At 43.3% G+C, this 144179-nt stretch overlaps 2 protein-coding genes across 6 annotated transcripts; both read left to right on the top strand.

Annotated features, from left to right (window-relative positions):
- The first annotated feature begins 28783 nt into the window (after positions 1-28783).
- LOC118385463 (angiogenic factor with G patch and FHA domains 1-like) lies at positions 28784-39394 on the top strand. Of its 3 annotated transcripts, XM_035772612.2 has the most exons (16): positions 28784-28882; positions 28969-29030; positions 31872-32101; positions 32222-32321; positions 32437-32666; positions 32880-33014; positions 33091-33291; positions 34160-34574; positions 34761-34872; positions 35481-35532; positions 37314-37415; positions 37487-37658; positions 37828-37907; positions 38201-38382; positions 38494-38593; positions 38809-39394. In XM_035772612.2, the coding sequence occupies exons 3-16, from the start codon at positions 31880-31882 to the stop codon at positions 39022-39024; spliced, it is 2319 nt and encodes a 772-aa protein (XP_035628505.1). In that variant the 5' UTR covers positions 28784-28882; positions 28969-29030; positions 31872-31879; the 3' UTR covers positions 39025-39394. The 3 variants fall into 3 exon arrangements, with proteins under 3 accessions (XP_035628505.1, XP_035628503.1, XP_035628504.1); XM_035772610.2 differs by having other exon boundaries at positions 28820-29030; XM_035772611.2 differs by having other exon boundaries at positions 28821-29030; positions 38255-38382.
- A 189-nt stretch (positions 39395-39583) lies between these two features.
- On the top strand, positions 39584-129003 carry LOC118385583 (high affinity cAMP-specific and IBMX-insensitive 3',5'-cyclic phosphodiesterase 8B-like). Of its 3 annotated transcripts, none has more exons than XM_052521449.1 (22): positions 39584-39782; positions 64098-64154; positions 77588-77778; positions 79949-80008; positions 81823-81880; positions 82457-82545; positions 82643-82721; positions 88813-88953; positions 89544-89632; positions 92191-92245; positions 104149-104188; positions 104431-104508; positions 105752-105828; positions 107186-107350; positions 108104-108161; positions 108830-108959; positions 113733-113931; positions 116418-116635; positions 116966-117104; positions 121171-121338; positions 126965-127094; positions 128097-129003. In XM_052521449.1, exons 1-22 carry the CDS (start codon positions 39732-39734, stop codon positions 128204-128206), a joined length of 2382 nt encoding a protein of 793 aa, XP_052377409.1. In that variant the 5' UTR covers positions 39584-39731; the 3' UTR covers positions 128207-129003. The 3 variants fall into 3 exon arrangements, with proteins under 3 accessions (XP_052377409.1, XP_052377408.1, XP_052377410.1); XM_052521448.1 differs by lacking the exon at positions 39584-39782 and adding an exon at positions 44041-44911; XM_052521450.1 differs by lacking the exon at positions 39584-39782 and adding an exon at positions 63871-63952.
- Positions 129004-144179: the final 15176 nt, after the last annotated feature.

The raw sequence follows: 144179 nt of genomic DNA, 5'->3' as shown, positions 1-144179 counted from the left end.
CCCTCTATTGTTGTTTAAGCAGATTTCTTGGAGCACTGACGCACTTGGCAGGTCTTGGGTGTTGTCTTAGCATAAATCACTCCGTTCCCTGTGGTCTCCTCTCTCTGCCATACAGCGGGAGTGCCAGGCAGAGTACTGGATTGGGATGCTCTGTAAACAAAGACTGGCCTTGGTCCAAATGTAAATGTATTCCTTATGGAGCTTTGAAAATGGAGAGAGTGCTATGTCTTGTTGGGTTTGTCATTTAATTGCAACACAGGCTCAGTTTGGTTTGGTTTGGTTGGCTTTGATTTGGTGTTTGCTGAGCGTAAATGGACACACTTGGGGAAACAAAAGGATTAATCCCACGTAGAGTTGGTTTCCCAATGTTGAAATGGAATTTCTTTTTTGAAAAGGTGCACAAATGCGTGTGTCCGTGCGTGTGCGCTCCCACGAGTGCTCTTTAAACCAGCCACCCCTGCCAAAATGCAATCGAGCTCATTACATCTCGTCCCATGTAAACACTGCATCCACCTCCTCTCTCTATCTCTGAAAACATGGTACTCTGGCACTGGCCAAAAGAGTAGTGGTGCTCTGACACTGGCCAACACGACATAACAGGCAGGGTCCTTGGTGGCCTTTCATTGAGAAATGTCAAGTGGGGCCTCAGGGGAGCTGATGATAGAGTAAACAATTGCTCTGCATAGTCACTGAATGGCCATTTCAAGGTAAATGATGTTGTTAGCATCTATTAGCCATAATTGTTTCCTCTCTGTCTGCCTAGCATGTCCACAGAGAGGTAAAATACTGTATATTTGCTAATGAGGTCACGTGTTCGACGGTGGACTTACACGACTCCTTGTATATTTTGGGATGCGAACACTCCGCGTGTTTGACCTGACGAAGATCCTTTTCGGATGGAAACGTCGCCAACGAAGCCATGAATTGGGAGCTTTAACAGTGTGCGGGTCTACTTGTTCTACACATTCACAGCTCCATGAAAATAAATACAGGATTTTGAATCATCTGCATTCTATATATATATATATATATATATTTATGAATATGAAACATTAAGGGTGAAAGGGACCAAGGTCCATTTCCATTGAATATTAGGCCTTTTTAAACTGAAAAGGTAATGAACCACTTTGGGGCATTTGGAGTAAATCACTCTTCTTTGACAGTAATTTGTCCCATTTATTTACAGCAGCCATCACAGTGAAATGCTAAAGACAGGAAGACTTGTGTTAATCGTTAATTGGCCTGTTACCAAGTGTGTACATGTACGGTGCATTCAGAAAGTATTCAGACCCCTTGACTTTTTTCCAAATGTTGTGACCTTACAGCCTTATTCTACAATTGATTACATTGCTTTTTTTCCCTCATCAATCTACACACAATACCCCATAATTACAAAGCAAAAACAGGTTTTTAGAATGTTAGCAAATTGATTAACAATTTTAAAAATGATATTTACACATAAGTATTCAGATCCTTTACTCAGTACTTTGTTGAAGCACCTTCGGCAGCGATTACAGCCTCTAGTCTTCTTGGGTATGACGCTACAAGTGTGGCACACCTGTATTGGAGTTTCTCCAATTCTTCTCTGCATATCCTCTCAAGCTCTGTCAGGTTGGATGGGGATCGTTGCTGCACAGCTATTTTCAGGTCTCTCCAGAGCTGTTTGATCGGGTTGAAATCCGGGCTCTGGCTGGGCCATTCAAGCACATCATGAGACTTGTCTAGAACATACTCATGTGTTGTCTTGGCTGTGTCTTTAGAGTCGTTGTCCAGTTGGGAGGTGAACCTTTGCCCCAGTCTGAGGTCCTGAGCACTCTGGAGCAGGTTTTCATCAATGATCTCACTGTACTTTGCTCTGTTCATCTTTCCCACGATCCTGACTAGTCTCCCAGTCCCTGCTGCTGAAAAATATCCCCACAGCATGATGCTGCCACCACCATGCTTCACCGTAGGGATGGTGCCAGGTTTCCTTCAGACATGATGCTTGGCATTCAGGCCAAAGAGTTCAATCTTGGTTTCATCAGACCAGAGAATATTGTTTCTCATGGTCGGGGAGTCCTTTAGGTTCCTTTTGGCAAACTACAAGCGTGCCGTCATGTGCCTTTTACTGAGGAGTGGCTTCCATCTGGACACCATAAAGGCCTGATTGGCGGAGTTCTGCAGAAATGGTTGCTCTTCTGGAAGGTTCTCCCTTCTCCACAGAGGAACTCTGGAGCTCTGTCAGAGTGACCATCGGATTCTTGGTCACCTCCCTGACCAAGGCCCTTATCCCCCGATTGCTCAGTTAGGATGGGCGGCCAGCTCTTGGTGGTTCCAAACTTCTTCCATTTAAGATTGACGGAGTCCACTGTGCTCTTGGGGACCTACAATGCTGCAGAAATGTTTTGGTACCCTTCCCCAGATCTGTGCCTCGACACAATCCTGTCTCCGGGGATTTGTGTCTGACAATTCCTTCGACCTCATGGCTTGGTTTTTGCACAGTCAATTGTGGGACATACACTGTCAAATGAGGGACCTTATATAGACAGGTGTGTGCCTTTCCAAATAATGTCCAATTAATTGAATTTAACATAGGTACGTTGTAGAAATATCTCAGGGATGATCAATGGAAACAGGATGCACTTGAGCTCAATTTGGAGTCTAATAGCAAAGGGTCTGAATACTTATGTAAATAATGTATTTCTGTTATTTATCTTTAATAAAGTTGCAAACATTTCTAAAAACTTGTTTTCACTTCGTCATTATGGGGTATTGTGTGTAGATTGATAATTTAGTAAACTGTAGAATAAGGCTTAACGTAACACATTTTGGAAAAAGGGAAGGGGATTGAATACTTTCCCAAAGCCCTGTAAGTCAGAATATGTTCAATGATAAGAAGTAGAACCTCAGTATTAAGTCAGAATAGAAACATTACTTGACCAGTCTTGATTAGTCGGCTCCGGAAGGTCATGGATCTTTACAAATGCTAATAACCCTAACACCTATTGTCCTCATATCACGCCCAAGTTCAGCTCAGCAGGCAATCTACTCCAAACATTTATTTAGTAGGCCTATAACCTAGTTCATACATTTGAAAAACGCTCCCTCTAATTCTCTCTCTCTCCCTCTCCCTCCCAGAGGACCTGAGCTCTGGAACCATGCCTCAGCATTACCTGGCCTGGTGACTCCTGGCTGTCCCCAGTCCACCTGGTCTTGCTGCTGCTCCAGTTTCAACTGTTCTGCCTGCGGCTATGGAACCTTGACCTTTTTACCGGACGTGGTACCTTATCCCGAACCTGCTGTTTTCGACTTTCTCTCATTACCACACCTGCTGTCTCGAACTCTGAATGCTTGGCTATGAAAAACCAACCGACATTTACTCCTGAGGTGCTGAACTGTTGCACCCTCTATAACCACTGTGATTATTATTATTTTACCCTGCTGGTCATCTATGAACGTTTGAACATCTTGGCCATGTACTGTTATAATCTCCACCCAGCACAGCCAGAACTGGACTGGCCACCCCTCAGAGCCTGTTCCTCTCAAAGTTTTCTCCTAGGTTCTTGCCTTTCTAGATAGTTTTTTCTAGCCATCGTACTTCTACATCTGCATTGCTTGCTGTTTGGGCATTCTGACATCGGCTGATGTAAAAAGGGCTTTATAAATACATTTGATTGATTGATTGATCTTAATAAAAACGGTAGACTATACAGTTAATGGAGTCTATATTCATGCAATCATCCATTAAAGATGCGATATCAAATCAAACTTCAATTCAACATTTATTTGAAGTGCATTTAAAATAGCAACACACTTAAAGCAATCAAATGACAAAACAAGCCCACAATAAAAGAGGTCAAATGTTATCAAAGAACATCAAACACAAAGGAGTGGTTGATTAAAGGCCAAGCTAAAAATAAAATGGATTTTAACACATCAAGCAGTTTCACAGTACAATGCAAAGTTGTATCTAAAAAATTGATAATAAAACTTTTTTTTAAAGTATGATACACATTGTAAACCTGTTTGGGATAGTTGGCAGCATTTTCACGTTCGGATGAAAAGCGTGCCCAGAGTAAACTTCCTGCTACTCAGGCCCAGAAGCTAATATATGCATATTATTAGTAGTATGGGATAGAAAAATTCATTAAACATTTTTTACCTTTACAATTTAAGAACAAAAAGCCCTGCGTTAAAAGGGTTACTCCCACAGTCACTCTGTAGTTCTGGTAAACTGCACTTTATCCTGGCAAACTGCACTTTATCCTGGCAAACTGCACTTTATACTGGCAAACTGCACTTTATCCTGGCAAACTGCACTTTATCCTGGCAAACTGCACTTTATCCTGGCAAGCTGCACTTTATCCTGGCAAACTGCACTTTATCCTGGCAAACTGCACTTTATCCTGGCAAACTGCACTCTATCCTGGCAAACTGCACTTTATCCTGGCAAACTGCACTTTATCCTGGCAAACTGCACTTTATCATGGCAAACTGCACTTTATACTGGCAAACTGCACTTTATACTGGCAAACTGCACTTTATACTGGCAAACTGCACTTTATCCTGGCAAACTGCACTTCATCCTGGCAAGCTGCACTTTATACTGGCAAACTGCACTTTATACTGGCAAACTGCACTTTATACTGGCAAACTGCACTTTATCCTGGCAAACTGCACTTTATCCTGGCAAACTGCACTTTATCCTGGCAAACTGCACTTTATACTGGCAAACTGCACTTTATCCTGGCAAACTGCACTTTATCCTGGCAAACTGCACTTTATCCTGGCAAACTGCACTTTATCCTGGCAAACTGCACTTTATACTGGCAAACGGCACTTTATACTGGCAAACTGCACTTTATACTGGCAAACTGCACTTTATACTGGCAAACTGCACTTTATCCTGGCAAACTGCACTTTATCCTGGCAAACTGCACTTTATACTGGTAAACTGCACTTTATACTGGCAAACTGCACTTTATCCTGGCAAACTGCACTTTATCCTGGCAAACTGCACTTTATCCTGGCAAACTGCACTTTATCCTGGCAAACTGCACTTTATCCTGGCAAACTGCACTTTATCCTGGCAAACTGCACTTTATCCTGGCAAACTGCACTTTATGCTGGCAAACTGCACTTTATCCTGGCAAACTGCACTTTATACTGGCAAACTGCACTTTATCCTGGCAAACTGCACTTTATACAGGCAAACTGCACTTTATACTGGCAAACTGCACTTTATACTGGCAAACTGCACTTTATACTGGCAATACGCACAACGGTTCATAATTCTCTGAACTGGAATAAATTGTGCCTCTGAAACAGATTTCAATGCCTTGCCCCAAACCTCAACAGGGGGCTTGAAATGATATTGATTCCGATGTTTCTGGAACCAATTTACACGATCTATGATATGAGAAATGCACGATCTATGATATGAGAATGCACGATCTATGATATGAGAATGCACGATCTATGATATGAGAAATGCACGATCTATGATCTAATGCATGTATTTTCATGTGCTGGACCAACAAGCACATCACAAGAGAACAACTGTGTTACTACGCCTGGTGTTAGTTCTGCATCTGGATGAATGTGTGGTAGGCCCGTCTGTCTGTCGGTGGCGAACCACTTTGCAAGTACACACCGGATGAATGCAAACTCTGACTTTGATCAGTGCTTAGAACCTCTCCCTGCATGTCTACCTCATCATGCTGTTCGGTCAGCTGTACGCTGGTGAGATCTTGTTTAGATACATTCATCCGAAGACACTACTCAGATCATCGTTCCCCCCACACTTGTTATGACAAACAGCTGTTTACAGGGCAGGCAAATGTCTTGAGATTTTGGCATGTAGTTGGCCTATCACACTGGCGACACATTTCAACATCTGTTCCAAGTTGGTTCAGCGCAATTTCACTGTAGTGGCGTGGAAACAACGTTGATTCAACCAGTGTGTGCCCAGTGGGATATCTGCAGGTGTTTTCAGTGCGTCAACTTTAAGCTGAGTATTTCTTAGTACGCCATCATCCAAAAAACTGATGCCAAGGGTCCACTACATCCATGTGTATATATATATGTCCATTTAAATAGCTCAGAGAATCTGGCATCAGTTTTGCTCTCCATTGTTTTCCTCTCTGCCTTGGTCTTTGCCTGTGTCCACATAGGCCTACTCCTTTGCCCTTTGTGAACTCCATTCTGACGTTGCAGTCCACGGTTGTCCGTCCAGCCCACGATGGAGTAACTTGCTTTATTCACCTCATTTCCATAGGGAAAGGTGGCTGTGTCTTGCTGTTCAACTGTCCACTGATGAGTGAATTTATCCTGGAACTTAGCTTCATGACAGAGTATGCTGTCTTTCCCAAAAGTCTGTGGCAGTGGATACAGTCTTTCATGGGCCAAGTCCTGGGTTTGAGATAATCTGCCTTGTGCTTTGACGTGATACTGACACTAAATCTATTTTTACAGCCAACCGTCAATAAATAATGTCAAATGTATGTTAAATTACGGTAGGTAGCACATTACTTGACACCGAGCGTCAGAACACCTTATGACACGGTCATAACCATGTCATAATATGTCACAATGGCTGACATGACAACCTGTCATAACCAGTTATAATATGGTCATAACACTGTCATGACACATATATTAAGACCCGTTGTGGCATAAAATGCGTTATTTTATGGCTGGTTATGACACCTACATAAGAGTGTCAAAACCTACCACGGTAGTTATTTTATATAATGACACCTACATAAGAGTGTCAAAACCTACCAAGGTAGTTATTTTATTTAATGACACCTACATAAGAGTGTCAAAACCTACCACGGTAGTTATTTTATTTAATGACACCTACATAAGAGTGTCAAAACCTACCACGGTGTAACGGCGTTCGTCTGTTGAGAGAGAGTCGGACCAAAATGCGGCGTGGTGGTTACTCATGTTCTTTAATGAAAAATGAACGATACATGAAATAACTTAATATACAAAACAACAAACTGAACGCGAAAACCTATACAGCCTATCTTGTGACAACAAACACAGAGACAGGAACAATCACCCACAAACACACAGTGAAACCCAGGCTACCTAAATATGGTTCCCGATCAGAGACAACGAGAATCACCTGACTCTGATTGAGAACCGCCTCAGGCAGCCATAGACTATGCTCGACAACCCTACTCAACCACAATCCCAATACCTACTAAACCCCAATACAAATACACACCACAAAATAAACCCATGTCACACCCTGGCCTGACCAAATAAATAACAAAAACACAAAATACTAAGACCAAGGCGTGACACGCGGTAGTTATTTTATTTATTGACACCTACATAAGAATGTCAAAACCTACCACGGTAGTTATTTTATTTAATGACACCTACATAAGAGTGTCAAAACCTACCACAGTAGTTATTTTATAGAATGACACCTACATAAGAGTGTCAAAACCTACCACGGCAGTTATTTTATTTAATGACACCTACATAAGTGTGTCAAAACCTACCACACAAGGCAAAACATTCCATTACACCATAGCCTACGTGTCAACAGTATGTTTTTGTTATATATATATTTGAATTTTGATTTTCCATATTAAATGATCATTGTAATTGCGCACACCAAAGCTCTGTTGCTGATATATGAATGTAGGGGCTGATTTCAGGAGCAAGGCGCCCTATTTTTGTTTGATGACTGATATAAGGGCATGTCCGTGATAGACCTACTACCTGGCTTATCCGATTATGATGGTCATAATGCTTCGTGACGCTGTCATACATTTGTATTTTCTGCAAGTTATTTAAAATATGTTGGGTGAGAAAAAAACAGGACTGTAAAGGATTCAGCACAACAACAACAACAACAACAACAACAACAACATAAGAAACAAACGTTGAAATGAAAGGAAACTTCTTGGCAGGAAAAACTCATTTGAATGAATATGGGTTTTGACTCTCTTATGTAGGTGTTATAACCAGGCATAAAACAACGCGACATGTGTCACAACAGGTGTCAATATATATAGCGGTCGTGAAAGTGTTTTGACCATCTTATGACAGGTTATGGCAAGTTATGTCAGCTGTTACGACATATAATGACATGGTTATGATGTGTTATAACACTGGGTGTTAAGTAAGGTGTTACCAAAATGACTGATACAGGCTTTGAGCGAAGTCCAGTGGATAAATTGGAGGATAAATTAAGATGTCTTACTCAGGCTGTTTACCGTTCAAAAGGTTTTCACAGTTCCGGTCCCATAGACACCAATGCGACAGCAGCTGGGCCTGGTCTACTTTTATACGAACCATAAACATTTTGCCAGTGAGATGTCTTGTTTCCTTTTCCATCTCTGCTGGAGCAGGCCGTACACACAGTCATTAGGCCGTACACACAGTCATTGGGAGCAACACACAGGACAGGAAATGTAGCTTCATGAAACACTGGCACAAACTAATCAGCCAATCAAATGCATGGGAATAGCAGGGAGGGTGTCGTGATTGAAAGGTAAATAATCAAATCAAACGAAAGCGATTTTACAACTCTGCCAAGTTTTTTCAAGTTTCAAGTTTTAATGTCACATGCACAGAGAAGGTGAAATGCCTCATTTGCAAACTCAAAACCCAACAAAGCAATAATCAATAACAATGTAATACTAGGGGGGAAAACACAAGAGGTAAAGAAGAAATATGAAGAACACAATAAGTGAGTAAGTAAGCATACTAGATACAGGCTCAGTTCCAGTACCATATTAACAATGTGCAACAATATGGGGGTGATGGAGGTAGATATGTATAGAGGTAAGGTGACTATATACAGGGTCAGTACCATATTAACAATGTGCAGGGATATGGGAGTGATGGAGGTAGATATGTATAGAGGTGACTATATACAGGGTCAGTACCATATTAACAATGTGCAGGGATACGGGGGTGATGGAGGTAGATATGTATAGAGGTAAGGTGACTATATACAGGGTCAGTACCATATTAACAATGTGCAGGGATATGGGAGTGATGGAGGTAGATATGTATAGAGGTGACTATATACAGGGTCAGTACCATATTAACAATGTGCAGGGATACGGAGTGATGGAGGTAGATATGTATAGAGGTGACTATATACAGGGTCAGTACCATATTAACAATGTGCAGGGATACGGAGTGATGGAGGTAGATATGTATAGAGATAACTAGGCAAAAGGAAATAAGGTAAAAAAGTGTAGCAGCAGCTTGTATGTGAGTCGGTGTGCGTGTGTGCAGAGTCAGCATAAATGTATGTCAGTGGAGGCTCCTCAGAGGAGGAACGGGAGGACCATCCTCCTCAAAAATATTTAAACATTTCCAAAGTTATCCTTTTTAGATAAAACTATAATAAATACATTCACATGTCACCAAGTAATTAATTCTGTAGGGTAGCACCATGGTGTAGCCAGAGGACAGCTTCTGTCCTCCTCTGGGTACATTGACTTCAATACAAAACCTAGGAGGCTCATGGTTCTCACCCCCTTCCATAGACTTACACAGCAATTATGACAACATCTGGTGGACGTCCTCCAACCTATCAGAGCTCTTGCAGCATGAACTTGTCACACCCTGATCTGTTTCACCTGTCCTCGTGATTGTCTCCACCCCCTCCAGGTGTCGCTTGTTTTCCCCTGTGTATTTATCCCTGTGTTTCCTGGTTCTCTGTGCCAGTTTGTCTTGTATGTTCAAGTCAACCAGCTTGTTGTTCCCATGCACCTGCCTTTTTCTATTCTCTTTTTGCTAGTCCTCCCCATTTTGACCCTTGCCTGTTTCTGGACTCTGTACCCGCCTGCCTGACCATTCTGCCTGCCCTGACCTCGAGCCTGCCTGCCACTCTGTACAAATTAATTTATTCAAAACGTAAGAAGAAGCAAGAGTGAGAGAGAGAGAGCGGGAGAGTTATTTCAGTATTTAAAAAAAATCTTTCACTTACTTAGCCAGCAAATGCAGTAAGCTAGTTTAGCCTACTCAAACACCAGGCTCAAATAGAGGGATGCAATGTAGGCTAGCTGGCTATGACTATCCAACACTGGAATTCTTCCAAGTCAAGGTAAGCTTATGGTTTTACTAATTTATAGCCACCGGGGCCCGCCGGTGTAACTGCTAAGCTGCTTACTGGCTGCATGATTGTAGAAGATTTACTAACTCAAATCAAATCAAATTTTATTTGTCACATACACATGGTTAGCAGATGTCAATGCGAGTGTAGCAAAATGATTGTGCTTCGAGTTCCGACCATGCAGTTTTATCTAACAAGTAATCTAAAAATTTCACAACAACTACCTTATACACAAAAGTGTAAAGGAATGAATAAGAATATGTACATAAATATATGAATGAGCGATGGTCGAACGGCATAGGCAAGTAGATGCAGTAGATGGTATAGAGTACAGTATATACATATGAGATGAGTAATGTAGGGTATGTAAACATTATAAAGTGGCATTGTTTAAAGTGACTAGTGATACATTTATTACATCCAATTTTTAATTATTAAAGTGGCTAGATTTGAGTAAGTATGTTGGCAGCTGCCACTCAATGTTGGTGATGGCTGTTTAACAGTCTGATGGCCATGAAATAGAAGCTGTTTTTCAGTCTCTCGGCCCCAGCTTTGATGCACCTGTACTGACCTCGCCTTCTGGATGATAACGGGGCGTACAGGCAGTGGCTCGGGTGGTTGTTGTCCTTGATTATCTTTTTGGCCTTCCTGTGACATCGGGTGCTGTAGGTGTCCTGGAGGGCAGGTAGTTTGCCTCCTGTGATGCGTTGTGCAGACCTCACTACCCTCTGGAGAGCCTTGCGGTTGTGGGCGGAGCTGATGCCGTACCAGGCGGTGAAACAGCCCGACAGGATGCTCTCGATTGTGCATCTGTAAAAGTTTGAGTGTTTTTAGTGACCTCCTGAGGTTGAAGAGGCACTGTTACGCCTTCTTCAACACGCTGTCTGTGTGGGTGGACCATTTCAGTTTGTCCGTGGTGTTTACGCCGAGGAATTTAAAAACTTCCACCTTCTCCACTACTGTCCCTTCGATGTGGATAGGGGGGTGCTCCCTCTGCTGTTTCCTGAAGTCCACGATCATCTCCTTTGTTTTGTTGACGTTGAGTGTGAGGTTGTTTTCCTGACACCACACTCCGAGGGCCCTCACCTCCTCCCTGTAGGCCGTCTCGTCGTTGTTGGTAAACAAGCCTACCACTGTAATGTTGTCTGCAAACTTGATGATTGAGTTGGAGGCGTGCATGGCCACGCAGTCATGGGTGAACAGGGAGTACATGAGAGGGCTGAGAATGCACCCTTGTGGGGCATGTTGAGGATCAGTGGGGTGGAGAGGTATTCCTCTTGTTCAGATGGGTTAGGGCAGTGTACAGTGTGATTGCGATTGCATCGTCTGTGGACCTTTTGGGGCGGTATGCAAATTGGCGTGGGTCTAGGGTGTCAGGTATGGTGAAGGTGATATGATCCTTGACTAGTCTCTCTCAAAGCACTTCATGGTGATGAAAGTGAGTGCTACGGGGTGATAGTCGTTTAGCTCAGTTACCTTAGCTTTCTTGGGAACAGGAACAATGGTGGCCCACTTGAAGCATGTGGGAACAGCAGACTGGGATAGCGATGCCGTCTGGGCCGGCAGCCTTGCGAGGATTAACACGTTTAAAAGTTTTACTCACGCTGGCTGCGGTGAAGGAGAGTCCGCAGGTTTTGGTAGCAGGCTGTGTCGGTGGCACTGTATTGTCCTCAAAGCGATGGAAGAAGTTGTTTAGTTTGTCTGGGAGCAAGACATCAGGGTCCAAGATGGGGCTGGTTTTCCTTTTGTAGTCCGTGATTGACTGTAGACCCTGCCACATTCCTCTCGTGTCTGAGCCGTTGAATTGCGACTCTACTTTGTCTCTATACTGACACTTAGCTTGTTTGATTGCCTTGCGGAGGGAATAGCTACACTGTTTGTATTCGGTCATGTTTCTGGTCGCCTTGCCATGATTAAAAGCAGTGGTTCACGCTTTCAGTTTTGTGCGAATGCTGCCATCAATCCACGGTTCTGGTTGGAGAAGGTTTTAATAGTTTCTGTTGGTACAACATCACCAATGCACTTACTAATAAACTCGCTCACCGAATCAGAGTATACATCAATGTTATTGCTCGACGCTATCCGGAACATATCCCAGTCCACGTGATCGAAGCAATTTTGAAGCGTAGAATCAGATTGGTCGGACCAGCGTTGAACAGACCTGAGCACAGACGTTTCCTGTTTTAGTTTCTGTCTATAGCCTGGGAGCAACAACATGGAGTCGTGGTCATATTTGCTGAAAGGAGGGCGAGGGAGGGCTTTGTATGCGTCAAGGAAGTTAGAGTAACAATGATCCAGAATGCTGTCAGCCCGGGTCGCGCGTTCGATATGCTGATACATTTAGGGAGCCTTGTTTTCAGATTAGCCTTGTTAAAATCTCCAGCTACTATAAATGCAGCCTCAGGATATGTGGTTTCCAGTTTACATAGAGTCCAATGAAGTTCTTTCAGGGCCGTCGAGGTGTCTGCTTGGGGGGGGATGTGCACGACTGTGATTATAAATGAAGAGAATTCTCTTGGTAGATAATGTGGTCGGCATTTGATTGTAAGGAATTCTAGGTCAGGTGAACAAAAGGACTTTAGTTCCTGTATGTTGTTATGATCACACCGCAATGTTTGTTTCTGTCGGCGCGATGCATGAAGAAACCAGGTGGCTGTAACAACTCTGATAACGTATCCCGAGTGAGCCATGTTTCTGTGAAATGGAGAATGTTGCTCTGATGTCTCTCTGGAAGGCAACCCTTCCTTGAATTTCGTCTACCTTGTTGTCAAGAGACTGGACGTTGGCTAGTAGTATACTCGGGAGAGGAGGGCCATGTGCCCGTCTACGGAGCCTGACCAGAAGGCCGCTCCTTCTGCGGCGCCGTTGTTTTGGGTTGCCTTTGGGATCCGATCCATTGTCCTGGGTGGTGGACCAAACAGAGGATCCGCTTTGGGAAAGTCGTATTCCTGGTCGTAATGTTGGTAAGTTGACGTTGTTCTTATATCCAATAGTTCCTTCTGGCTGTATGTAATGAGACTTAAGATTCCCTGGGGTAACAGTGTAAGGAATAATACAGGAAAAAAAACAAATACTGCATAGTTTCCTAAGAACGCGAAGCGAGGCGGCCATCTCTGTTGGTGCCGGAATGACCTATATCTTTAGTTCTATTAGCTATGTTGACTAGGACATTAGTTTAGCTAAGATGGTGACAACGATGTAGGGCAGTCATCCAATATGACTGTCCTCCCTCGTCTTAAACAGCACCGACACGGATGTGTGTGCATGTTATGTGTGAGTGAGTGCAGCTATTTTGTTAGCTATTTAACAGTCTTATTGCTGGGGGATAGAAGCTGTTCAAGAGCCTGTTGGTGCCAGACTTGATGCACCGGTACCACTTGCCGTGCGGAAGCAGAGAGAATGGTCTATTGCTTGGGTGGTTAGCGTCTTTAACTATTTAACACCCCATGGTTTCCCTTATCCAACAGTCGCTGGGGAAACAAGCTTTTGAGTGTTCAGAGATAAAACAGTCTACATGCTTCCGCGTGGCATGGAAGTGGCTCGAGTCTTCAGAGGTGTAAGGATAATTAGAAGTCGGAAACTCGGGTATTTGGTGCAGTGGAAGTGAAGTGGGGGTAGGTGTGGCATTGTCACTTAGGTGATAGGCTTCATATTGTTCAGTGGGGTCCTGAATTGGCCTTTGGTATAACGGCCAGGGGCATTTCTAGGATTTGAAGACATTGGGGGGGGGGGGCTTAGCCCAAAGCTAGTAGTGGCCTCCGGGTGCATCCTCCCCCATCCCCAAAAAAGTAATTTCAATATCTAAATGCATGCATTTGGTGCACTTTGAGATGAGCATTGAGGATTGAAATCTTTTTCAGGTACCTTCACACCTGCCACAGGAGACACTGCCCGTACTCAATTACAGTAGCTACTGTAGGTCTCTCAACTCTGGAACACTCTCTACTCTGGAACACATAAAAGTAAAGTACAAAGAAAGTGTGAAAAAGTAAACAATTGTTTTAATAGTCATTTCACAGGCCTTTTCACCTCAACAGCAAATTATTTTTCACTGTCTGTATTTCACCTCTTATAATTTGTGCAAATAAATGCAACTAATTAGAATCTATTGAGCAGTTAGAAGGGATACAGTCTACTGCTCAACCCACCTCTGTTCTCGCTCCATATGCCCTCTTCTGTCACTTTCTCTGTCTTGTATGTTGCTGTCTCAGGTTCTTGTTTGTTACTGTCTCCTTTGTCTATCCTCTTCTGTTATGGCCTGTTCTGTTCTTCTGGTGTCTCTCTCCATCATATCCTATTCTTCTGTTGCGGTCTCTGTGTCTTGTCTGGTGTGTCTCTCTCCATCATATCCTACTCTTCTGTTGTAGTGTCTGTCTTGTATGGTGTCTCTCTTCGTCATCTACTCTTCTGTTGCTGTCTCTGTGTCTTGTCTGGGGTCTTAAATTTAGTTCTGCAATCCAAAACGGTCAAAGGGATATACTGGGGTAGCTTAACTTTTTGGGGGGCTTGTGTCTGGGTCACCTAAATGATTCTCTTCCCTTCCAGTTTCCAATGGCTGCTGCGGTTCTCATCTGTCGTCCTCCTTGGCTCATTGCAAGGTAACAAGGCGGAGGTGCAACATGTCAATAGTTATTTTTAAAGTTACTGTATACTGACATGAACAGGGAAACTCAACGGTAAAGAGAAATGCAAGTGTCCGCAAAACATAGAAATACAATTCCAAACATGACAGATACAAAGCTGCGTACATAGTATGAATATAAAGACACTCTGAAATGAGCCAAAACAAAATGAGCTCTAGAATGGAATAAGTTAAAAGACCTCAATAATGAATTCAATTTTGTCAGTTCTACAAGCTAATGTGAGATTTTTAGAAAGACATAACATTTGAGGACACAACTTAAGGTCCCATGTCTTTTCAGTGTTTTGTCAGTTCTACAAGCTAATGTGAGATTTTTAGATTACATAACATTTGAGGACACAACTTAAGGTCCCGTGTCTTTTCAGTGTTTTGTTCACCTATATAATCGAACCACAAAGCTGGCCATCTTCTCCCCTTCTTTCTGGCTGACCTCCCTCTTCCATTCTAAGTTCAAGTTTGTTTATTTGTCATACACTGTACACATGATATACAGTGTCTTCAGAAAGTAGTCACACCCCTTGGCTTTTTCCACATTTTGTTGTGTTACAGCCTGCCTTTAAAATGGATTACATTCAGATGTTGTGTCACTGATCTACACACAGTACCCCATAATGTCAAAGTAGACTTGTGTTTTGGGATTTGTTTTTTAAATGTCTTCGGTCAATAAGTATTTGTTGCATGCAATGAGTTGCATGGACTCAGGGTGCAATATTGGTGTTTGACATGATTTTTGAATGACTACCCCATCTCTGTACCCCACACAAACAATTATCTGTAAGGTCCCTCAGTCGAATGACTACCCCATCTCTGTACCCCACACAAACAATTATCTGTAAGGTCCCTCAGTCGAATGACTACCCCATCTCTGTACCCCACACAAACAATTATCTGTAAGGTCCCTCAGTCGAATGACTACCCCATCTCTGTACCCCACACAAACAATTATCTGTAAGGTCCCTCAGTCGAATGACTACCCCATCTCTGTACCCCACACAAACAATTATCTGTAAGGTCCCTCAGTCGAATGACTACCCCATCTCTGTACCCCACACAAACAATTATCTGTAAGGTCCCTCAGTCGAATGACTAACCCATCTCTGTACCCCACACATACAATTATCTGTAAGGTCCCTCAGTTGAGCAGTGAATTCCAAGCACAGGTTTAACTACAAAAACAAACAGAGTCAATTTCTTTTTAAAGCTCACAGTTTATTCACTGTTAGTCAGCACCTCTACACTAAATCATTTTCTCTGTGTGCGCCAGCTCATGCTTTTTATAAGCACAGGTTTAACAACAAAGCCAAGGGAGGTTTTTCAGTGCCTCGCAAAGAAGGGAACTTACAGTTGGTAGATGGGTAAAAATAAAAAAGCAGACATTGAATATCCCTTTGAGTACGGGGAAGTTATTAATTGCTCTTTGGATGGTGTATCAATACACCCAGTCACTACAAAGATACAGGCGTCCTTCCTAACTCAGGTGACGGAGAGGAAGGACACCGCTCAGGGATTTCACCATGAGGCCAATGGTGACTTTTTAAAACAGTTGCAGAGTTTAAGGCTCTGGAGAAAACTGAGGATGGATCAACAACATTCTCAACATACTTCACAATACTAACCTAAATGACAGAATAAAAATATTCCAAAACATGAATCCTGTTGGCAATTGTAATACTGCAACAATTTGTCAAAGAAATTAACTTTTTGTCCTGAATTCAAAGCATTATTATGTCGAGGGCAAATCTAACATAACACATCACTGAGTCCCACTCTTCATATTTTCACATATTTGATTTGAATGGCCGAGTTACAGTTTGGACTAGCACTACCGTTCAAAAGTTTGGGGTCACTTAAAAAATTCCTTGTTTTTGAAAGAAAATACATTTTTTTGTCCATTCAAATAACATCAAATTGATCAGAAATACAGTGTAGACATTGGTAATGTTCTAAATGACTATGATAGCTGGAAACGGCTGATTTAAAATTAAAATAGAAACATTTTTCTATGGAATATCTACATATAGGCCCATTATCAGCAAACATCACTCCTGTGTTCCAATGGCACGTTGTGTTAGCTAATCCAAGTTTATAATTTTAAACGGCTAATTGATCATTAGAAAAGCATTTTGCAATTATGTTAGCACAGCTGAAAACTGTCATTTTGATTAAAGAAGCAATAAAACTGTTCTTCTTGAGTTGAGTATCTGGAGCATCGGCATTTGTGGGTTCAATTACAGGCTCAAAATGGCCAGAAACAAAGAACTTTCTTCTGAAACTCGTCAGTCTATTCTTGTTCTGAGAAATGAAGGCTATTCCATGCAAGAAATTGCCAAGAAACTGAAGTTCTCGTACAACGCTGTGTACTATTCCCTTCACAGAACAGCACAAACTGTCTCTAACCAGAATATAATGAGGAGTGGGAGGCCCTGGTGCACAACTGAGCAAGAGGACAAGTACATTAGAGTGTCTAGTTTGAGAAACGGATACCTCACAAGTCCTCAACTGGCAGCTTCGTTAAATAGTAACCGCAAAACACCAGTCTCAAAGTCAACAGTGAAAAGGCGACTCTTTTACCCATCTTAATCTTTTCTTTTTATTGGCCAGTCTGATATATGGATTTTTATTTGCAACTCTGCCTAGACGGCCAGCATCTCAGAGTTGCCTATTCACTGTTGACGTTGAGACTGGTGTTTTGCGGGTACTATTTAATGAAGCTGCATTTGCTCTGCTATGCTGCAGACTCTGACTGAGTGACAGGCTGAGTAATGACATTAACATCTAACCGGTGCTGTAGGGGTGAGGGAAGGGTGAAGGGACGTGATCGGAGTTGAAAAATCTTGACAAATCACACACAGCCGTCACCGTCTCTCTCCAGGGGCTTCTTGCAGTGCCTGCTACTGCCTACTCCTATATTATATTGTTGTAGTTTTTGTCACAAGGATAAACACTTTTTTTTTTTTTATTATATGACCATCAAATGGTCTGGGGCTGAACCAAAAACATACCGGGCTGAAGCCCCAAAAGCCCAGGCCTAATGACGCCACTGATAATGGCTGTCATTAGCTTAGTGATTATGATGTCACTGGTTTATTACGGGAGAGAAGCACATCCCACTGGGCACACACTGGCTGAATAAACTTTGTTTCCACATTATTTCAATTCAATTACGTTGAACCAACGTGGAATAGATCTGTGCCCAGGGAGATGTTTTCTCCAGAGAGGACGAGTCTCTTTTGTCTCCCTATTCACCTTTCCTTCACAAATACGAGAAGGTACAGTTAGCAATGGGATGAGTTCTGATATCACAAACTCACTTTAATTCTTGACGTTTGTCCAACTGTCGCCAAGCGTCCAATTGCAAGGCTACGTTCAAACGTCAAATAATGCTGTCAGATGTGAGACCAGGTTCCAGCATGGACACTTTATGAAGTTAGAGCAAAAACTATAATCTGGATGTGCAACTGTAATACTGTCACCACCAGGAAATGAAATGACAACAGCAGCTCTATGAAAAGAGTTTGGTGGTCTGCACTTCGGTCACGCAAGCAGCATCTGGTTGATTTGTATTCTCCACACCTACAGAATATTACCTGGCATTTCTGTTTGACCCTAAATCACCCCTGGTGTTCACAGAGACCTTACTTTCTGGCTTGAAAACAACACTACAGTTCTCTTCAAACCAAGGCGATTGGAAAAGGAATGCAACAATCAAGTCTTGCAAAAATCTACCAAAACAATTTTTAAAAAGCATCCACTACGATTCCAGACGCCACAGTCCCTCAGAAGACTGTCTTCTCCTTCGCTCTCTACTCTCTCTACTATAATATACGTTTATCTATCTGATGAGATATTGTGTCTGAGTCCTGTCTCATACGATGAAGGAATAGTGGGAAAGCCTGGAGGCTAAAAGCACCGATCAGGGATTTCGTATGCACAATGTTTCTTCCTGTTGTCCACCTCACTGAAACAACAGGGTTTCGACAAGAGCAGAGAGCTGCTCAAGTCTCTTCGATGGAGAGAGAGACACACACAGAGAGTGTGTGTGTGTGTGTGTGTGTGTGTGTTTGCGTAAAAATAGCAGATCTCCTCAGGGCATAGAGACCTGAGAGAAAAGTATTGTGACAGTTGGGATGGAGCACACAACAGCGCGGTGACATTGAACAAAGCTCAAGTCAGGAACGTATAATGACTCAAACGGATTTGTTCACTCTCAAGGTAGACCGACAGCATAGATTTCACGCTGAAAGTGTGTTGAGGAGCAATCAGGATAAATGGCTGTACAGTAGTTAATTCAGTAATATGTAACATTTAGTCCTCTCTTTACAGTGACACGTTCTGGTAAAAATGATCATTATGTTCGATATGTAATCATTCACCCCCTCAATTCTAACTTTCTCAGCACAAACAAATTCTGCCGTTTCGCCCTAAATTTCTGCATATGTTTATCTGTTTTAAACATCACCAAGCTGCCACTCATTGTCTCTGGAAATGACATCCCCAGAGCTCAATTCAAGGTCACACTTCATTTGGATAGTGGATAGGTGGTCATGCTATCTGTTGATAAGCAACTGTTTGCTAAGTTTAGGGTTAGGTTTGGAATAAGGTTTTAAATCAAAATCAATCACATTTTATTAGTTACATGCGCCGAATACAACAGGTCTAGACTTTACCGTGAAATGCTTACTTTCCCAACAACGCAGAGTTAAAAAGTACACTTTTTTTAAAATAACAATAACGTGGCTATATACAAGGAGTACCAGCACTGAATCATGTGCAGGAGTTAGGATAAGGGGGTAAATGAATTATAACAGATAACTCCTAAACGTAGGGGTTAGAAGGCCCAGCCAATGTCTGTGCCTTATCCTGCAGGCCAGATACAAAGCTGCTTCCAGCTGATGGTGTAGTCGACGGAAAGGTTCGTTACTCATCCACATCTCTCCTTTTATCAACTCCTATAGTTGTTTACCGATTCACTGTAATCTGACACATCACATTTACCCTCGCACAGTAAAACTTCACACCTTGCCACTACTGACACACACATACACACCCACACACCCACACCCACCTTGCCTCTAATCTTCCCTAACCCAGTTGATACTCTGACGTCGTAGTGATGTGGAACACCACAGGGGATAATGGACACACACACACACACGCACACGCACACACAGATTCACACAAGGTCCACTCACATCATGCACTGATAAACTGTGATCATAGCTGTCTTTTATTAACATGGGAATATCACCACCAGTGTGCTAAAGCAGATTTAGACATAGCCCATCACACACACACACAATGCAAACTCTTATATAAGATGTAAGCTGTGTTAGTGAGTGGCCATCGGTCCTACCTACGCGTTAATATACTAAAAGGAGTGTGAAAACAGGGAGACGTTGCCTGGAAGACGTCTCTAACAAGGGGGGATGGCTTGAGCGTGCATGTGTGTGTGCGGCTGTGTGCGTGTGTGTAGGGCTCCCAGCTCTGACGGACAGGTCTAGTAATTGATCATAAGCAATCTGGTGCAAATACCCTCAGGTCCCTGTGGCTCTGGATGAGTCCTTCTAGATTACTGTAGGAGAAGGTCACATTATTACAGCACTGTAAAATTCACATCTGGTACTGTAGGTGCTCCGCCGATGTGCTAAAAGAAAACAGTTTACACTACAAGAAAGTCCCTCCCACTCACTATGCACGCAAAACATAACTTATTTATTGTGCTGATGTTTCGACCTTTCCACCTATCGTCAGAACATTAGCATAATAAATAAGTGATGCTTTGTGAACTCCTGTGTGCCGGAGTTTCTAGTCGTTTTTTAAGACAGAGAATAAAAGAACACCAGGTTCAACGTAGGGTTTTAACATGGTTTTCTCCTGGATGCAAACACCTATTTTCGGGACTAAGGTGGGTAACTTGAGTTTGGCAGTCCAAGAGATCTACGTATACAGTGTCTCTACTCGTACAGCTATTATGATATTAGAACTACAGTACTTTACAGTTCTATGGGCCAAATATCTATGCCACGTTTTTCTCCACCTCAGATATGTGAAACAGAACTAGTGAAAGGGAGCGTTATTCGGGTGGATTCTGGGATGGCGATGTTGTATAGGATAGGGATAGCGAGGATCCTCTGGTGAAGCTGCCATCATTCATCCTGCTGTGATGTCATTGTGCCACGTGGCGTCTGGGATTAAAAGCCGATCCCATCCATTATGTTGATATTCATTATATAGCTGACTGACAGCTTATTCAGGGAGGATGACACCTCACCAAGATGAACTGCCTCAGGCGTCTGGAGAGCATAGGGCCAGACAGGAACTCAAGTCTCACCGACGCACGCACGCACGCAAGCACACACACCTCCCCTCAGACTCCACCCTCCCACAGCCCAGTTTCAATGCAGACGTCAGCCTCGTGCCAAAGTCTCCTGACAGACGGAGCAGATTGATTTGACTCCAGCTCAGTGCCCTTCATCAGAGTACAGTCCAGCCCACTGGATACCCTTCCCAGGCTGGTTGGTAACACGGCATTCCCATCAGGGAGCTGCTGTTGTGCGTGTGTGAACTGTGAAAGACTTGTATTAAAACCTCTGTCTGACAGTTTTATCCAAGTGTCTGTTCTCATTTCAGTAATTCCTCTAGGCTATTTTTAACATTGTAGAACTAATGTAATACTTTCAAATGATCAGTACAACAGAATTGGAGAGAATGGGTAAGCCAGACAGCCAAGTGGTAATCAGCATCGTTTTTGGCGGTGTGTGGGTGTAAATATGGGACAATCATCTTTTTTTACATCGGTGGTGTCCAATTCCACCACCTGGGGGTTTCATGGAATAAAATCCGATGTAATGACTTCTGAGGCCAGCATGCATCCCAAACACTTGATCATGTAATGACACGCCAACAGCCTGGATTATCAGACATAAACCAAAGAGCAGAAAACCAGTTCAATCGTGTGGATCCCCAGTGACCTTCCCAATCGCTTCACACCGGGAGGACCGGAAAATACCCCTTCAAATGAGTGGATTCGGCTATTTCAGCTACACCTATTGCTGACAGGTGTAAAAAAATAAAAAATCAAGCACACAGCCATGCAATCTCCATAGACAAACATTGGCAGTAGAATGGCCTGACTGAAGAGCTCAGTCACTTTCAACGTGGCACCTTTTATATAGGATGCCACCTTTCCAACATGTCAGTTCGTCCAATTTATGCCCTGCTAGAGCTGCCCCGGTCAACTGTAAGTGCTGTTATTGTGAAGTGGAATACACAAGCTCACAGAACAGGACCGTCGAGTGCTGAAGCGCATAAGACAAAAGGTAGCAACGCTCTCTACCGAGTTCCAAACTGCCTCTGGAAGCAACGTCAGCACATAGAACTGTTCATCGGGAGCTTCATGAAATGGATTTCCATGGCCAAGCAGCCGCATACAAGCCTAAAATCACCATGCGCATTGCGAAGCGTCGGCTGGAGTGGTGTAAAGCTTGCCGCCATTGGACTCTGTAGCAGTGGTAACGCGTTCTCTGGAGTGATGAATCACGCTTCACCACCAGGCAGTCCGATGGACGAATCTGGGTTTGGCGGATGCCAGGAGAATGCTACCCGCCCCAATGTATCGTGCCAACTGTAAAGTTTGTTGGAAGAGGAATAATTGTCTGGGGCTGTTTTTCATGGTTTGGGCTAGTCCCCTTAGTTCCAGTGCAGGTCAATCTTAAGGCTACAGTATAGAATGACATTCTAGATGATTCTGTGCTTCACACTTTGTGGCAACAGTTTGGGAAAGGCCCTTTCCTGTTTCAGCATGACAATGCCCCCGTGCACAAAATGAGGTCCATACAGAAATGGTTTATCGAGATCGGTGTGGAAGAACTTGACTGGCCTGCACAGAGCCCTGATCTCAACCCCAACGAACACCTTTGGGAGGAATTGGAACGCCGACTTTGAGCTAGGCCTAATCGGCCAACATCAGTGCCCAGCCTCACTAATGCTCTTGTGGCTGAATGGAAGCAAGTCCCCGCAGCAATGTTTCAACATCTAGTGAAAAATCTTCCCAGAAGAGTGGAGGATGTTAGAGCAGCAAAGGGGGGACCAACTTCATTTTTAATGCCCATGATTTCTGTATGAGAGGTTCGACAAGCAGGTGTCCAAATTTTCGGTATATCAGATTGTTCTGGCAATTCTCACTTTATAGCTTTTTTTACACAAACTTTGTGGGGGGAAATCATGATTAAAGTGGCGAATTCAGGCCCTTTTCAGATCTATAGATGTCTTCTGTAAGACCCTATGATCTGTGAACCATACATGATACAGACAACATCTTGATGTCATTATCCTCCTTATAGTGTGCTCTATAATATAGCTTAACTGTTGATTTAAAAAAAAAAAAAATTAAATACCATTAATTTATTCAACGTAAAAATTATGAATATTAATATCTCAAAACTACCCTTATAGATTATTTTTTCATTTTAAGACCCATCATTTGGTACCACATATCGGTTAAATTGGTACAGCATTCTCACTAACGGGTGCAACAAATATGGCCACGTCCAAGGCACGCCTCAAAATACGTTAATAAGCCAACGATTGCTTCTGAGCTGGCAGTGATTACAGGGCAAAACAGATCAAAAGGACATGCTTTGAGATGGCTTCAACTCTGATCTGTCCCCTATACACATCACGTTGTTAGGGAACTACTACCACATTTCAGTTAAATTGGTACAGCACTCTCACTAACAGGGGCAGCAAATATAGCCTCTTACAAGACAAGCCCCAAAATGTTTTAATGAGCCAAAAAATACAGTATGGTACTGTAGTCTGTGGGGTGTTATTGAATTACAGTTCATTACTGGCAGTATAGTAGCCAGTAAATTAGATTCCAACAATACGGTATGGTACTGTATTCTGTGGAGTACTGCATTCTCACTAACGGGTGCAACAAATATAGCCTCTTACAAGGCATGCCTCAAAATGTGTTCATGAGATAGAGAGTCTTTCTCCGCCCACAACCTTTTCCCACAACGCACCATAATTCCCAGTATGCTGCTGTAAATATACAGCAACATTGCTGTAATTTTGCATCAGAGTAGCGGAATGCCATTGAGCCCCCATAATGCATTGCTCTTTACAGTACTGTAATATAGAATTAGAGTAGCTAACAAATGTACAGCAATTTGTTACAGTGCAATGACGTACAGGATATCTCTTTTACCTCACAAAAATTTCAAAGGAGACTATTTCCAATTTTACATAGATCACATTGGGGATACTGTATTTTGAAATGCAAATATTATAATACCAACCAGCATTTTCACATTGTGGATGACCATTTGTCATTAGAAGGAGTTATCCTACGCATGGAGAATGTCCTCCACATGCAGATGTCTACCTAAACACTGCTATTCTGGGAGATCCGCTTACAAGTATCAGCTCGGATCCCCAGCCCTCCACCCACCCTGACATCCTCTCTGTCAGCCCCCTTTACCTTTCCTCCACTCCCACTATCCTCCCTTATTCCACTTCTCTCTATGGGCCATGGGATCAGGGCCTTAATAACTAACAGGTTGATGCGAAACCTGACCGAACACTCACACGTTCCAATGTGTGGAGCATGCAACACCCCCACCAGGGCCAAGTGTATCCGGACCGCTGTAGTAGTGTGGTGAATTCATTTTGACTAGGAGCCAGCATGCAGAATCGGGGAAATGGGGTATCGAGTCAGTTGCACAACTGGATGCATTCAACCGAAATGGGTCTTCCTCGTTTAACCCTCTGAATCAGAGAGGTTCCCGGGGGAGGGGGCTGCCTTAATCAACTTCCACATCATCAGCTGTGTTTGTTGGGGGTTAACTGCCTTGCTCAAGGGCAGAACAACGGATTGTTCAACTTTTTCAGATCAGGGATTCAAACCAACGACCTTTCGGTTACTGGCCCCACTCTCTTAACCGTCAGGCTGCCTTGGGGAAACTGAAAACTGTTTGCAGGTCTACACACTTCAGTGGTCACGGCAAAATAACATCTCATAGTGTGGATGACAGGAAGGGAGGGACAGGAGTCTGGAAGGAGGGAAAAAGCCTAGAGACACAGGGATGGAGGAGTATGCGCTCATGTCTGTGTGTGTGAGAGAGAGAAAGAGTGGTTAAATACCACAACCACCTAAAAGAAAGCAATACCCAAACCTTCCATAACAAAGCCATCACCTACAGAGAAATAAACCTGGAGAAGAGCCCCCTAAGCAAGCTGGTCCTGGGGCTCTGTTCACCAACACAAAGAGACCCCACAGAGCCCCAGGACAGCAACACAATTAGACCCAACCAAATCATGAGAAAACAAACAGAAAATTACTTGACATTTTGGAAATAATGAACAAAACTAATTAACACAAACTAAAATGCCATTTGGCCCTAAACAGAGAGTACACAGTGGCAGAATATCCGACCACTGTGACTGACCCAAACTTAAGGAAAGCTTTGACTATGTACAGACTCAGTGAGCTTAGCCTTGCTATTGAGAAATGCTATTGAGAAATGCCGCCGTCGGCAGACCTGGCTCTCAAGAGAAGACAGGCTATGTGCACACTGCCCACAAAATGAGGTGGAAACTGAGCTGCACTTCCTGACCTCCTGCCAAATGTATGGCCATATTAGAGACACATATTTCCCTCAGATTACACAGACCCACAAAGAATTTCGATAACAAATCCAATTTTGATAAACTCCCATATCTATTGGGTGAAATACCACAGGGGTGTGCCGTCACAGCAGCAAGTTTTGTGACCTTTTGGCAATACGTTTCCCATGACAAATAAAGCCCTTAAATTGAAATTGAGAGAGAGAGAGAGAGAGCGAGATTTGTGACCTGTTGCCACAAGAAAAGGGGAACCAATGAAGAACAAACACCATTGTAAATACAACCCATATTTAGGTTTATTTATTTTCCCTTTTGTACTTTAACTATTTGCACATAATATGACATTTGCAGTGTCTTTATTCTTTTGGAACTTTTGTGAGTGTAATGTTTACATGTTTTTATTGTTTATTACACTTTTGTTTATTATCTAGTTCACTTGCTTTGGCAATGTTAACATATGTTTCCCCATGCAAATAAAGCCCTTAAATTGAAGCGGGAGGCAGAGAGAGGCCCATGTGGTATGTACTGTACCTGTCTGTATCTTGGATCCCCTTGAATGTTCAGCAGCACAGTGAGGTCACGGATACGCATGGAATGCAAATACCTATTTTCATTATTTTATATTTAACCGTGATTTAACTAGGCAAGTCAGTTAAGAACAAATTCCTATTTACAATGGCGGCCTACCTCGGCCAAACCAGGACACCGCTGGGCCAATTGTATGCAGCCCTATGGGACTCCCAATCACGGCAGGATGTGATACAGCCTGGATTCGAACGAGGGACTGTAGTGACACCTCTTGCACTGAGATGCAGTGCCTTAGACCACTGCGCCACTCAGGAGCCCCAATTAAGGGAGTTGGGAGTGCATTAAATCTTAAAGGCTCGTGCATTACATAAATCACTCATCACACTTCCTGTGTGTGTGTGTATGTGCACACGTACCTGCACTGGGCTCCCGGGCCCTCTATGCTTCCTCCATTATCTATGCCTGTAAAATGAGTCAACTAATTAAGCCTGTATTTCCAGCCAATTAGTAGACGGCTGACATCCTCCTCTCAGTGAGTAACAGGAAGTCACATCCCTCTTCAGCACTCCCCTGTAACTCCCTTTTACATTACAATCTCTCTATTCATTTGCATGTGTGCAGTGGCGGTTCTAGCTTGTACGGCTCCCTTGGCGAACCCCCCAGCAAACAAAAAAAGCACCATTCCGCACAAACTGTCATTTTTATTCAGACATTTGGAACAACACAAATAAATAATAATAACATTTAAAACTATATAACTATAAATATATATACAATAATGAAGAGTCATGAATATAAAAAAAGAAGTACCAAAGAAAAATAGAAACAAATTGTAGTATATAAATACAATTATTACACTATTACCCTATTGCTAACAAAAACACACACAAATACAACTAAATTGCACAAATCCTATATCACACAAATAGAATAACACACTTATACAGAAGAGAAGCTGATTCTCACATTATTGCACTTGCATTACTAATTGCATTAGTATGTGCGCTATTTGATAGATTCCCCCACTCCCGGGCTAGCTCACAAACTCAAGGCGCACACTCCGACAAGGTGACCCACAGTCCCACACGGTGACATGATATCATCACTCCCGGGCTAGCTCACAAACTCAGGGCGCTCACTCCGACAAGGTTAACTGACCCACAGTCCCACACGGTGACATGATATCATTGACGTGACGAGCAAATCAGCGACAGAAAACTGATCGTGCAAATGTCACCATTCGGAATATATTAGATTGATTTATTCATTTGTGCGGGAGCCCCATGCCGCCCCCCGGCAAGATGGCGCTCTGGGCGGCTGCCCATGTCGCTCCCGGCAAGATGCCGCCCTGGGCGGCTGCCCATGTCGCCTATGCCTAAATCCGCCACTGCGTGTGTGTGAGACTCTGTGACTCTTCATTAGGACCCTGGCTGCTGCTGCTGCTGCCACTACTTGGTCTATTAACAAGGAGAGAGTGTCCCTGTTAATGGAGTTTCTCACCTGTTTTTCATTTGTGTGATTTGTTGAAGTAGTTTGACTTCACCATGGAGACAACATTTAACAGTTGTCTTTCTTCATTCAAAAGCTGGAAAACAAAGCTTGGCACATAATTTGATCATAACCTGAAACATCAATACTTGTGATGACCCCTGCTGGTTTGTGTGTGGAAGTATTTATTAAACGTACATTGAGTGCAGTGAGTATTTACATTTCTCCAGTCTAAATCAAATGAAGTCAAATCAAATCTAATGTTATTGGTCACATACACATGGTTAGCAGATGTTAATGCGAGTGTAGCGAAATGCTTGTGCTTCTAGTTCCGACCGTGCAGTAATATCTAACATGTCATCTAACAATTTCACAACAACTACCTCATATACACAAGTGTAAAGGAATGAATAAGAATATGTACATAAAAATATGGAAGAACGATGGCCGAACGGCATAGGCAAGATGCAGTGGATGGTATAGAGTAGAGTATATACATATGAGATGAGTAATGTAGGGTATGTAAACAAAGTGGCATAGTTTAAAGTGGCTAGTGATACATTTATTACATCCAATTTAGAATTATTCAAGTGGTTAGAGATTTGAGTCAGTATGTTGGCAGCAGCCACTCAATGTTAGTGATGGCTGTTTAACAGTCTGATGGCCTTGAGATAGAAGCTGTTTTTCAGTCTCTCGGTCCCAGCTTTGATGCACCTGTACTGACCTCGTCTTCTGGATGATAGCGGGGTGAACAGGCAGTGGCTCGGGTGGTTGTTGTCCTTGATTATCTTTTTGGCCTTCCTGTCACATCGGATGGTGTAGGTGTCCTGGAGGGCAGGTAGTTTGCCCCCGGTGATGCGTTGTGCAGACCTCACTACCCTCTGGAGAGCCTTACGTTTGTGGGCGGAGCAGTTGCGTACCAGGTGGTGATACAGCCCGACAGGATGCTCTCGATTGTGCATCTGTAAAAGTTTGAGTGTTTTTGGTGACAAGCCGAATTTCTTCAGCCTCCTGAGGTTGAAGATGCGCTGCTGCGCCTTGTTCACCAGGCTGTCTGTGTGAGCGGACCATTTCAGTTCGTCCGTGATGTGTACACCGAGGAACTTAAAACTTCTCCACTACTACTACTACTCCACCTTCTCCACTACTGTCCCGTCGATGTGGATTGGGGGCTGCTCCCTCTGCTGTTTCCTGAAGTCCACGATCATCTTCTTTGTTTTGTTGACATTGAGTGTGAGGTCTAACAGAACGTTTTGGAAGTCGATGTGAATGATAATCGATAGTATCAGTTTTATTTGATTTTTTTTTATAGCACAAACCTCTGAGATAGCTGTGTATTTTTATTCAACCAGAGATAATCAGTTATTTCCAAATATGTAGCCTATTCTCATTCCAAACCACAGGTGGCGCCCTCTGCCAACGGTGTGATGTTGTACCGTAGAAGAAGAAAGTGACGTAATACGTATAAAAAATAGAGGCGATGGTCGAAGTGGATTGTAAACACATCAACTGTACCAATTGTAACTCTCTTTATTATCAACAAAACATGTGGTCGGATGTGTCAGCAATGCAGGGTGGTTACAAGATGTTTATGTTCAACTTTCAGGTTGATATTCTCGGCGGAGAGAAAGGAGGGCGAGCGTCCAAGCGAGGCATACAAACGAATCGGTAAGACCATACAGCTAACTAGGCAGTTTAACCTTATCAATGAATGAAGGCGCAAACACTCATTTCATCTATACTCTAACGGTTATCCACTCAGTTCGGCCTTGGACATTTGACGAAATATATACAATTAACATCAATATACAATTACAAACTATTAATTAAACAGGCTTTTTAAAATGCATACGTATATTCATTACGGAAACCGTTTAACGTTTAAGAACCAAACGGAAGCAAACGTTGTAAACGAAACGGGAAGGGACCTACCTGAGTTTGTCAAATAGAATATAAACACTTTTTTGCGTTTCCGTTTAGAGTAACGTTAAACCGTTTCAAAACATGTTGCAACAATCGGTGTAATGATTAGCGTAAACATACATATTATAGTAAACCTACTTCCATTTAAATAAAAAAAAATACAAATATCCCTAACAGTTTTTTTTATTCTAAGCCAATCTCATGTTTTATTATTAAATGATTGACTAGTGGCCAATTTCAAAGTTGCAAAAAAAACGTTAAGGCGACCATTGGATTGACACATTTTCCAGATATGTGTTTGTACTTTCTCAGATAATTTGACATAAAATATGATTACTTAAGAGATTAATGTGCTGGTATGTGCACATGATAGCATATTTAATGTGTATTATTTGCTATTTACAAATACAAATAATGTACGCTGTCAGTTGTGCCTGCATGTCACATTCACACAGTAGCAACCTGACTTGGTGAACTACAAGATAATAGATTTTGGCCATTCACATTAATTGAATGCATTTTTGCCTCGTTTTACTGTGAAATGAACCTTGCATTGTTAAACATAGATGCCATTTTTGTCAATACAGAATGTAAATTACAATAAATACATATTGTTCAAGATGATCATTTACTAACGTTGCATAATATTGTAGTCTATAGTGTATATTTATACACCAAACCATTGGTTTCCAAATATTTAATGAGTAGGCTTTGCCAGTCATTGTTTTTCACCATAGATCACTGTTGTTCCAATTAAACCCAGTCGGCTCCCATTAAGCCCACGTGGCATTGAAACACTTGGAGATGATGTGTTGATATCCCGAATATTCAATGAACATAAATATACTTAACAAAAATATAAACACAACATGCAACAATTTCAACAGTTTTACCGAGGTACAGTTCATATAAGGAAATCAATTTAATGTATAGATTTCACATGACGAGGCAGGGGCACAGACATGGGTGGGCCTGGGAGGGTATAGGCCCACCCACTGGGGAGCCAGGCCCAGCCAATTAGAATTTGTTTTTGTTTTTTTCACACAAGGGCTTTGTTTACAAACAGAAATACGCCTCAGTTTCATCAGCTGGTCCAGGTGGCTAATCTCAGACAATCCCACAGGTGAAGAAGCCAGATCTGGAGGTCCTGGGCTGGCGTGGTTACACATGGTCTGTGGTTGTGAGGCCAGTTGGATGTACTGCCAAATAAATTAACATTAAATTCTCTAGCAACAGCTCTGGTGGACATTCCTGCAGTCAGCATGCCAATTGCACACTCCCTCAACTTGAGACATCTGTGGCCAATGTTCTCTGGTTTTTTTTGTGTTCAATGTAAACCTACATTCCATGAGACTTTTGAAAAAAAACATGCAGGGGTTGACATTATAAATTCAGCTCATGAAACAAGGGATCAACACTTTACATGTTGCGTTTATATTTTTGTTCAGTATAAATGTTTTTTTACTCAGATTTGTTGATTTAAAACTACAGTTATGCAGCTAGCCATGGTGCCTTTACCAAGATTAGAAACAATTAGAAACTTCTCTACACTTTTCACAAAGTTTTGAGTGCACAGGTAGTCATTGATGCAGAGAGAGAAGACTACGACCAGGGTTGAGGGATATTCGGGATAGAAGACCTACAAGTGGTCGAAAGAAAAAGCAATCAAATGAGGAACAAGAAGATGACTATTGGGCGACCACTCATGTACTTTTGGGTGGGGGCATTGTCATATTGTTGTCCTTCCAGGTGATTTAAATTTTTTTGGTCCACCACATTTACATTTTGTAATGCACAGTAGAGGGGGAGATTTGAAACTGTCTTCAGATGGGCTTAAGGAAGACAAGTTGGGACTCATTAACAAGAATAGCAGTACAGCAAATGAAATTCAGCTTTCAGCTAATTTATTGAACGTTGTGTGTGTTATGAGCTTTGCTTCTTATCGACAGAGGGCCAGTGTGGGTGCAGGGTTGTCTTCTAACCAAGCAATAGCACACCTGATTCAACTAATAATTTCTTGATTGAAGCCTATGATAAATTCATTAGTTGAATCGGGTGTGTATTGGTTGGCAAGAACAAGTCTAAGTTCATATTTGAACCCCCCAGTTATTACATGCTACTTTCATGATGAATAGTATGGATCAGTGTATTTTTAATAACTTTAGTGGTGATTGATATAATTCAAATGGATTGTTTTAGAGGTGGGTTTATTTGGAACCCCCGCTGGGCTTAAAGGATACACTCTGTACCCATTAAGCCCAGTCTGGACTTTTCACTTGTTTTATCAAATATTTAAACATCTTATTAAAAAAATATATTTTTTTAAGTAAAGTCATAAAAATTCACGAGAGATTAATCTTTAATTTGTCTCCACTTCTCTTACAAAAATTAGGGCACTATATTATAGAAATGTCTAAACTTAGATTTTGTTTGGCTTCTAGGTAAACTTAACCTGTGTGTCTGTGTGTGGCGCTGACACCGAACGCATGCGTACATGGTTTTGCGCATGGTCAGGTCAATTCGAATGACTTTTTTTTTTTTTTTTCCAACATTCACTTTACATGTGGCCCTGTGTGTCGATTCCAGCTGGGAGTATGGCGACAAATGGAGAGGAGGCGAGTGGAGGAGAGGATGGGTCGGAGTCCGAGGTGGCTGAGCTTCGCCAGAAAGTAGAGTCGCTACAGAAGCAACTGAGAAACTGCAGAAAAGAACTGACCACATTACAGAAGCAACTGACCACATTACAGAAACAACTGAGCAAGTCTGAGCGGCTTCAGAAGAACACAGAAGGCTACAATGAAGACTTGAGGAAACAGGTCGGCGAGCTGCTAAGAACAATCTAGCCATCATTGAACAAGTCTCTGAAATGCACAAATAAACGAATTTACAAGTGACGCTTATGTTTTTTTTTTCTTTGCCGTGAATCGATACAATAGGTCGACAGGCTGAGTACAGAGATTCATGAACGGAAGACTAAGACGAACCGGAAAGCTGAAGCTGAGACACAGACAGCAGAATATACCTGGTCAGAAACTGGTGAGCGACGTTTGAATGGTTGTAAAATGAACACATTATTATTTCCCAGGATTTAGTTTTTTGTTGCTCCGTTCACATATACAGATACGTTGACCCTTGTCTGTGTGCTTTTCAGATTATTACAACTACTACTATGGAGGAGGCTACTACCGCGGTGATGGTGTGGCAACAGACACCGAGGGGATTGTGATAGCAGAGGGGCAGGAAGCCACGGATGCCTCACAGATGACAGCTGCAGAATCAACCAATGACCCCGCTACATATATGATTACAGATACAATGACGGCCACAGAGACGGTTACAGAGGTGTCTGTGGGGGGTGGTGTTACTGCTGCTCAACCAGAGGTGAGTTTAGATACTGTCTCTCCACTCATTCTGTTCTGACCGAGGACATTGAGGTCTCTTGTCGAACCAAAAATAATCTTTATTTAAACAGCTCATTTCCCTAATACAGGACCACAATATATTTGGTGGGGCAGAAGAAATAAAGGTTTTAAGTTGATGATAGTGCAAAAACGAGTTGGGAACTTTACTTTCTTTTACTTGTGTTTGTTCCAGCAAGAGGTGGATGCAGGCTCTATAGCTGACATGCTGAGAGCCACTGCTGAGCAGGCCATGACACAGACTGGCTTTGTGTTTGATGAGACCACCGGGATGTACTACGACCACAGCACTGGCTTCTACTACGACTCGGTACTAAACCACACACGCCATTACTATGCCATTATGTAACAGTCTTTTTAATTGCGTCACTCTCTCCGTCACCTAGGCCAGTCAGTTGTACTATGATAACAACACGGGGATGTACTACTACTACGATGCAGAGAGTGGCAAGTACCAGTTCCACTCCAGGATAGAGGTCCCTACTGTACAGCCTGTCTCCGAGACCAGCCAGGAGAAAAGGAGCCTGGACAAGAAGGGCAGGAAGTGGAAGAAAGTTCCAGAGAGAGCCTCTCGTCAGGAGGATAAGGTGGGTGACTATACTGGAGATGAAGCGCTACAGGAGAATTACAGCAAATTCTGGATTTCTGTTCCTTTGAAATAATGATTACGAAGGGTTAATTGTTTTAACTAGCTACATATTTCTCATTGTTGTGTACAACTGACCTGTTATCCCTATTGTTTTTGAACTGTGCTCAGTGGCTGACCTGAGAAGTTTAGTGATTGTAATGGACTTCTTTAAGATACATTTCAACTCTGATCTATTTGGTCTCAGTTTTTTATTTTTGCAGGAGTGGTTGTAGAATTTATTTCTGCAGCTACAGCCTTGGTTATTTATCCTGCAGAGTCTACTACATTTTCGTCAGGTACAGAGTTGGCTATTGCTCGCTGCCGTTTAGTTGACTGAATGCTATTCCTCTGGTCGTGGGTAGAAGACGTGATTCACTCACTGACTAACATGGACGATTTCCTATTTCTGGAACTCATTTTCTCGATACACTTTTTACACTCCTCACATTAAACTGTTCTTTTCCAGCAGAAAGACCCCATGCAGACGTGACGTATAGCTCCACCGCTCTAGTGCAACGAAAGGGCATGTTTCAGAGCTCAGGGATATGGCTGCTTGGTCTGGTCAAGAGGATGCTTTTGAGGATCCCTCTCATTGTGTTGCAGCTTGAGTCAATGAATTGACTGTGAAGGCAGTATCGGCCTACTGTCTTTGAAAATGGAGACCCATATATCTAAAAATGATCCCTAAGCAATGCAGGGAGGTTCCGATGCGGAGCCCACTGTCCAAATTCCTAGAAAGCCTCTTGTGTCCCGTATCCACCAATTTAGTTCTCTGGAGATGCTTCAGGTGAATCCTCCCTTCTGATTGTTTGCGTGTCTGCTCACAGGGCCTTGTAAAGGAGCTCGAGTTTGAGGAGTGGATTGAGCGGCGAATCCCCAAGAGGGAAGTGGCCTCGCGCAGGCAGAGGGGGCGGTCTGTCACTCCAGACACTCCTCCACAGAAGAAAAGCTCTTCAAAGACTCGCCGGGCGAAGAGCGCCGAACACTCGCTGAAGAGGAAGAAGAGGAATGACTGGTCGCGCTCTGATGCGAGCAGCTCAAGGAGGAAGAAGGCTAAGTCGGACAGACGGGGAAGCAAGGAGAAGGCAGCTGTGTCAGGGCGTGATGGCTTGCGTGGGAACAGCGAGCCTGAGGAGGGGGAGATCACCGAGTCGGAGGGAGAATGGAAGTCTACATCCTCCTCCTCTTCCCCCCCTCGTCCCACCAAATACAGCTCAGAGTCAGAGATGGAGAGTCAGGAAGGTGAGACACCGTTTAGGGTTATTCAGTCTGTCAACTTTTTCTCACTGTATAGCTTTCACTTTGTGTTAAACGTCTAACACCACCTGATATTTGTTCATCCGTCTTCCTCAATGTTTCCTGTAGTTAAAACCTTGCTCAGTATAATTGTCATGGGTATGTGATATTGTGTGCACGTTCTGTCCCTAGTTGCTGAGGAGGTGTGGCCGCCCTGTGTGAGGGTGACAGTGGTCAGATCTCCTGTGTTACAGACAGGAACACTCTTCATCATCACAGCTGACTCTCCAGCCACCATTGGCAGGTCAGTACAGCAATACAGTCTCTGGGAGATTATCAATTGGGAAAAGTCTGTCCTCTCCTCAACTCCTCTGTCTTCTCTCCTCCGTGACACAGAAACTGTTAAGTGGTTGAGGAGAGTGTCAATTCGTTAGTAGGCGAACGAAGGAGTCTGATCCGCTCCTCCATTACCTACTTTGACCGAGGATCGTGTTTTTTTTTTTTTTTAAATGGGTGTTCTCTCGAGGGAGAAAAGTTTTTTTTTAAAACACGTTTAAAAACGATATGCCACTTATCCTTTCATCCAAGAGTTGTTATCACTTTTACACATTTAGTTTGAGATTCCACCACTGTAAACGTCATTTGCCTGATGACCCGCGAGTGGAGAAGGAGTTTGTCCTCCGCTCCTCGGTTACCTTTGACCTTTTTCAAAAAGAGGCGAGGGCGGAGAAGAGGCAAACAAACCTAGTTGGGATTCTCCCAATTATTTTGATTGAATAGGCCTATGAGTGGTCAGTTCCTCAATTTCATCACAAGGGGGAGATGAGAGCTCAGATCAACACTTCTGACACTGAAGTTGAAACGACCTGTGGCATTTTGAATGACTGTTTTAACATAATTCTATATTTTCAGGGAAAAGGATATGAACCATGCCATCAGATTATCTGAAATGGGAGTCAGTAAGGTAAGGTATGGCAACCTATTTCATTGATTTGTTTGATTCTGCTACATGCATTACAGGAAATTAGCAGGGCTTCAAATTAGATGTGAATGGTATTGGTTGGGTTCTATATACAGTACCAGTCAAAGGTTTGGACCCCTGCTCATTCCAGGGTTTTTCTACATTGTAGAAAAGTAGAGAAGATATCAAAACTTTGAAATAACACATAGGGAATCATGTAGTAACCAGAAAAGTGTTAAACAAATCTAAATATATTTTATATTTGAGATTCTTCAAAGTAGCCACCCTTTGCACACTCTTGGCATTCTCTCAACCAGCTTCATGAGGAATGCTTTTCAGACAGTCTTGAAAGAGTTCCCACATGCTGAGCACTTGTTGGCTGCTTTTCCTTCACTCTGCAGTCCAACTCAACCCAAAGGGATTTTTTTTAAATGTATTTAATTGAACCTTTATTTAACTAGGCACGTCAGTTAAGAACAAATTCTTATTTTACAATGACAGCCTACCCAGGCCAAACCCTCCCCTAACCCGGATGACCCTGGGCCAATTGTGCGCCACCCTAGGGGACTCCAGATCACAGCCGGTTGGGATACAGCTTGGGTTCAAACCAGGATCTATGGTGACACCACTAGCACTGAGATGCAGTGCCTTAGATCGCTGTGCAACCTGATTGTGGAGGTCAGGTCATCTGATACAGCACTCCATCACTCTCCTTGGTCAAATAGCCCTTACGCAGCCTAGAGGTATGTTTTGGGTCATTGTCCTGTTGAAAAATAAATGTTAGTCCCACTAAGCGCAAACCAGATGGGATGCCATATCGCTGCAGAATGTTGTGGTAGCCATGCTGGTTAAGTGTGCCTTGAATTCTAAATAAGTCACCAACCGTTTCACCAGCAAAGCACCATCGCACCTCCTCCTCCATGCTTCACAGTGGGAACCAAGCATGCGGAGATCATCCGTTCACCTACCAAAAATCTCAAATTTGGATTATCAGACCAAAGGACAGATTTCCACCGGTCTAATGTCCATTGTTCATGTTTCTTTGCACATGCAAATTGTATCCTTTAGTAGTGGTTTCTTTGCAGCAATTTGACCATGAATGCCTGATTCACAGTCTCCCCTGAACAGTTGATGTTGATGTGTCTGTTACTTGAACTCTGAAGCATTTATTTGGGCTGTAATCTGAGGTTACAGGTAACTCTAATGAATTTATCCTCTGCTGCAGAGGTGACTCTGGGTCTTCCTTTCCTGTGGTGGTCCTGATGAGAGCCAGTTTCATCGTAGCGCTTGATGGTTTTTGCGACTATGCTTGAAGAAACTCTCAAAGTTCTTGAAAAGTTCTGGATTGACTGACCGTCATGTCTTAAAGTAATGATGGACTGTCATTTCGCTTTGCTTATTTGAGCTGTTATTGCCATAATATGGACTTGGTCTTTTCCCTTCCTTCTCACAACACAACTGATTGGCTCAAACGTGTTGAGAAGGAAAGGGATTCCACAAATTAACTTTTTAACAAGGCACACCTGTTAATTGAAATGCATTCCAGGTGACTACCTCATCAAGTGGGTTGAGAGAATGCCAAGAGTGTGCAAAGCTGTCAGGGCAAAGGGTGGCCACTTTGAATTATTATTTTTTTTAACACTTTTTTTTTTGGATTCCATGTGTCATTTCATTGTTTTGATGTCTTCGCTATTATTCTACAATGTAGAAAAGAGTAAAAATAAAGAAAATCCTGGAATGAGTAGGTGTCAACTTATTTTTTTTATTGTTATGTTTAATCCCAGTTTCATGCAGAGGTGTACTTTGACCAGGACCAACAGTGCTACATGCTAGTGGACCAGGGAAGCCAGAATGGAACTGTCCTCAATGGCAACCGAATCCTTCAGGTGGGTCAGACACACACACACACATTGGTTGGAAAGTGAGGTAGTAACAGTATTGTTTTCACTGCCCTCAGCCCAAAGCTAAGTGTGACCCTTGCCCTCTGACCCATGGGGATGAAGTGAAGATGGGAGAGACTGTTCTGTCCTTCCACATCCACTCTGGTACAGACACCTGTGATGGCTGTGAACCTGGACAGGTCATGGCTCACCTCGGCAAACACCAGAGAAACCAGCCGGAACAGACAGGTGCAGAACACAGCTGATGAATTTGTGTAAATAAATGTGTTCCATCCATCTCTGTATAAGCCTGATGCGGTGCTCACACACCTAGCTACCCATGTCCCACACTGCATGATTATTAGTGTAACTAATGCTACAGCCCAGTTTATAACTTTCCGGGTGTGTCATTCCTCAGGTCCAGCTCCAACCAAAGAGGACAAGGAGCTGCTCAGACAGAAAGAACTGAAACAGATGAAGGTCAAATATGGCCTGAAGGTAAGTGACTTGTTCATCCACTACAACTTCGTCTGTTGTCCCCTTCTGCTGTTATGTTAATCAGTGATGAGTGATTCCCATTGGTAAATCCTTTGTTGAAAATGTCCTTGCCAATCAGATCCTGCCCTGTCTTCTCTGTGTATACAATACAAAGATGTTATCTGACAGAGGTTTTCGTCCAATTAAACGGTTCTGTTTTTGCTCGTCTCACATCTTGTTGACATGCGCGTTGCAAGAGACTGAGCAGTCCCATAGCTTATGAACCTTCTTTCCTTGTCACTAACAGCAGTTAGGTGTGTGTGTGTGTGTGTGTGTGTGTGTGTGTGTCTCTCCCTCTGTCCCAACAGAGCACTGAGTATGAGGAGACCAAAGCCCTGAGGAACCCCAGGTATGTTGACAGGGCCGAGTCTCGTCGTCAGACTGTGGGCAGCGAGGGAGCCTTCCAACGTGACGACGCACCCGCCTCCGTTCACATGTACGTGGTAATCTGATTGGTTCAGTTGATGACTAGTGTGTGTAAGTAGAAAGACCGGGATGTAGTGACTCTGAGTCGTTGCAATGTGCCCCTGTTTCCCTCTTGGTACAGTGAGATCAGTGAAGTCAACAAGGGAAGGAAGATGCTGGAGAAGATGGGCTGGAAGAAAGGAGAAGGCCTGGGCAAAGATGGAGCTGGAATGAAAGACCCGGTAATCTTAACCTTTTCCCTTTCTATTAGGATTTTCCTGTTTTCAGAGATGGGATTTTCCCTATTTTAACTAGGAATTCATAAATGGCTATATTTAAATTGACCAAACCTCAGACTAATATCCTCCACTTCATTTGTCTGGTTTCATCCCAGTTCTTTCCTACTTTGCTCACACATCTGATCAGATTTTTCCCCACTATTCCGGTTTTCCCATAGATCCAGCTGAAGATCCGGAAGTCCCAGTCAGGTCTTGGGGCGGGAGCTGCTGTGTCGGTGGACGAGGCTGGGTCTCTGAGCAAGAACAAGACCCAGAGGAACTGGGAGAAGGCCAGAGAGAGGTTTAATGACACCTGCCAGCCAGATACACCCACAGTCAAGAAGGAGCAGGGCCTGGTAACCAAACCTTGGGTTAAAGGAGAAGTGACTGAATGACACCCTAGGCCAATGTTTCTCAACAGTTCTAGTCTGTATCTCAGAAAGGCTGGTCACACAATCCACCATGGAGAAGTGAGTAGTTGACTGGACACAGATACACAGGGTGACCTAGTTCCAATATATTTACTGACTGAATCCACTTCTTGGAATGAGAATGGTGCTGGTACTCACTTAGATGTTATTCCAATTTGCACTAAAGTGGGATATCTCTTATGTTTCTAGTCCCTTCAGAATTGGGTATTGTATTTTAAATTGTAAAGAATTAACATGCTAAAGAACCTCCTTGTAAAGCAACTGTTAGATTTGCCTGCGGAATCTATCAACTGTACAATCATGCCTAATAAATGTTGCTTTGATTTTGTCTGCAGTACAAGAGATGTCATTGTTGTAGGCCTGTATTTTACTTGAATACGTTAGTTACATGTACATGCACTTTTCCATGGCCATAACAAGCACCCACGTAAAAACCCGCTGGCATTAGGACTGCACGGATGGACTCCTGTTGCCCGCCTGAAGCGGAGCCGAAAAAGTTTCTCCGAAGTTATAACCAACCGTCTTTAAGATCGCCAATATCTCGGGTCCTCCGCCATCCATCCGTTAACTCGATGGGCAGCACGACCGAGAACCGCGGATGCAGTTTCTAGACAGGAATTATTCATCCCAACGTTTTACTACTCGTAAAGGACCTAACCCTGGTTCAAGACATGAGTCGGACTTCGACGGAAGAAAGTGAATTGTTCAATGGACCTCAAAAGGTAAGGCAACAGTAAACCGTTAATACTGATGAAGAGGAAACAAGGTCTCTCTTGCGCTTGAGTAGAAATCCAGAAAACGCACAGGGAAAATACGTGTATGGATAGAGGTGCAGGCCAACTTGATTGTTATTTTTATTCAACCCATCAGGTATGCTGTGGAATTTTATACAGGTTTACCACGAATGGCTCTTGATAAGAAACGTTGTAGAATTGACCTATAAATACGTTTGGTGAATTTCAATGTGTACTGTTTTTATTATGTACGGTAATTTATTTTACTATAGGTAGCCTAGAGCGTTGGGCCAGTAACCGTATGGGCGCTGGTTCCAATCCCCGAGCCGAATAGTTGAACAATCTGTTGGTGTCCATGAGCAAGGCACTTCGACATGATCGCTCCGGTTAGTCGTTCTGAATAAAAGCGTCTGCTAAATGACTCAACTGTAAACTCCCACTAATATGCATAATTTACATAGGCTACTGGAAGCTCCATATAGATTTTATAATGGAAAGAAATGTTCCCCTTGAACTGATTTTGGTGACAGACCTTTTTGGCCTACTCACTCAATCGAGAGAGCTGTATTTTATAATAGACTGTAATCATTGGTGCAGAGAGGCGACCTTGCCGGCAGGGGGCAGCCTTCGGAGTAAATCAGGTGAGCCTACTGAAATGTGAATTTAGTATAGCAATTACATACTATACTGTATGTTTCTTCCTGTTTTGTGCATATGCACTCAGGATACGTGGTTGTATTATAATTTAAGGACACATTTGAAGGTGTTAATGTCACCCCACTGTTATTTTATAATCTGGTTATAATCAGATCATAAGACACAATTTGGTTCAAATCAGATTAAGGGAATCATGCAGTGTACAGTGTTTCCCCCACTGTGCCAAGAGTTTGATTGTTTTGTCCTTGGTACTGTTTGATTTACACTATGTCTAAGCTAGTTGCCAGGCAATAGGCACTTCATGCCTCAAAAACATCCACAGCCCCCCCTCTTTCTCTCTTTCAACGACTCTCAAGTCCCTGAACACTAACCATGTGTACAAAACCAAACAAGTCAAGTCAGTAATTAATATCAAATGTGACCTTTGGACTTTAAAGGTGCAGGATATACTGTATCACCTACACACATATAGGTAGCTTAGATTACCCAACACTTCCTCATCAATCAATTAATGATTGGATTTATGGAGTGCGTTTCAAGGAGCTCACAGTGGAAACTCTGTTTAGGTGGCCAACAGCTTTCCAGTAGTCCTAATTCGAATCAAATGTTACTGGTCACGTACACATATTTTGCAATGTTATTGCGGGTGTAGCGAAATGTGCAATGTCAGAGTCCGGAATATGAATGTATATGATGGTGTGTATAGACATTATGGGCAGTATATGAATAGAAAATGTGTGTACAGTAGTAGTTAGATAGGGTAAGACTTGACTAGAATACAGTGTATACATATGAAGTGAATTCCATTGCATCCGGCTTAGTACACACTGACGAGAGTCGCAAGTCGTTGCGTTTATCAGTACGGTGACAGTTTCAGTACAGTAGGAAGTATAACTGTACCACTGCTGTTCATGATCTCATTTACATCGACGGGGCTGTAGAGGAGCAGGACGAGAGCTTTAAGTTCCTCCGTGTCCGCATCACTAAGGACCTATCATGGTCCAAACACGAAAGCACAGTCGTGAAGAGGGCACGACGACGCCTCTTCCCACTATAAGGAGGCTGTAAAGATTTGGCATGGGTCCCTCAAATCCTCAAAGTTCTACAGCTGCACCATTGAGAACATCTTGACGGGCTGCGTCACCGCCTGGTAGGGCAACTGCTCGCCATCCGACCACAAGGCGCTGCAGACAGTAGAGCCCAGTACATGTACTGGGCTCGAATTCCCAGCCATCCAGGACCTCTATACCAGGCAGTGTCAAAGACTCTACTCTCTGCTACCGCACCACAAGCGATACTGGAGCGCCAAGTCTGTGACAAAAAGGCTCCTGAACATCTACCCACAAGTTATAAGACTGCTGAACAGTTCATAAAATGGCCACCCAAACCATTTACATTGATCCCCTTTATTCTTAATTTGTTCGTTTCTTTCCCCTGACCTACATGGAGATACTGTATTACCTCAAACTATCTTGTACCCCTGCACATTGACTAGGTACTGGTCCGCGGTTCTACTGCCAATGTTTGTCTATGGAGATCGCATGGCTGTGTGCTCAATTTTATTCACCTGTCAGCAACGGGTGTGGCTGAAATAGCTGAATCCGTTCATTTGAAGGGGTGTCCACATACTTTTGTATATATAGTGTATATAGTCTCGTTATTTTATTGTGTTACTATTTTTCCTTTTGTATTTAGCAAATATTTGTCTTTTTAACTCTGCATTGTTTGTAATGGGCTTGCAAGTATTTCATGGTAATGTCTGTTGTATTCAGCATATGTGACCAATACAATTTGACTATTTGACTAGGCCATCATACTTTCCTCTTGCATACATGTCACTGATGCGGGATACTATATGGGAGATGTAATGTAAACCCCTGTTGCCATGGTGAGAGAGTGTCTACTCTGCATAATGGTTTGTGGTATGCACACTGAGGGAAGCCACAACCTATAGGACAGAAAGAATGTCAATCATACTAGCCTTGGATGTCTATTGGTTGTTATGGAAAAACAGTTTATTTTCTTGGTTTGCACCAATAGAATCAAGATATCAGATCAACTACATTATGGACCTTGATTTACATATCACATCATCATTTCTCTGTTTTGCTCCTGTAATCCACCTACACGTGAGATGTGTGCGACGCGACGTGTGACACGTGTTTGTGTGCGTGCGTGCAGTGGTGTAAAGTACTTAAGTAAAAATACTTTAAATTACTACTTAAGTCGTTTTTGGGGTATCAATTCGAATGCTTAGTAGGACATATTATTTTTATTTTTACAAATCACGCACTTATCAAGAGAACATCCCTGGTCATTCCTTATTGCCTCTGATCTGGTAGACTAATTAAACACAAATGCTTTGTTTGTAAATTATGTCTGAGTGTTGGAGTGCGCCCCTGGCTCTCCATACATTTTAAAAACAAGAAAATTGTGCCGTCTGGTTTGCTTAATATATGGAATGTAAAATGATTTCTACTTGTACTTTTTATACTTAAGTACATTTAAAACCGAATACTTTTCAACTTTTACTCATGTATGTCATTTACTGGGTGACTTACACTTTTACTCGAGTCATTTTCTGTTAAGATATTTGTACTTTTACTCAAGAATGACAGTTGGGTACTTTTTTCCACCGCTGTGCGCATGAATGTTTGCGTGCTATGTGCACTCTAAAGTAGTCTGAAGTGCTTTTTTTCATGTTATTCATTTGATGTTGAATACCTGTTCTGTGTCCGTCAAGAACATTTCACAGATTTTTATGGGTTGGGACAGATTTATTGCAGGACAGTTTTATTGCAGGACAGTTTTATTGCTTTTTTTGTCATTTGCATAAGTATTAGCCCTACCTAGACACTAATCTAAGGTTATTTTTTATTTCATTTATCCTGTAAATGGTTCAGGGTAGGATACTTAGGTACGCTGGTCCAATATCTGTGTAAAAGGTCAGCTGCTGCCTGGAGAAGTTATTGTGGATTTATCATATGAAACATACACACACACACAATCTCACACTCTCTCTCTCTCTCTCTCTCTCTCTCTCACCCACATTTTGTTTTATTCAAATTATTTGTCTCTTGTTACTTTCTGTGTTTGTGTATGATTACAGTGGCAGGTGAAATTAGACAATAATTGATAGCCTAGAGACACATTTACAGATCATAAGTGCATGTGTTACTCACTACGCTTTGTCGGACGTCTCTACTTGACACATATTGTTCTCGTCTTCCAATTGCTGACCAGTGGTGACCGGCTGTGATGGTGCGCACTGGAGAGGATGACAGCACAGCAGCCTGCCTATACAATCATTATTTTCCCTTTTGTGCCTTGCCTATTTGCACATCGTTACAACACTGTATCAAGCCCGAATACAACATTTGAAGTGTCTCTATTCCTTTTGAGCTTTTGTGAGTAATATTTACTGTACAATTTTGTTTGTTTCAATTTTGTTTATTATCTATTTCACTTGCTTTTACCAATGTAAACATGTGTTTCCCATGCCAATAAAACCGTTTGAAATTAATTGAATTGAAGAGTGAGAGAGAAGAGAAAGAGAAGACAGAGCGAGACCTCAGCCAACGAAGTGCGATGGCCAGATAGTGAAGACATGAGCGAGTGTGATCCAGCGATTTCATGCGCGTTTGTCTTCTTCCAATCAAATATGATTTGGATAGGATGAGAAGAGTAGCGTCTTTGTTGACATAATTTAAGGACAGCCTGGTGGTTACAGATGGTTACGTTCGCAGGCTGGGCTATAGCCTATAGGCTAGAGAAAATCATTTCATTAATCGACATTATTGCGAGCCATGATGGAATTACATAACGCCTATATGCTGCAGTCTACAATAACGTAAATTATGCTCTTTTCTCACTGAACGACTGAATGTAAAACGCAGCGGCAGCTGGACAGATCACAGAGAAAATCACATTGAGCTCCATATAACAAATCGAGGAGCCGAGCGCATTGCATGAATTAACAGAGCTGAGGGCTCAGTGTCGATACTAGAGAGATGAAGGACCTTTCGTTCTCCCCTTGATGTGTTCAACCCGCCACGGAGGAGAGACAACCAGGAGCAGCCGATGCTCGGAGAGAACAGCGGCGGCAGCGCCAGACCTCGGCGAGAGTGATAGCGCTGTTTACTGTCATTTGAGAGCTGGCACCGGGGCCGCGGTGAGGCATGGGCTGCGCTCCCAGCATCCACGTCTCCCAGAGCGGTGTGATCTACTGCCGAGACTCGGACGAGTCCAACTCTCCGCACCAAACCACCACTATCTCGCAGGGCACCGCGGCCACCCTACATGGGCTGTTTATCAAGACGGAAGCGGCCGATACCATCTCATCCGTCATCACCTACCAGAGCAGGCACTCCGGAACCAACTCTCGACGAGAGAGAAGAGAGAACAGCCGGGGACACATCTGCATCGAGGCTGAGACCCAGACCAGTCACACCAGTGCCAAGGTAGATTCGCTCTTTCACAATCACAGGGAATGATCAATCAGTTCACGTAGGCCTGTAATTCTGTTCAGCCGAATTCCCGACCTATTCAGAAGGCCAAAAATTGTAGTATCGTATCAATTAGCTGCTCCTAATTAAAACCAATTATCCATGAAGCTTATTCCGTCTTGAGTGGGGGTATAGCAAGACTGATACCATTCATGAATAACGTTTTGTGTTCACGGAATTTCTTCTTATTGTTTGTTATCTATCTATGTGCAGTCAGTGTGTTGTGGTAGAATTAGCAAACGGGTTTTGTTTTGTTTTGGGGGCATACCCTATAGGTAGCTCGGGCATTCCTGGAGTGATTCATCGAATCATTCATAAAATACAGAGATGGAAGTTCTAGTCTGGTAAGATTTGTCAGCTGGTGTCATCACGACAACAATTTTTCTTTTCTGAAAGGTTAGGGTGAGTTAGAGAGTGAGAGAGTGAGTGATTGAGTGAGTGAGTGACACCATGGTGAAAGTACGATGCATGATAACGAACATTATAATGAACCCTAACCCTTTTGGGTAGTGTACGTTTTTTTTTTTTACATAACATCATTTTAGCATTATGTCATGATGAGCAAATGTTCAACTTAATAAAAAACATGTTTTCAATCTCAAGAAGTTAAATAAGAAAAATGACTATGGTAAGTGCCTATTAACTGCCAAATCAAGTAACAGGGTTGATGATTTCATCTTAAATCAGCCATAAATCCTCTTATGACAGGGTGTGTAGCTGTGTGCAACAGAGGGGCAATTGCACCTTTTACTGCAGTGGGCTAAATCAGGGTCACACAGTGTTTCTTGGTAGTCTTATACAAATCTACTTTGAAACCAAAATATACACCTCACACACATGGTCATGGGCTTAAAAAAGAAGACACCTGTAGAGTTGAAATGTATTACGTTTTGAATACATATATATATTATATATATTAAAATGGGCATATAAACACTAGATTTTTGGCTGTAAAAGAAAAAAAGAAAAGAAGAAGAAAATATAATATATATCAATAACAATCCCCATTTGAGGCCACTAGTCATTTGACTGCAGGAAAGGGCTACTGCAAGCTTCACAAAAAAAGCCATGTAATTGTTAAAACATCTTTAGCCAGTCTATTTATGGGTAACAGTTTTTTTTTTACCACAAAACACCAGAAAATTGTCCTAAAAAAAGAGTAGAACCAGCTCACCCGCCTTTTCACTATAATTTGACAATTAGATGTTCGTAATGTTTCCTTTGAAAAAATATTTTAAAAGGATTCACAATTTTAAAATGAGAATTAAAATATATAAAATGAGGGTAAAACAGGTTTTTTTTACCCCCTTTTCCTCCCAAATTTCGTGGTATCCAATTGTTTAGTAGCTACTGTCTTGCCTCATCGCTACAACTCCCGTACGGGCTCGTGAGAGACGAATGTCGAGAGCCATGCGTCCTCCGATACACAACCCAACCAAGCCGCGCTCCTTCTTAACACGGCGCGCATCCAACCCGGAAGCCAGCCACACCAATGTGTCGGAGGAAACACTGTACACCTAGCGACCTTTATCTACTTCCCCAGAGTCAGATGAACTAATGGATACCATTTTAATGTATCTACGTCCAGTATGACAGACGTAGAGGTAGTGTCGCAAGCCAATGCTAACTAACGTTGGTGCAATGTCCTCCAGTGATTGCGCTAACGCTAGTCGGCAATTATGCAAACGTTAGATAGCAACTTCCTTCAAACTGCACGCAGAGACGAAAATGGTCTCCACGAGTTCACCAGACTCTGTGGATGTAGATAAAGGGCCCCATTGCCAAAATCCCGGAGTGATCTCTTTAAGGATTCCAGCTTTAACATGAATCACTAATCACATTAAATAATCATCTTCCTTAAATAACATAGTCAAAGCAACAAAATAACTAGGGGCGTTATAATGAAGGTGAAAACTTGTAGAAACGTTGGGGTTAAGTAGGTTTAAACCCCCCGAGAAGTCACATAGAGGTTGCACAGGGAGACATAACAAAATGCAGAATTTTGGCACTATAGCAAGTCTTTATTAAAAATAAAAATAAACAGATTTATTGAATTCTCCATGTGGTCTATATTAAAAGGCACTTTGTTTCATATAACAGGCTTTTAAAAACCAATATTGGTGTGCAACTTCTACTTAAAATACCCGAAGGATGAATGAAAAAAAAAGGACTCATTTCGTCAAACGACCGTTCTATGAACTCATTGCTCAAAACTGTTCAGTGACACTTTGAATCCTCTGAGGCTCAATCACGCGTAATAAAGCAGGCATAGGTTTGACACTGTTTGGTAGGTGTACTTTCTGCTCTCTGAGGGCATAGGCCTGGGTTGCTGTTATGGATTATGTGACAAATGTGTCAGGGTACAAACAGCGTTATACCAATAAAACATTATTGACTAATTGATTGACAGACAAACTGACGGATGAATTAACTGACCGACTGACTGACATCTCTCATCTGTAATGTCATCCGTATGACACAGTGTCACGTGGGTCGTATAACACAGGGGTAACGGACGTCGCAACGGGTTGTCACCAAGAGCCTGGTGACAAAGTAACATGTGACGTGACAGCGCTGGCTGGGCTGGATGACACGTGGACATCTGAGAAACGGGTTGTAAACGTGAGGAGCATGTCAACACACGCTGTGTGTCTGTGTGTCTAATATAATAATATATGCCATTTAGCTGACGCTTTTATCCAAAGCGACTTACAGTCATGTGTGCATACATTCTACGTATGGGTGGTCCCGGGAATCGAACCCACTACCCTGGCGTTACAAGCGCCATGCTCTACCAACTGAGCCACAGAAGGACCACTGTGTGTGGTTGTGAGTAAAAGCATGAGGGCGGACCGACGCAACGTCAGCACGTTATTGAACCGCTCACGTTCACATCGCGGATCGTCCAATGGACATCAGGCCTGAATGGGGCCGATTCAGACTCACGTTTAGGTAATTGTCGAGCACACTGGGAGGAAGGCCTGTGAAATGTAGTGATACACCATGGCTTATTTGTCGTTACGGCCTAATAACTGAATGGCCTTTATAGATCTGTATCGTGAGTTGAGTACAGGTGAGAGATAGAGAGAGGGAGACTCTTTCTCTCTCATGGTACGAGAAGGTATCATTGATGCGATTGAGTGTCGAAAGCCCTGGTGATGAGCTCACTCTATTCCCTACAGGATCTCAGTCATGCTGTTGATAAGCCACCCAAACACTGGTGTGTGTACGTGTGTGCGCGCATTTGTGTTTGTACTTGGTTCTTTAGATGAGGGTTGATTGGGTAGAACCCCAGGATAAACACTTTGGGATGGCGATGCAATTTTACTGAAACTATTTGGGATGTCATATGTGATACCTCCTTCCAAAAATCTTGAATTTTCTCACAGTCCCACAGACAATGAACCAGAGTTCCTTTAGAGTGATTGCACTTGTAGCATATATGTGGAATTGTACTATTAAATGTATTTAAGTTAGCACGGGTTACATATGTTCGTATCAACCAGTTGTATTGCAATAGTTTTAGCCGAGTATTCAGTCTGTGTCTGAGCCTTAATACATATACTACTCACATTCGTCCAAGAATATGTCCTCCCGAATATCTTCCTTCCAAGAGTTCAGTTTGTGCGCAGAGGAATCGGTTGAGCCAGAGTCATATTGTATTCTACCCCTACCATTACAATGGGTTGAGATCGTATTTTCTAAAGAGGACGGAGAGGGTTCTGTTAGATTTTGGTTTAGGCACCCGTGAGGAAGCTCCTTAGCTGTAAATATTATCATTTTTAAAAGTTTTCTAGGAATGTCATATTTTGCCATGAGTTCTTCAAATGACATAAAAATACCTTCTTTATACAGATCTCAAACTTTCCTTGAACACTTGCTGGCCCATAGTTGGAAACCCTGATCAGCTCTCCCAGGAGTGAAACTGTGGTTTCCACAGATAGAACTAAAACATGACAAAGAATGCGTTTCACCAAGGAAATTCTACATCTCATACCAAACGTCGATCGTATTAAATACAAAGGGATTATTTTTTTGTGTTCGTCTTGATATCAGCTGAGTAAATGTAGAGGTTAAGGGATGATTTGGGTACAACTGAAGACATCCACGAAGGGAGAGACTTGGAGGTCAAATAGTACATAGCAGTGCGAAGCTGAGCTGTCCAGTCGTACCACTGGATATTAGGCAAATGGACCCCCCTCTGTCATATGTTAGGTACAATAAGGCCAAGCAAACTCCTCCTCCTTTAGCATCATAATTGAGGATTTTGCGTTATTTATGTTGTATCCTGAGAACGCCCCAAACTCTTTGATTAGGTCCAGAAGTTCGGGTATGGAATTGCACAAGTCTGTAAGAAACAAATGTACATTGTCTGCATAAAGGGCAATTCGATGTTCCAGCTGATCTATTCTGATACCTGAACTATTGAGGTGGGACCTAACAGCTATGGCTAGAGGCTCAATGGCTAGGATAAACAGGAGAGGAGAATGAGGGTAGCCCTGCCTAGAACCCCTGCAGATGTCAAAAGGTTTAGATTTCTGAATTAGTAGTAAGGATCTTTGCAGTGGGATTTGTATATAGTATCTTCACCTATTTACAAAAGCTCTCACCACAACCACCACAAAACACTTCAAAAAGGTAGGGCCACTCAACCCTGTCGAAGGCCTTCTCTGGTCCAGCGACAGGATTTCAGTGTCTGACGAGCCAAATCTAGTATGTAGAACATTTATCACTCTCCTAACATTATGAAATCCTTCACGACCTTGAATAAAGCCATTTTGGTCTCTACCCAGCACATCCGGGAGAAAACCCTCCAACCTCCTCGCGAGTGCTTTACAAAGAATTCAAAAGTGAAATAGCACGATAGGAATCACATTTGGTATGCAGCGTTCCCGGGTTTTAGGAGCAGAGTGATCAGAGCTATTCTTAAAGAAGGGGGCAGGAGACCATTTTTGTAAGATTCCAAAAAACATCTCCAGGAGGGGAGTGCAGTTTGTTATTAAATCTCTTGTAGATGTCAATGGGCAGCCCACCTGGGCCAGATGCTCTCCCCGCATTCATACTGTCAATTGCATTGGAAATTTCCTCCACAGTCAGCTCAGCATTAAGAATCTCCTGAGATTCATCTGAAACATTGGGAAACTCCAATCTATCTAAAAAAGAACTAGCCTGGGTATCAGTTTCAGGAGGATATTCTGATGCATATCATTTTTCATAAAAGGATTTGAAGGTATTGTTTATCTCCCGAGGGTCTACCGGCACAGCTCCCCCTGCATCCTGAATTGATTGCCCTCTCTGCTTGCTGCTGTTTGATTCGCCAGGCCAACAGCTTCCCAGCTTTTTCTCCCTTGTCATAATATGATTGGTTTAGTCTCAATAAGCTTGCTGCAGCTCTAACCGCAGGAATTCTGTTATATCAAGCCCTGAGCAAGAGCAACTCCTTGTGGAATTAGTGAGGAAATTAGTGAGGAATTTCTCTCTCCACAGAGTTTTAATTTTGGTTTCGAGTAATTTCATTTTTTGTTGAGTATTTGTTGACTTGGAGCTGATGAAATTTATAATTTGACCCCTTATGAAAGCTTTACTGGCTTCCCATCTAGTACAAGCTGGAGTCTGTTGTATTAATTGAAAAGTATAGGTCAATTTGCTGTCCAATGTATTCTGTAAAACTTGTATCTTGCAGCCATTTAGGTTGGAAGTGCCATTTAGGTGGAACACCAAATAAATTAGAATCTGAATATATAAGAGATGCTGGAGAGTGGTTAGAGATGACAATGCTATCATAGAAGCAATCTTCAATTTTAGAGCGTAATGCTGCAGAGATTTTCTTTTAAATAGTCGATTTGGGAATAGGTCTGGTGAGTGCTAGAGTAACAGGAGTATTCCACGTCACTGGTTTCATTTCTCTCCAAATCTCTATTAAGTTTAAATCCTTCATAAAGGATCAATTCTGGCTCCATCTCCAAAGCCTCGGGAAGCCACCGCTCTAGGAATGAGCAAGCATCGCTCCCCTCAGCGCCTTCGGGGGAGATATACTAGTCTCAAGTTTGATCTCCTGCTGCGGCCCTCCAAATCAACTAGTTTAGAGGTAAGCGATTCAACCTTTTCCTCAAGAGCGGTGATCGTTGCCTGCAGGGGTATAATGTTGTATTCGGTTCCAGAGATGCGCCCAGCACATTCTTTGACTGCCTTAATATAATAATAATATAATATAATAATATTCCAGAGATGCGTACCTCAGCCTGAGAGATTTGCCCAGCACATTCTTTGACTGCCTTTTCAACGTTGTCCACTGCAGACAGTACATTTTCAAATTTGTAGAGAATTCTGTATTCATATCTTTGATGGCCTTGAGGATATCTTTGGAGCTAATGGCACTGCACTTGTTTATCACCTCAGTCCTGCTTCCACCACTAGCACATGAAGCTAGCACAGCGCCTTTGTCCTCAGACTCTAAACTTTCACTCGTTAAGTCTGGCTTTTTGGTGTGACTTTTCTTTGTCGGCATTATGGGTTTCGGAAGCTAATAAACTATTACTGCCTTTCCTGGCACATTAAGCTTAAGGGTGAACTTATTTCAGGATTTCTTTCAAATTTGTAGCGGAGCTAAAAAATAGATGTGACTGATCAGTTCTGCTCCACACCAGAAGCCCTCTTCTGCACTGTTGAACCAATCAAGTAAATGTGGAGAAGGAGTTAAACTGGAGTGTTGCTTTGTTAAAACTTCTTAGGGCTAGGCCCCTTTTTTCTCCAATTCCTGTCTGAATGACGTGCCCAAAGTAAACTGCCTGTAGCTCAGCTCCTTGCAGACTGGCAGCTCTGGCTGCTCCATGCAGACTGACATCTCTGGCTGCTCCATGCAGACTGAGAGCTCTGGCTGCTCCATGCAGACTGACATCTCCGGCTGCTCCATGCAGACTGACAGCTCCTTACAGACTGACAGCTCCTTACAGACTGACAGCTCCTTGCAGACTGACATCTCTGGCTGCTCCATGCAGACTGACAGCTCTGGCTGCTCCATGGAGACTGACAGCTCTGGCTGCTCCATGCAGGCTGGCAGCTCTGGCTGCGCTGAACAGGCAGGAGACTCCGGCAGCGCAGGAGAGGAGGAAGGCTCTGGCTGCGCTGAACAGGCGGGAGACTCCGGCAGCGCAGGAGAGGAGAAAGGCTCCGACAGCGCTGGAGAGGCGAGGCGCACTGTAGGCTTGATGCGTGGTGCTGGTACTGGTGGTACTGGACCGAGGACACGCACAGGAAGCCTGGTGTGGGGAGCTGCTACCGGAGGGCTGGTGTGTGGAGGTGGCACAGGATGGGCTAGACCGTGAAGGCATACTGGAGATCTTGAGAGCAGTGCTGGCACAGGACGTGCAAGGCTAGGGATGTGCACAGGAGGCCTGATGCGTGAGGCTGGCACCAACTTCACCAGCCAACTAACACGCACCTCAGGACGAGTATGGAGCGCTGACCCAGGTGCGATCAAATCCCTGACACGTTCCGTCAGGCGAATTCCATGCAAAAAGCACCAACACAGCAACTCCCTCATTTCTCTCTCCTCCAATTTCCCCATTAACTCCTTCACAGTCTCTGCTTCGCTCACCTCCAACACCGGCTCTGGTTCTGGTCTCCTCCTTGGCTCCTCACGATAAACAGGGAGAGTTGGCTCAGGTCTGACTCCTGACTCTGCCACACTCTCCCTGAGCCTCCCCCAATACATTTTTGGGGCTGACTCTCAGGCTTCCATCCGCGTCGCCGTGCTGCCTCCTCATACCAGCGCCTCTCCGCTTTCGCCGCCTCCAGTTCTTCCTTGGGGCGCCGATATTCTCCAGGCTGAGCCCAAGGTCCTTTACCGTCCAGTTCTTCCTCCCATGTCCATTTCTCCAGGTGGTGCAGCCTCTCCCACTGCAGCTGCTGCTGCTCCTGCTGCTGCTGCCTCTGTTGCCTCTCCTGTGGCTCCTGCCTGTTAACACTCTGCTTGGTCCGTTTGTGGTGGGTGATTCTGTAACGGTTTTCTAGGTGTGGTGAAGGAGAGTCGCAAAACGCAGCGTGTAGATTACGATTAATGTTTAATGAAAAAAACACACTAAACACAAACACTACAAAACAATAAACGTAACGAAAACCGAAACAGCCTAAACTGGTGCAAACTAACACTAGACAGTTACAAGGACACTAAGGACAATCACCCACGAACCAACCAAAGAATATGGCTGCCTAAATATGGTTCCCAATCTGAGACAACAATAAACACCTGCCTCTGATTGAGAACCACTCCAGACAGCCATAGACTTTGCTAGATCACCCCACTAGCTACAATCCCAATACATACCAAAACCCCAAGACAAAACACACCACAATACAAAAACCCCATGCCACACCCTGGCCTGACCCAAACATGAAGATAAACACAAAATACTTCGACCAGGGCGTGACAGATACTGTGGTGCAAAAGGAGCAAAATAAATAAATATAGTATGGGGATGAGGTAGATGGGCTGTATACAGATGGGCTATGAACAGGTGCAGTGATCTGTGAGCTGCTCTGATAGCTGGTTCTTAAAGCTAGTGAGGGAGATGGGAATCTCCAGCTTCAGTGATTTTTGCAGTTCGTTCCAGTCAGCGGTAGCAGAGAACTGGAAGGAAAGGCGACCAAAATTACACATCAGAGTAAGATTTTCAAAAAGTAAGTGAATATTTAATTGTTATTTGTGAATGTATGAAACCTGTGGAAAAATATTTTGATGTGGGATGCCGTCATCAAACAATCGCATGGCATGTTTTCACTGTAATAGATACTGTAAATTGGAAAGTGCAGGTAGATAGTTGGTCAGCAGCATACCACCCTGCATACCACTGCTGGCTTGCTTCTGAAGCTAAGCAGAGTTGGTCCTGGTCAGTTCCTGGATGGGAGACCAGATGCTGCTGGAAGTGGTATTGGAGGGCCAGTAGGAGGCACTCTTTCCTCTGCTCTAAAAAAAAATATCCCAATGCCCCAGGGCAGTGATTGGGGACACTGCCCTGTGTAGGGTGCCGTCTTTCAGATGGGACGTTAAAACGGGTGTCCTGACTCTCTGAGGTCATTAAAGATCCCATGGCACTTATCGTAGGGGTGTTAACCCCGGTGTCCTGGCTAAATTCCCAATCTGGCCCTCAAACCATCATGGTCACTTAATAATCCCCAATTTACAATTGGCTCATTAATCCCCCTCCTCTCCCCTGTAACTATTCCCCAGGTCGTTGCTGCAAATGAAAACGTGTTCTCAGTCAACTTACCTGGTAAAATAACGGATAAATAATTAAAAAAATTAACAAGAATTTAAGCTTTCAGCCGATATGATACACTTATATGTACATAAATGTTTTATATTGTCACGTTCATTGAATGGAGGAGACCAAAGCGCAGCGTGAGATGAACACATCTTATTTTAATGATGACGAAGAAACACTTATACAAACTACAAAAACAACGTGAGGCTAAATATAGTGCTGACACAGGCAACTAACACATAGACATAGATAATCACCCACAAAATACTCAAGGAATATGGCTGCCTAAATATGGTTCCCAATCAGAGACAACAATAAACAGCTGCCTCTAATTGAGAACCAATCTAGGCAACCATAGACATACAAAACCCCTAGACTGGTGACAACCCCATAAACATACAAAAACCCTAGACAGGAAAAAAAAACCTATAATCACCCATGTCACACCCTGACCTAACAAAAATAATAAAGAAACCAAAGAATACTAAGGTCAGGGCGTGACAAATATCAATAATATTTATGATTATTTATTTGAATTGCGGGCCCTCCAGCTTCCCCGGAAGTTGTCCCGCTTGAGAAGATCTGAAGTCGCATCATAAACTCTCTTTCCATTTCCCCTGAAATCCGGATGCATCCGGTTGTTTCCGACCCCGCAATGTGTGCACTGTGTGTAACACATTTTTGTTTTGTTTTCTTAATATCTGTGTAAGTAATGGGTCTTGCAGGTCCATGGTCTTCAGGAGTGTTGACCTAATTTCTACCTCATATGTAACCTCTGTCACAAGCCCACAACTCATCTCTCACACAAACCCTCCATACAAGTCAGCTAGCTGCCCATCACTTTCCTGGCCCTCTCATGACTTTCTATCTCATGAATGATGTCGTTGTTGTTGTTTTTCTAAATTACTTGTCTTTTTAGTTGTTGCTTTAAAACACTGAGGTTATTGATGTAATGAATAGCACGATTAAAGTTGAATAAATTATTATGTATTATTACTTCAGGAGGCTCTGTAATCGTTGCCTGACGATTCTTACATTTTAGTCGTTTTATCAGACGCTCTTATCCAGAGCTTGGGGTTAAGTGCCTTGCTTAAGGGCACATCGTCATATTTTTGTTCCTCCTAGACGGCTCGGGATTCGAACCAGTGATATTTCAATTAGTGGGAAAGTAGTGGGGGAAAAAGCAAGGGTACTTACTTTGGTCAGCGCATGCTCAGAGTACGTGCGCTGTATGTTGTGAATGTTGACCTGTTTAAAGATCTCACTCACATTGGCTATGGAGAGCGTGATCACACAGTGTTCTGCTCGTCTGGTAGGCTCGTGTCACTGGGCAGCTTGCGGCTGGGCTTCCCTTTGTAGTCCGTAATAGTTTGCAAGCCCTGCCATGATCTGACGAGTGTCAGAACCGGTGTAGTACGAATCAATCTTAGTCCTGTGTAGATGCTTTGCCTGTTTGATGGTTTAAAGACATCACTACATTTATATTTTTTTCTGAATAAACATAAAATAGCATTAAAAGTAAAAATAAAAAATAAAAAATCACAAGGATTGACTTTCAAAAGTACATTTTCATAAAAGAAAATAAATAAAAACAGATAAAAAGCCAGGGGTTAGAGTTGTGAAAACAGTTGTGTAAACAGTTGTGTAAACTTATGATAGAGTTCTAAGAATACAGTGTTTTTTTTGGTAATTGACTAGATCTAGAGATTTGATTAGATATTGGATTTCAAGTAAAAAATATATTGCATTCAGACAGATTTCAAATATTTGTTTTTGTGTCTATAAAATTTACCGGAGAGAATGAAGAAATGAACAACTCATTCAGTGCTTTTGTTTTCATTTTACTAATAACATATGACGTCTTCCATCGTAAATATATGGGTCTTATTGATGAAATAAAAAACGTAAATACTTAACTCACTCCAAAATAACTTCACAGACTCACCCTCATAAAAAATGTGAATAATAGTTTCTCCTTTTTTATCACAGAAAATGCATATGTCCTCGAAATCCATGAATTTTGACAACAAGTTATTGCAAGGGTACATTTTGTGCAAGATTTTAAAGCTTCTGGTTGGGCTATGTACGTACGGTCACTGTGGGTACGACATCATCGATGCACTTCTTGATGAAGCCAGTGACTGATGTGGTTTACTCCTCAATGCCATCGAAAGAATCCCGGAACATATTCCAGTCTGTGCTAGCAAAACAGTCCTGTAGCTTAGCATCTGCATCATCTGACCACTTCCTTATTGAGCGAGTCACTAATGCTTCCTGCTTTCGGTTTTGCTCGTAAGCAGGAATCAGGAGAATAGAGTCAGATTTGACAAATGGAGGGCGAGGGAGAGCTTTGTACGTGTCTCTGTGTGTGGAGTAAAGGTGGTCCAGAGTTTTTTTCTCCCTCTGGTTGCCCATTTAACATGCTGGTAAAAATGAGGTAAAACTGATTTAAGTTTGCCTGCATTAAAGTCCCCGGCCACTAGGAGCGCCGCCTCTGGATGAACATGTTCTTCTTTGCGTAAACATGTGTTTATACTTCAATATGCTTATACTTCTGTGTACATAATTAAACAAAATCATTAATTTTAAGTATTGTAAAGGAGATATTGCGCCCGTCATTATTACTTGAGTTGCTATAGCCTAGAATTATAAATTAGGCTACAGACGGTAGGCTATGCAAGCCATTCAAAGGTAGTGTTCGTCCCTCTATAGGGCATAAGAATGAATGCCCGACACACCCAAGGTATCTCCTGAGAGTTACTTTTAATGCGAGTAACAATGTAACGTGCCGAGTTACCTTTAAGCGTAATGTTCCCCAACACTGTTGATGAGTGTGTTGTTTCATGCAGACCATGTAGAATCTTATCTATAACTTCACCATGTTAGATCACACTGCATGGTAAGGAGACATTGTATAATTAAAATACCATGGCTACGGATAATCCTGAATTAATCAGGAATAATGATGAGTAAGAAAGTTACAGAGGGTCAAAGATCATACCTCCCCTGTTATTGGTAATGGTGAGAGGTTAGCATGTCTTGGGATTATGATCTTTGACCTGTAGCTTTGTCACACATTATTATTCACAAATCATTCAGGATGATCCGTAATCATGGTAGAATCCACATTAATGTAGAAGTGTTTAGAAACATATTATATTTTTATTTACAATAAAAGGGACTCAAAAATGACATAATACATTATTTCCCATTCATTTCTATTGGGCCCAAAATGATTTGAAACACACCAAAACGAACAGCAAATGCATCCAAGAAGTTTGTAGTCACAAGCTTGATGTAGTCATTGTGTGATAGGAATATTGGACCAAAAACTAAACTTTTGGGGACTTTTTTTATTAGACTCTTTAGTGGTGTCAATCCTTTTGACCCCTGCCTTTAAAAAACTGTAAGTGAATGTCATTGTGAATGCAGTGAGAGATGTGTACCTGTCGTTATGATGCAGTAATGTGACCTTGATGGGTGCTTATGGCTTCATATTTCCTGTCATGAACACACACACACACACACAAAACACACACACACAAACACAGGTAGATGGTACTCTGTGTTCTCTGTTACTGTATAACACAGCCTGTTCTATATTCAGGACGGACAGGCAGACAGACAGATAGACAGGCAGGGAGGCAGGCAGGTGTCAGCTACCAGGTGGTCTGATGAAAGGCTTAGAAGAGATTTTAGAGTGGAGAGGAGGCATCTGTTTTTTGTTTTTGTGTGAGAGAGTGTGCTAATGTATCTGAGAGCTTTCAGGGAACCATAGTGTTTTTTTTTTATTTTTATCTGGGCCAGCGCTACAACACACACACAGCACTGTGGACGCATATAGGCCAGAATAAGTGGCACTACATGAAAAGAGAGAGAAACGGAGAGAGGGAAAAACAGAGAGAGAGAGAGAATTATGCTCAAACCTGTCTCTGCTTAATAGTGCTGAGCTATTAGTGTTTGTTTTTTGTTTAGGTTGGTTCGGTTTCAGTTAGATTATTACAAAATAATAACGTTTTTTCGATTTTGGTTTTGATCTTTTTTTTACGTTAAATGTGTCATGAAATAATGACACTAGAATGATTTTAGAGCTTTTTAATGGACATTTCAAAACAAAAAATTTGCGAACATTCAATTGCCAAAACATTGAAAATATTCCATTGTCTCCGTCATGGTCCACATTGGGTAGACATCAATTGAAAAATAGGAAATGACTATGAAATAAGAAAATATTTAAGTTGTGTATATTACTTTGTTTTATTTGATTACTTTTTTTTATTTTTTATTCCTTTAAAGTCATCATCTCATCTCTGCTCAGGTAGAAGCAGCCAGCCAGCCAGACCATCTAATGTTATCTATGTGCTCTCCATACAGTACTGGCTTTAGTCATCCTTTTTATCTAGCCTACCTAAGTATGCTGCTGAGCTGTCAACAACATCATTTGACTAGTTCTTCAAAGGGCTCCCAAGTGGCGCAGCGTAGTGTTGTCCGAGTTAGGATTTGGCTGGGGTAGGCCGTCATTGTAAATAAGAATTTGTTCTTAAGGATCTGACCCTTTTTTAAAATTTTTGCCTAAAATAACATACCCAAATCTAACTCCCTGTAGCTCAGGCCCTGAAGCAAGGATATGCACATTTTTGGTCCAATTGAAAGGAAACACATTGAAGTTTGTGGGAATGTGAAAGGAATGTAGGAGAATATAACACAATAGATCTGGTAAGAGATAATACAAAGAAAAAACAACCGGTTTTTGTTTGTTTTGTACCATCATCTTTGAAATGCAAGAGAAAGGCCATAATGTATTATTCCAGCCCAGGTGCAATTTCGATTTTGGCCACTAGATGGCAGCAGTGTATGTGCAAAGTTTCAGACTGATCCAATGAACCATTGCGTTTCTGTTCAAAATGTTGTATTAAGACTGCCCAAATGTGCCTAATTTGTTTATTAATAACTGTTCATGTTCAAAGCTGTGCACTCTCCTCAAACAATAGCATGGTCTTCTTTAACTGTAATAGCTACTGTAAATTGGACAGTGCAGTTAGATTAACAATAATTTAAGCTTTCTGCCAATATCAGATATGTATATGTCCTGGGAAATGTTCTTGTTACTTACAACCTCATGCTAATCGCATTAGCCTACGTTAGCTCAACCGTCCCACAGGTGACCCACCAATCCTGAAGAAGTTTTAACTAACTTTCCTAGTTACATAAAAATAAATAAAGTAGATAAGGCATACTTTCAAAAACTCTCTGTCCCTCTCGTCATTGTGTTTTGTAAATTCCTCTCTCTTGCGGTATATGCGTGTAATGAATTTCCTCCTCTTCTTCCGAAGAGGAGAGGCGAAACGGATCAGAGGACCAATACGCGGCGTGGTAATTGTCCATGGTACTTTTTTAATGCGTAAAGGTACACATGAACAAACTAACAAAAAAACAAGAAATGTGAAAACTCAAAACAGTCCTATCTGGTGCACACACAGAGACAGGAACAATCACCCACAAACACACAGTGAAACCCAGGCTACCTAAGTATGATTCTCAATCAGAGACAACTAATGACACCTGCCTCTGATTGAGAACCATACTAGGCCGAAACATAGAAATTCCCAAAACCTAGAAAAACAAACATAGACTGCCCACCCAAATCACGCCCTGACCATACTAACTAAATACAAAACACCGAAAATAAAGGTCAGAACGTGACAATGCGGTCTGTTTGTATCTAACCTAACGTAGCAGGTGTAAAAGTGTATCCATCCAGAGATCTGTATATAATGACAAGATGCTCATGCTTCCGCTCTTACAATGGGAGTCATTTTCCCAAAGGCGGGAAGGCAGGCGACAAGCTTACGTCCAAAATAAGCCCATAGAAACTCATTGGGCTGAATTTGTACAGATTTTGGCGAGAGTAATACCTCTTGCTTCACCTCTTCCTCTCTCATCCGTCTCTGCCCGAGCCAGAAAAAACAGGCACGTTTCTGCACATAACTGGGTTGAATATTTGATTAAACTCCATTCAGTCCAGTCTCCCACATAGTTCTTGAGTTGATTTCTCTCATGAATTAGTTGATTTCTCACACACCAAAAAATCTAAATGGAACTCAAATAATTGAACTAACATCAGTCAATTAGTTGTTTAATAAAAAAAAAAGTAAAATAATTTTGGTTGATCGTTCAGCACTACCTCTAAAGGTTCTAGAGTCCAGTCACTCTATGACAGTGGTTAGATGAGAGGCTGCTGTGGTTTTGTCCACACACCCTCTAGTCTATACCCTTCAATACAATCTCTATACTCTCTTCTATACACTCTATACCCTCTCTATACACCCTTCTATACCCTCTCTATACCCTCTCTATACACCCTTCTATACACTCTCTATACCCTCTCTATACACCCTTCAATACACTCTCTATACCTTCTCTATACACCCTTCAATACACTCTCTATACCCACTCTATACACTCTATACCCTCTCTATACTCTCTTCTATACACTCTATACCCTCTCTATACACCCTTCTATACACTCTATACACTCTCTATACCCTCTCTATACACTCTCTATACCCTCTCTATACCCTCTCTATACACCCTTCAATACACTCTCTATACCCTCTCTATACACCCTTCAATACACTCTCTATACCCTCTCTATACACTCTCTATACCCTCTCTATACACTCTCTATACCCTCTCTATACCCTCTCTATACACCCTTCAATACACTCTCTATACCTTCTCTATACACCCTTCAATACACTCTCTATACCCTCTCTATACACTCTCTATACCCTCTCTATACACCCTTCTATACACTCTCTATACCCTCTTTATACACCCTTCTATACACTCTCTATACCCCCTTCTATACACCCTTCTATACACTCTATACCCTCTCTATACACCCTTCTATACACTCTCTATACACCCTTCTATACACTCTCTATACCCTCTCTATACACCCTTCTATACACTCTCTATACCCTCTTTATACACCCTTCTATACACTCTCTATACCCCCTTCTATACACCCTTCTATACACTCTATACCCTCTCTATACACCCTTCTATACACTCTCTATACCCCCTTCTATACACCCTTCTATACACTCTATACACCCTTCTATACACTCTCTATACCCTCTTTATACACCCTTCTATACACTCTCTATACCCCCTTCTATACACCCTTCTATACACTCTATACCCTCTCTATACACCCTTCTATACACTCTCTATACACCCTTCTATACACTCTCTATACCCTCTCTATACACCCTTCTATACACTCTCTATACCCTCTTTATACACCCTTCTATACACTCTCTATACCCCCTTCTATACACCCTTCTATACACTCTATACCCTCTCTATACACCCTTCTATACACTCTCTATACTCCCTTCTATACACCCTTCTATACACTCTATACCCTCTCTATACACCCTTCTGAAATACACTCTCTATACCCCCTTCTATACACCCTTCTATACACTCTATACCCTCTCTATACACCCTTCTATACACTCTCTATACTCTCTATACACCATTCTATACACTCTCTATACACCCTTCTATACACTCTCTATACCCTCTCTATACACCCTTCTATACACTCTCTATACCCTCTTTATACACCCTTCTATACACTCTCTATACCCCCTTCTATACACCCTTCTATACACTCTATACCCTCTCTATACACCCTTCTATACACTCTCTATACCCCCTTCTATACACCCTTCTATACACTCTATACCCTCTCTATACACCCTTCTATACACTCTCTATACCCCCTTCTATACACCCTTCTATACACTCTATACCCTCTCTATACACCCTTCTATACACTCTCTAAACATTCTCTAAACATTCTCTATACACTCTCTAAACATTCTCTATACACTCTCTAAACATTCTTTATACACTCTCTAAACATTCTCTATACACTCTCTAAACATTCTCTATACACTCTCTAAACATTCTCTATACCCTCTCTATACACCCTTCTATACCCTCTCTATACACCCTTCTATACACTCTCTAAACATTCTCTATACACTCTCTAAACATTCTCTATACACTCTCTATACATTATTCTATGCCCCTCTCTGTCCTCCTACACAGACATGGTTCAGGAACCATAGGAGACACAGGGACAGGGCACAAGAGACCTGATGAGCTCATTGTTGGCACTAATCGCCATACATTGTTGGCCATACATCAGATCCTAACTGATGTTCCCACAAACAAACACAAACAGTCCCTTATCCATTGAATATGACTGCAGAGCTGGCCTCATTCAACTCTGTAAGGGAGGCCAAGAGGGACAATTAACACAGCACTGAGTCAATGAACCGCGATGAGCTGTGATAAACAGATAATGACAGGTGTCCAGAGAGGCACAGAGACAGATATGGGTCATTGCCACCAGTGTGGGGGTCGTCATTGCCACCGGTGTGGGTCGTTCAACGAAGCCTTTGGCTTCCCTTTGGTATTTTAAGGATAAATTGTACACCAATATTGAATGTTATATTAAATGAAGTGCCCTTTAATATAGGTCACATGGAGAAGTCAATAAATCTGATTTTCAATATGAATAAAGACTTGCTAAAGTGGCAAAATGCACCCTCGGTGACTTCTAGAAAGATTTTAAACCACTTAACTCCAGCATTTCTCCACGTGTTCACCATCATTGTAAACCCCTAGTTATTTTGTTGTTTTGACAAAGTCATTTCTGAAGATGGTTATTTATTCATTCACGTCTGTCCCTCATGTTTCATGTCAACCCTGTTACGTGAACTGAATTTTCATTTTAATACGATGAAACTATTCCTTTTAAAATATTTATAAAAACATTTAAAAAAAACATTGAACATCAAATAGTCAAATCATAGTGTGAAAGCGGGTGAGCTGGTTCTTTTCGGCCATTTTCAAGCATAACCCTCTTACCCATAGACAGACAGGTTGGGAATGTTGTTTTTTTAAGAAGAAAAAAAAGAGTGAATAAAAGCTTACATTCAATTGCCCCTCTCTGTTGCACACAACTCGCTTCCATTCCCCCTGTCACAAGAGGGTTTATGGCTGATTTTAAGGTGAAATGGTCAACCCTGTTACGGTCAACCCTGTTACGGTCAACCCTGTTGATTTATTTGCCACTTAATAGGCACTTTTTCTGGGCTTTTTGAGAGGTTGAAGTGGAACATGTGTTCTTTATGACAGAATGTTGAAATTACGTGAAATCAAACATGTTTTTTTCACCAAGGCACAATTCTCAAAAAGGCACCGAATTGGTGGAAGGACCCATGTGCATGTCACGTTTGAAGCTGCGTTAGCTCCAGTCTATCAACAGTGTCAGTACTGCTTCCCAACAAGGCATTACTCACATACACCTGTCTGTCTGTATCCCTTAATACTCTTTAAAGAGGCTTGTAACAGGCCTGGTCTTGCTGCGTCACTAATAGTGTGAGCGTGGAACATCCTAAGCCGTTAGTCGATAGTCCAGTAGCCAGAAATCCTTCCTGCTATAGTTGATGCAGTAACATTGTTCAGTGAGCTGACCAGCGTTTGCTCAGGAGTATAGAGCTTCTGTTTTTTTGATTGAATACCTGCGTATGGAGTATTAGCTGGTTGAGACAGAGAGAGAAGGAAAGAGATAGAGAGAGGGGGGGAAAGCGACAGCGAGAGAGAGAGGTTCAGGGCATGTATGGTACCTGAAGAAGAGGGTAAAATGGTAAGCGGTACTCTGTTTCCCCTTTTTCTATGTTTCATGTTTTACTCCTGCTCTCTCGTCTGTTTTTACTCTTGCTATTCATTGTTTTGTTGTTTTTGTTTGAGCTTGAACTCATTCCCCCTCTCTCTCTCCGGTTGTGTTCCAGGTATCAGCCACAGAAGAATGCATAGGACCTATGAGACTGACCCAAGAACCTATTCAGGTACAACTGCACTTTACATTCTTCTGTATTTCTCCTGATAACAGCATGCTCCTGTTTAGTGCCCACCGTCCATCAATTATCAGGAGTCTGCTGTATATTGTTATGCAATTCAGTGATGTTACATGTTGTGGTGGAGCACATCATGGGCAGTTTGTCTCTTCTTCACGCTACTAAAGGCTTTGGAGTGGTGGCCATTTTGATTGGCCCAGAAGAGGATTTTAAGACATGATTAGAAAGCGTAATGAGAGAGATTTGCGAAAATGACTTTTGTTCTCAAATAAACAGGTTGAACAACAGCATAGAAACGCATCAGCGGAATCAAATCAAATCCAATCCAATTTTACTTCGCACGCGCGCCGAATACAACAGGTATATCACCTTACCGTGAAATGCTTACCAACCGTGCAGTTCAAGAAATAAAGTTGAGAAAATATTTACTAAATAACCTGAAGTAGAAAATGTAGTAAAAAGTAACACAATTAAATAACATTAATGAGGCTACGTACAGGGGATACTGGTACTAGTCAATGTGCGGGGGTACAGGTTAGTTGAGGTCATTTGTACATGCAGGTTGGGGTAAAGGGACTCCGCCAGTCATTTTTAGGGGTCATAATCCCAGAATAAAACAAATGCACAAGACAAGTACAGTGCTTACAGCCTTATTCTAAAATTGTTTTGTTTTTTGTCCTCATCAATCTACACACAATACCCTATGAGGACAAAGCAAAAACTGGTTTTTAGAAATGTTTGCTAATTTGTTAAAAATAAAAATCAGAAATGCCTTATTTACACAAGTATTCAGACCCTTTGCGATGAGACTCGAAATTGAGCTCAGGTGCATCCATTTATTATCCTTGAGATGTTTCTACAACTTGATTGGAGCCTACCTGAGGTAAATTGTATTGATTGGACATGATTTGGAAAGGCACGCACCTGTCTATATAAGGTTCCACAGTTGACAGTGCATGTCAGAGAAAATACCAAGCCATGAGGTTGAAGGAGACAGCATTGTGTTGAGGCATAGATCTGGGGAAGGGTACCAAAACATTTCTGAAGTGTTGAAGGTCCCCAAGAACACAGTGGCCTCCATCATTCTTAAATGGAAGAAGTTTGGAACCAACAAAATTCTTCCTAGAGCTGGCCGCCTGGCCAAACTGAGCAATCGCGGGAGAAGGGACTTGGTCAGGGAGGTGACCAAGAACGAGATGGTCTCTCGGACAGAACTCCAGAGTTCCTCTGTGGAGACAGGAAAACTTTCCAGAAGGACAACCATCTCTGCACCACTCCACCAATCAGGCCTTTATGGTAAAGTGGCCAGACGGAAGACACTCTTCAGTAAAAGGCACATGACAGCCAGCTTGGAGTTTGCCAAAAGGCACCAAAAGGACTCTCAGACCATGAGAAACAAGATTCTCTGGTCTGATGAAACAAGGATAGAACTCTTTGGCCTGAATGCCAAGCGTCACATCTGGAGGAAACCTGGCACCACCCCTATGTTGAAGAATGGTGGTGGCAGCATCATGTTGTGTGGATGTTTTTCAGTGGCAGGGACTGGGAGACTAGTCAGGATCGAGGGAAAAATGAACGGCGCAAAGTAAAGAGAGATATTTGATGAAAACCTGCTCCAGAGCTCTTAGGACCTCAAACTGGGCCAAAGGTTCACCTTCTAACACGACAACGACCCTAAGCACACAGCCAAGACAAAAACAAAATGGTTTTGCTTTGTCATTATGTGGTATTGTGTGTAGACTGATGAGGGGAAAAAACAATTGTATAAATTTTAGTATAAGGCTGCAACGTAACAAATGTGGAAAGAGTCAAGGGGTCTGAATACTTTCCGAATGCGCTGTATGTCTATCTACAATATGTAGATTGTGACTGTGTCTGTATTCACTATGGGATGTGATCTCAGTGTTTGGGTAGGGGGGTGCAATACTATTTTACACATTGCAGAATAATAGTGAAGACAACAAAACTATGAAATAACACATATGGAATCATGTAGTAACCAAAAAAAGTGTTACATTTTTTTTTAGATTCTTCAAAGTAGCCACCCTTTGCCTTGATGACAGCTTTGTCATTTTTTTGTTGCAAATATGTTTAAAAAAACTGTTTTTGCTTTGTCATTATGTGGTATTCTCTTGGCATTCTCTCAACCAGCTTCACCTGGAATGCTTTTCCAACAGTCTTGAAGGAGTTCCCACATATGCTGAGGTGGCTGCTTTTCCTTCACTTTGCGGTCCAACTCATTCCAAACCATCTCAATTGGGTTGAGTTTGGGTGATTATGGAGGCCAGGTCATCTGATGCAGCCCTCCATCACTCTCCTTCTTGGTCAAATAGCCCTTACACAGCCTGGAGGGGTTGGTTCATTGTCCTGTTGAAAAACAAATAATAGTCCCACTAAGCGCAAACCAGACGGGATGGTGTATCGCTGCAGAATGCTGTGGTAGAGATTCTGTTTAAGTGTGGCTTGAATCACACCTCTTCCTCCATGCTTCACGGTGGGAACCACACATGCAGAGATCATCTCTTCACCTTCTCTGCGTCTCACAAAGACTCGTCGGTTGGAACCAAATATCTCAAGGTTGTACTAATCAGACCAAAGTACAGATTTCCACCAGTATAATGTCCATTGCTCGTGTTTCTTGGCCTAAGCAAGTCTCTTCTTATTATTGGTGTCCTTTAGTAGTGGTTTCTTTGCAGCAATTTGACCATGAATGTCTGATTCACACAGTCTCCTCTGAACAGTTGATGTTGAGATGTGTCTGTTACTTGAACTCTGTGAAGCATTTATTTGTGCTGCAATTTCTGAGGCTGGTAACTCTAATGAACTTATCCTTTGCATAAGAGGTAACTCTGGGTCTACCTTTCCTGTGGCGGTCCTCATGAGAGCCAGTTCCATCATAGCGCTTGATGGTTTTTGCGAGTGCACTTGAAGAAACTTTCAAAGTTCTTGAAATCGACTGACCTTCATGTCTTCAAGTAATGATGGACTGTTGTTTCCCTTTGCTTATTTGAGCTGTTCTTGCCATAATATGGACTTGGTCCTTTACCAAATAGGACTATCTTCTGTATACCTACCCTAACTTGTCACAACACAACTGATTGGCTCAAACGCATGAAGAAGGGAAGAAATTCCACAAATTAACTTTTAACAAGGCACACCTGTTAATTAAAATGCATTCCAGGTGACTACCTCATGAAGCTGGTTGAGAGAATGCCAAGAGTATGCAAAGCTGTCATCAAGACAAAAGGGTGGCTACTTTGAAGAATCTCAAATATAACATATATTTGGATATGTTTGACACTTTCTTTGGTTACCACATTATTTCATAGTTTTAATATCTTCACTATTATTCTACAATGTAGAAAATGGTCAAAATAAATAAAAACCCTGGAATGACTAGGTGTGTTCACATTTTTGACTGCTACTGTATATATTTTTACTTGCGTCCAATTCTTTGGTTTCAATGAATTTAGGGGAAACACTGTAGATATCATTGCATTGATAGAATGGTTTCAACATGGCGTAACAATGAGACACCACATGACACAACATGGCATAACAATGAGACACCACATGACACAACATGGCGTAACAATGAGACGCCACATGACACAACATGGCATAACAATGAGACACCACATGACACAACATGGCATAACAATGAGACACCACATGACACAACATGGCATAACAATGAGACACCACATGACACAACATGGCGTAACAATGAGACACCACATGACACAACATGGCATAACAATGAGACACCACATGACACAACATGGCGTAACAATGAGACACCACATGACACAACATGGCGTAACAATGAGACACCACATGACACAACATGGCGTAACAATGAGACACCACATGACACAACATGGCGTAACAATGAGACACCACATGACACAACATGGCGTAACAATGAGACACCACAATGACACAACATGGCGTAACAATGAGACACCACATGACACAACATGGCGTAACAATGAGACACCACATGACACAACATGGCGTAACAATGAGACACCACATGACACAACATGGCGTAACAATGAGACACCACATGACACAACATGGCGTAACAATGAGACACCACATGACACAACATGGCGTAACAATGAGACACCACATGACACAACATGGCGTAACAATGAGACACCACAATGACACAACATGGCGTAACAATGAGACACCACAATGACACAACATGGCGTAACAATGAGACACCACATGACACAACATGGCGTAACAATGAGACACCACATGACACAACATGGCGTAACAATGAGACACCACAATGACACAACATGGCGTAACAATGAGACACCACATGACACAACATGGCGTAACAATGAGACACCACATGACACAACATGGCGTAACAATGAGACACCACAATGACACAACATGGCGTAACAATGAGACACCACATGACACAACATGGCGTAACAATGAGACACCACATGACACAACATGGCGTAACAATGAGACACCACATGACACAACATGGCGTAACAATGAGACACCACAATGACACAACATGGCATAACAATGAGACACCACATGACACAACATGGCGTAACAATGAGACACCACATGACACAACATGGCGTAACAATGAGACACCACATGACACAACATGGCGTAACAATGAGACACCACAATGACACAACATGGCGTAACAATGAGACACCACATGACACAACATGGCGTAACAATGAGACACCACATGACACAACATGGCGTAACAATGAGACACCACAATGACACAACATGGCGTAACAATGAGACACCACATGACACAACATGGCGTAACAATGAGACACCACATGACACAACATGGCGTAACAATGAGACACCACATGACACAACATGGCGTAACAATGAGACACCACAATGACACAACATGGCGTAACAATGAGACACCACATGACACAACATGGCATGTGGCATACATGTACACTATATAACTTTTTTCACTAGGGGGTTGGAAACAAAAGTATTTTCCAATTGTTCCGTTACGAACAGAAACCCGACCAGCATAATAAAGTTCTGAACCTGTTCAAACCCTCCAAAAAATGTATGGTTCATAAAAGTTCCATTTCATTTATATTTTAACTCGTGAAATGTACATAGTAATTACATTTAGCTTGTGAATTTACTCCACCAGTTAGTGCAGATAGAGCATTTTGGTATGGACCGGGTAAGCTAGATGTTAACATGTTTGATTGGTCAGATATGTGCAGGAACAGGTAAGATAGATGTTAACATGTTTAATTGGTCAGATATGTGCAGGAACAGGTAAGATAGATGTTAACATGTTTAATTGGTCAGATATGTGCAGGAACAGGTAAGATAGATGTTAACATGTTTGATTGGTCAGATATGTGCAGGAACAGGTAAGCTAGATGTTAACATGTTTCATTGGTCAGATATGTGCAGGAACAGGTAAGCTAGATGTTAACATGTTTCATTGGTCAGATATGTGCAGGAACAGGTAAGCTAGATGTTAACATGTTTGATTGGTCAGATATGTGCAGGAACAGGTAAGATAGATGTTAACATGTTTCATTGGTCAGATATGTGCAGGAACAGGTAAGATAGATGTTAACATGTTTGATTGGTCAGATATGTGCAGGAACAGGTAAGCTAGATGTTAACATGTTTGATTGGTCAGATATGTGCAGGAACAGGTAAGCTAGATGTTAACATGTTTCATTGGTCAGATATGTGCAGGAACAGGTAAGCTAGATGTTAACATGTTTGATTGGTCAGATATGTGCAGGAACAGGTAAGATAGATGTTAACATGTTTGATTGGTCAGATATGTGCAGGAACAGGTAAGATAGATGTTAACATGTTTGATTGGTCAGATATGTGCAGGAACAGGTAAGATAGATGTTAACATGTTTGATTGGTCAGATATGTGCAGGAACAGGTAAGATAGATGTTAACATGTTTGATTGGTCAGATATGTGCAGGAACAGGTAAGATAGATGTTAACATGTTTGATTGGTCAGATATGTGCAGGAACAACAACAAAAAACATTATTATCCGGTTCTCAAGATTTTCAAATAACGGAGATCACTTTCGTTCGTGGTTCTGTTTCTGTTTCCTCTGAAAATGTAGTTTCCCCCCCCCCCAGTTTTCAGTTGTGTTCCCTGAACTGGTTCCATCCCTGCTTTACACCCGATGGTGTGTGGGTTGGTGGTAGTTAAGTTTCCGGTAACCAGCTGTGAACAACTGCTAGTTTGAGGTTAAGGTTGTGTCCTGTGGATTGGGATTAAGGCAGTGTGAGCCTTTGAGAAGGACAGATTATCTCCCAGGCATTAACACTGTTGTGTAATTTAAGGAAGGGAGTGTTAGTTACACAAGATCATAGGTGTTGTATGTTTCTTGTGCATCTAGACATCTAGGTCTCTGTCTTCTTACATCTCTGTCATTGTGCTTGATGGAGTAATGGAATAGTCCCAATAGTGCAAACCTGGCTGAATCAAATGGCTGAATCAAATGCTCAAAGTGTTTGAAGGAAAATACATACTGAAAGGCTCTACCCTTCATCCGTCCGTCTTTATTGTGCTAAATAAAAACCTCCTCCAAACCTCATATCCAGAACTCCTCCATTCTTCGTTATCAGGCTGTGTGAAAGCCTCTGCTGGAGGTAGTGTTTGGCAATGTCTGGCTGAACCAGGTGGAAGGACGAGAGACTTTATTACAACCCCTCCTCCCCATACAGCCCTCAACACACGCTCCATTAAAATAACTACTCTCCTCAAGATGTGGAGCGCACCCAGACACACACACACACACACACACACACACACACACACACACACACACACACACACACACACACACACACACACACACACACACACACACACACACACACACACACACACACACACACACACACGAAGAGTCACGCACACAAAGTCATACACACAAACAGACACACAAGGGAGCACACGCACAGAAACAGACACACACGTACAGTTACGTACACACTCACAGAGAGTCATGCACACGCACAAACAGACAGCGGAAGCACACACACATCCGCACACACACACATCCGCACACACACACATCTGCACACACACACACACACACACACACACACACACACACACACACACACACACACACACACACACACACACACACACACACACACACACACACACACACACACACACACACACACACACACACACACACACACACACATCCGCATCGTACGCACACGGAGTCATGCACACACAAATTCTACTGTACCATGATCTAACTCCCCATTCCCTCTTTACCTCCCTCCCACTTGAACAGAGAGAACGAGAGAGAAAAGAGAGAAGAAATGATCAAATTCTCCGGAGGAGAGAGTTGCGTGCTGAAAGTTCCCTCCTGACATTTATCGTTCCCTCTGAGCCCTGGAAAGACTCGGTAGCTCCAAATCTACTTCTCTCCGCTCCTTCGTTTCTGCACCCTTTCACAGGACTCCTCCTCAATCAGAGGGATTATTTTCCAGCGGGCTCAGAGGGTGAACTGTTGTTGACTGTAGGCTGCAGAAGACAGTGTACAGGGTGCTCTGCTCTTACTTTGGACAGGGAACTTAGGATGGTCTCTTAACTTAAGAAACCATATGGAGAAACATGCTGTAGCCCCCACTTCAAAAACGGGAAAGCATTTACATGTTGTTCTGAGTGTGAGGAGTAAACCATGCTTATTAGGAATGATCCATCAGATTGATGACTGCTAGTATGTCTCCTCCACACCGTACTCCTTGGCTCTACGCCAAGAGGAGTCCCACTGACAAGACTTGGTGTAAAGCCAGTCAGCGAGATGTCTCTCGCTATCGCTCTGAGAAACTATATGTCTGTCTGTCTGTCTGTCTGTCTGTCTGTCTGTCTGTCTGTCTGTCTGTCTGTCTGTCTGGCTGGCTGGCTGGCTGGCTGTCTGTTTGTTTGTTCCATACCTTTGTCCCCCTATCTGTCTGCCTGGTCAAGGGTGTGCAGAGACGGAGGCTTAAAGGATTCTAGCTTTAACCTCTGAACTGTGATTGGCTGAGTCAGCATGGCACAGCAGTCAGTCGTAGAGGCCCTTCTCTATGTCAGTCCTGCCTTGAGGGCAACACAGTGTGTAAACCACTTAGGGAAACCACTGGGGTAAATCACCATGAAGTGATTGTGTGTTCGAACACACTCCAACTATTTAGCACTTGGATGATAAAGATAATCATGAAAGACATCCACTTGGAGGAGGTATGATCAGTCACTTTAACTCTTCCTACATGTACATATTACCTCAATTACCTCGACTAACCGGTGCCCCCGCACATTGATTCTGTACCGTTACCCCCTGTATATAGCCTTGCTATTGTTATTTTACTGTTGCTGTTTAATTAATTGTTACTTTTATTTTCTATGTTTTACTTATCTATTTTTTACTTAACACTTTTTTTTTCTTAAAACTTCTTAAATCAAATCCAATTTTATTTGCCACATGCGCCGAGTACAGGTGTAGACCTTACAGTGAAATGCTTACTTACAAGCCCTTAACCAACAATGCAGTTTTAAGAAAAATACCTACATAATAATAAATAAATGTTAGAAATAATTAAAGAGACGCATTAAAATAACAATAACGAGGCTATATACAGGGGGTACCGGTACAGAGTCAATGTGGAGGCTATATACAGGGGGTACCGGTACAGAGTCAATGTGGAGGCTATATACAGGGGGTACCGGTACAGAGTCAATGTGGAGGCTATATACAAGGTGTTACTGTACAGAATCAATGTGGAGGCTATATACAGGGGGTACCGGTACAGAGTCAATGTGGAGGCTATATACAGGGGGGTACCGACCGGTACAGAGTCAATGTGGAGGCTATATACAGGGGGTACCGGTACAGAGTCAATGTGGAGGCTATATACAGGGGGTACCGGTACAGAGTCAATGTGGAGGCTATATACAGGGGGTACCGGTACAGAGTCAATGTGGAGGCTATATACAAGGTGTTACTGTACAGAGTCAATGTGGAGGCTATATACAGGGGGTACCGGTACAGAGTCAATGTGGAGGCTATATACAGGGGGTACCGGTACAGAGTCAATGTGGAGGCTATATACAAGGTGTTACTGTACAGAGTCAATGTGGAGGCTATATACAGGGGGTACCGGTACAGAGTCAATGTGGAGGCTATATACAGGGGGTACCGGTACAGAGTCAATGTGGAGGCTATATACAGGGGGTACCGGTACAGAGTCAATGTGGAGGCTATATACAGGGGGTACTGGTACAGAGTCAATGTGGAGACTATATACAGGGGGTACTGGTACAGAGTCAATGTGGAGGCTATATACAGGGGGTACCGGTACAGAGTCAATGTGGAGGCTATATACAGGGGGTACCGGTACAGAGTCAATGTGGAGGCTATATACAGGGGGTACTGGTACAGAGTCAATGTGGAGACTATATACAGGGGGTACCGGTACAGAGTCAATGTGGAGGCTATATACAGGGGGTACCGGTACAGAGTCAATGTGGAGGCTATATACAGGGGGGTACCGGTACAGAGTCAATGTGAAGGCTATATACAGGGGGGTACCGGTACAGAGTCAATGTGAAGGCTATATACAGGGGGTACTGGTACAGAGTCAATGTGCGGGGGCACCGGTTAGGTAATATGTATATGTAGGTAGAGTTATTAAAGTGACTATGCATATATAATAACAGAGAGTAGCAGCATCATAAAAGGGGGGGTAGCCATTTGATTAGGTGTTCTGGAGTCTTATGGTGTGAGTAGTAGAAGCTGTTTAGAAGCCTCTTGGACCTAGCCTTGGGGCTAGAGCACAGTCTATGACTAGGGTGGCTGGAGTCTTTGACAATTTTTAGGGCCTTGCTCTGACACCGTCTGGTATAGAGGTCCTGGATGGCAGGAAGCTTGTCCCAAGTGATGTACTGGGCCGTACGCACTACCCTCTGTAGTGCCTTGCAGTCGGACGCCGAGCAGTTGTCTTACCAGGCGGTGATGCAACCAGGATGCTCTCGGTGGTGCAGCTGTAGAACCTTTTGAAGATCTGAGGACCCATGCCAAATCTTTTCAGTCTCCTGAGGGGGAATAGGTTTTGTCAAGCCCTCTTCACGACTGTCTTGGTGTGCTTGGACCATGTTAGTTTGTTGTTGATGTGGACACCAAGGAACTTGAAGCTCTCAACCTGCTCCACTACAGCCCTGTCGATGAGAATGGAAGCGTGCTCCTTTTCCACGTTGAGGGAGAGGTTTTTGTCCTGGCACCACACTGCCAGGTCTCTGACCTCCTCCCTATAGGCTGTCTCATTGTTGTCGGTGATCAGGCCTAACACTGTTGCCTCATCGGCAAACTTAATGATGTCGTTGGAGTCGTGGCATGAAGCTGTTGTGTGTTAAGGGCTTGTAAGTAATGTGACAAATAAACTGTGATTTGATTTGATTATGTGTATGTACACGCACTCAAGCGGCAACACACACAGAACTGTCTGGCCCGTGTGCGGGTGCATGGCAGGTCGGCAGATAGTAGGATTTTGGGACGGCGTCGCCTGAGGTGTGTGTGTGTGTGTGTGTGCGTGTGTGTGTGTGTGTGTGTGTGTGTGTGTGTGTGTGTGTGTGTGTGTGTGTGTGTGTGTGTGTGTGTGTGTGTGTGTGTGTGTGTGTGTGTGTGTGTGTGTGTGTGTGTGTGGAATTTCACACGGCAGCTCCATGGTTACACAGCCCAGCTCGGGATCAAAGGGTGTAGACCTTTCACAGCCTCCTACCAATGCCAGCCCCCCCCTTCCCTTTTCTCCTCTTCTTCTCATCCATCCTCTGCTCCCTTCGTTCCCTCATGCTCCTGCCAGTCTGTCCGGCATGACTGGCGAGACGGCTCGCTCTCTCTCATCTCCCTTCTCCTCTCTTCTTGGTGTCCCTCGGTCTGTTTCTCTTTTAATCAAATCAAAATCAAATCAAATTCTATTGGTCGGCCTACACATATTTAGCAGATGTTTTGTGCGGGCGTAGCGAAATGCTTGTGTTCCTAGCACCAACATTGCAGTAATATCTAGCAATTACCACACAAATCTAAAAAGTGAATTAGTAATTAGGAAATCTTTATAAATCTCTATCCCTACTTCCTTTCTCCCTGTGTTAGTTGTCCATTGGTGTGTGTGTGTGTGTGTGTGTGTGCTACAAAAAACAACAACACATCAACAAACGTACAGTCAATAACACAAAATAAAATATAGATTTGTCTATTTTTTCTATTACAGTTCATATGAGGAAATCAGGCAATTTAAATCAATTCATTAGGCCCTAATCTATGGATTTCACATGAATGGGCAGGGGCACAGACATAGGTGGGCCTGGGAGGGCACACTGTGCATAAGTAAACTATTCAGGCCCCTTAACTTTTTTCCACATTTTGTAACATAACAAAATGTGTGAGTTGTCAAGGGGTCGGAATACTTTCCGAATGCACTGTGAGCCCACCCGCTTGGGAGTCAGGCCCAGCCAATCAGAATGAGTTTTTCCCCACAAAGGGCTTCATTACAGACCCGAATACTCCTCAGTTTCATCAGCTGTCCGGGTGGCCAGTCTCAGATTATCCGGCAGGTGGAGAAGCCGGATGTGGAGGTCCTCTGCTGGCTTGGTTACCCGTGGTACGTACATGCGGTTGTGAGAACGGTTAATCATACTGCCAAATTCTCTAAAATGACAATGGATGCGGCTCATGGTAGAGAAATGAACATTAAATTATCTGGTAACAGCTCTGGTAGACATTCCTGCAGTTAGCATGCCAATTGCACGCACCCTCAAAAATGTAGACATCTGTGGCATTGTGTTATGTAACAAAACTGCACATTTTAGAGTGGCCTTTTATTGTCCCCTGCACAAGGTGCACCTCTGTAATTATCATGCTGTTTAATCAGCTTCTTGATATGCCACACCTGTCAGGTGGATGGATTACCTTTGCAGAGGATAAATGCTCATTAACAGGGATGTAAACAAATTTGTGCACAACATTTGAGAGAAATAAGCTTTTCGTGTATATGAAACGTTTCTGGGATCTTTTATTTCAGCTCATGAAACATGGAACAAACATTTTACATGCTGCATTTATATTTTTGTTCTGTATAGATTTAAGGAACAAATAGCAGGCTTTCATCCCAGAAGATGCCTGGGAAAGTGGTGTGAAGTTGTGTGTTTGAACGGTTAATGCTGCAATATGTAACGTTGTGGGCGACCCGACCAAATTCACATAGAAATGTGAGTTACAGATCTGTCGTTCACATTAAAATCAAGTCTAAGAAGCGGTGGATCTGTTCTATGTGAGCTATTTCTATGCTTCCCGTTCTTCTGTTTCGTTTTTGCATCTTTTACGTTCGGTTTTGTACACCAGCTTCAAACAGCTGAAAATTCAATATTTTTGATTATAGGAAAGATATTTCACAGCAGTTTTTATGGTGCATTGATTATCTACAGTACAACATACATTGCTTGTTTTGTCACATTAACTGAAATTAGGCAAACTATTTGAATTTTAGCAACCAGGAAATGCGATTTATGCATATTGCACCTTTAAGTGATGTATGTTTTACTATTTTTTGTGATACTGTGCAGCACTGATATGCTTATTAGTCTACCGGTCCTAGCTTCATGTTTCTATAAAAAAACTTTAGAAAGATTATAACCACACAAAATTGCTCCGACAAGCAAACAAATTATTTATTAACAAATTATTTATTAAAGTAACCAATGTTTTGGCAGCAAGCTGCCTCTGTCGGGTAAGAGGTATTTCAGACCATCTGCCCTCTCTCTCTCTCTCTCTCTCTCTCTCTCTCTCTCTCTCTCTCTCTCTCTCTCTCTCCCTCTCTCTCTCTCTCTCTCTCTCTCTCTCTCTCTCTCTCTCTCTCTCTCTCTCTCTCTCTCTCTCTCTCTCTCTCTCTCTCTCTCTCTCTCTCTCTCTCTCTCTCTCTCTCTCTCTCTCTCTCTCTCTCTCTCTCTCTCTCTCTCTCTCTCTCTCTCTCTCTCTCTCTCTCTCTCTCTCTCTCTCTCTCTCTCTCTCTCTCTCTCTCTCTCTCTCTCTCAGGTCCTGCTGGTGTTTGCGAAGGAGGATGGTCAAAGCGATGCCTTCTGGTGGGCGTGTGACCGGGCGGGTTTCAGGTGTAACATCCCGAGCCAGTCGCCATCGAGTCTCTCTCTCTCTCTCTCTCTCTCTCTCTCTCTCTCTCTCTCTCAAACTCTCTCTCTCTCTCTCTCTCTCTCTCTCTCTCTCTCTCTCTCTCTCTCTCTCTCTCTCTCTCTCTCTCTCTCTCTCTCTCTCTCTCTCTCTCTCTCTCTCTCTCTCTCTCTCTCTCTCTCTCTCTCTCTCTCTTAAAAGTCTCTCTCTCTCTCTCTTTTCCCAGGTCCTGCTGGTGTTTGCGAAGGAGGATGGTCAAAGCGATGCCTTCTGGTGGGCGTGTGACCGGGCGGGTTTCAGGTGTAACATCGCCCGAACGCCTGAGTCCGCCATCGAGTGTTTCCTGGACAAGAGCCACGAGATTGTAGTCATCGATGGACGCCACTCACGATACTTTGAGGCAGAAGCTGTCTGTCGGTAAACTCAAACTGTCTGTCTGTCTGTCTGTCTGTCTGTCTGTCTGTCTGTCAGTGAGTGAGTGAGATGGGCAACTTTGATGGAGCTGGGGGCCACAAAAAAATGTAGTGGCCACCATCTTGACAGTGGAGATAAAAAATAAATTTTAAAAAGTTACTTTTGTGCAATCCCACACATTTTGCCATGGGGTGTAGAGAAAATTATGCAGTTTTAAAGCACGTTTGCTGCAGTTGTACACATTTTGCCATGGAGCAGAGAGAAGATTTTACAGTTTTAAAACTAATTTCATGCAATTCTCCACATTTTGCCATGGGGTGGAGAGAAATGTTTGCAATTTCCAATATGATATCTGGGTGACACTGACGAACCAAATCAATGCCCCCCACACACACACACACACACACACACACAGCCGGTAATTCCACCTTGATAACAAGTTTAGATAGCTGGCCTCTAAACTAATTTATCAATCTAAAAATGTTCAGCTGATCTATGGATTTCACATGACTTGGAATACAGGATACCAAAAACATTTAAGGAAGTCAGTATCTGGTGTGACCACCATTTTCATGCATTGCATAGAGTTGATCAGGCTGTTAATCCCCTGTGGAATGTTGTCATGCTCTTCAATGGCTGTGCATTGGCGGGAACTGGAACACACTGTCGTCATGCCAATTTAAAATTGCCTATCGATTAAATGCAATTGTGTTCATTGTACTGCCCATTTAACACCGTGCAAAACCGCTCGCCCGCACTTCGCTCTATACGTAGTCTGTGGTTGTTAGGCCCAATAGTTCAATAATTATCTAACATTCAAGTCTCTGGCAACAGTTCTGGTGGACATTTCTGCAGTCAGCATGCCATTTGCATGCTCCCTCAAAACTTGAGACGTCTGTGTCATTGTGTTGTGTGACAAAACTGTACATTTTAGAGTGGCCTTTTATTGTCCCCCGCACAAGGTGCACCTGTGTAATGATTATGCTGATTAATCAGCTTCTTCATATGCCACACCTGTCAGGAAGATGGATTATCGTGGCAAAGGAGAACAGGGATATAAACTAATTTGTGCACAAAATATGAGAGAAATAAGATTTTTGTGCACATGGAAAATGTCTGCGATCATTTTTTTTGCAGCTCATGAAACATGTTGTGTTTATATTTTTGTTCAGTGTAGATACACTAAAAACTCAAACTGTCCTAATAATCCCATCCAGTATTTATCATGTGGTCAGACCATCATATGCTTCTTTATACAGAATCTAGTGATTAGAGTTATTAGTCACGCATGGTAATATTTTCACAGAATCAGGGAGAGTGGCTTTCTCTCTTCTCAATAAAGACCTATCACAAGTATTTTTCTTCCTCTCTCTCTCTCTCTCTCTCTCTCTCTCTCTCTCTCTCTCTCTCTCTCTCTCTCTCTCTGTCTCTCTCTCTCTGTCTCTCTCTCTCTCTCTCTCTCTCTCTCTCTCTCTCTCTGTCTCTCTCTCTCTCTCTCTGTCTCTCTCTCTCTCTGTCTCTCTCTCTCTCTCTCTCTCTCTCTCTCTCTCTCTCTGTCTCTCTCTCTCTCTCTCTCTCTCTCTCTCTCTCTCTCTCTCTCTCTCTCTCTCTCTCTCTCTCTCTCTCTCTCCCCCCTGCATGTCCCCTGCCAGCCAAGAGGCTTTTGCCATCACTCACATTTATCCTTTCCTCCCACTCTCTCTCCTTCTCTCTCTCTCCTTCCCTCTTTCTCCTTATCCCTTCCCTCTCTCTCCTTCTCTCAAACTCCTTCCCTCTCCCTGCCTCCCTTCCTTCCTCCAGTACATTGTGTCCATGGTGAGCCTGTGTAAAGTAGAGAAATGTTCTCTCATATGCCAATGACATCACTCCTCCACTGCCCAGATGTTTATACTGGCAATCATTCTAAAGCCTCCTCTCGTGTTGTGTGTCTGTCAAATGAAGCGATCAACTCAATCACACTTATTGCTCTCAAACCTGCCTCGTGAGTTAGCGAGGGAATTTGTTTAAGGTAAAGCACAAAAGCACTTCAAGTCTTCGTAGGTCGTCCAAAACATATATTTGAACATTTTGTGGTTGTGAAAATATATATTTTTCTTGACTGAATCTGCGGGATTCCGAGCGCTTCTGTTTTATCCGTCTCTTAGATGAACAATCTCTTGTGTTGTTGATCCAGGTTGATTCGTGCCACAAAGCGCTCAGAACACACAGTCATTCTGGCCGTTGTGCCACAGACGTAAGTATACAAATCGTAATTGATTGATGGCGTTTATTGCCATTCAAGAGGACACACACACCAAATATAATGTTTTCACGTTGATGGTGATAATGACATGCAGTACATGTATGTGTATTCTATAATGATACAGTGTTTAGTGAACTATTCACACCGCTTGACTTTTTCCACATTTTGTTGTGTTCCAGCCTGTATTTAAAATATATTACATTTAGATTTTGTTTCACTGATCGACACACAATACCACATAATGTAGCCTAGTGATTAAGTTTGAATCCCCGAGCTGACTAGGTGAAAAATCTGCCGATGTGCCCTTGAGCAAGTCGTAAGTCGCTCTGGATAAGTGTGTCTGCTAAATGACTGAAATGTAAATGTCAAAGTGGAATTTTGTTGATAGAACATTTTTTTTAAATGAATACAAAATGAACAGCTGAAATATCTTGAGTCAATAAGTATTCAACCCCTTTGTTATGACAAGCCTAAATAAGTTCAGAAGTAAAAATGTGCTTAGCAAATTGCATAAGAAGTTGCATGGACTCATTGCATGTTCAATAACAGTGGTTAACAGGATATTTTAACGACGACCTCATCTCTGTATCCCACAGGGGGGCCAACAAACATACAATTATCTGTAAGGTCTCTCAATTGAGAAGTGAAGCACAGATTCAGCCACAAAGACCAATGCTTCGCAATGAGGGGCAACAATTGGTAGATATGTAAAACAAACCCGGGCTGAATAGCCCTTTGAGCATGGTGAAGTTCTTCATTTCACTTTGGATGGTGTATCAATACACCCAATCACTACAAAGGTACAGGCATCCTTCCTAACTCGGTTATCGAAGAGGAAGGAAACAGCTTAGGGATTTCACCTTGAGGCTAATGGTGATTTTAAAACAGTTGCAGAGTTTAATGGCTCTGTAATGAGAAGGCTGAGGATGGATCAACAACATTGCTCCACAATACTAACCTGACTGCCTAGAGTGAAAAGAAGGAAGCCCAAAAAGAATACAAATATTCCAAAACATGCAACAAGGCACTTAAGTAATACTGCAAAAACTGTGTCAAAGAAATTAACTTTTTTCCTGAAATACAAAGCGTTATGTTTGGGGCAAATCCAACAAAGCACACTTCATATTTTCAAGCATGTTGGTGGCTGCATTATGTTATGGGTATGCTTGTCATTGGCAAGGACTAGGGAGTTTTTTAGGATAAAAATAAACAGAATACAGCTACAAGCACAGGCAAAATGCTAGACGAAAACCTGGTTCAGTTTGCTTTCCAACAGATACTGGGAGAGGCATTCACCTTTCAGCAGGACAATAGCCTAAAACACAAGTCCAAATCTACACTGAAGTTGCTTACCAAAACAACATTGAATGTTTCTTAGTAGCCTAGTTACAGCCTTGACTTAAATTGGCTTGAAAATCTATGGCTAGACTTGAAAATGGCTGTCGAGCAATGAATTTTAAAATAATAATGGCCACACAGCTGTAATCTTCTCCAAAGGGGAATCTACAAAGTATTGACTTAGGGTTGTGAATACTTATGTAAATGAGATATTTATGTATTTCATTTTCAATAAATGTGCAACAATTTCTAAAAACATGTTTTTACTATGTAAATATGAGGTATTGTGTGTAGATGGGTGAGAAACAAAATATATTTATTCCGTTTTGAATTCAGGCTGTAACACAACAAAATGTGAAATAAGTCAAGGGGTATGAATACTTTCTTAAGGCCCTGTATGTCTTATGTGAGCTGATGATGATAATGTCATAGTGTGTACTGCCTATGCTGTTCTCTCTACTCTATAGGCCTTCAGGTCAGGAGGAGCAGTCTGTTCTTCCTCTCCTCTGCGCTGGACTCAGCAGAGTATGCACTCTTCTCCTTCTATGTTCTCTATGTACTATAGGGGGAAGAGGGGATAGGACTTTATATGGCATGACATCTGCCCCCGCCGTCTCCTCTGGGACACTGTAAAGTGTACTGAGCCAGACAACTCAAAACACTCATGCTATCCTATCATCCATCTGCTGAGTCAGTCAGTCAGCCAGTCAGTCAGCCAGTCAGTTAGCTCATCTTATACACACATCTCAGTGTTTACCAACTGTTCTGTACTTTATTGTATGTGAGCAGGCTATTTAACATATCAGCAGGTCACAGCTCTCGTCACATGTCCTACCTCCAGGCTCATAGCTGACCATGTTGGTCATATTTCACTTCATGTCTGTCTCTCTCTCTCTCTCTCTCTCTCTCTCTCTCTCTCTCTCTCTCTCTCTCTCTCTCTCTCTCTCTCTCTCTCTCTCTCTCTCTCTCTCTCTCTCTCTCTCTCTCTCTCTCTCTCTCTCTCTCTCTCTCTCTCTCTCTCTCTCTCTCTCTCTCTCTCTCTCTCTCTCTCTCTCTCTCTCTCTCTCTCTCTCTCTCTCTCTCTCTCTCTCTCTCTGTCAGAGGTATGTGGAGAATAGTAGTGTCTCTGCCTGCTATAATGAGTTGCTCCAGATTGAACATGGAGAGGTGCGCTGCCAGTTCAAACTCAGGTACATTGGGCCTCACACATACACACACACACACACACACACACACACAGACACACACTATGTATGACTAACCAGATCACTCTCTCCTCTCCCTCAGGGCTTGTAACTCAGTCTTCACTGCTCTGGACCACTGTCAGGAGGCTGTGGAGATCACCAGTGAAGACCATGTGATACAGGTATACACACACACCATTGGCGTAGCGAAAACCCTGCAGCCCCTCCACGGAGGGGGCCCACAAGCTCTGGGGGCCCATGCACTGGTCATCTCATATTTACAGTTGAAGTTGGACGTTTACATGCACTTTAGCCAAGTACATTTAAACTCAGTCTTTCACAATTCCTGACATTTAATCCTAGTAAAAGTTCCCTGTCTTAGCTCAGTTAGGATCACCACTTTATTTTAAGAATGTGAAATGTCAGAATAATAGTAGAGAGAATGATTTATTTCAGCTTTTATTTATTTCATCACATTCCCAGTGGGTCAGAAGTTTACATACACTCAATTAGTATTTAGTAGGATTGCCTTTAAATTGTTTAACTTGAGTCAAATGTTTCAGGTAGCCTTCCACAAGCGTCCCACAATAAATTGGGTGAATTTTGTCCCATTCCTCCTGACAGAACTGGTGTAACTGAGTCAGGTTTGTCGGCCTCCTTGCTCACACACACTTTTTCAGTTCTGCCCACAAAGTTTCTATAGGATTGAGGTCAGGACTTTGTGATGGCCACTCCAACACATTGACTTTGTCATCCTTAAGCCATTTTGGAACTTTGGAAGTTGGGAAAAAATGGCGCCGGAGGAGATGGCCGCCGTTTTACGGTCTCCTAACCAATTGTGTTATTATGTGGGTTTTTTTGCGATATTTGTAAATTATTTTGTACATAATGTTACCGCAACCATATTTTACGGCAGAAAAGAGCTTCTGGACATCAGGACAGCGATCACTCACCTCGGATTAGACAAAGAGCTTCTGGACATCAGGACAGCGATCACTCACCTCGGATTAGACAAAGAGCTTCTGGATATCAGGACAGCGATCACTCACCTCGGATTAGACAAAGAGCTTCTGGATATCAGGACAGCGATCACTCACCTCGGATTAGACAAAGAGCTTCTGGATATCAGGACAGCGATCACTCACCTTGTATTAGACAAAGACTTTTTTCAACAACAACAACAAGCAGGACTCACACGATATTCTCCAAACACCCCGCAGGGCAGACATCCCAATTAGACAAAGAGCTTATTCGCATAAGGAAGACGAGCGGACAGAGGAAGTAGACAAAGAGCCGTAGGATTAGACAAAGAGCTCTGGATATCAGGACAGCGATCACTCACCTCGCCTCGTCCGGACCCGCAAAGAAGCTTCTGGATATCGAGTAGGAAAGCTGCCGTTACCGTCGATGTTACTCGCCGACGTGCAATCATTGGACAATAAACTAGACGAGGTAAGATCACGAATATCCAACCAACAGGACATCAAAAACTGTAATATCCTATGTTTCACGGAATCGTGGCTGAATTGACGACATAGGCAGGATACACGCTTCACCGGCAAGATAGAACAGCACACTCCGGGACGAGGAAGGGCGGTCTGTGCATATTTGTGAACAACAGCTGGTGCACGAAATCTAAGGAAGTCTCTAAATTTTGGTCGCCTAAAGTAGAGTATATTGTGATAAATTGCAGCCCACACTACATGCCTAGAGAGTTCTCAGCTATACTTTTCGTGGCTGTTTATTTACCACCACAATCAGATGCGGGCACTAAGACCTCACTCAGTCAGCTGTATAAGGAAATAAGCAAACAGGAAACCACTCACCTAGAGGCGGCGCTCCTAGTGGCCGGAGACTTTAATGCAGGGAAACTTAAATCAGTTCTACCAAATCTCTATCAACATGTTAAATGTTCAACCAGAGGGAAAAAAATTATACGCGTACAAAGCTCTCCCTTGCCCTCCATTTGGTAAATTCGACCACAACTCTATCCTCCTGATTCCTGCTTACAAGCAAACATTAAAGCAGGAAGCACCAGTGACTCGGTCTATAAAAAAATGGTTAGATGAAGCAGATGCTAAACTACAGGACTGTTTTGCTATCACAGACTGGAATATGTTCCGGGATTCTTCTGATGACATTGAGGAATACACCACATCAGTCACTGGCTTTATCAATAAGTGCATTGACCGTACGTACATACCCCAACCAGAAGCCATGGATTACAGGCAACATTCACACTGAGCTAAAGGGTAGAGCTGCCGCTTTCAGGGTGCGGGATTCTAACCCGGAAGCTTACAAGAAATCCAGCTATGCCCTGCGACGAACCATATAACAGGCAAAGCGTCAATACAGGGCTAAGATTTAATCATACTACACCGGCACCGATGCTCGTCAGATGTGGCAGGGCTTGCAAACTATTACAGACTACAAAGGGAAGCACAGCCGCGAGCTGCCCAGTGACACGAGTCTACCAGACGAGCTAAATCACTTCTATGCTCGCTTCGAGGCAAGCAACACTGGGGCATGCATGAGAGCATCAGCTGTTCCAGATGACTGTGTGATCACGCTCTCCGTAGCCGACGTGAGTAAGATGTTTAAACAGGTCAACATACACAAGGCTGCAGGGCCAGACGGATTACCAGGACGTGTGCTCCGGGCATGTGCTGACCAACTGGCAGATGTCTTGACTGACATTTTCAACATGTCCCTGATTGAGTCTGTAATACCACCAACATGCTTCAAGCAGACCACCATAGTCCCTGTGCCCAAGAACACAAAGGCAACCTGCCTAAATCACTACAGACCCGTAGCACTCACGTCTGTAGCCATGAAGTGCTTTGAAAGGCTGGTAATGGCTCACATCAACACCATTATCCCAGAAACCCTAGACCCACTCCAATTTGCATACCGCCCAAACAGATCCACAGATGATGCGATCTCTATTGCACTCCACACTGCCCTTTCCCACCTGGACAAAAGGAACACCTTTGTGAGAATGCTATTCATTGACTACAGCTCAGCGTTCAACACCATAGTACCCTCAAAGCTCATCACTAAGCTAAAGAACCTGGGACTAAACACCTCCCTCTGAAACAGGATCCTGGACTTCCTGACAGGTTGCCCCCAGGTGGTGAGGGTATGTAGCAACACATCTACCACACTGATCCTCAACACTGGAGCTCCCCAGGGGTGCGTGCTCAGTCCCCTCCTGTACTCCCTGTTCACCCACGACTGCATGGCCAGGCACGAGTCCAACACCATCATTAAGTTTGCAGATGACACAACAGTGGTAGGCCTGATCACTGACAACGACGAGACAGCCTATAGGGAGGAGGTCAGATACCTGTCCGGGTGGTGCCAGAATAACAACCAATCCCTCAACGTAACCAAGATTAAGGAGATGATTGTGGACTACAGGAAAAGAAGCACCGAGCAGGTCCCCATTCTCATCGACGGGGCAGGTTGAGAGCTTCAAATTCCTTGTTGTCCACATCAACAACAAACTAGAATGGTCCAAACACACCAAGACAGTCGTGAAGAGGGCACGACAAAGCCTATTCCCCCTCAGGAAACTAAAAAGATTTGGCATGGGTCCTCAGATCCTCAAAAGGTTCTACAGCTGAAACATCGAGAGCATCCTGACCGGTTGCATCACTACCTGGTACGGCAATTGCTCGGCCTCTGACCGCAATACAATACATTACCGGGGCAAAGCTGCCTGCCATCCAGGACCTCTACACCAGGCGGTGTCAGAGGAAGGCCCTAAAAATTGTCAAAGACCCCAGCCACCCCCAGTCATAGACTGTTCTCTCTACTACCGCATGGCAAGCGGTACCGGAGTGCCAAGTCTAGGACAAAAAGGCTTCTCAACAGTTTTTCCCCCGAAGCCATAAGACTTCTGAACAGGTAACCAATGGTTACCCGGACTATTTACATTGTGTGCCTCCTCCCCAATCCCTTTATTACGCTGCTGCTACTTTCTGATTATCTTATATGCATAGTCACTTTAACTACACATCCATGTACATACTCCCTCAATTGGCCCGACCAACCAGTGCTCCCGCACATTGGATAACTGAGCTATCTGCATTCTGTCCCACCTCCTGCCATCTCCTCTTTTTACACTACTGCTACTCTCTGTTCATCATATATGCATAGTCACTTTAACTATGCCTACATGTACTGTAGATACTACCTCAATCAGCCTGACTAACTGTATATAGCCTTGCTACTCATATTTTCAAATGTATTTTTACTGTTGTTTTATTTCTTTACTTACACACACACACACACACACACACACACACACACACACACACACACACACACACACACACACACACACACACACACACACACACACACACACACACACACACACACACACACACACACACACACACACACATAAATGTTTTTCGCACTATTGGTTAGAGCCTGTAAGTAAGCATTTCACTGTAAGGTCTACACCTGTTGTATTCGGCGGACGTGACAAATACATTTTGATTTCATTTCATTTGATGCTTGGGGTCATTGTCCATTTGGAAGACCCATTTGCGACCAAGCTTTAACTTCATGACTGATGTCTTGAGATGTTGCTTCAATATATCCACATAATTTTCCTTCCTCATGATGCCACCCAGTTTTATTTAACTAGGCAAGTCAGTTAAGAACAAATTCTTATGTTCAGAACGACAGATTTGTACCTTGTCAGCTCAGGGATTTGAACTTGCAACCTTCCTAGTCCAACGCTCTAACCACTAGGCTACCCTGCCGCCCCTCATTCCTGAGCGGTATGATGGCTGTGTTGTCCCATGGTGTTTATACTCGCGCACTATTGTATGTACAGATGAACATGGTACCTTCAGGCGTTTGGAAATTGTTTCCAAGCATGTACCAGACTTGTGGAGGTCTACAATTATGTCAATTCGCCTATCAGAAGCTTCTAAAGCCATGACATCATTTCCTGGAATTTTCCAAGCTCTTTAAAAGCACAGTCAATTTAGTGTATGTAAACTTCTGACCCACTGGAATTGTGATACAGTGAATTATAAGTGAACTAATCTGTCTGTAAACAATTGTTGGAAAAATGATTTGTGTCATGCACAATGTAGATCTCCTAACTTGCAAAACTATAGTTTGTTAACAAGAAATTTGTGGAGTGGTTGAAAGACGAGTTTTAATGACTCCAACCTAAGTGTATGTAAACTTCCGACTTCAACTGTGTATATAAAAAAAAGATATCAATAATTTTGACAGTAACCCCCCTTTTTAATTTGCACATGTAGCAAGCCAAGTGTTTGTGTTGACCAATCTACATTGGTATGGGTGAGTCGGGCAGACAATAGTCTTCATGCATCGTGCATCTAGTTCAAAAAAGTGAAGGGAAATCAGGTCAGACTCTTGATATGGATGGAGAGTGAGTATGTTCTTCAAGATGGATAAAGACAAGGCCAGACCAAGTGGTGCACGAGAACAACGCAAGAAAGCGTTACCTGATCAAGGTCGTGCCAAATTACCGAATTACCAACTCGTCCTCAACCGACGAAACACCATCGCAGGCAGCAGCCTACCAGTCCCGACCACTGTCCCCCATCCCGGCCATTACAGTGGCCTTCCTCCTCTTCGTCCTGCCCTCGAGAACAGTGGCCTTCCTCCTCCTCTTCGTCCTGCCCTCGAGAACAGTGGCCTTCCTCCTCCTCTTCGTCCTGCCCTCGAGAACAGTGGCAGTTCCTCTCGTGAGAGTGCCGGCCCACCTTCTCCTCCTCCTCCTCTCCCAGAAAACTAAGCTGATGACTGCCGGAGACCCAGCAGCAGCTCATGAGAGCAACCCCCCTTCTGTGAACACCGGTAAGCCTACGAGTGATGAGATGGATGGTCCTGTAGGCCTATAGCTTCATGAAACATAAACGTTAGGCTTAACATGAGATAATGACAACCACATCATCTGATAGCATATCGATAGGCAGCCGCGTAGACGTTGCAATTTCAGAACCATGGACAGCGATCGATAGTATATGCTTTGTGAGTGGCTGAAGCGTTTTAAAAAAATGTAGGGAGGGGAGGGCCCAAACTCTGACTTTGCCGTGGTCGAGAAACTACGCTACGCCAGTGACGCACGCACACGCGCGCACACACACACACACACGCACACACAAAACGCAGTCGGTCTTGACCTTTGCTGGGTCGTTTAGGTATTCAGTGAAATGATGGTGAAATAAATCAAGTTAAAATGGAAAAAACAATCCATCTCTCTCCCTCCTCCCCCAGTATGTGAACCCGGCATTTGAGTGTATGATGGGATACCACAAGGGAGAGTTGATAGGGAAAGAGCTGACGGAACTCCCGAAGAGTGACAAGAACCGAGCAGATCTTCTAGACACCATCAACACCTGCATCAAGAAAGGAAAGGTGAGAGAGTATTAGACACTGAAAAACCTCGGGACCTCGTTGAAGAACATCCAACTATTCATCTAGATTTGTTTTCTCCTGTGTTTTCTATTCAGTTGTCCGATTGCAATTCTCTAGGAGTGTTATGGCGTCGCCTGACTGTAGCTTTCTCTAAGTCTAGGAGTGTTATGGCGTCGCCTGACTGTAGCTTTCTCTAAGTCTAGGAGTGTTATGGCGTCGCCTGACTGTAGCTTTCTCTAAGTCTAGGAGTGTTATGGCGTCGCCTGACTGTAGCTTTCTCTAAGTCTAGGAGTGTTATGGCGTCGCCTGACTGTAGCTTTCTCTAAGTCTAGGAGTGTTATGGCGTCACCTGACTGTAGCTTTCTCTAAGTCTAAGAGTGTTATGGCGTCGCCTGACTGTAGCTTTCTCTAAGTCTAGGAGTGTTATGGCGTCGCCTGACTGTAGCTTTCTCTAAGTCTAGGAGTGTTATGGCGTCGCCTGACTGTAGCTTTCTCTAAGTCTAGGAGTGTTATGGCGTCGCCTGACTGTAGCTTTCTCTAAGTCTAGGAGTGTTATGGCGTCGCCTGACTGTAGCTTTCTCTAAGTCTAGGAGTGGCAGGGGATCTGCTACGCCAGGAGGAAGTCGGGTGACAGCATACAGCAGCACGTCAAGATCACGCCTGTGATTGGCCAGGGAGGGTAAGTCACTGCCTTCACCCGTTCCACTTAAATAACACGTTTATCAACTCTGGCAAGCCGCTGTCTTCCTCAGTAGATGTGCTTGGGTAAAATCACTGGGGAAGCCAAGCCAATAAAAAAGCCAAAAAGCCAAATTGTGTCGTTTCCTGTATAATCCATTTGTTCAGACTCCACCAATAAGGTCATGACAACAATCAGTCACACAGTGGCGGCATGAATTCAACTACACATACGTTTGTTTCATCACAAAACCAGAGAGCAACGTCTGTCTGGTGAATTCCACAAAGCAAATATTGCACATTTTTGTTACGTTACAGCCTTATTCTGAAATGGATTAAATTGGTTTTTTCCCTCATCAATCTACACACAATACCCCATAATGACAAAGCAAATACAGTTTTTTGGAAATTTTGCAAATCTATAAAAAGTAATATACACTAACGTTAAAAAGTTTCTTAGAAATGTCCTTGTTTTTGAAAGAAAAGCAAATTTTTTTGTCCATTAAAATAACATCAAATTGATCAGAAATACAGTGTAGACATTGTTAATGTTGTAAATTACTTTTGTTGCTGGAAACGGCTGATTTTTTATGGAATATCTACAGAGACCCATTGTCAGCAACCATCACTTTTGTGTTCCAATGGCACGTTGTGTTAGCTAATCCAGGTTTATCATTTAAAAGGCTAATTGAACATTAGAAAAGTATTTTGCAATTTTGTTAGCACAGCAAGAAACTGTTGTCCTGATTAAAGAAGCAATAAAACTGGCCTTCAGACTAGTTGAGTATCTGGAGCATCAGCATTTGTGGGTTCGATTACAGGCTCAAAATGGCCAGAAACAAAGAACTTTCTTCTGAAACTCGTCAGTCTATTCTTGTTCTGAGAAATGAAGGATATTCCATGCGAGAAATTGCCAAGAAACTGAAGATCTCGTACAACGCTGTGTACTACTCCCTTCACAGAACAGCGAAACTGTCTCTAACCAGAATAGAAAGAGGAGTGGGAGGTCCCGGTGCACAATTGAGCAAGAGGACAAGTACATTAGAGTGTCTAGTTTGAGAAACAGATGCCTCACAAGTCCTCAACTGGCAGCTTCATTAAATAGTACCCGCAAAACACCAGTCTCAACCTCAACAGTGAGGCGACTCCTGGATTATGGCCTTCTAGGCAGAGTTGTATAGTAAATGCCATATCTCAGACTGGCCAATAAAAAGAAAAGATTAAGATGGGCAAAAGAACACAGACACTGGACAGAGGAACTCTGCCTAGAAGGCCAGTATGCCGGAGTCGCCTCTTATGTAAATAAGGTATTTCTGTATTTTTATTTTAATACACTTGCAACAATTATGGGGTTTTGTGTGTAGATTGATGAGTATTTGTTTTTCAATTTAATCAACTTTATAATGAGGATGTAATGTAACAAAATGTGGAAATAGTGAAGGGGTCTGAATACTTTCTGAATGCACTGTATATGCTTAGTTTAATACACTGGGAAAAAATCAACTTTAAGATACCAAAAACAATCTAGTCCGATCAATGTTTCTAAATATCATGTGCCTGTCCATGGTCCTGATTTCTGTCTGTGTGTGTGTTTGCGCACAATTGAAAAAATGAAAGGCCTTTTGTAGACTAGTTGAATGCCAATGCCATCCTGTTCTCTTTCATGTCGGCAAAATGGTCTATGGCTCTGACATACAGTATGCTTTTAGTTTTGTTTTCATTGGCTACTTAGCTGAAATGCTTGCGAGCCTAACTTCCTCTCATGGGCAGCAATGAACCAGCTAAGCTAGCTAGTTAACGTGATGGTACTTGCTACATCTAGGCTACATATTGAACTTCAATCGTCTCAGGCCAGTGTCACAACATATTCATTTATGATAAGATCAGAACCGCTGTCTTAATCGTTTGGCGTAAAAAGAGAATTAAGTCAAAACCACAAGTCCAAATCCACATCTCCGTCCATGGCTTAGGAACGGGCCGGTTTTGCAAGCTAACTACTGCAGGACATCAACACAAGCAGACAAGAATGATGACATTTTGCTTAGGATGTGATTTGATTGGTGCGAAGCCAAATCCAAACAGGTCTCCATTGGGGGGGGTTCTGCACCAGGACAACCCACAGTTGAGCTCTACTCTGATTGGCTAATTATTTATAAATAGTTTTTTCAAGGGAGGCCAAATCGAATGCTACGGGCGGACACATGTCATACTCTTTCTGTCCAGACAGCATCCGATACATGGGCTACACATACTGAGACAGAGGGGCGCTGTTTCCCTCCCTCGGATGATTTCTCCGGTGAGATTCAGCCACTTCAGCCAATTGACAGAAAACAATCATTTTTATTTTTGGGGGTCAAATATTTGTGGAAGCCTGGCTTCCCTTGGCATCCATGAATACACTCCACTGGTCTTCCTTACAGTTAATTGGTTGTTAACTGGTTTTTAACTGGTTATTAACTGGTTGTTTAAATGGTTAACTGGTGGTTGACAGGTTGTTAACTGGTAACTGGCTACATATGGTTCCCAATCTAATATGCTTTTCTTTCAATCTCTTTACAGAAAGATCCGCCATTTTGTGTCCATCAAGAGGCCCCACAGTGACAACAACAAACAGGTGAGCCATGCAGCCAGTAGTTAGATAAACAGGCATGAAAGTTTATTTTTATGTTTCATGTAACCAGAGCAGTCAAGGTGGTCTTAATCGTTGGTAGATAGCTACATGACCTATTCTTCAACTATGTGTACATAGGAGAAATATATACCCCGACAAGAAAAGAAAAAAACATTTATTGATCTCCCCTTTTTTTCTGTCAAGTATAACTCATATGGCCTCAAGGTTTTGTGGATCAATGGCAGCTCTATGCTGTATGGAAGGCAGGTGGTGTTTCCTGTGCTTTTCCCTTATATGCTAGCATTGTAGCTACATGGTACACATGCAACCTCAAGTGGTTCAGGGACAGCCCTGTGGTAGCCATGTGAAGACCATTTTTCTACTACTGTATGATGCCTTTCATTGCAGTACAATGTGTATGGCAACTGCTCTGCATCCGACCGCAAGGCTCCCTGCCATCCAGGACCTCTATACCAGACTGTGTCAGAGGAAAGACCTCAAAATTGGCAAAGACTCCAGCCACAGTCTGTTCTCTCTGCTACCGCACGGCAAGTGGTACCGTGGCAACAAGTCTGCGACCAAAAGGCTCCTGAACAGCTTCTATCCCAAAGCCATACGACTGCTGAACAGTTCATTAAATGGCTACCCAGACTTTCTGCTTTTCACCCCCTACCTACATGTGCATAGTACTTCCATCAATCATCGAAACGACATGTACATATTACCTCAATCAATCTCCCCAACTACCTTGTACCTCCTGCACTGACTCAGTACCAACTACCTTGTACCTCCTGCACTGACTCAGTACCAACTACCTTGTACCTCCTGCACTGACTCAGTACCAACTACCTTGTACCTCCTGCACTGACTCAGTACCAGTGCTCCTTGTATATAACCCGTATATAGCCTTGTTATTGTTCTTCTATTTTTACTAGTTACTTTTGCTCTATTTGTTAATTTTCTTACTTTTTAACTGCATTGTTGGGAAATTGGCTCGTAAGTAAGCATTTCACGGTAAAGTCTACACTTGTACGTGACAAATTTCATTTAATTTGAATTTGTTGGCCTCACGTGTTCCATACCAGTCTGACAGACAGCACTATGCTATGTGGTAGTCATTGCTTGTCCACTCTACTGTGTATGTACAGTACCATGTGAGTAAGAGAAGGTGTCTAATGTCTGTGTAAGTTGCTTTGGCATGCTAGCATTGTTATGGCATTCATGGCATCTGTAGTCTATAGTGGCCTGTATTGTTTTGGCTTGCTCACGAGCACGTGGTGCTCAGTAGGGTTGTAGGCTAAGAGCTAGTGTTCATGCTAAGCTAAGCTAGCGCTAAGCTACAATAAGCATCTCCTGCTAAGGCCTGAGAGGGCTAGCAGCCAGACACCGCCAGAGCTATTAATACCTTCAGGCCAAGTTAGCTGTTCTCTGACCTGTGCTACGCTAGGCTAGCTAGCCGCTGCCTTTCATCTGCTTTCTCTGACTGGCGGTGAGTCCAATGTTTCCATCTGCGTGCCAAAGCCGAGCACTGTTCTGTTCTCTCTCCTGACTCTTATCCTTGGAAATCACTAGTTTGTCTCCGGTCCTACATATGACAGATCTCCACATCCTATTTGTTTAGCATTATAACATTTAAAAGAGATTTGTTTTTCATCTCAATGGGGGACAGTGGGTTAAGTTTAGCAATTTTTTACATTCATCATCACTCTGTCAAGGGAAATATAGTATTCTTTCTAACAAAGATATCTACACTGAAAATAAATACAAATGCAACATGCAACAATTTGAAAGATTGACCTGAGTTACAGTTCATAATAAGGGAATCAGTCAATTGAAATAAATGCATTAGGCCCTAATCTATGGTTTTCACATCACTGGGAATACAGATATGCATCTGTTGGTAACAGATACCTTAAAGATAGGGGCGTGGATCAGAAAACCAGTCAGTGTCTGGTGTGACCATGATTTGCCCCATGCAACGCAACACATATCCTTCACATAGAGTTGATCAGGCTGCTGATTGTGGCCTGTGGAATGTTGTCCCACTCCTCTTCAATGGCTGTGTGAAGATGCTGGATATTGGCCGGAACTAGAACACCCTGCCGCACACGTCGATCCAGAGCATCCCAAACATGCTCAATGAGTGACATGTCTGAAGAGTATGCAGGCCATGGGACATTTTCAGCTTCCAGGAAATGTGTAAAGATCCTTGCGACATGGGGCCGTGCATTACCATGCTGAAACGTGAGGGTATGGCGGCGGATGAATGGCACGACAATGGACCTCAGGATCTCGTCACGGTATCTCTGTGCATTCAAATTGCCATCCATAAAATGCAGTTGTGTTCGTTCATTATTCCTGCCCATAAACCATAAACCCACCACCACCACGGGACACTCGGTTCACAACGTTGACATCAGCAAACCGCTCGTCCACACGGCACCATACTGCCCGGTACAGTTGAAACCCAGGATTCATCAGTGAAGAGCACACTTTTCCAGTGAGCCAGTGGCCATCGAAGGTGAGCATTTGCCCACTGAAGTCGGTTACGACACCAAATTGCAGTCAGGTTAAGACTTTGGTGAGGATGACGAGCAGACGAGCATCCCCGAGACGGTTTCTGACAGTTTGCGCAGGAATTCTTTGGTTGTGCAAACCCACAGTTTCATCAGCTGTCCGTGGGGCTAGTCTCAGATGATCCTGCAGGTGAAGGCGTCAGATGTGGATGTCCTGGGCTGGTGTGGTTACACATGGTCTGTGTTTTTTTTTGAGGCAGGTTGGACGTAATGCCAAATTCTCTAAAATAACGTAGAGAAATGAACATTCAATTCTCTGGCAACAGCTCTGGTGGACATTCCTGCAGTCAGCATGCGAATTGCTTCCTCAAAACTTGAGACATACAGTGCATTCGTAAAGTATTCAGACCCCTTGCCTTTTTCCACATTTTGTTACGTTACAGCCTTATTCTAAAATGTATATTTTTGAAATTACATCATCAATCTACACACAATACCTCATATTGCCAAAGCAAAAACTGATTTTAGACATGTTTGCAAATGTATATATAAAAAAACTAATATCACGTTTACATAAGTATTCAGACCCTTTTCTCAGTACTTTGTTGAAACACCTTTGGCAGCGATTACAGCCTTGAGTCTTCTTGGGTATGACGCTACAAGCTTGGCACACCTTTATTTGGGGAGTTTCTCCCATTCTTCTCTGCAGATCCTCTCAAGCTCTGTCAGGTTGGATGCGGAGTGTCGCCGCACAGCTATTTTCAGGTCTCTCCAGAGATGTTCGATCGGGTTCAAGTCCGGCCTCTGGCTGGGCCACTCAAGGACATTCAGAGACTTGTCCCGAAGCCACTCCTGCTTTGTCCTGGCTGTGTGCTTAGGGTCGTTGTCCTGTTGGAAGGTGAACCTTCGCTTCAGTCTGAGGTCCTGAGCGCTCTGGAGCAGGTTTTCATCAAGGACCACTCCGTTCATCTTTCCCTTTATCCTGACTAGTCTCCCAGTCCCTGCCGCTGAAAAACATTCCCACAGCATGATGTGGGAATTCCAGGTTGTGAGGCAACAAAATAGGAAAAATGCCAAGGGGGTGAATACTTCACAAGCTACTGTACCTATATATATTTGAAACCATCATGAAACCTATACCACAATCATTTCATTTGACTTTGTGAAAATTGTTTGGGACCTAACTTTTTCAATGTGGTTTCTTCCTTCACAGACTCCATGAAATGATAAATATTTGGTCAAATTATGAATTTTGTGTATGGTTTCCTAGAAACACGTGTGGCTCAATTCACCCCTTTGGCTCAACTTACCCCACTCTCCCCAAAAGGTAAAGGATACATAGAAGTAGAAATCAAGTGATGTGCTGAGCACTGCTGACTAAGGGAAAAGTCAACTCTGGGAAAGAACTGAAAGTAGCACACCTATCTCCTCTTCATTGCAGTGTGATTTATGACGTTGCCCTATCAGCCCTTACAGTACTTTTCTGATTCGGAATCCTTGCGGCCAACTGTTTTCAAGACAGCAGTGTTGTATTTCCAAAAACACTCCTTACCTCAGGACACTTCAACGGGAGACTATCCAGGAAAATAAAGAAAAAAAAGGGAGCAGTCTGTTTCTGCGTAGACCTGGATAGATTTATTGACGACTCATCCTGAATGGAGAAGAATTGTTAGTGGGCGTGGCGTTTGGCCAGAGCGATGTGGATGGGTAGCCAGGCAGAGTTGCTTTGAGCACGAATCAGAACGACTCCTCTTTCCGGTCTTTCCCAGCGGGACACTTGGCCGATGTCCCTAGTCTGCATGTTATAGTCTAGTTGTTGAGTAGACAGCAGGGTCTGTAAGTAGACCTTCACCATGTAGGACTCTGACCTACTTCTATTTAACTATCCCCCCCCCCCTCTGCTCTCTCTGTCTATCATTCCCATCACATGCACTGCCCCCCCCCCCCTCTCTCTCAATTCAATTCATTGCCAAAGCAAGTGAAGTAGATAATATACAAAAGTGAAATAAACAATATAAAATGATCAGGTAACATTACACTCACGGAAGTTCCAGAAGAATAAAGACGTTACAAATGTCATAGTATGTATATTTACAGTGTTGTAACGATGTGCAAATGGGAAAGTCAACATAAATATGGGGTTGTATTTACAATGTTCTTCACTGGTTGCCCTTTTCTTGTGACAGCAGGTCACAAGCTGCTGTGATGGCACACTGTGGTATTTCACCCATTAGATATGGGAGCTTATCAAAATGGGGTTTGTTTTCTATTTCTGTGTGGATCTCTGTAATCTTTAGGGAAATATGTGGCTCTAATATGGTCATACATTTGGCATGCGGTTTAGGAAGTGCAGCTCAGTTTCGACCTCGTTTGTGGGCAGTGTGCACATAGCCTGTCTTCTCTTGAGAGCCACAGCTGCCTTTCTCAATAGCAAGGCTATGCTCACGGAATCTGTACATAGTCAAAGCTTTCCTTAAGTTTGGGTCAGTCACAGTGGTCAGGTATTCTGCCACTGTGTACTCTCTGTTTAGGGCCAAATAGCATTTTAGTTTGTGTTAATTAGTTTTGTTCGTTATTTCCAAAATGTCAAGTAATTGTCTCTTTGTTTTCTCATGATTTGGTTGGGTCTAATTGTGCTGTTGTCCTGGGGCTCTGTGGGGTCTGTTTGTGTTTGTGAACAGAGCCCCAGGACCAGCTGGCTCAGTGGACTCTTCTCCAGGCTCATCTCTCTGTAGGTGATGGCTTTGTTATGGAAGGTTTGGGAATCATTTCCTTTTAGGTGGTTGTAGAATAACGTCTCTTTTATGGATTTTGATAATTAGTGGGTATCGGCCTCATTCTGCTCTGCGTGCATTATTTGGCGTTTTACGTTATACACGGAGGATATTTTTGCAGAATTCTGCATGCAGAGTCTCAATTTTGTGTTTGTCCCCTTTTGTGAATTATTGGTTGGTGAGCAGACCCCAGACCTTACAACCAACCATAAAGGGCAATGGGTTCTATAACTGATTCAAGTATTTTTTGCCAGATCCTAATTGGTATGTCAAATTTTGTGTTCCTTTTGATGGCATAGAATGCCCTTCTTGCCTTATCTCTCAGATCGTTCACAGCTTTGTGGAAGTTACCTGTGGCGCTGATGTTTAGGTTGAGGTATGTATAGTTTTTTGTGTGCTCTAGGGCAACGGTGTCTAGATGGAATTTGTATTTGTGGTCCTGGCAACTGGACCTTTTTTGGAAGAACATTATTTTGGTCTTACTGAGATTTACTGTCAGGGCCCAGGTCTGACAGAATCTGTGCAGAAGATCTAGGTGCTGCTGTAGGCCACCCTTGGTTGGTGACAGAATCACCAGATCATCAGTAGACATTTGACTTCAGATTCTAGTAGGGTGAGGCCAGGTGCTTCAGACTTTTCTAATGCCCTCGCCAATTCGTTGATATATATGTTGAAGAGGTTGGGGCTTAGGCTGCATACCTGACTCACCCCATGGGTCTGTGAGAAGAAATGTGAGTTTTTTGCCTATTTTAACCGCATACTTGTTGTTTGTGAACATGGATTTTATAATGTTGTATGTTTTTCCCCCAACACCACTTTCCATCAATTTGTATAGCAGACCCTCATGCCAAATTGAGTCAAAGGCTTTTTTGAAATCAACAAAGCATGAGAAGACTTTGCCTTTGTTTTGGTTTGTTTGTTTGTCAATTAGCGTGTGCAGGGTGAATACGTGGTCTGTTGTACAATAATTTGGTAAAAAGCCAATTTGACATTTGCTCAGTACATTGTTTTCACTGACGAAATGTATGAGTCTGTTGTTAATGATAATGCAGAGGATTTTCCCAAGGTTGCTGTTGACGCATATCCCATGGTTGTTATTCTCTCCCATCTCTCTCTCTCGCTCTTTCTCATTCTTTGTCTCTCTCTCTCCCGTCTCTCTCTCTCTCTTTCTCACCTCTTCCTCCACTCACAGTCATCATCCATATTCCTGAATGTTTCCCATGCAGCCCCAGCCAGTGTAATGTACTCCGTTTTACTTCATATATGTTTGTGCATTCCAGCCCAAGGAGGCCATTAAGATGCAAGCCAGCTAAATCTGGCAACCTCGTGTGTCCTCAGCAGTGTTTAATCCTATTTCCCCTATTTGGTGCGCGCTGGAGAAAACGAGAGACGGAGAGATGGAGAAGGAGGAAGAGAGAAGAGAGAGATTGTTGAGAGTGAACTGGAATCAGTTGTCTTGTGCCCTGATACATCCATTTAATTATTGGAATTGACCAAACATGGAAATGGGAGGGATTTAATTATCTCTGATTTCAAAGACTGACCTGGAATTTTTATTGAATTCAATGGAATTTACAGGGAGATGGAATTGAATTAGAATTATTGCACTATGGATCAGAGGTCACTAGTCATCTCAATCCTAAGGGCTCGAACACACCAATAGCGTCTGCCTGCCGAGAGTACCCTCTTAGAAAAAAAGGTGTTATGTAGAACCTTAAAGGGTTCGTCGGCTGTCCCCATGAAGAACCAATTTTGGTTTCAGGTGGAACCCTTTTGGGTTCAATGTAGAACCTTTCCACAGAGGTTTCTACCTGGAAACAAAATGGTTCATATGAGGACAGCCTGTCACGCGCGTTGTTGTAAGAATCGGACCAAAATGCAGCGTGGGTTGGGTTCATCATCTTTATTTAACGTGAACCTGCAAGAAAAACCAATAAAGAAACTAACGTGAAGCTATGCAGTGCTCAAGGCAACTATACACAAACAAGATCCCACAACCAACAGTGGGGAAAGGCTGCCTAAGTATGATCCCCAATCAGAGACAACGATACACAGCTGCCTCTGATTGGGAACCATACCAGGCCAACCTAGAAATAAATAAACTAGAATGCCCACCCTAGTCACACAATGACCTAACCCAAAATAGAGAATAAAGGATCTCTAAGGTCAGGGTGTGACACATCCAAAGAACCCTTTTTTCTAAGAGTGGACTTGCAAACTGATTTTGCATTTAGAATCACGGGGAAATGTCGGAAGTCAGACGTCAACAATGTGCTGAACGAACGATAGACAAATGGGAGATCTACATTCGGTGCGGTGTGTGCAACCCTTTACAGAACACTGGAGCCCTGCACGGGCATGAATTTGACGTCATACCCATGTCCCCGACGTTCAAGCCCTACCCGGGCCCGAATGCTTCTACCAAATTTAAAGACCGGCCCAGTTTGGAACCCGAAATAACTTCCTCAGTTTGTAAATCCATTAGCTCCATTGGCTGTCTGTCACTTGATCCCTGCACGCAGGCAGCTCGCTCTGCATGCACCCTGCTCATGGCGCTCTGAGTCTGAGTGTCCATAGCAATGGCTCCGCTTGGGCTGCTCTGCTCAATGACGAGACATGAGAGAGCGGGGAGTGTTAGCTACTTTTCCTCATTCTAAACTCCGACCAAAACTCAATGAACGTTATTATTTCCTGTGACATAAAGTCTCCTGTCTTTATATTTGACGTGGTTGAAGCACTTCTGTCACCATGTTATGATCTTAGTCAGATACGACCGTACTGTGCAGCAGAGAACCAGCAAATGCCTCTGCATCAAAATAATAGTGATGAATTTAGTGATACCCGAGCCACGCCCGTACCCTCGTTATTGATGAGTAAAGAGGCTCTATCCGGCCCTAACCCGATGTATAATGTCGGGGCCCGTCGGGCTCGGGTCGGGTACCAGAGCTCTACATCAAACATCACCTTCATCTCTCTCTTTGTCCTTCTCTCCATCTATCTTTCAGTCCCGCTCTCTCTTTGTCATTTTTTTATTTCTCTCTCTCTCTGACTCCCTCATCTCACTCCTTCCTACTTTCTGTGTACTGTACTCCCTCTCCATCCCCCCTTCTCTCTCTCATCTCTCTCTCTCTCTGAAGGGGAGCAGTAGAGGTAAACTAAGATGACTCACAGTATCACATCCTAAAACTCGCCTATAGTTTTGGTTTGATCACCCCCTGCTATAATATATAATAGCAGTAAGGCCAAATAAATGTTTTCAGCATATATATCAAATCAAATGTATTTATATAGCCCTTCCTACATCAGCTGATATCTCAAAGTGCTGTACAGAAACCCAGCCTAAAACCCCAAACAGCAAGCAATGCAGGTGTAGAAGCACGGTGGCTAGGAAAAACTCCCTAGACAGGCCAAAACCTAGGAAGAAACTTAGAGAGGAACCAGGCTATGTGGGGTGGCCAGTCCTCTTCTGGCTGTACCGGGTGGAGATTATAACAGAACATGGCCAAGATGTTCAAATGTTCATAAATGACCAGCATGGTTGAATAATAATAAGGCAGAACAGTTGAAACTGGAGCAGCAGCACGGCCAGGTGGACTGGGGACAGCAAGGAGTCATCATGTCAGGTAGTCCTGGGGCATGGTCTTAGGGCTCAGGTCCTCCGAGAGAGAGAAAGAGAGAATTAGAGAACGCACACAGGACACCGAATAGGACAGGAGAAGTACTCCCGATATAACAAACTGACCCTAGCCCCCCGACACATAAACTACTGCAGCATAAATACTGGAGGCTGAGACAGGAGGGGTCAGGAGACACTGTGGCCCCATCCGAGGACACCCCTGGACAGGGCCAAACAGGAAGGATATAACCCCACCCACTTTGCCAAAGCACAGCCCCCACACCACTAGAGGGATATCTTCAACCACCAACTTACCATCCTGAGACAAGGCTGAGTATAGCCCACAAAGATCTCCGCCATGGCACAACCCAAGGGGGGGCGCCAACCCAGACAGGATGACCACATCAGTGAATCAACCCACTCAGGTGACGCACCCCTTCCAGGGACGGCATGAGAGAGCCCCAGTAAGCCAGTGACTCAGCCCCTGTAATAGGGTTAGAGGCAGAGAATCCCAGTGGAAAGAGGGGAACTGGCCAGGCAGAGACAGCAAGGGCGGTTCGTTGCTCCAGAGCCTTTCCGTTCACCTTCCCACTCCTGGGCCAGACTACACTCAATCATATGACCCACTGAAGAGATGAGTCTTCAGTAAAGACTTAAAGGTTGAGACCGAGTTTGCGTCTCTGACATGGGTAGGCAGACCGTTCCATCAAAATGGAGCTCTATAGGAGAAAGCCCTGCCTCCAGCTGTTTGCTTAGAAATTCTAGGGACAATTAGGAGGCCTGCGTCTTGTGACCGTAGCGTACGTGCGTGTAGGTATGTACGGCAGGACCAAATCAGAGAGATAGGTAGGAGCAAGCCCATGTAATGCTTGGTAGGTTAGCAGTAAAACCTTGAAATCAGCCCTTGCTTTGACAGGAAGCCAGTGTAGGGAGGCTAGCACTGGAGTAATATGATCAAATTGTTTGGTTCTAGTCAGGATACTAGCAGCCGTATTTAGCACTAGCTGAAGTTTATTTAGTGCTTTATCCGGGTAGCCGGAAAGTAGAGCATTGCAGTAGTCTAACCTAGAAGTGACAAAAGCATGGATTAATTTTTCTGCATCATTTTTGGACAGAAAGTTTCTGATTTTTGCAATGTTACGTAGATGGAAAAAAGCTGTCCTTGAAATGGTCTTGATATGTTCTTCAAAAGAGAGATCAGGGTCCAGAGTAACGCCGAGGTCCTTCACTGCTTTCTAATAATCATAATGTTTTCCTCAAAGAAGTTCATGAATTTATCACTGCTAAAGTGAAAGCCATCCTCTCATGGGGAATGCTGCTTTTTAGTTAGCTTTGCGACAGTATCTTGGTTGGGGTCTGAGCAGATTATTTGTTGCAATTGCAAATGTAATAAAATGGTGGTCCGATAGTCCAGGATTATGAGGAAAAACATTAAGATCCACAACATTTATTCCATGGGACAAAACTAGGTCCAGAGTATGACTGTGACAGTGAGTGGGTCCAGAGACATGTTGGACAAAACCCACTGAGTCGATGATGGCTCCGAAAGCCTTTTCGAGTGGGTCTGTGGACTTTTCCAAGTGAATATTAAAGTCACCAAAGATTAGAATATTACCTGCTATGACTACAAGGTCCGATAGGAATTCAGGGAACTCAATGAGGAACGCTGTATATGGCCCAGGAGGCCTGTAAACAGTAGCTATAAAAAGTGATTGAGTAGGCTGCATAGATTTCATGACTAGAAGCTCAAAAGATGAAAACGTCATTTTTTTTTTGGTAAATTGAAATTTGCTATAATAAATGTTAGCAACACCTCCACCTTTGCGGGATGCACGGGGGATATGGTCACTAGTGTAGCCAGGAGGTGAGGCCTCATTTACCACAGTAAATTCATCAGGCTTAAACCATGTTTCAATCAGGCCAATCTATATTGTTGTTTATATATATATATTACAGGTTTTATATATATATATGTGTGTTTTTTATGACACTTCAAGGGGTCTTAAAGATCAAAATCAAATAGCAAAATGATCTTTGATATGACCTTCTTAAAACAATTCCTTCTTAAAACAATTCCTCGTTGCTTAGTAGTTTCGTTATCCTAACCTGTAATTTTCTTAACCTGCTACTGGGGCCGAAGGCATCGTTAGTAACAGTGGAGCCAAATCAGATAGACCGATGTGACCTTCCAGTGACTCTGAGCTCACAAAAGGAAACAATATTTTCAAATCGTAATTGTTTGTGTTGTGTTGTGCCTTTTTCTATTGCATTTGACAAGCGTTTAATTACATTTCTTGAACATAAACTCAGCAAAAAAATGAAACGTCACCCCTCCCCACCTACCCTCACCCTTCCTCCACCTCCTCCTCACCTCTTACACCTCTCCCCTCATCCTCCTTACAGCCCATCAGCTCCCCCACCCGTCTTCACCTCACCTCACCTCACCTCACTTCTCATCCTGTGCCAGCTGGCAAATAGAAATCAATGGCTGTGGAAACAGTAAGAACCTATATTGACTGACACCTTCCCAAACATGAACCCAGCTGAACCCTACATGCGTCAGGCCTATAGATTGACCCTCCCGTGTGCAGTAATGTGTAGATCTATGGGCGCAGTAGTTGGGTAATGTTGAGTCCATGTTGAGACTGTCTTATTAGTATGTTATACGCGCTCACTGCAAGAGAGGAAAACTCACAGCAGCCTGACAGACCGTCGGGTCGAAGGATTGCACAATAAAACTGCAAAAGGAACTCTTTCTTACAAAACGCCAGCCAGATCTACTAATGGTCCTTCTGTAGCTCAGTTGGTAGAGCATGGCGCTTGTAACGCCAGGGTAGTGGGTTCGATTCCCGGGACCACCCATACGTAGAATGTATGCACACATGACTGTAAGTCGCTTTGGATAAAAGCGTCTGCTAAATGGCATATATTACTAATTCTCTCTCTCTCTCTCATATGGTCCATATCAAACTGCATTTCACCTGTTATTGTCTCTTTCAGGTCCATAAGATCAACAAAGATGGAGAACATTCCCAGTCAGGTAAGCTACACAATTCATCATAAGGCCACTGATGTAACTTTCAGGGACTTGTTTCGTGAGACAAAATCCCTGAACCCCCCCCCCTGTCACGTAAGGATTTCAGACAATTTATCTAAACTGCAAAGTTGAACACTGAACCCTCATAGGCGACGAGAAGTGAGGCCGCTGTCTATCTTTAAGAAATTGTCTCAGTCCTCATCTGGGTCATATCGTCCGTCATCCTGATTTCTTTCTTTTCCCAGAGAGCCATTCCCTGCGTCACAGAGACAGGAGGAAAGAGTCGGTTGATACCAGGTCAATCAGCTCACGTGGCAGTGATGGTGAGTGTGTATGAACACCAGGGTACTGTGCAGTGATGGTGAGTGTGTATGAACACCAGGGTACTGTGCAGTGATGGTGAGTGTGTATGAACACCAGGGTACTGTGCAGTGATGGTGAGTGTGTATGAACACCAGGGTACTGTGCAGTGATGGTGAGTGTGTATGAACACCAGGGTACTGTGCAGTGATGGTGAGTGTGTATGAACACCAGGGTACTGGTGCTCGTGGGTCTGTGAGAAATGGTAAGAGAACACTGAGTGAGGGATCTCAATGGAGATAGGGGAAGACAAATATAGAGACAAGAATTTACATTTTTTGGTCATTTAGCAGAGACTCTCTACTGGTCCCCCTCCCCTGCGAATTGAAACCACAACCCGGGTGTTGCGAGCCACCCACTAAGCCACACAGGACCCAAGGAGAAGGACACAGAGAGAGGGGGAAGATAGAGAGAGGAAGGAGGTAAAGAGAAAGGGGGAATCAGAGAACAATATGAGTCAGATTACAGTACATTATGGAAGGCAGTTGAGCTGTTGGCCTCTGATGACATCCCCCCTCACTATGATGCAGCTGCGGCTATTTTCATTAGCTGGGCTGAAGTGATCCTTCTCTTGTCCTCCAACCTCTCTCTCTCTCTCTCTCTCTCTCTCTCTCTCTCGTCTGAATTGACGAGGGAAGTCCACAACAGCAGACAAAGGATATAAAGGATCTGGAAAGATTCTGAATGGTGGAAGGGTCGAAAGATCCCTCCCCCAGCGTGTTCTCCAATCTCATAAAACATTTCAGAAGAAGACTCAGTGTCATTATCCTCGCAAGAGGAGGGTGCTAGACTCTTGAAGACAGGTTCAAAATTATTGGCACGCCTATCCGTTTTCCCCCAGTTGTTTTTAGTACTTGTTAAACAAAATCTCTTTCTCTGAGCAATTGTATTAGTATAAAATAATATAATTCCTCAATTTTTTGGAGTGTACAATTATAGCTCACTGTTTGTATAATTTATTTTATACCATCCTTTTTTTTGCTCGTATTTATCAAGGGTGCCAATCATTTGGGACCCAACTGTACATAATACATCATTGTACAGAGCAGCCTGCCACCACAGGTCCAGTGGTCTGATGTGCCACGTCCGCCGTACGTGGTTCAGTTCACAAGCTCATATAATATCAGCTAGAATGAAATGTTTGACTGGACGAAGAGCATGTTATAGTACTAGCAGTCCTGGTAACTTGTGTCTTGTTGTCTCCAGCACCCAGTCTGCAAAACCGCCGGTACTCATCTGTAGCCAGAATCCACTCTATGACCATAGAGGCCCCCATCACCAAGGTACAGTGCACACAGATGCCACACACGCGCGCACACTCACATGCGCACGTTATCCTCGCGGGGACCTAAAAATGAATTGCCATTCAAAGTCCTATTTTCCCTAGACCCTTACCCTTACTTACCCTTAACGTAACCCTGACCTTAACCCTAATCCTAAACTTAACACGTAACCCTAATCCAAACCCGAAACTTAACTCCTAACTCTAAATATGGACCATATAACCTAACCACTAAACCATTACCGTAACAGTCATTTTAACCCTAAACCTAACCGCTAATCTGAAAATAACCTCGGTCCTCGTGGGGACGTGGGAAATGTCCCCGTGACGGAGAATTTTCCTTATTCTACTATCCTTGTGGGGAATTTTGGGGGATTTTAGGTCGCCACAAGGATAGAAGAACCAACAAACCCACACACACACACACACACACATTCCCCTCTCTTTTCCCACTCTGTGCTCCTTCCAAACCAATAGAGGATGTTCCTAGAACCATACCTGACACTCCCCGAAGCAAGCGTGAGGATGAGGACCTATCAGAGGCAGTAGAAAGCTCAACAGATCTTCTCAGAGCCCTCTCAACCACACCACATCGGCGAGGACCTGGGACACAACAAGTGTGGTTTGAAGTTCCCATATTGTTGGGACATAACTTCTAGCCGACCCAACTGACTATTGATGGTTCTCAGAATGTCACAGGAATGTTCCCGGAATAGTGCTCTGAGATTCCGAAGGAAATCCGAAGGAAAATTCTCCAAACGGTGTTCTCTGAACATTTGCAGACATTCTTGGAATGTTATGCAATTTCAAGCTGTTTGCGGTTCTGTGGCCAGTGAAACTCGAAGTCGGTCCGTCTGACTGAACAGTGTCCAATAAACCTGATTGGCAAGCATCAGCCTTGATTACAACGTCAGGTTTGACCTGACGATTCTAATGATTGTGACAACAGAGTTGAAAGATCTATCAGTCTAATCTGACTCTTGTGCCAGTCTAAGTTTTTTTTAAAATATCTAATTCACTAATGAGAGTTCAACAGGAATGGATGGTGATTTGATGGGATAGGTGAAGGCCTTATTTAATTTCACAGATCTGGGATCAGCCTATGACTGAAAGCCTCTCCAGAGACCAGAGTGTAACTCCAGGCTTTATGATGTTCCTATCTTCTCTGACTAGCTGCTTCATTTGTCCATTTGGTTCCCGACATGATTTCTACAGCATCACATCCAGAGCTCCCTGAAACAGGCTCAAAGAAAGGCACTTTCTGTCTGAAGAGTGAAGTTTCTCTTAGGGCTGTGTGTGTGTATGTTAAATCAAATGTAACTGTGTGCTACATCTCCCTCCTTCTCTCCCTCCTCCAGGTGATCAACATCATCAACGCGGCCCAGGAGTCCAGTCCGGTGTCCGTAGCAGAGGCGCTGGACCGAGTCCTGGAGATCCTGAGGACCACAGAGCTCTACTCTCCTCAGCTGGCCTCCAAGGAGGACGACCCACACACCAACGACCTTGTGGGCGGTCTCATGAGCGTGAGTTAGGGGCTACACACACGCTCACACACACACACACACACACACACACACACACACACACACACACACACACACACACACAGAGACAGAGATCTATTAAACCAAGTTAAGGGATCATTCACAGTGATCAACGTCCTGAAACAGAGAGTTATAGACTGTTTGTCGTACAGGGAATGTATCTCTCCTCACCTCTCCTCATAATCTCTCCTCACCTTTCCTCATAATCTCTCCTCACCTCATCTCTCCTCACCTCTCCTCATCTCTCCTCACCTCTCCTCTCCTCACCTCTCCTCACCTCTCTCCTCATCTCTCCTCACCTCTCCTCTCCTCACCTCTCCTCATCTCTCATCTCTCCTCACCTCTCTCCCTCACCTCTCCTCATCTCTCATCTCTCCTCATCTCTCATCACCTCTCCTCTCACCCTCTCACCTCTCATCTCTCCTCACCTCTCCTCACCTCACCTCTCATCTCTCCTCACCTCTCCTCACCTCTCCTCACCTCTCCTCTCCTCACCACTCCTTTCTCCTCACCTCTCCTGTCTTCAACTCTCCTCACCTCTCCTCTCTTCACCTCTCCTCAACTCCCCTCCTATTCTCACAAACACAATACTCAAACACAAGAGTTCCTGAGTTATGTGGGATGTGTCTCGTTGGGTGAATTAGAATGCCGGAGTCAAATAAGTTGTAGTTAGCCAGATTTGGGATATACAGTACCAAAAGAGAGTGATTTGTCGTATTTTTCCTTCTGCAGGACGGCTTACGGAGACTGTCTGGCAACGAGTATGTCTTCTCCAAAAGTACTTTTCCAAGTAAGCACCAGTCTGTTTCATCCTAAAACATCACATAAATGTGATATTTATTCATTATCCTACCAGAATACTTCTGCTACTTACATCTAGGACCCTGGAGTTCACTCTAATCACACAAACTGAGTCTAATCATGTGTAGTTTTAGTGGTATATTTGTGTTATGTAATAACACTGGAAGCTACACATGATGGGGGACATTTAGTGGACCTCTGTCTGTCTGCAGAGTGATTGAAAATAGAAAATGTCTCCGATCATTTATTTCATCAGTTGGAGTTTAGTCCGTCGGCAGTCACTGGCAGTCGTTGCGTAATCCACTTATATTTGTTTAAGTCATGATGGGAGAGATAATTACGTACGTCTTCCTTTCTGAGAAATGGAAGGGCACTGCTGAGAAGTCCAGAAAAGTCCTCTCCTGCTAATCTTAAGGAAGCAGCATGTGCTTTTTCCCCCTTGCACTTCTTAATAGACCTTAGTAGACTTCTTAGTCGACCTGTATTTGACCCTTTACCATGAGGCAGTGCTGCTAAGTAACGTAGGGACACAGCTACATTGGCAATGGTTGTTGTTGCGTATTCCTCTTAAATGTCCCAAATGCAATCAATCAATTGATCAATCAATAAATCAATGTTTGTGCGTGAATGAATGGGTGCGTGCGTGTGTGTCTACAGATTTGAGCCAGAGTCAGCTGGCCATCCCAGTAACGCTGAATGACATCCCTCCGGCCATCGCTGAGATGCTGGATGACGAAGACCAATGGGAGTTTAACATCCTGGAGCTGGAAGCTGCCACCTGTAAGAGGTACGGAGGGAGAGGGAATAGATGAGAGAGAGAGAGAGAGAGAGAGGGGAGAGGGAATAGATGAGAGAGAGGGGTGGGGGGGGGGGGAGAGAGAGGGGGGGGATAGATGAGAGAGAGAGAATAGATATGAGAGAGAGAGAGGGAATAGATGAGAGAGAGAGAATAGATGAGAGAGAGAGAATAGATGAGAGAGAGAGAGAGAGAGAATAGATGAGAGAGAGAAAGAGAGAGAGAGAGAAAGAGAATAGAGAGAGAGAGAGAAGAGAGAGAGAGAGAGAGAGAGAGAGAGAGAGAGAGAGAGAGAGAGAGAGAATAGATGAGAGAGAGAGAGAGAGAATAGATGAGAGAGAGAGAGAGAGAATAGATGAGAGAGAGAGAGAGAGATAGATGAGAGAGAGGGAGAGAGAGAGAGAGAGAGAGGGAGAGAGAGAGAGAGAGGGAATAGATGAGAGAGAGGGGTAGAGACAGAGCTGCATTTCCTATTACACTGTGACAAATACTCAGACCTAAGAGAATATTTATTTCCCAAAATTATAACTCAATACAAAGAATTTGAAACTACAAAATATGAAAAGCCAAAATATGCAATTTTGGCAGCCAAATACAGTGGAGCAAAAAAGTATTTAGTCAGCCACCAATTGTGCAAGTTCTCCCACTTAAAAAGATGAGAGAGGCCTGTAATTTTCATCATAGGTACACTTCAACTATGACAGACAAAATTAGATTTTTTTTCTCCAGAAAATCACATTTTAGGATTTTTAATGAATTATTTGCAAATTATGTTGGAAAATAAGTATTTGGTCAATAACAAAAGTTTATCTCAATACTTTGTTATATACCCTTTGTTGGCAATGACAGAGGTCAAACGTTTTCTGTAAGTCTTCACAAGGTTTTCATACACTGTTGCTGGTATTTTGGCCCATTCCTCCATGCAGATCTACTCTAGTGCAGTGATGTTTTGGGTCTGTTGCTGGGCAACACGGACTTTCAACTCCCTCCAAAGATTTTCTATGGGGTTGAGAACTGGAGACTAGCTAGGCCACTCCAGGACCTTGAAATGCTTCTTACGAAGCCACTCCTTCGTTGCCCAGGCGGTGTGTTTGGGATCGTTGTCATGCTGAAAGACCCAGCCACTTTTCATCTTCAATGTCCTTGCTGATGGAAGGAGGTTTTCACTCAAAATCTCACGATACATGGCCTCATTCATTCTTTCCTTTACACGGATCAGTCGTCCTGGTCCCTTTGCAGAAAAACAGCCCCAAAGCATGATGTTTCCACCCCCATGCTTCACAGTAGGTATGGTGTTCTTTGGATGCAACTCTGTATTCTTTGTCCTCCACACACGACGAGTACGAGTTTTTACCAAAAAGTTATATTTTGGTTTCATCTGACCATATGACATTATCCCAATCTTCTTCTGGATCATCCAAATGTTCTCTAGCAAACTTCAGACGGGCCTGGACATGCACTGGCTTAAGCAGGGGGACACGTCTGGCACTGCAGGATTTGAGTCCCTGGCGACGTAGTGTGTTACTGATGGTAGGCTTTGTTACTTTGGTCCCAGCTCTCTGCAGGTCATTCACTAGGTCCCCCCGTGTGGTTCTGGGATTTTTGACCACCGTTCTTGTGATCATTTTGACCCCACGGGGTGAGATCTTGCGTGGAGCCCCAGATCGAGGGAGATTATCAGTGGTCTTGTATGTCTTCCATTTCCTAATAATTGTTCCCACAGTTGATTTCTTCAAACCAAGCTGCTTACCTATTGCAGATTCAGTCTTCCCTGCCTGGTGCAGGTCTACAATTTTGTTTCTGGTGTCCTTTGACAGCTCTTTGGTCTTGGCCATAGTGGAGTTTGGAGTGTGACTGTTTGAGGTTGTGGACAGGTGTCTTTTATACTGATAACAAGTTCAAACAGGTGCCATTAATACAGGTAATGAGTGGAGGACAGAGGAGCCTCTTAAATAAGAAGTTACAGGTCTGTGAGAGCCAGAAATCTTGCTTGTTTGCAGGTGACCAAATACTTATTTTCTACCATAATTTGCAAATAAATTCATAAAAAATCCTACAATGTGATTTTCTGGATTTTTTTTTCTCATTTTGTCTGTCATAGTTGAAGTGTACCTATGATGGAAATTACAGGCCTCTCATCTTTTTTAAGTGGGAGAACTTGCACAATTGGTGGCTGACTAAATACTTTTTTGCCCCCCTGTATGTGTCCTCCTGCCACAACCTGAGGGACAGCCAGTGAAAAGTGCAAAGTAATGTTGATAATATTTCCCATCTTGTTTTGTTTTATCTTTCATACCATGGCATGTGTCTTCTCAGTCATGTTGACACTGGTCCACTACCATTGCTTTAATGTAGTGTTGTTCTCATTAATATTGTTGTTGTAGTTGTTGTTAATGGTAATCCCATGTCCACTACTACTATTATTATTGCTGTTGGTCCCAACATTTATTTATATATAAATATATTTTAGATCTAAATATATATTTTCATTTTATTTATATTTTTCGATATGTATACTTTGACAATGTGAGTAATAATGAACTTGCCATGTCAATAAAGTCAATTGAATTGAATTGAGAGAGAGAGAGAGAGAGAGAATAGATGAGAGAGAGAGAGGGAATAGATGAGAGAGAGAGAGAGAGGGAACAGATGAGAGAGAGAGGGAATAGATGAGAGAGAGAGAGAGAGAGAGAGAGAGAGAGAGAGAGAGAGAGAGAAAGAGAGAGAGAATAGATGAGAGAGAGAGAGAGAGAGAGAATAGATGAGAGAGAATAGATAGATAGAGAGAGAGAGAGAGAGAATAGATGAGAGAGAGAGAGAGAGAATAGATGAGAGAGAGAGAGAGAGAATAGATGAGAGAGAGAGAATAGAGAGAGAGAGAGAATAGAGAGAGAGAGAGAGAGAGAGAATAGATGAGAGAGAGAGAGAGAGAGAGAGAGAGAGAGAGAACAGATGAGAGAGAGAGAGAGAGAGAGAGAGAGAGAGAGAGAGAGAGAGAGAGAGAGAGAGAGAGAGAGAGTGAAAACGAAATGACTAATGATGATAAATACAATCCACCTGTGTGTAATCAAGTCTCCGTATAAATGCACCTGCACTGTGATAGTCTCAGAGGTCCGTTAAAAGCGCAGAGAGCATCATGAAGAACAAGGAACACACCAGGCAGGTCCGAGATACTGTTGTGAAGAAGTTTAAAACCCGGATTTGGTTACAAAAAGATTTCCCAAGCTTTAAACATCCCAAGGAGCACTGCAAGCGATAATATTGAAATGGAAGGAGTATCAGACCACTGCAAATCTACCAAGACCTGGCCGTCCCTCTAAACTCTCAGCTCATACAAGGAGAAGACTGATCAGCGATGCAGCCAAGAGGCCCATGATCACTCTGGATGAACTGCAGAGATCTACAGCTGAGGTGGGAGACTCTGTCCATAGGACAACAATCAGTCATATATTGCACAAATCTGGCCTTTATGGAAGAGTGGCAAGAAGAAAGCCATTTCTTAAAGATATCCATAAAAAGTGTTGTTTAAAGTTTGCCACAAGCCACCTGGGAGACACACCAAACATGTGGAAGAAGGTGCTCTGGTCAGATGAAACCAAAATTGAACTTTTTGGCAACAATGCAAAACGTTATGTTTGGCGTAAAAGCAACACCCTGAACACACCATCCCCACTGTCAAACATGGTGGTGGCAGCATCATGGTTTGGGCCTGCTTTTCTTCAGCAGGGACAGGGAAGATGGTTAAAATTGATGGGAAGATGGATGGAGCCAAATACAGGACCATTCTGGAAGAAAACCTGATGGAGTCTGCAAAAGACCTGAGACTGGGACGGAGATTTGTCTTCCAACAAGACAATGATCCAAAACATAAAGCAAAATCTACAATGGAATGGTTCAAAAATAAACATATCCAGGTTTTAGAATGGCCAAGTCAAAGTCCAGACCTGAATCCAATTGAGAATCTGTGGAAAGAACTGTAAACTGCTGTTCACAAAAGCTCTCCATCCAACCTCACTGAGCTCGAGCTGTTTTGCAAGGAGGAATGGGAAAACATTTCAGTCTCTCAATGTGCAAAACTGATAGAGACATACCCCAAGCGACTTACAGCTGTAATCGCAGCAAAAGGTGGCGCTACAAAGTATTAACTTAAGGGGACTGAATAATTTTGCACACCCAATTTTTCAGTTTTTGATTTGTTAAAAAAGTTTGAAATATCCAATAAATGTCGTTCCACTTCATGATTGTGTCCCACTTGTTGTTGATTCTTCACAAAAAAATAGTTTTATATCTTTATGTTTGAAGCCTGAAATGTGGCAAAAGGTCGCAAAGTTCAAGGGGGCCGAATACTTTCGCAAACTTATAACACAATACAAAGGATTTGAAACTATAAAAGATTAAGAAAAAATCAAATATTTATTGGGTGAAAAGCCAAAATGTGCAATTTTGGCAGCCAAATATGTGTCCTTCTGCCACAACCTGAGGGACAGCCAGTGAAAAGTGCAAAGTAATGTAGATAATATTTCCCATCTTGTTTTGTTTTATCTTTGACAATGTAAGTAATAATGAACTTGCCATGTCAATAAAGTCAATTGAATTGAGAGGGAGAGAGGGGGGGTAGATGAGAGAGAGAGAGAGAGAGAGAGAGGGGGAATAGATGGGAGAGAGAGAAAGAGTGAGAGACCAATACAGAAGGGACTTGGAACGAACGCCCTCTCTCTATATCACTCGTCTGTCTCCCCTGTCCTCTCTCTGTCATCCCCGCAGACCTCTGACCTACCTGGGCTTGAAGATCTTTGCTCGGTTCGGGGTGTGTGAGTTCCTGAGCTGCAGTGAGGCTACGCTACGCTGCTGGCTCCAGATCATAGAGGCTAATTACCACGCCTCCAACTCCTACCACAACTCCACCCACGCCGCTGACGTCCTCCACGCTACAGCCTACTTCCTACGCAAGGAGAAGGTCAAGGTAGGCCAAACACACACAGAGATAAAGACTCTCCTCACGGGCCTGATGAAGACCTTTCAGTCACACCTGCAATATGCTATGGAAGCATACAACAGTGCACTGTACCTAGAGATTGGTTGAATGTGCACACGTAAACTACTTTCACAAGTGAAATGACTACTGACACCAGCTAGCTTGAATGTATCACCGCAACATTATCACGGCCTGACATCTCAGTGTGTTGACTGATGAGTTGATCTATGTAATTCCCTGCCATGTGTTTTCAACAGCGTGTAGAGTATCAGTTTGCTTTGCTTGGCAGGAGATGAATGTATGTCAGTGACCAGTGAGAGTTGGAGTGGGGATGTTTTTATTGTTTTCACATTGGACTCAGTCAATACGTGTTTTGCCTTGCGGGCAATGAGATCCTAATACATTGCCTTTCTTTTCTCCCCGCTTATCCCCTCCAATAAATATCTCATTTTCTTGTCATAAACGGAACATTTGCTAGTGATTATTATTATTAGTTGTGCTCGCATTGCGTGCATTTTTTTTTTTAGGTATTATTCCTTTGTTGAGTATGAGGTTATGCTGAGAGAGACTTACAGTATTTATAGCTTATGCACGATCTCAGACATTTGGGCATGAGTAATCGAGCACTCAAAAACGGGCGTCAAAACGGGATCTTTAACCAGCGATCGAAATGTTTTCTTGGAGACAACGTTCGTTTCCTTTGACTCCAGTGTTCCATTTGTACATGTGCTTTTGCGGTGCACAAAAATAAAAATAAACCAAACCAAGCAGTTCTTCTCACTAAATCCCCCCGGTGTCTCAATCCCTCAATTGCGTTCCGACCGCTGCCTCTACACACGCGTGCTGAGTGCGCACACAAGCTTCCATTAGGCCTACAGATGTAAATGCCTATAAAAGTGTATCAAACTGATGGGATACACAAGCTGCACTTCTTGCTAAATGATGACAGTTTTATCACAAATTCAAAATGGACTGGTTGATTGAAATAGGGAAATGTGTGTTCTAACAACGACCGCTGCAGGTTTGGAATATTTGCTTCCCGTCTATTTTCCGGTTTAGGCTACTTTGCGAACTACTAGTGTCATTTAGAATTTGTTAGTTTAGGCTATAACCAGAGATAGCAGTATTTCTGTTACATGTATTTAAAATACGCATTTTTGATTTCTTCTGAGTATTTTGAATTTCACTGGGCTGAACTACACTTCAATGTATTTTCTGTTTTGTATGAACAATGAACAATTGCAAAGCATACTGAGTATATTCTAATGAGCTCCACCCTAAAACAAGGCCAATAATACCCAGGGTGCTTTGCGGTTCATTTTGATATGTTCATTTTCCACATATACATTTACATGTTCTATCCAAAGTGACTTGCCCAACTAAGGTAGATAGACAACATATCATAGTCATAGCGAAAACAACTTTTTTTGTAACCGTTATTGAAAATGTTGTTGCAGTTCTGTATTTTGATTAAATACATGAATCTTTATGGTATTTCGGTAATTGTATTTGGTCATTTTTGCCATCTCTGGCTATAACCCCCCACCCCCTAAAACATAGATATGAAAATATGCAAAAACATTGGTTTAATCAAGACGAAGCGTATTTTCACCAGAGTCATTAAGCATTGGCTGAAATTAATCACCATGCAGTTTTCAACGTGGAATTGTGATTCCATTTTAGAAAAAAATCAAAAGAACATGCAGAATAAACTAAATTGAACGTCTGTACATAGAAGAAGCCGTTTTGGTTTGTAACCTGAAAATGTTTTCTTTTAACTCCCCGTTTCAAATGATCACTCTTTGAAAAGAACTGTTCCAGACACGAGATGCGCATCACTTCGCACTGGCATAAAAATAGTTGTGTCTTAACTGGTATAAGGGCTCAGGAAATAGGAACGTCTTGTCTGCTAAATGAACAAAACAGTGCTATGCCATTGCACAGCCTTCTTTCTACACGCAAGCTTTTTTGAGATTGTGTTCCACAATATAATCCGTTTATGTTACTTTTTATTTAACCAGGCAAGTCAGTTAAGAACAAATTCTTATTTTCAATGACGGCCTAGGAACAGTGGGTTAACTGCCTGTTCAAGGGCAGAACGACTGGTGGTGGCAGCATGTGGGGAAAGATAAACGGAGAGAGAGAGATCATTGATGAAAACCTGCTCGAGAGCGCAGGACAACTACCCTAAGCACACAGCTAAGACAACACAGGAGTAGTCCCTGAATGTCCTTGAGTTGCCCAGCCAGAGCCCGGATCCAACCTGACAGAGCTTGAGAGGATCTGCCGAGAAGAATAGGAGAAACTCCCCAAATACAGCTGTGCCAACCTTGTAGCGTCATACCCAATAAGACTTGAGGATGTAATTGCTTATTTTTTTCCAAGTACTCAAAAAAAAAATCTGTCGAAAAATGTCGAATTTCTATTCCTTGTAGTTAAGTACCATTACTTCCTGGTTGTATCCTTTTTCTCAGGGCAGTCTAGACCAACTGGATGAGGTGGCTGCATTGATCGCGGCGACGGTCCATGACGTGGACCACCCGGGGAGGACCAACAGCTTCCTGTGCAATGCAGGAAGTGAGCTGGCCATCCTGTACAATGACACGGCTGTGTTAGAGAGTCACCACGCCGCCCTCGCCTTCCAACTCACCGTCAGGGACAGCAAGAGCAACATCTTCAAGAACATCGACAGGTACAGTCACACAGAGTTTAGAGCAACATCTTCAAGAACATCGATAGCCTAGCCCAATCCCATATCTGTTTGTGCTGTCTTCCATACCTCTGTGCTGTCTTGCCAACTCCTATGGTCAATTCTTCCTTGTCAGAAGAATGAATTGACATGCCTCTTCCTCTACGCCATAAGAGGGATCACGTAACCACTGGCGACAGATATGGACCCTGGAACAAATCATGTGATGTGATTCACTTCTAGATGTGTATGAACCCAGAACTTCTTGGAAAACATTGACAGTTGATTATCCTGATCCTGTAACCCCCTTCTCTGTGTGTGTGTTTATATTAGGACTCAGTTCCGGACATTGAGGCAGGCCATCATTGACATGGTGCTGGCTACAGAGATGACCCGCCATTTTGAACACGTAAACAAGTTTGCCAACAGCATCAACAAACCAATGGCTGCCATCGAGGAGTCCAGCTCAAACGTAAGACACACACCCTTCTCTGTGTATGTGTGTGTGTGTGTGTGTGTGTTAGCGTCCGTGTGCAGTTTATTATTACATAGTAAAGTCATTAACATCTGCTCATTGTGGTGTGGGAATGGAAAATAGTAATATATATACGTATAAACTCAGCAAAAAAATAAACATCCTCTCGCTGTCAACTGCATTTATTTTCAGCAAACCAAGTCCATGTGTAAATATTTGTATGAACATAACAAGATTCAACAACTGAGACATAAACTGAACAAGTTCCACAGATATGTGACTAACAGAAATGGAATAATGTGTCCCTGAACAAAGGGGGTGTCAAAATAAATCAAAAGTAACAGTAAGTATCTGGTGTGGCCACCAGCTGCATTAAGTACTGCAGTGCATCTCCTCCTCATGGACTGCACCAGATTTGCCAGTTCTTGCTGTGAGATGTTTTCCTACTCTTCCACCAAGGCACCTGCAAGTTCCTGGACATTTCTGGGGGGAATGTCCCTAGCCCTCACCCTCTGATCCAACAGGTCCAAGACGTACTCAATGGGATTGAGATTCGGACTCTTCGCTGGCCATGGCAGAACACTGACATTCCTGTCTTGCAGGAAATCACGCACAGAACGAGCAGTATGGCTGGTGGCATTGTCATGCTGAAGGGTCATGTCAGGATGAACCTGCAGGAAGGGTACCACATGAGGGAGGAGGATGTCTTCCCTGTAAAGCACAGCGTTGAGATTGCCTGCAATGACAACAATGTATTGTAAGATTTTGAGTGAAAACCTCCTTCCATCAGCAAGGGCATTGAAGATTAAATGTGGCTGGGTTTTTCAGCATGACAATGATCCCAAACACACCGCCCGTGTAACGAAGGAGTGGCTTCGTAAAAAGAATTTCAAGGTCCTGGAGTGGCCTAGCCAGTCTCCAGATCTCAACCCCATAGAAAATCTTTGGAGGGAGTTGAAAGTCCGTGTTGCCCAGCAACAGCCCCAAAACATCACTGCTCTAGAGGAGATCTGCATGGAGGAATGGGCCAAAATACCAGCAACAGTGTGTGACAACCTGGTGAAGACATAAAACGTTTGACTTTTGTCATTGCCAACAAAGGGTATATAACAAAGTATTGAGAAACATTTGTTATTGACCAAATACGTATTTTACACCATAATTTGCAAATAAATTCATTAAAAATCCTAAAATGTGATTTTCTGGAATTTTTTTCTCTCATTTTGTCTGTCATAGTTGAAGTGTACCTATGATGAAAATTACAGGCCTCTCTCATCTTTTTAAGTGGGAGAACTTGCACAATTGGTGTCTGACTAAATACTTTTTTGCCCCACTTTATGTATGTATGTATGTATGTATGTATGTATGTATGTATGTATGTATGTTTAGGAAATCATATATATATATCATTCAAAAGTTTGGTGTCACTTAGAAATGTCCTTGTTTTCCATGAAAACATACATGAAAACAGTTGCAAAATGAATGAGAAATATAGTCAAGACGTATAGATAATGATTTTTAATTGTGTCCTTCAAACTTGGCTTTTTTTCAAAGAATCCTCCATTTGCATCAATTACAGCTTTGCAGACCTTTGGCATTCTAGTTGTTTATTTGGAAATCTGAAGAGATTTCACCCCATGCTTCCTGAAGCACCTTCCACAAGTTGGATTGGCTTGATGGGCACTTCTTACGTACCATACGGTGAAGCTGCTCACACAACAGCTCAATAGGGTTGAGATCCGGTGACTGTGCTGGCCACTCCATTATAGACAGAATACCAGCTGACTGCTTCTTCCCTAAATAGTTATTGTATAATTTGGAGCTCTGCTTTGGGTCATTGTCCTGTTGTAGGAGGAAATTGGCTCAAGTTAAGCACTGTCCACATGGAGTGATAGCCTTCCTTCTTCAAGATCCCTTTTACCCTATACAAATCTCTCACTTTACCACCACCAAAGCACCCCCAGACCATCACATTGCCTCCACCATGCTTGACTGATGGCGTCAAGCACTCCTTTCATTTTGTCTGCGTCTCACAAATGTTCTTCTTTGTGATCCGAACACCTCAAACTTTTTTTCCAATTGTCCTCTGTCCAGTGTCTGTGTTTTTTTCCCATCTTCATCTTTTCTTTTTATTGGCCAGTCTGAGATATGGCTTTTTCTTTGTAACTCTGCCTAGAAGGCCATAATCCAGGAGTCGCCTCTTCACTGCTGACGTTGAGACGGGTGTTTTATTTAATGAAGCTGCCAGTTGAGGACTTGTGAGGCATCTGTTTCTCAAACTAGACACTTTAATGTTCTTGTCCTCTTGCTCATTTGTGCACCGGGGCCTCCCACTCCTCTTTCTATTCTGGTTAGAGCCCGTTTGCTCTGTTCTGTGAAGGGAGTAGTACACAGCGTTGTACAAGATCTTCAGTTTCTTGGCAATTTCTCACATGGAATAGCCTTCATTTCTCAGAACAAGAATAGACTGACGAGTTTCAGAAGAAAGTTCTTTGTTTCTGGCCATTTTGAGCCTGTAATCGAACCCACAAATGCTGATGTTCCAGATACTCAACTAGTCTAAAGAAGGCCAGTTTTATTGCTTCTTTAATCAGGACAACAGTTTTCAGCTGTGCTAACATAATTTCAGAAGGGTTTTCTAATGATCAATTAGCCTTTAAAATGATAAACTTGGTTAAGCTAACACAACATGCCAATGGAACACAGGAGTGATGGTTGCTGATAATGGGTCTCTGTACGTCTATGTAGATATTCCATATAAAATCAGCCATTTCCAGCAACAACAGTAATTTACAACATTAACAATGTCTACACTGTATTTCTGACCAATTTGATGTTATTTTAATGGACAAATGTGCTTTCTTTCAAAAACAAGGACATTTCTAAAGGACTCCAAACTTTTGAACGGTAGTGTATATCCCATGTTGGCTGGATGTCCTTTGGGTGGTGGACCATTCTTGACCCACACGGCAAACTGTTGAGCGTGAAAAACCCAGCAGCTTTGCAGTTCTTGACGCACTCAAACCGGTGTGCCTGGCACCTACTACCATACCCCGTTCAAAGGCACTTCGATCTTTAGTCTTGCCCATTTACCCTCTGAATGACACACATACACCATCTATGTCTCACTTGTCTAAAGGCTTAAAAATCCTTGTTTAGCCCGTCTCCACCCCTTCATCTACACTAACTGAAGTGGATTTAACAGGTGACATCGATAGGGGATCAAAGCCTTCACCCGGATTCACCTGATCAGTCTATGTCATGGAAAGAGCAGGTGTTCCTAAGGTTTTGTACAATCAGTGGACATTCACACACACAGCCAGTTCCACATAAATGGACCCATGAGCACCAGCGTGTGAAGTTCATAGGAGCCAATTCAATGTAGTGTCAAATGAAAGATAAGCATCCATGTGTGTGTGTCTCTGACCTTGTCTGTGTGTGTCTCTGACCTTGTCTGTGTGCGTTTCTGACCTTGTCTGTGTGCGTTTCTGACCTTGTCTGTGTGCGTTTCTGACCTTGTCTGTGTGTGTCTGACCTTGTCTGTGTGCTGACCTTGTCTGTGTGTGTTTCTGACCTTGTCTGTGTGTGTCTGACCTTGTCTGTGTGTGTCTCTGACCTTGTCTGTGTGTGTTTCTGACCTTGTCTGTGTGCGTTTCTGACCTTGTCTGTGTGCGTTTCTGACCTTGTCTGTGTGCGTTTCTGACCTTGTCTGTGTGCGTTTCTGACCCTGTCTGTGTGCGTTTCTGACCTTGTCTGTGTGCGTTTCTGACCTTGTCTGTGTTCGTCTCTGACCTTGTCTGTGTGCGTTTCTGACCTTGTCTGTGTCTGTGTGCGTTTCTGACCTTGTCTGTATGTGTTTCTGACCTTGTCTGTGTGTGTCTCTGACCTTGTCTGTGTCTGTGTCTTTCTGACCCTGTCTGTGTGCATTTCTGTGTGCATTTCTGACCTTGTCTGTGTGCGTTTCTGACCTTGTCTGTGTGCGTTTCTGACCTTGTCTGTGTGCGTCTCTGACCTTGTCTGTGTGCGTTTCTGACCTTGTCTGTGTGTGTTTCCCTGTAACAAGAGTGAAGGCAGTGACAGCGAGGGCCCAGCCAGTATCAGGAACAGCCCAGAGAACCGGCTGCTGATCAAGAGGATGATGATAAAGTGTGCTGACGTGGCCAACCCCTGCAGACCCCTGGAGCTCTGCATAGAATGGGCCGGACGCATCTCAGAGGAGTACTTCGCACAGGTGAGTGGGCAGTGTGTGTATAAAAAAAGTGTACAAAAAGATGATCTATTCAAAATGGTTTTGGAGGCAGGTCGTAGTACTCCTAACCAAAACTTCAGGTAAAATCAGCTGTGTTCAGAGTGGTTTTAACCCGGCTCAACACTCTAAGAAAGGCGGGAGAGGGTGTCATATTATGTCATTAGCAGGTTTGACCTTTCTCCTGCTGTAGGACAGTGTCTGCAGCTGGCAATTCTGACCTTAACAACTGTCTACTTAGCTATCTGTGTGCACCAATAGATCTGTTCCCGACCTTTTCTCCCTTTCTCTTTCTGCCTCTATCACTGTCTGTCTGTCTGGTGGTATACAGTACAGTGTGGGAAATGCATTTGTGTTGTCCCATACATATATCTTTTTTTGTAATATATTTTCGATAAAAAACTTAGAATACTTGTGATATATTTTAAATTGGCCAAATAATGTATTTTATATATATATATATATAAAAAATTTTTTTTTTAAATAAATTCAACATGTATTACAGAATGTATTTCAAATGTATATATAATCGTATATAAAATGTTTTTCACAATATATGTTAAATGCTTTGGAAAATCGAATGATTATTTTTACAAGTATTTATTGATATATTTTTAAATGTAATTGGAAATGTTTTGTTAAATATATTCCAACATGCATTTAAATGTATTTGTAAGAGATATATTTTTTTATTTAAATGTATGGCAAATAGCTCAAGACCCAAATGTGAAATGTATTGTCCTCAAATGACCCAAACTAAGAAGAGTTTGTAAGTCGCTCTGGATAAGAGCGTCTGCTAAATGACTTAAATGTAAATGTAAATGTAAGAAATAGTGGGTCATTATAAATGTTTTACTCATAACTCATGATCCACTGTTCACATGCTCAGGGCTCACTTTGGGTCCCCAAACTACAGTTTAACAAACCCTGTTCTCATAGGCTGTGGCCGCTACAATATATTTTGTCAAAATGCATTTGTGTTGTACTTAACGCATACCAAAAACACTAACGTGCATTTAAATGACTACGGAAATGACAACAAACATCATACATGATCAATCATGTAAGTGACTCCACGTCTTTCATTGTCCATTTGACAGATCAACAAACAAACTTTGGGAGAGCGCTCCAACCAACGTCCAATGAGCAGAACTTAATATGTATTGGGTCATTCCACAAAATGAGGGTGTTAAGTGGAAATCGAGCGCAATATGTCATATGAAATTAAGTGCCCTTTAACATAGACCACATGGAGAATTCATGAACTCTGATTGTCATTATGGAAAAAAAGACTTGACTTTGTGAATTCTAGGGAAGATTTTAACCCACTAATACCACTCATTGGAAGCACAGGTCCTAGACCTATATATAATACCACTCATTGGAAGCACAGGTCCTAGACCTACATATAATACCACTCATTGGAAGCACAGGTCCTAGACCTACATATAATACCACTCATTGGAAGCACAGGTCCTAGACCTACATATAATACCACTCATTGGAAGCACAGGTCCTAGACCTACATATAATACCACTCATTGGAAGCACAGGTCCTAGACCTACATATAATACCACTCATTGGAAGCACAGGTCCTAGACCTACATATAATACCACTCATTGGAAGCACAGGTCCTAGACCTACATATAATACCACTCATTGGAAGCACAGGTCCTAGACCTACATATAATACCACTCATTGGAAGCACAGGTCCTAGACCTACATATAATACCACTCATTGGAAGCACAGGTCCTAGACCTACATATAATACCACTCATTGGAAGCACAGCTATAATACCATTGGAAGCACAGGTCCTAGACCTACATATAATACCACTCATTGGAAGCACAGGTCCTAGACCTACATATAATACCACTCATTGGAAGCACAGGTCCTAGACCTACATATAATACCACTCATTGGAAGCACAGGTCCTAGACCTACACATAATACCACTCATTGGAAGCACAGGTCCTAGACCTAAATATAATACCACTCATTGGAAGCACAGGTCCTAGACCTACATATAATACCACTCATTGGAAGCACAGGTCCTAGACCTACATATAATACCACTCATTGGAAGCACAGGTCCTAGACCTACATATAATACCACTCATTGGAAGCACAGGTCCTAGACCTACATATAATACCACTCATTGGAAGCACAGGTCCTAGACCTACATATAATACCACTCATTGGAAGCACAGGTCCTAGACCTACATATAATACCACTCATTGGAAGCACAGGTCCTAGACCTACATATAATACCACTCATTGGAAGCACAGGTCCTAGACCTAGCACAGGTCCTAGACCTACTACATATAATACCACTCATTGGAAGCACAGGTCCTAGACCTACATATAATACCACTCATTGGAAGCACAGGTCCTAGACCTACATATAATACCACTCATTGGAAGCACAGGTCCTAGACCTACATATAATACCACTCATTGGAAGCACAGGTCCTAGACCTACATATAATACCACTCATTGGAAGCACAGGTCCTAGACCTACATATAATACCACTCATTGGAAGCACAGGTCCTAGACCTACATATAATACCACTCATTGGAAGCACAGGTCCTAGACCTAAATATAATACCACTCATTGGAAGCACAGGTCCTAGACCTACATATAATACCACTCATTGGAAGCACAGGTCCTAGACCTACATATAATACCACTCATTGGAAGCACAGGTCCTAGACCTACATATAATACCACTCATTGGAAGCACAGGTCCTAGACCTACATATAATACCAGGTCCTAGACCTCATTGGAAGCACAGGTCCTAGACCTACATATAATACCACTCATTGGAAGCACAGGTCCTAGACCTACATATAATACCACTCATTGGAAGCACAGGTCCTAGACCTACATATAATACCACTCATTGGAAGCACAGGTCCTAGACCAGGTCCTAGACATATAATACCACTCATTGGAAGCACAGGTCCTAGACCTACATATAATACCACTCATTGGAAGCACAGGTCCTAGACCTACATATAATACCACTCATTGGAAGCACAGGTCCTAGACCTACATATAATACCACTCATTGGAAGCACAGGTCCTAGACCTACATATAATACCACTCATTGGAAGCACAGGTCCTAGACCTACATATAATACCAGGTCCTAGACCTACATTGGAAGCACAGGTCCTAGACCTACATATAATACCACTCATTGGAAGCACAGGTCCTAGACCTAAATATAATACCACTCATTGGAAGCACAGGTCCTAGACCTACATATAATACCACTCATTGGAAGCACAGGTCCTAGACCTACATATAATACCACTCATTGGAAGCACAGGTCCTAGACCTACATATAATACCACTCATTGGAAGCACAGGTCCTAGACCTACATATAATACCACTCATTGGAAGCACAGGTCCTAGACCTACATATAATACCACTCATTGGAAGCACAGGTCCTAGACCTACATATAATACCACTCATTGGAAGCACAGGTCCTAGACCTACATATAATACCACTCATTGGAAGCACAGGTCCTAGACCTACATATAATACCACTCATTGGAAGCACAGGTCCTAGACCTACATATAATACCACTCCTAGACCTATTGGAAGCACAGGTCCTAGACCTACATATAATACCACTCATTGGAAGCACAGGTCCTAGACCTACATATAATACCACTCATTGGAAGCACAGGTCCTAGACCTACATATAATACCACTCATTGGAAGCACAGGTCCTAGACCTACATATAATACCACTCATTGGAAGCACAGGTCCTAGACCTAAATATAATACCACTCATTGGAAGCACAGGTCCTAGACCTATAATACCACTATAAGCACAGGTACCACATATAATACCACTCATTGGAAGCACAGGTCCTAGACCTACATATAATACCACTCATTGGAAGCACAGGTCCTAGACCTACATATAATACCACTCATTGGAAGCACAGGTCCTAGACCTACATATAATACCACTCATTGGAAGCACAGGTCCTAGACCTACATATAATACCACTCATTGGAAGCACAGGTCCTAGACCTACATATAATACCACTCATTGGAAGCACAGGTCCTAGACCTACATATAATACCACTCATTGGAAGCACAGGTCCTAGACCTACATATATAATACCACTCATTGGAAGCACAGGTCCTAGACCTACATATAATACCACTCATTGGAAGCACAGGTCCTAGACCTACATATAATACCACTCATTGGAAGCACAGGTCCTAGACCTACATATAATACCACTCATTGGAAGCACAGGTCCTAGACCTACATATAATACCAGTCATTGGAAGCACAGGTCCTAGACCTACATATAATACCAGTCATTGGAAGCACAGGTCCTAGACCTACATATAATACCAGATTGGAAGCACAGGTCCTAGACCTACATATAATACCACTCATTGGAAGCACAGGTCCTAGACCTACATATAATACCACTCATTGGAAGCACAGGTCCTAGACCTACATATAATACCACTCATTGGAAGCACAGGTCCTAGACCTACATATAATACCACTCATTGGAAGCACAGGTCCTAGACCTACATATAATACCACCTAGACCTACATTGGAAGCACAGGTCCTAGACCTACATATAATACCACTCATTGGAAGCACAGGTCCTAGACCTACATATAATACCACTCATTGGAAGCACAGGTCCTAGACCTACATATAATACCACTCATTGGAAGCACAGGTCCTAGACCTACATATAATACCACTCATTGGAAGCACAGGTCCTAGACCTAAATATAATACCAGTCATTGGAAGCACAGGTCCTAGACCTACATATAATACCAGTCATTGGAAGCACAGGTCCTAGACCTACATATAATACCACTCATTGGAAGCACAGGTCCTAGACCTACATATAATACCACTCATTGGAAGCACAGGTCCTAGACCTACATATAATACCACTCATTGGAAGCACAGGTCCTAGACCTACATATAATACCACTCATTGGAAGCACAGGTCCTAGACCTACATATAATACCACTCATTGGAAGCACAGGTCCTAGACCTACACTTGGACATATTCCGGAGCGTTGTAGGATGTGTAGTTTTTGTTTAAATAAGAACAGTAATAATAAAGACAGCTCAGTGCCCGACCGTGGGCACTGGATTTGTTTCATTATTTAATTCAGCAGAAGAGAGGCACTTACTTTTTTGAGATGGGAAAACTTGTGCTCTTCATGACAGGATGTAACATTTTTGTCAAATCCTTAGTTTGACATTTTTTACTCACCATCACAATTTAAATGATATCACTGTTTTGGCTTGGTGGTCCCCCAAAAAACAATCTCCGTCAATCAATATGTAAAGTTTATTCATTTAAGGAGCCAAATTAGGAAACATATTGGCCACGCTGTAGACTAGATGTCATGCCATGCCTTTCTGGAACATTGTCAGGTATTACATCAATTTTTAGCAAATGTATCCACAAGTATTTGGAAAAATACATCCGTATGCGGTGCGACTGTGTACATATATCTCTTGTATACTGCAGTATGTGTGTGGGTGTTAACCTGTGTGTGAATCTATCCTTATATTTCAGACTGATGAGGAGAAGAGACAGGGTCTACCGGTGGTCATGCCTGTCTTTGACAGGAACACCTGTAGTATCCCCAAGTCTCAGATCTCCTTCATAGACTACTTCATCACAGACATGTTTGACGCTTGGGATGGTAAGAGCACACGCACACACACACACACACACACACACACACACACACACACACACACACACACACACACACACACACACACACACACACACACACAACAGAGGACCCACAGGGAGGGGGAGGAAATATGGAATAGAACTTTCCCATGCCTTAATCCTCTCCTCTCCTCCTCTCTTCTATTCCCTCCATCCCTGTAAAAGAGGTAGAGTCTTCCTTCTCACGTCACAGTGGAGCACAGTAGGCCAGAGGAAGGAGAGAGGGAGGGGTCAAAAGAGGATAGTATACAGTTATTCCCCATTTCACCGTTCCCTCTGACGTTGGGGTGTTGCTGGAGGTCACCCCGCCCCCCTCCACCAGAGAAGAGAACACGTGTTTAAATTCAATAAAACTGCTGATGTCACGGAAAAGTTCCTAGTGGCCACTGGGACTGGGGGAGGGTGGGGGGGGGGTATCCGGGGGCCGGAGGGGTTAAGTCATAACGCAGTGAAGCGGGACCTACTGTACACACACTCACTAGCACAGACACACACACATACACACAAGTACACATAAAGTGCACACATTCACACACGCAGAAGCACAAAGGCTGCGTTTAGACAGGCAGCCCAATTCGGATCTTTGGCCAATCAGATCAGCTGTGAAAAAGATCTGTTGTAAAAAGATCTGACGTGATTGGTCAAACGACCAATTAGTGGGAAAAATATCAGAATTGGACTTGCCTGTTCTAAACGCAGCCTTTGTGCTTCAGTTTTGTGACACACACACACACAATCATATCGCACATATGCACTCACACAGCAGGTTTTAATGAATCAGGGTCAGGCCTGGGCTATTGCCGGGTGGTTGCCAGGTCAGGCTCATGCAGAGGGGTAACAAATGAGTCGGAAACTAGGAAGTAAACAACAGACACACACGCTGCCTGAGACCCAGTCGCACCAGCTGTCATTTCCGCTGGCGCATGTGTTTGTCTGCGTTAACCTCAAACTCTCTTCTGCCCCCCAGCCTTCGCCAGTCTACCTGGCCTCATGGAGCACCTGTCGGAGAACTACAAATACTGGAAGGATCTGGACGACATGAAGTGCAAGAGCCTGCGGCCGGCCCCTCCTCCGTGACCCCTCCATCCCTCCCTCTCTCTCCCCTTATCCATCCATCCCTCCCTCTCATTGGGCTGGGAGAGACAGCGAATGTAGCCTGGCGCTGGTATTAAGCCCATCCCACGATGATTCTACCCAGCTCCACACACAATGGACTGTAAGACCTCAAGAGTCTGTAGACCTCGGAGTCTGCAGCTTGGAGCCCTCAGAAGAGACCAGGGGACTGACATACCGGCTGACAAATTACACCCCAACTCCCCATATAGTGCTCTCCTTCTGTGCAGACATCTTTCCCATCCCTAGTTATCGGATGGGGGGGGCCCTCTGGTCATAAGTAGTGCACGACATAGCGAATAGGGGGACATTTGAGAATTGCCCACTGAGACTCTCCAGCCTCTTACGACCCATCTGTGGTTCCTCTTGGGCCCCTAATGTGACTCTACAGCCCTCCTGACAATCTATCCCAAACAACCGCACTTTAGCAGCTCAAAAAAACATGTCACTTTCTCACATCTTTTCTTTTCTTCCCTGTGATGTTGCCTGTGTTCTATATCTCAGGCAAGTGTCTGCTGTTGTTTGTCGTACCTCTGATTTCTGTCCGTCCTTGCTTAGTCCCTACGGTTAGTGTGTGGTGATGTGGGTACCAAAGGTTTGCTGACACATTAACTACTTCTACTGTACCAGGAATAAAAGAGGAGAGAGCACAGAACTAAAGTATGTAGAGAGAAACCTGTTCCCTGAATCTCTCACACACACACACACACACACACACACACACACACACACACACACACACACACACACACACACACACACACACACACACACACACAGCCAACTTATAAAACTGTAACTTAGCTCTCCTTGTTCTCTCTCCAGATGGAAGTATTAGGTAATATTGAGCTCTGATAAGCCCAGTTAGGCGGAGTAAAACAGAGGTGTGTGTGTGTGTGTGTGTATTTGGCAGCAGACCCAGAGCAGTCAGCGGTCTGTGTTCGCTCCATACCTGGGAGGTTTACAGAGCAGAGTCCAGCTGAACTGACTGCTGTAATATCTCTCTCTACGGGGGAAAACCAGAGCTTTGCTCAGAGAGCCAGGCCTCACGGGCAGCTCGCCCACCACCATGCTCCCCCCCTGGGGCTAGAACCAGCCCTCACTCTGCCCCCTCTGGAACTCAGCTCCAGACATGGCTCTTAAAAGAGAACACTGGGGCTTAGTGGGAACAGCATTAGAACAGTATTCTAACTCTATTAGCAACAAGTGGGGGAAAAAACAGCAGTATATATTAAGTACAGTTGATCTTTACAACTTAGAAGCCACAGCAGTGAATTATCTGAGCGACAGTAAGGCTAGTGTACTGTTTTATGACAGCTTGTATTGAAGCTAGTCCTAATTCATTACTTTAAATGGGTCATAAAGCTCCAGTGAAATAGTACATTCATTTAAACATCAAAGGCACATTGAAGTGGACACATACTGTAGCTAATTGCAATCTCCAAATACGAAGGGAACTAATTAGCATTGGCTAAGAAAAATGCTATTCCAAAGCACAACTCTGTGATTTCTAACATTTCAGTTGTGCTGTGGTGTGCGGTGCAATAGTAGGAGTGCGTTTCATTTTCCAACTGCTTTTTGTCCCTTCTGCCTCCCGGTAATGTGTTGCTGGTCCGTTGTGAAGTAGCATGGTAGTGTGGTCTGAGCAGAGAGCCGCCTCACAAGAGCCTGATGAAACCACCATGGGACAGACAGCATGAAATACTCGGCTGGTCCTGGCTCGAATTACACCCTATTCCCTATGTAGTGCCCTACTTTTGGGACAGATATTTATGTGGTGGAAGACTGGCACACTTAGCTCTTGGGGCTTAAACAGTTGCATCTTAAATACACTCGATTGCCTATATAGTGCACTGTGTTTCACTACTCTTATCAAAAGTAGTGCACTATCAAGGGTATATGGGGCTATTTTAGATTGACCCTGTCTTTGGATCCTCTCTGGGAAAATAGCACTTTCCGCTCCCAGCACACTCTACTGCTACTTGGTTCGGTTTGGTTCAGTTTTCAACTCAGGCTAGACTGCTATTAAAATATGATTTCAAATGTCACTATCATAAAACATGCTGTCCATCCATTTCGTTCTCTTGTCATCTAGAATGACATTACTGTGTAGTTGTCTCCCTCCAGTGGTTGGCAGTGGGGAATGCAGTTTCAGTTCATTTCCTCGTGCAACAGCAGCGGCCATACAAGACAAGGGTCAGAAGTGCTGTGAATGGGTGATACGCTTTGAGTTTAAAGTAGGTGTTTGCGTGTGCGTGCATGTGTGTAAATTCAACCAACAAAATCAAAACTGGTGTACATATTTAACCAAAGGCACAGGGATCTTCTTTAAGGTGCCTTACTTTGACCCTCTCCTCTAAAACAGGGTTCAGAGTTCAGGCTTCAAATGGTTTGTTTGGCTTCATGTGGTTCGTTTGTGTTCGCGAGCAGCTGAACAAAGACACCGGACTAAGCCATAGAGTACTTAACCTTACTATTTTAACCTGTATATTATTGTTCCAAATGGCACCGTATTCCCTATGTAGTGACAAAGAAGTGTGCTATGTGGGAATAGGGTGTCATTTGATACTGGTGAATACTACAAGTATTATGGAGAGAAACTTGTGTTTGATAATGACTGTGTGCTAGTTTCAGAACATGGTAAGACAAACGCCTTAACTCACTCAGTCAAGGCTATGCTAGTTTCACTGCTATAGGACACTGTAAACTACCTAGCTTCTGCTGACGTAAACGACCCACTATCTAGTCTCCCATGGACTGTTTTCTATTGAGAACCTGATCTATTTTCAATGAATTATGTTTCTGTTTGTTGTCAAGCGCGTTTTGGTCAGATCTGATGTCACACCCACATGCTTGTCATCCTTTCCTTTCTTTGAACTCTCAAAAGACGAACCGTTTCTGCTGTGAGAGCAGGGCGTGGCATCTACTGTGATGTCATTTTAACCCGGCTCTGTCATTGGTCAGAGACTCTGTGTATGGAGAACGTGCCAATCCCTTTATTTTCTATTGTTTCCAAGCAGAACAACCAACAGATATTCTGCAAGCATTAATGTATATAAGCTTTATTTTGTGGTTATTGGCTGTGAAAAGGCAAACGTAAAATACTGTAGAAATGTTTTTATGTATTTTTGAAGGACTTGATGGTTTAGTTGTGTATCAACCCACCGGGCAGAAACTAGTTGCTTCAACGTTGTTTCCACATCATCAGATAGATATGATGTTGAATCAACGTGGAAAACTGATTGGATTTGCAAAAAGTCATCAACGTAAGGGAATTATATTCGGGTTTTTAAAAACTTTTTTTTTAACCTAAATTCAATGACATGGTGACATTAAAAAATATATATATATATATATTATTACGTTGAATTCACTACAGTTGACGTCACAATCAAAGTGTAAATCCAAACTAGATGTTGAAATGACATCTGTGCCCAATGAGAAGCTATTCTGCTTGGATCCTAGAAGGGGTTGGGTAGATATAATTTCTTTCTTTTTTTTTTGGCCTCTGTCAAAGGATGTCTTCTTTTGTTGTTGATTGTCGACACTTATTTTAAAATGTATATGTGAGAAACAATAAAAGTCTTTTAAAAAAAATACAGTTGTTTCTTTAATTTGTGACATTCATTTTGAGGCTTTAAAAAACAAGCCAGAGAGGGTTTACAAGTTGTTCAAATAACCATACAGACATTTGGCAAATAAATGTGGCCAACTTGATGACGATGCAGGCTTTGAGGACATCAGATTAAACAAGCACATCAGATTCAAATTGGAGACTTGGAATGCACACAATTTCAGTTGTAAAATCACTGAGCCAACAAACATGTGTAAGAAATACCAGTCACATCACACAGTCACTAGACGGATCAAACAGGCATTACACATCCATTTACCTCAGAGATGACTACACTAGAAACCAACAACATTAAGAACACTTATGGACATTTAAATACAATCCACCCCTCTTTAAAACCTTAACACCTGTTTCATCACATTATGGGCATCATACCTGCACGGCATTTATCTTAATATGGATAATGAAAAAGGCCATAAAAATCCAAAAAGGACCAAAACAGTATTTTCCCCTTCTTTATTAGGGGGGAGAGTGGGGTCAATTGAGCCACCCTTGTTTCTAAGAAGAGGTCATAATTGTATGGAGTCCGTGAAGGGAGAACCAACATGAAAAATAGTGGTAAGCAAGTTAGGTCCAAAAGACGGATATTCACCAAGTCAAAATGAATTTATTGTGTTAGACGTTTCATGGTTCTTGTTTCTGAAGTAGATCAGTTGGGGTCTCCTTGGGGTAAGTTGAGCCAATGATTGAGCCAATGGCGAGTTGAGCAAATTGAAGTGCTTTCTTCCCCGGTGCAATGCAAGACATTATCTTAAAAGACGCGTAAGATTATTAAAAGACAAAAAAAAGTCATTGTGATTGTGTTGTTTTCTGTTTGGGAAATAGAGACAGGCATAGTATTAAAAAGGTAATATTTAATTCAGTACAGAAATTTGTAGGCAGCTTAACTTACCTGTCCCGTGGCTCAACTACCCCATACCCAGGGTAAATTGTGCCAAGAGACCACTTTTTGGGGGGACAAGTTATGATTTCAAAACTGTCATGTTTACATGAATTCTGATTATTTCCAGGGATACAAAAATCCTGAAATATATTTGTCAGAAATAATATGTTTCCCTTGACGGAGTGACGCTGAATGTAAATTATAGTGGAAGTGCAAAAAGAAAAGCCGACTCAGGAAATGTGATTTGGCTGAGAGCGGAAATGTGAGTGTTTAAACTGCGTGCGTGTGTTGACTGATGAGAGCGCTTCAAGAAGGAGGCATCACAATGACGGACTCTGAGCGGTGGTGGGGTGATGGATGAAAAGAACGAGAAAGAGAGGCAGAGAGAAATAAAGAGAGAAAGAGAGTGAGATCAAGAGCGAGAGTGAGAGAGTCTACATCCCAGTCTCAGAGGAGCGTTTCAATCCCCTTCAAAGCCAGGAAACAGCTGTGTAGCATTAGTAGAAGCCTAGCGACGTCACTGCTGTAATCTGTCTCACCAAGAGCCCCTCTGATCACACCACTCCACTGACATACACTGACTCCTGTACTACTCGGACTCACCTGAACTCCACTGACCCATGTACTGCACACACTCCTGTACTGCTCTGACTCACCTGAACTCCACTGACTCACCTGAACTCCACTGACTCACCTGAGCTCCACTGACTCACCTGAACTACACTGACTCCTGTACTGCTCTGACTCACCTGAACTGCACTTACGAACCTGAACTACACTGACTCACCTGAACTAAACTGACTCCTGTACTGCACTGACTCACCTGAACTACACTGACTAACCTGAACTACACTGACTCCTGTACTGCACTGACTCACCTGGACTACACTGACTCACCTGAACTACACTGACTCACCTGAACTACACTGACTCAAATCAAATCAAATGCTTCTGCTTCTAGCTCCGACAGTGCAGTAATATCAAACAAATTACACAACATATACCCAATACACACACATCTATGTAGGAATGAATTTAGACTACATACACATGGACAAGTGATGTCAGAGCGGAACGGACTAAGATACCGTAGAATAGTATAGAAAACAGTATATACATATGAGATGAGTAATGCAAGATATGTAAACATTATTAAAGTGACTAGTGTTCCATTCCTTAAAGTGGCCAGTGATTTCTAGTCTATGCCTATAGGCAGCAAACTCTAATGTGCTAGTGATGGCAGTTTAACAGTCTGATGGCCTTGGGATAGAAGCTGTTTTTCAGTCCCTCGGCCCTAGCTTTGATGCACCTGTACTGACCACACCTTCTGGATGACAGAAGGTTGATGTCCTTGATGATCTTTTTGGCCTTTTTGGCAATCCTGTGACATCGGGTGCTGTAGGTGTCCTGGAGGGCAGGTAGTTTGCCCCCGGTAGTGCATTGGGCAGTCCAGTTGCCGTACCAGGCGGTGATACAGTCCGACAGGATGCTTTCAATTGTGCATCTGTAAAAGTTTGTGAGGGTTTTAGGTGACAAGTCAAATTTCTTTAGCCTCCTGAGGTTGAAGAGGTTCTGCTGCGCCTTCTTCACCACACTGTCTGTGTGGGTGGACCATTTCAGTTTGTCAATGATGTGTACGCCAAGGAACTTGAAGCTTTCCACCTTCTCCACTGCGGTCCTGTCGATGTAGATAGGGGGGTGCACCCTCTTCTGTTTCAATCATCTCCACAATCATCTCCTTTGTTTTGGTTACGTTGAGTGAGAGGTTGTTTTCCAGGCACCACAATCCCAGAGCCCATACCTCCTCCCTGTAGGCTGTCTCATCATCGTTGGTAATCAAGCCTACTACTGTTGTGTCTTCTGCAAACTTGATGATTGAGTTGGAGTCGTGCTTGGCTATGTAGTCATAGGTGAACAGGGAGTACAGGAGGGGGCTGAGCACCCACCAATGTGGGGCCCCAGTGTTGAGGATCAGCGGAGGTGATGTGATGTTTCCTACCTTCACCACCTGGGGGCGGCCCATCAGGAAGTCCAGGATCCAGTTGCACAAAGCGGGGTTCAGACCCTGAGCTTGGAGGGTACCATGGTGTTGAATGTTGAGCTATAGTCAATAAACAGCATTCTTCCATAGGTATTCTTCTTGTCCAGATAGAATAGGGCAGTGTGCAGTGTGATGATGATTGCATCGTCTGTGGATCTATTGGGGCGGTAAGCAAATTTAAGTGGGTCTAGGGTGGCAGGTAAGGTAGAGGTGATATGATCCTTGACTAGTCTCTTAAAGCACTTCATGATGACAGAGGTAAGTCATTAAGTTCAGTTACCTTTGCCTTCTTGGATACAGGAACAATGGTGGTCATCTTGAAGCATGTGGGGACAGCAGACTGGGATAGGGAGAGATTGAATATGCCCGTAAACACACCAGCCAGCTGGTCTGCGTATGCTCTGAGGACGCGGCTACAGTAGGGACATTGTCTGGGCCGGCAGCATTGCCAGGGTTAACACGTGTTAATGTTTTACTGACGTCGGCCACAGAGAAGGAGAGCCCATAGTCCTTGGTAGAGGGCCATGCCGGTGGCACTGTGTTGAATGTTGGGTTTGTTAAATGTGATACGCCGTGTGTAACATCCATTTTTATAGTTTACTCCGCTACTTGAGGTATCCGTCTCCGCTCGCTCTCTCTCTCCATGCCGCTTTCCACATAGACCTAGTCCCACCCCCTGTCACTCGAGGAGCGCATTTGTTGTTGTTTGACCACGAGACACTTTCGTTCAGTCTGCATGGTCAATGCAGCACATGCAACAATGGTGATGACAACGATGTTGTTTCCACTTTGATCTTAATATAAATCCACAAGCGTTCTATGATTACAATATTAGTTTGTGTTTCTTACATCTGCGAACAGCTAGTTTGCATTTCCTTAGCAAGTTAAGCAAAATCGTGTTAGCCACTAATGCTAATCGCTAGTTAGCTGGCTAGTTAGCTGAGTCAGAGCAAACGTAGCTAGCTAATACAACCTGATACCAGTACTGGTGGAGGCTTAAATCAGCAAGTTCTTTGCGCAATAGTATCTTCTAAATCAAAGAGGAATAGGCGAAGCATGAATATGTTGGCTATGCTAGCAGTTGATGCTATTCTTCAATAACACAAACCCCAAAGAAAATCATAGATGTTATGCTGGGAGGTAGATGTTCAGTCTCCCCTGTCCTCAGCTTTTCTCCACAGAACAAAGCAACAGGATCTAATTTATAATCCCCCACCCTAGCCTGTGGTTGACCAATCAGAAGTCCTTGGCCAAATAACAAGTATCCTGCTCCAGACTCATTGTACAGAATGTAGCACACTGAGTTCAGGACTGACATTCCACAGATTCTAAACAGCTGTTGAACTGAAAACCAACTCCTATTTACATTGACAATTCCTTATTGACCATTAGTACTCTATTTAGTATTTAGTACTCTCGTCCTCTGCGCTGTGTATTTATCTTCAAAATATTCTTATGCCTCCCGGGTGGTGCAGTGGTCTAGGGCACTGCAACGCAGCGCTAGCTGTGCCACCAGGGACTCTGGTTTCGTGCCCAGGCTCTATCGCAGCCGGCCGCGACCGGGAGGTCCGTGGGACGATGCACAATTGGCCTAGCGTCGTCTGGGTTAGGGAGGGTTTGGCCGGTAGGGATATCCTTGTCTCATTGCGCACCAGCGACTCCTGTGGCGGACTGGGCACAGTGCGTGGTAGCCAGGTGCCGGTGTTTCCTCCGACACATTGGTGCAGCTGGCTTCCAGGTTGGATGCACGCTGTGTTAAGAAGCAGTGCGGCTTGGTTGGGTTGTGTTTCAGAGAACGCATGGCGTTCGACCTTCGTCTCTCCTGAGCACGTACGGGAGTTGTAGCGATGAGACAAGATGGTAACTACTAACAATTGGATACCACGAAAAGGGGGTAAAATTAAAATTAAATTAAATAAATGGGTTTCCATGGCCAAGCAGCCAACCACAAGTCTAAGATCACCATGCGCAATGCCAAGGATCAGCTGGAGTGGTGTAAAGCTCGCTGCCATTGGACTCTGGAGCAGTAGTTAGCGTTCTCTGGAGTGATCACGCTTCATCATCTGGTAGTCTGACAGATGAATCTGGGTTTGGTGGATGTCAGGAGAATGCTACCTGCCTGAATGCATAGTGTCAACTGTCAAGTTTGGTGGAGGAGGAATAATGGTCTGCGGCTGTTTTTCATTTCAGACCCCTTAGTTACTTACAGTTAAGGGAATTGTTAATGCTACAGCATACAAAAACATTCTAAACAATGCTATGCTTCCAACTTTGTGGCAACCGTTTGGGGAAGGCCTTTCCTGTTTCAGCATGACAATGCCCCCATGCACAAAGTGAGGTCCATACATAAATAGTTTGTCAAGATCAGTGTGGAAGAACTTGACTGGCCTGCACAGAGCCCTGACATTTACATTTACATTTAAGTCATTTAGCAGACGCTCTTATCCAGAGCGACTTACAAATTGGTGCATTCACCTTATGACATCCAGTGGAACAGCCACTTTACAATAGTGCATCTAAATCTTTTAAGGGGGGGGGGTGAGAAGGATTACTTTATCCTATCCTAGGTATTCCTTAAAGAGGTGGGGTTTCAGGTGTCTCCGGAAGGTGGTGATTGACTCCGCTGTCCTGGCGTCGTGAGGGAGTTTGTTCCACCATTGGGGAGCCAGAGCAGCGAACAGTTTTGACTGGGCTGAGCGGGAACTGTACTTCCTCAGTGGTAGGGAGGCGAGCAGGCCAGAGGTGGATGAACGCAGTGCCCTTATTTGGGTGTAGGGCCTGATCAGAGCCTGGAGGTACTGAGGTGCCGTTGCCCTCACAGCTCCGTAGGCAAGCACCATGGTCTTGTAGCGGATGCGAGCTTCAACTGGAAGCCAGTGGAGAGAGCGGAGGAGCGGGGTGACGTGAGAGAACTTGGGAAGGTTGAACACCAGACGGGCTGCGGCGTTCTGGATGAGTTGTAGGGGTTTAATGGCACAGGCAGGGAGCCCAGCCAACAGCGAGTTGCAGTAATCCAGACGGGAGATGACAAGTGCCTGGATTAGGACCTGCGCCGCTTCCTGTGTGAGGCAGGGTCGTACTCTGCGGATGTTGTAGAGCATGAACCTACAGGAACGATGTTGTTAGTTGAGAACGACAGGGTGTTGTCCAGGATCCCGCCAAGGTTCTTAGCGCTCTGGGAGGAGGACACAATGGAGTTGTCAACCGTGATGGCGAGATCATGGAACGGGCAGTCCTTCCCCGGGAGGAAGAGCAGCTCCGTCTTGCCGAGGTTCAGCTTGAGGTGGTGATCCGTCATCCACACTGATATGTCTGCCAGACATGCAGAGATGCGATTCGCCACCTGGTCATCAGAAGGGGGAAAGGAGAAGATTAATTGTGTGTCGTCTGCATAGCAATGATAGGAGAGACCATGTGAGGTTATGACAGAGCCAAGTGACTTGGTGTATAGCGAGAATAGGAGAGGGCCTAGAACAGAGCCCTGGGGGACACCAGTGGTGAGAGCGCGTGGTGAGGAGACAGATTCTCGCCACGCCACCTGGTAGGAGCGACCTGTCAGGTAGGACGCAATCCAAGCGTGGGCCGCGCCGGAGATGCCCAACTCGGAGAGGGTGGAGAGGAGGATGTGATGGTTCACAGTATCGAAGGCAGCCGATAGGTCTAGAAGGATGAGAGCAGAGGAGAGAGAGTTAGCTTTAGCAGTGCGTAGCGCCTCCGTGATACAGAGAAGAGCAGTCTCAGTTGAATGACTAGTCTTGAAACCTGACTGATTTGGATCAAGAAGGTCATTCTGAGAGAGATAGCTGACCTCAACCCCATCGAATACCTTTGGGATGAGTTGGCCTAATCGCCCAACATCAATGCCCAACTTCACTAATGCTCTTGTGGCTGAATGGAAGCAAGTCCCAGAGGCAATGTTCCAACATCTAGTGGAAAGCCTTCCCAGAAGTGGAGGCTGTTAATAGCAGCAAAGGGGGGACCAACTCCATAATAATGCCCATGATTTTGGAATGAGATGTTCGACGAGCATTACTTTTGGTAATGTAGTGTATCTTATGGAATTACCATGTCATGTTGTAAATATATGGTAATTTCAAAAGAAAGTGATGAACGTTTTGGTGTTGCCAGCCTTGGTTGTTCATTTTTATAGAGGGGGTTGCTAGGGGAAACAATGCTGTGGGTGATAACAATAATATGTCCTTGTTTGTTCTGTATCTTTCGCCCACCTGTTTTCACTGCCTGTCATACTGTTTCTATAGATACCGTCAGTTCAGTTTATATTTAGCTGGAGATATAATTGTGTGTGTGTGTGTGTGTGTGTGTTAATACTGCAAATCCTTCTATCTCTGTCAGTGTCTGTTGGAGTGGTTGTGCGTGTGTCGGTATCAGGGCAACGAGCCGTGTGTGTGGAGCAGAGACTTCCGGCTGCAGTGCCAGAGCCAGCGCCACGACGACACAGGTAATAACACAGACATAATGTTAGGATATAGTCATTCACTATTCAGACATTATCCTCATGTACACAGAGAGTCCAGCATCACGGTTTAGTTGTGACAAAAGGGGAGGAAACATTTGGAAATTAAGAGAGTACTATCTGATTGGCTAAAACATTCATTTTCGTTTTGGATTCAAGAAAAGGCATACTGTCTTTTCTGCCTATTATGAATTCATTTTAATCTCATATATGAAGGGATTTAATGTGTTGTGTCTCCCAAGAAATAAGTGTCATGGTGGAGTTGCCTAAGAACTGTATAGTAACCATGGTTGCGCTCCTGTATTATTTTTTAACACTTGCATTGTCCATGTATCTGTTTTTAAATAAAGTTAATGTCCTCTCCCTCTGTGTGTGTCATGATATTCAGGATGACCATGTCCACATTGACAAATGTATTGGAGTGCATAGTATTTCAAATACTTTTTCTGTGTATTTTAGTATTTTTATTTGAATGGCTATCTGTAACAACCAAATAGGATAGGATTTTCAAATACTGTTTTGAAATACCTGGGTTAAATGCATGGGAGTGTATATGAGACTGTGTATTTGAGTATTTCAAATCCTTCGCAAGTGTATTTCTAAATACATTAAACTATTCAACTACTTGTCTTTTCAAATTAAATATATCTGAATACTTACTTTGAATGTATGTGAAAGTAATTGATACATTTGAAATAGTATTTGACCCCAGGTCTGGTGTGTGTGTGTGTTGGAGGGGGGTGATGTCTTGCTCGGGGGGCGGCAGTGTGAGGAGGTTGGAGATGCAGGACCTCCTCTTACCTGCGGAGCCTGCCTCAGCAGGTGAGTCAGTGCAGCTCAGCAGTCAGTGTAGTACAGGAGTCAGTGTAGTAAAGGAGTCAGTGTAGCACAGGAGTCAGTGTAGTACAGGAGTCAGTGTAGTAGAGGAGTCAGTGTAGCACAGGAGTCAGTGTAGTAGAGGAGTCAGTGTAGTAGAGGAGTCAGTGTAGTACAGGAGTCAGTGCAGCTCAGCAGTCAGTGTAGTACAGGAGTCAGTGTAGCACAGGAGTCAGTGTAGTAAAGTAGTCAGTGTAGTAAAGGAGTCAGTGTAGTACAGGAGTCAGTGTAGTAAAGGAGTCAGTGCAGCTCAGCAGTCAGTGTAGTAAAGTGGTCAGTGTAGTAAAGGAGTCAGTGTAGCTCAGGAGTCAGTGTAGTAGAGGAGTCAGTGCAGCTCAGGAGTCAGTGTAGTAAAGGATTCAGTGTAGCACAGGAGTCAGTGCAGCTCAGGAGTCAGTGTAGTACAGGAGTCAGTGTAGTAAAGGAGTCAGTGTAGCTCAGGAGTCAGTGTAGTAAAGGATTCAGTGTAGCACAGGAGTCAGTGCAGCTCAGGAGTCAGTGTAGTAAAGGAGTCAGTGTAGCTCAGGAGTCAGTGTAGTACAGGAGTCAGTGTAGCTCAGGAGTCAGTGTAGCACAGGAGTCAGTGTAGTACAGGAGTCAGTGTAGTAAAGGAGTCAGTGCAGCTCAGCAGTCAGTGTAGTACAGGAGTCAGTGTAGTAGAGGAGTCAGTGTAGCACAGGAGTCAGTGTAGTAGAGGAGTCAGTGTAGCACAGGAGTCAGTGTAGCACAGGAGTCAGTGTAGCTCAGGAGTCAGTGTAGTACAGGAGTCAGTGTAGTACAGGAGTCAGTGTAGTACAGGAGTCAGTGTAGCTCAGGAGTCAGTGTAGCTCAGCAGTCAGTGTAGCACAGGAGTCAGTGTAGCTCAGCAGTCAGTGTAGCTCAGCAGTCAGTGTAGTAAAGGAGTCAGTGTAGCTCAGCAGTCAGTGTAGTACAGGAGTCAGTGTAGCACAGGAGTCAGTGTAGTAAAGGAGTCAGTGTAGTAAAGGAGTCAGTGTAGTAAAGGAGTCAGTGTAGCTCAGGAGTCAGTGTAGTACAGGAGTCAGTGTAGTAAAGGAGTCAGTGCAGCTCAGAAGTCAGTGTAGTACAGGAGTCAGTGTAGTAAAGGAGTCAGTGTAGCTCAGGAGTCAGTGTAGTACAGGAGTCAGTGTAGTAAAGGAGTCAGTGTAGCACAGGAGTCAGTGCAGCTCAGGAGTCAGTGTAGCTCAGGAGTCAGTGCAGCTCAGGAGTCAGTGTAGCTCAGGAGTCAGTGTAGCTCAGGAGTCAGTGTAGTACAGGAGTCAGTGTAGCTCAGGAGTCTGTGTAGTAGAGGAGTCAGTGTAGTAAAGGAGTCAGTGTAGTAGAGGAGTCAGTTTAGTACAGGAGTCAGTGTAGCTCAGGAGTCAGTGTAGCTCAGCAGTCAGTGTAGCTCAGCAGTCAGTGTAGCTCAGCAGTCAGTGTAGTAAAGGAGTCAGTGTAGCACAGGAGTCAGTGTAGTACAGGAGTCAGTGTAGTAAAGGAGTCAGTGCAGCTCAGCAGTCAGTGTAGTAAAGGAGTCAGTGTAGCTCAGGAGTCAGTGTAGTACAGGAGTCAGTGTAGTAAAGGATTCAGTGTAGCACAGGAGTCAGTGCAGCTCAGGAGTCAGTGTAGTAAAGGAGTCAGTGTAGCTCAGGAGTCAGTGTAGTACAGGACTCAGTGTCGCTCAGGAGTCCGTGTAGTAGAGGAGTCAGTGTAGCTCAGGAGTAAGTGTAGCACAGGAATCAGTATAGCTCAGGAGTCAGTGTAGTTCAGGAGTCAGTGTAGCTCAGGAGTCTGTGTAGTACATGAGTCCGTGGAGATCAGGTGAGACCGACCATATTATCTCCCAAGAGAATTCTCTTCCGTCATTGCCACGGCCGTTTACCTCCCACCTCAAGCCGATACCTCGATGGCCCTCAAAGAACTTCACTGGACTTTATGCATACTGAAAACCACATATCCTGAGGCTGCATTTACTGCAGCTGGGATTTTAACAAAGCAAATCTGAGGACTAGGCTGCCAAAGTACTATCAACATATTGACTGTACTACTCATGCTGCTAAGACTCTCGACCATTGCTATTCAAACTTCCGGAATGCTTACAAGGCCCTCCCCCACACTCCTTTCAGAAAATCTGACCACGACTCCATCTTGCTCTTCCCGTCCTATAGACAGAAACTCAAACATGAAGTACCCATGCTTTGAACTATTCAACGCTGGTCTGACCAATCGGAATCCACGCTTCAGGATAGATGGCAGCATTCGCGCAAAACTGAAAGCGTGAACCGTCGCATTTAACCATGGCAAGGTGACTGGTAATATGGCATAATATAAACAGTGTAGTTATTCACTCCGCAAGGCAATCAAACTAATTAAATCAAATGTATTTGTCACATACACATGGTTAGCAGATGTTAATGCAAGTGTAGCGGAAATCTTGTGCTTCTAGTTCCGACCATGCAGTAATATCTAAAAAGTAATATAACCTAATATAACCTTGATGATCTTTTTGGCCTTCCTGTGACATCGGGTGGTGTAGGTGTCCTGGAGGGCAGGTAGTTTGCCCCCGGTGATGCGTTGTGCAGACCTCACTACCCTCTGGAGAGCCTTACGGTTGTTGGCGGAGCAGCTGCCGTACCAGGCAGTGATACAGACTGACAGGATGCTCTCGATTGTGCATCTATAAAGGTTTGTGAGTGTTTTTGGTGACAAGCCAAATTTCTTCAGCCTCCTGAGGTCTTCACTACGGGCAATTCTACTGATAATGTTTGTTTATGTAGAATACATGACTGTGTGCTCGATTTTACACACCTGTCAGCAATGGGTGTGGCTGAAATAGCCGAATCCACTAACTTGAAAGGGTGTCCACATACTTTTGTATATATAGTGTATTCCTTATGCACTAGCCTACCTTTTTGTTTCTTTATGATTGGTTAATAAGAACCCATTAACAAGTTGAAATGTTTGTGAAGCGTTAAATGACTCGAGGTCTGAACATTGTTGCCTGTCTCTGTGCCCCACAGCTGAACCACACACACAGAGCACCACAACATGGTTTTACATGGGAATATCTGTGTGTGTGTGTGTGTGTGTGTGTGTGTGTGTGTGTGTGTGTGTGTGTGTGTGTGTGTGTGTGTGTGTGTGTGTGTGTGTGTGTGTGTGTGTGTGTGTGTGTGTGTGTGTGTGTGTGTGTGTGTGTGTGTGGGGGGGGTTTGGTCGGAGTCGTGATGAGAGAGGTGTGTGTGTTCTCTCCGCTGGTGTGTGTGTGTAGGCTGTCATGGCCGTTGTCTGCTGTGAGTGACCCTTCAACTCCAACAGCCTCTCTCCTGTCTTGAGAGCATACATACACACGCACACACACAATGCTGCAAAGGGCATTTAACATCTTCACAACACTGCCACCTATTGGTGTAGCTTGAACATCTTGCTGCAAAGGGCATTTAACATCTTCACAACACTGCCACCTATTGGTGTAGCTTGAACATCTTGCTGCAAAGGGCATTTAACATCTTCACAACACTGCCACCTATTGGTGTAGCTTGAACATCTTGCTTCAAAAGGCATTTAACATCTTCACAACCCTTATTCTGGCAACTTTCTTCACTTAATTTTAAAAATATATTATATTTAAGCAGTAAAGCCAGAGGAGGTGTGGCATATGTCCACTCCGCATTGCGTCGTGCCTAAGAACAGCCCTGGGCCGTGGTATATTAGAAATATATCACAAACCCCAGAGGTGCCTTATTGCTATTATAAACTGGTTACCAACGTAATTAGAGCATGAAAAATAAATGTTTCGTCATACCCGTGGTATACCACGGCGGTCAGCCAATCAGCATTCAGGGCTCGACCCACCCAGTTAATAATTACAGATATAAAACTACTGCTGAATGTTCCTATCACCACACTATCTATCCTCTCAGAGTAAGACTCACCTCAACGTTCCACACCACCACCAGGCCATCATCTCCTGCAGAGGCAAACCTGGAAAACAACAGAGAGAGAGAGAGAGAGAGAGAGAGAGAGGAATAAATG

The sequence above is a fragment of the Oncorhynchus keta genome, chromosome 6, assembly GCF_023373465.1.
Source record: "Oncorhynchus keta strain PuntledgeMale-10-30-2019 chromosome 6, Oket_V2, whole genome shotgun sequence".
Classification (NCBI taxonomy): domain Eukaryota; kingdom Metazoa; phylum Chordata; class Actinopteri; order Salmoniformes; family Salmonidae; genus Oncorhynchus; species Oncorhynchus keta.
This window is presented reverse-complemented; position numbering and strand designations above follow the sequence as displayed.

Excerpts from the sequence above, each read along its gene's own strand:
- LOC118385463 (XM_035772610.2), top strand. The coding sequence starts at position 28,919 with ATGTGTCAGCAATGCAGGGTGGTTACAAGATGTTTATGTTCAACTTTC. Across the intron at positions 34,575-34,760 it reads AGAGATGGAGAGTCAGGAAG|TTGCTGAGGAGGTGTGGCCG; the intron begins GTGAGACACCGT and ends TTCTGTCCCTAG. Across the intron at positions 38,383-38,493 it reads GCACCCGCCTCCGTTCACAT|TGAGATCAGTGAAGTCAACA; the intron begins GTACGTGGTAAT and ends CTCTTGGTACAG.
- LOC118385583 (XM_052521448.1), top strand. The coding sequence starts at position 44,630 with ATGGGCTGCGCTCCCAGCATCCACGTCTCCCAGAGCGGTGTGATCTAC. Across the intron at positions 107,351-108,103 it reads TTGTGGGCGGTCTCATGAGC|GACGGCTTACGGAGACTGTC; the intron begins GTGAGTTAGGGG and ends TTCCTTCTGCAG. Across the intron at positions 117,105-121,170 it reads TCGAGGAGTCCAGCTCAAAC|AGTGAAGGCAGTGACAGCGA; the intron begins GTAAGACACACA and ends CCCTGTAACAAG.